At 39.9% G+C, this 144,179-nt stretch overlaps 1 protein-coding gene across 2 annotated transcripts; it reads right to left on the bottom strand.

Moving 5' to 3' along the window:
- Positions 1–43,172: 43,172 nt before the first annotated feature.
- Positions 43,173–133,002, bottom strand: LOC126259924 (proton-coupled amino acid transporter-like protein CG1139). Of its 2 annotated transcripts, XM_049957015.1 has the most exons (8): positions 132,800–133,002; positions 123,418–123,567; positions 106,710–106,982; positions 85,362–85,446; positions 84,821–85,093; positions 53,343–53,521; positions 45,739–45,914; positions 43,173–44,425 (listed from the first exon to the last, which is right to left on the bottom strand). In XM_049957015.1, the coding sequence occupies exons 1-8, from the start codon at positions 132,946–132,948 to the stop codon at positions 44,178–44,180; spliced, it is 1,533 nt and encodes a 510-aa protein (XP_049812972.1). In that variant the 5' UTR covers positions 132,949–133,002; the 3' UTR covers positions 43,173–44,177. The 2 variants fall into 2 exon arrangements, with proteins under 2 accessions (XP_049812972.1, XP_049812973.1); XM_049957016.1 differs by lacking the exon at positions 85,362–85,446 and having other exon boundaries at positions 84,821–84,917.
- Positions 133,003–144,179: the final 11,177 nt, after the last annotated feature.

The raw sequence follows: 144,179 nt of genomic DNA, 5'->3' as shown, positions 1-144,179 counted from the left end.
AGATATGATGTTACAGATTTTTTAAAGCTATGGATTTTGTTTATGGCCTTTAGGTGACTTGGCAGCTTATTAAACAAATGTGAGCCTGAGTGATATACACCTTTCTTGCACAGTGTGGTATAACAATGATGTCTGTGTATGTCACTATTTGCCCTTGTATGGTGTTCATGTACAGATTTATTTTGAATAAATACATTTCCATTTTTTAGCATGCTTTTTTTTAGGAACATTACAACTTCTAGTATATAGATACATGGTAGGGGTAGAATCCCCAGTTCTTTAAAGAACGGTTTGCATGATTTTCGGCTGTTGGCATTTTTCATTACCCTCACAATCTTTTTTTGTTTCCGGAATGTGGTTATGCAATGAGGAGAATTTCCCCAGAATATGATGCCATATCTTAATAGGGAGTGTATGCAAGCATAATACACTGCTCTAACTGTTTCAGGACTTGTGTTGTTCCATATAATCCTCATCGGATAAGTCATTTTGGATAGTTTAGAATTTAATGAAGTGATGTGGGAATTCCATTTAAGATTGTCTTGTAAGTAGATGCCAAGAAATTTTGCTTCAGTGACACTGTTAATTCTTTGGTTTTCCATTGACATGTTTGGTTTTAATGGGTTTTTATTTTGTTGTGTATGGAAGTGTAAGACGACTGTTTTTTGAGGGTTTATCAGTAATTTATTCCTCGTAAACCACTCTGAGACATTTTCACTTGTGACTTTAGCATTTAAACTTAGAGCCATTTCATTTTCACCTTCGATTAATATGCTTGTGTCATCTGCAAATAGCACTGGTTCGGAGTGTTGAACGTGTAGGGGGAAGTCGTTTATGAAAATTAGGAAGAGAAAGGGACCTAAAATTGAGCCTTGTGGTACACCGTGGGTTAATGTGGAAGGTTTCGATTGATAAGCTTGGAGTTCGTTTTTTCCCATGTGTTTTACCTCTGTTATCTGAGAGCGATTTTCTAGGTAGGATTTCAGCCACTCTTGTGGCAGGCCTCTTACACCATACCACTCTAACTTTCTTAGGAGAATTTCATGGTCTATTAGATCAAATGCTTTTGTTAAATCCAGGAAAATCCCCGAAACATTTTTGTGATTATCCACTGAATTTAAAATACGATTTATGAGGCTAAAAGTGGCTGTTTCAGTGCTGCACTGAGGCCTGAAGCCATGCTGACATCCTGAAATCATATTTTTTTTGTTAAAGAAATCAGTTAGTTGTAGCAGAACTAGTTTTTCAATGATTTTTGAAAAACCTGATAGGAGTGACACAGGCCTATAGTTGACCATCTGCTGCCGATCGCCCTTTTTGTAAAGGGGTACAACTTTTGCAGTTTTTAACTGTTGTGGGAAAATACCACTTGATAGTGAAGAATTGCATATATCTAGCAGTGGTGCGAGTATCTGTTCAGCTGATACTTTTATAATATAGTCTGGCACATCGTCGACTCCGGCTGAATATTTATTTTTTAATGACTTTATACTGTTTAACAGTTCTTCCCTACTTATTGGATGGAGGAACATGGATGTATTTGTTACACTATTTCCAGAAATTTCCTGTAATATTTTGTTTGATGTTTTTCCCATTTGTTCCTTCACTAACTCACGAGCAATATTGGTGTAGTAAGAATTGAAGTGGTTAACAATTAATTTTGGATCAGTGATCTTGCTGCCCGCCTGTGACAATGCAATATTTTTGTGTGTTTCCACCTTTCCAGTAAGTCTCTGTACCGTATTCCACATTGTCTTAGCTTTGTTTGATGACTCCATAATAAGTTTGTCATTTTCCCTTAATTTTGCTTCCCTTATTACACGACTCAGAGTTAACTTGTATTTTTTGAAGTGGTGAGCAAATTCAGGGCTGCTATCTGTTTTTGATAGTGCAAAAAGTTCCCTTTTTCTTCTACATGATACTTTGATCCCTGATGTAATCCAAGTTTTGGGTTTGCTGGGGCCTTTACAAATTATTTTCTTTTTTGGAAATGCAATTTCGAAACAATGTCTGTAAATTTCCATGAAATTATCCAGCTTTTCATCTGTGTTGTAACTGTTGAAGATTTTATTCCACGAGTGGGTACTTAGCATATGTTTGAAGTGCTCAATATTTTGCATGCTGAATTTTCTCTTGTAGATAACACTTCCATTCCTAGACAAATCAACACTTCCGCATACGGCAAGTAGCTGTGCATTGTGGTCACTGTAGCCGGTATTAAAGTTTTCTGAGGTGTGCATGTCAGTGTTTACAAAGATCGGATCAATAAGTGTAGCACTAGTTTTTGTTACATGTGTAGGGGAGTTTATTTTAGTGCACAGGTTATATTCTTGAATAATATTAAGGAATTTTTCTCTTTGGTGGCTGTGTGTTAAGAGGTCAATATTAAAATCGCCACACAGAACTATAGTTTTGCAAGTATTTTTAAGTTTCCCTAGTGCAAGGTCAAGTTTTTTAAAGAAAATGTTTACATTGCTGTTGGGTGATCTGTAAACACACATTATTAAAGTTTTTCCTGATGTTATTTCAATAGCTGAGGCTTCAAAGTGTTTTTCGCTTCCTAAGTGATGTACACAGTCTATTATCTTATAGTCTACGTTTTCTTTTGCATAAATGCAGCTTCCTCCAAGCTTTGATATTGATCTGCAAAAGTAGTTTGCCAGAGTGAAACCGGTTATGTTTGAATACTGTAAATGGTCCTTCTCTAGCCAGTGCTCACAAAAACATAAAACTGATACCTCCTTCCACTCATTCCTAAGAAGTACATTTATTTCATCAAGTTTGTTTGGTAGAGACTGTACATTTTGGTGAACGACTTTTAAAGTGTATGAATAAGTTTGTTCTGTAACACATTTCCCTGTGGCACCCTTAGCTACTCTAAAAAACCTCTACCTGTCCCTTGGAGTGTGTTTCTTCCCAACCATTTATCTAATGCGTTTTGGCCCATTTTTGTGCTATTCGTTCTTTCCTTGGGTTTAATCCTTCCTTGTGAGTCAATTTGGACCCCTTTAACATGTTCTGCTTTGTTTTTTGAGCTTTCATTGCCTGTTATGAGCCAATTATCCAACGTACTGGTAAGTTTTCTAGTGTAATGCTTTACAAAATTATATATTTTCTCTGTTAGGTATTGTTTACCAGAATAATTTAGATGAAGTCCGTATCTGGTGTGCATGGATTTTTCAAGAGTGCTTACATCTATTACATTTGCATGCTCAAATTTTCCACAAACATCCTTTATGTCAGAGTTTATCTTAATCACTAATTGATTCACACATGACCAGGAAGGTAGGTCATGCCTCTGTGGTTGGTTAATAACTAACACATTTGTGTGGATTGTCTGCTTCAGTACACATTTAAGAGCTATTTTTATTTCGTTGGCTTGATCCCTTGCAACATCGTTCACACCTCCAAAAATTACCACGTAGTCTGATGGTCCAAAGTTTTTACAAGAGTTTTCAATTGGTTTTGTTACTTCTGAAAAACAAGCTCCTGGTTTCACGAAACCCATGACATTGTAGCTTGGCAAAAGGCTAGACACTCTTTCTGCAATTTGACGACCGTGACTGTCGGCAAGTATAAGGACCTGTCGATCTTTTTTGCACAGTCTCAGCTGGTCGATATTGTTTTGTTATGAAACTGATATTATAGTTGTACAGGGTTTGCTTCCAGACCTGTAAACGGTAATTTTTGTATTGTACTGTTTATTACTTCTTTGGTCTCTACCTGATGGTTGCTGTGCTAAATACTGCTTTTTATTCTAAGTTTCTCAGCTATATCTTAAAGTACAATAGAATGTTGATTATCCAAATGCCATTGAACCAAATGATCATTTAACCGAATGGCTACTCACAAGCATGTCTACCAAGTCATGTAGGACAGCAAAATTGTGAACCTCATCACTGATAAAGCTGATGCTGACAGCCTCTTGCCCAGTAGAAAATGAAGATGAAAATATACCACCTGTTTCTAAAGCAGTAAATGTTTGGATACTGCCTCACAATGATTTGAAGCTCAAGATGGAAGCCATTAGTATTAGACATCCATCCTGAAAAAAGAGATGTGACTTAGTTTATTGTAAGCAGCTAGACTTACTTAGACAGACCAAATTTAGGACTTTTTAAACATTAATTCTACACATATGCTATGTACACGCAAAATGCATATATTTCATATGTTCTGTCTGCTAGGCTGCACTACATACATTCCTACTGTACTTTCCTTTGTAATAGTAAAATAGATTCATGTTACTACAAATGTATGTAGTTTTTATTGGGAAATTGGAAAATAAAAGTACGCAGATCAATTATCCGAATAAAACAGTTTTCCAAACACCCTTGTCACTCCCAAGTAGTTCTGATAATTGATATTCTACTGTATGTATATTACATTTACTGGAGAATAGAGTATACTCATTATAAATAATTGGCTCTTTTCTTGTTAGCCATTACATCTGCATTATTAATTTTTTTCACAATGTACTTTTCAAATACATCAATTTCTAAACAGACTGGGGACCTCATTTAGTTTTATTGCCCTGGGCCTGAGACGGGCTTAGTACACAATTGCTCTTGTTACTGTATTTGGGCTTGCATTCAGTTATCTTACTACTACTGATAGGATAGCTCAAGGATATATCATTTATAGAATATTCATAGTAGGAATATACAGTAGTAGAAAATGAGAGACCACACAGAAATCAAAACAATAAGAAATATAATGCACAGGTGGGACCTAACAGGTGTTAGTTTGCACAGTTCATGAGTCACCAGAAACAACACATGGTTCAGATCCCACATTAAACTAAAGTCTTTGAATTGGCATCCAATCGAAAGACTTGAACCAAGCCATTGAGCCAGATGAAATTTATTATTATTATTATTATATAGATCATGAACCTCCCTGACGTCATTTCTTTGTTTCTCAACATAATAAATATTATGGTCATATTAGTGTTCTGTAATCCATATTCCTTGCCGTTTGAAGGATCTACAAGAAGCACTGCTTTATGGTGTGGAATACTAGCCTCCTTGTATAGACCTTCACACCAGTGGAAAAACTTGCTAGCTTGCTTATTTAAACCAGAACTTGGATGAAATATCTTGATCAGCACTATCTACCTTGAAATCTGATGTTGCATTCTGTTTATGTTTCTTTACCTTGACTTGAGGGTTGTTTTTTTTCTTTTCTTTTTTTTTAATTCCTTTCCTGCACACCAGTTTTAATAGTACTAATGATGGTTGTATGCTCTAGCCACTTAAATGATTTTGACAATGGTTCTCTGACAAATTTTCTATTTAATACCTGTACTTGTGAAAGATCAATAGACAAATGTGGTAACTCTTTTTAAAAAAACTTGGAACTCTAGAATCATTTGAGCCCAGGTAGTAAGTCTATTGGAACAATTAATCTGCCAAAGTCTTCCTAATTCCTGCATCACTCTTACCAATGGGTTAGACTGATTATGGTATTTTGAAATGGCTATATGCCATATTCATTCCCCTGTTAAAAGTTCTTTAAAATTAATACTTATAAACTGCACAAACTTATCCATTAGTAACCATCTTAGTGTTTCCACTTCTGCAAAATACTCTCATAAACAGTTAACCAAGTGGCTGTATTTACGGTTTTAATGGGATATAATTTGAGGTATTTTGACTAACATTCAATCACTGTGAAAATTTAAGCAACAGTGCCTCCACCTTTCAGTAAAGGTTTTAATATACCTTGACTGTTAAATCGTGTAATGGCTTTGATACTATCATATACATTTTGAAATGCAGAGCATTGCTATTGTCTTTAACCCTCTGACAAAAGTGACTTCCTTTACTTTTCTACTTACATTTCTAAAATGGTAGAACCTAACTATGTGCTTAAGGTACTTCTGTACTTCAAAGGATCCATAGCCTTGATGTAAATACCATGTAAGAGCATTAACCACTATAGTAGATATGATTTTTTTCTGTTGCTGAAAAGATGGGTTGTTTCTCCAAAATAAACTAAGATCAAGCAACAACAACCGAAGTTTTTCACCTTCATTTACTTCCACTTGGTTACAGGACTTACAATAGGACCAAAATGTTCATCACACAGTAAGCTCCAGGTTCTGTAATTCTAATTTCATTAACCCTGTCTAAAATTAATCTGGAAACTGAATTGGGCACTACATTAAGTGTGCCCTTGATGTGATTCATCTCTAATTTAAATACTTGAAAAAATGAAATCCATTTCATCTCTGCCACTGCTGGTCCCAAGCCCGGGGCCTCATCTCACAAGTAATGAAGGAGGAGGAGGGACAGGAGTAACACCTCGTAAAGAAACCTTGGTCCATCTGGCTCCAGATGGTAGCACCCTGTGAGGGCCCCAGCCTAGGGTTACAGGTGAAACCTGGTCAATGGTCTCAAAGGCAGAAGACAAAAGCTAACTCAAAATGGCAGAGAGATCGGAAGAATCTAATGAAGAAAATCATGAAAAATAATCATTTTGGACTAACAATCTGGTTTTACCTTGGAATTTATTTCAATTGCAGAATAGAAAGTCCGCTAGAAGAAATGTGGTAATTCTAAAGAGGAATCCACCATTGCTTTATGCAATGCATTGGGACCTAGGGTTCTGGGGAGCCCCAACATCTGCATTAAGTACAAGTCAGAGCATCCCCGGAATCCTTCAAAAGGAAATTCTTTGCAGGCACCTTGAGCATAAACTCATTACTAAAAATTGGTAAACAAAAAGAACATTCAATTCTCTTAGATAAGCATAAAATACTTATTTTAGCAGTTCAAGAAAGAACATTTTGGATGAAAATGTCACAGAAACCAAAAACCATAGAATTTTTAAGGGTAAACCAGCAATAAAAATAATGAAAGGCATGCCAATACTTGGTACCATTTTCTATGTTCGTAAAAAAATTTGTAGATAACATTACAGAATTCAAATCCAGTTCAGAAAGACTCTCTCTTCTCGCAGTTAAATGCAAAAATAAACAGTATACGTTTGTTAATTGTCATCCTCCAATCAATGATGACAGTAAGAAAAATTCAAGTAAAGTGGAAGCATTCTGGGAACTTCTAGAAAAAGAAATATCAAAAACTCCAAAATCAAATGTTGTTATACTAATGGTGGATGTTAATGCACAAATAGGGAGGGAAAAATCATTTCAAAAAATAGTAGGATATTATCAAGCCCATAAAAGAACAAACAAAAATGGCGTAAGACTAATAAGTCTTTGTAGGGCATTTCAGTTGAAGGTAATGTCAGCCTTCTTCAAAAAAATTACCAAGAAAGGCAAAAACATGGATCTCCTTGGAACAATTCACATCCCAACCCATATTGTAACACATCAGTGGGCAGTTTTTACACTTGATTCAATTTAAGATGATGTAAAATTTTAGCATAGAGAGCTTCCTTAATATTACTAAATACTTCAGCTGCACCATCATCCCAGATGCAGGTAGATCTCTGTTTTAATAATCAGTAAATGAGGGTTGTCAGCCTGCTTATAAATCTACTAAAGAAGATGACCAGACCTAAAAACAACCACAACCGCTTGACATTTTTAGGCTGTGGAAAGTGTTCTATGGCTTGCATTCTTTTTGGGTCAGGTTGTGTTTCCTCCATTCCAACAATGTGACCTAAAGATTTTATCTCTTTTCATCCAGAATGTGATTTAGAAAGATTTGTAGTTATCTGTTTTCTTCTGACTGGATCAAATTTCATATCAATGGATTTTAATTATCTTACCAAGTCTTAAAAATTCATTAATAGTTCTTGCACTAATTCCATTCCTAATTATTTATCTAGTATACGAATAAAGATGTTAACTGAAATATTTAAACCAAATTATAATCCTCTAAATTGGCAGGATTTACCTTCAATTAAGAAAGCTATGTATGGCCTTGACTCTTTATGTAATGAAACTTGCCAACATCCTGCGATTAAATCCAGTGAAATAAAGAATTTAATTTTTTTCAAATTTTGACAATCCTTTGATACCTACAGGTCCATCTCATTTAGTTACTATGTATTAATACACCTAAAACTAAATGAACACCTCCTGTAGGTTTTGTAACTACTATCAAAGGATTATAATAGACACTAAGACTACAATGAACCACATCATTGTCAGTCATCTTTTGTATCTCCTCTCTTGCTGCAGTTTGAAGATTCATTGGCACCGAATTGTATTTGCAAAAGGAAGGCTTATTGTCCTTAATTATTCCTGATCCATCTGGAACCTGATTTTTGTATCTTAACAAAATAATTTTTATTTAAACTTTCTGTCCTTTGGACAAAATATGTGATTCTCTTGCTTCTGATTTCATTTCCCCAACTAACTCCTCTGTTGCTTGTTACTTTTTATCTACCACAATAATGTCACTTAAAGACACCCAGTGAATTTGCTTCACCCAAGATTGATCTTAACATTCTTATAAATAATTTCAAAAGTATACACTTGATACCTTATCTTTTTTTTGTTGAACTCTAGCAATACTTTATCATTAATTAACCAATACAAGATTATTTGTACACCTAATTTTAAATTAGGTATCACCAATAGTGTTTGATTTATCGGAAGTGTCCTAATTGTAATAGGTGCACGTATTTCCTCTTTAACTTTCTTTCACTTCTGATCAGGTATTCCTGCAACAAATACCCCCATTACTCTTAGCACTGAACAAGGCTTTTTTAATCAATACTGACGGCAGTTCCTGTAAGATTAATCATATTTAACTCCCAGAATCTATGTGAATATCGACTTTCTTCCCAAAAATGTCACCCACTACAATTGGTTTTTCATGTTCCCTGTTAGATTTCATTTCCTCTTCTTAAAATAACCTCACATGGGTAGATTGTTCGATTGTTACATCCTGAAACCTAGCTCCTGCCCCAGAATGTGTGTTGTTTTCCAGTGACTGGTGCACAAATGAATGGTCATTTGGCTTACTTGTGCACACATTGTGTTATCAGAATTTAATATCTTAGTCTTATAACGCCTTTGGCTACTTTTCTGTTGTTGTTCTCTCTCCTGTACAATATTTATAATATTTACTTTAATTTTTTTTCTGACACTGTGGTGGATAACAGTTCCTCTCATCAGTGTCTGATTGACTTCTTTCTCCTTGACCATCATCTCCTTGTTTTTTGCTTAATGTATCAATACTTCTCGGGACTGAGACCTGGCTGAACCCTGAGATAGGAAGTTCTGAAATATTTAGTGAGGGTTGGAATGTGTATCGGAAAGACATATTAGACACCGTAGGAGATGGTGTCTTCATTGCAGTTGACAAAAATATTGTGTCTACTAACGTTGAAGTAGAGTGTGGTTGTGAAGTTATCTGGACACGTTTAACAGGGCTAGGGGAAATAAAGTTAATTGTGGGGTGTTATTACTGGCCACCAGGTTCCACCATGACAGTTCTAGAATCATTCAAAGGGAGTCTCCATTCTGTATCACAGAAGTACCCAGATCATGCTATATTAGTCGGAGGCGACTTCAATCTGCCTAGTATAGACTGGGATGTCTATGGATTCATTACAGGTGGTACAGACAAGCCATCATGTGAATTACTTTTGAACACATTATCCGAAAACTGTCTTGAGCAGCTAAATCGACAGCCAACATGTAAAGGAAATATATTAGATCTGGTAGCCATGAACAGACCAGAACTCATCGATGGTGTCAGTGTCAAGACAGGGATTAGTGATCATGACGTTGTCATTATGACTATTGTTACGAAAGTTAAAAAGTCGGTCAAGAAGGCTAAGAGAGTATTCTTACTAGAAAGAGCAGATAAGCAGTTGTTAGCATCCCACTTAGTAAATGAATCGACTTTCTTTACTTCTGGTACGATGAACGTGGAAGGATTATGGGCAAATTTTAAACACATTGTAAATCATGCATTGGACAAGTATGTGCCGAAAAAGTGGGTTACGGATGGGAAAGACCCACCGTGGTTTAACAGCGCAATTCGGAGAATGCTCAGGAAGCAAAGTCAGTTGCACTCACAGTACAAGAAAGATCGGGAGAATGAGGACAGGTAAAAGTTAGTAGAGATTCGTGCTGCTGTAAAAAGAGCGATGCGCGAAGCATTCAACCACTACCACCGTCATACCTTAGCAAAAGATCTTGCTGAAAACCCAAGGAAATTCTGCTCTTACGTAAAATCAGTAAGCAGGTCGAAGGCTTCCATCCAATCACTCACTGATTAGTCTGGCCTAGCAACGGAAGACAGCAAAACAGAAGTTGAAATTTTAAATTTAGCATTTGAGAAATCTTTCACGCAGGAGGATCGTACAAACATACCGCTGTTTGAGTCTCGTACAGATTCCCGTACGGAGGACATAGTGATAGACATCCCTGGGGTTGTGAAGCAGCTGAATGGGTCGAAATTAAATAAATCGCCTGGTCCTGATGGGATTCCAATTCGGTTTTACAGAGAGTACTCTACTGCATTGGCTCCTTACTTAGCTTGCATTTATCGCGAATCTCTTGCCCAACGTAAAGTCACAAGCGACTGGAAAAAAGTGTAGGTGACGCCTGTATATAAGAACGGTAGAAAGACGGATCCTCAAAATTACAGACCAATATCCTTAACATCAGTTTATTGCAGGATTCTTGAACATATTCTCAGTTCGAATATAATGAATTTCCTTGAGACAGAGAAGTTGCTGTCCATGCATCAGCACGGCTTTAGAAAGCATCGCTCCTGCGAAATGCAACTCGCCCTTTTTTCACATTATACCTTGCGAACCATGGATGAAGGGTATCAGATGGATGCCATATTCCTTGACTTCCGGGAAGCATTTGACTCGGTGCCCCACTGCAGACTCCTAACTAAGGTACAAGCATATGGGATTGGTTCCCAAGTATGTGTGGTTCCTTTGAAAGGGCATGGCCGACTTCCTTCCTCATCCTTCCCTAATCCTATGAGACCGATGACCTCGCTGTTTGGTCTCTTCCCCCAAACAACCAACCAACCCAAGTATGTGAGTGGCTCGAAGACTTCTTAAGTAATACAACCCAGTACATTGTCCTCGATGGGGAGTGTTCATCGGAGGTGAGGGTATCATCTGAAGGTGCCCCAGGGAATTGTGGTAGGTCCGCTGTTGTTTTCTATCTACATAAATGATCTTTTGGATAGGGTGGATGGCAATGTGAGGCTGTTTGCTGATGATACTGTGGTGTACGGGAAGGCGTCGTCATTGAGTGACTGTAGGAGGATACAAGATGACTTGGACAGGATTTGTAATTGGTGTAAAGAATGGCAGCTAACTCTAAATATAGATAAATGTAAATTAATGCAGATGAATAGGAAAAAGAATCCTGTGATGTTTGAATACTCCATTAGTAGCGTAGCGCTTGACACAGTCACATTGATTAAATATTTGGGCGTAACATTGCAGAGCGATATGAAGTGGAACAAGCATGTAATGGCAGTTGTGGGGAAGGCGGATAGTTGTCTTCGGTTCATTGGTAGAATTTTGGGAAGATGTGGTTCATCTGTAAAGGAGACCGCTTATAAAACACTAATACGACCTATTCTTGAGTACTGCTTGAGCGTTTGGGATCCCTATCAGGTCGGATTGAGGGAGGACATAGAAGCAATTCAGAGGTGGCCTGCTAGATTTGTTACTGGTAGGTTTGATCATCACGCGAGTGCTACAGAAATGCTTCAGGAACTTGGGTGGGAGTCTGTAGAGGAAAGGAGACGTTCTTTTCGTGAATGGCTACTGAGGAAATTTAGAGAACCAGCATTTGAGGCTGACTGCAGTACAATTTTACTGCCGCCAACTTACATTTCGTGGAAAGACCACAAAGATAAGAGAGATTAGGGCTCGTACAGAGGCATATAGGCAGTCATTTTTCCCTTGTTCTGTTTGGGAGTGGAACAGGGAGAGAAGATGCTAGTTGTGATACGAGGTACCCTCCGCCACGCACCGTATGGTGGATTGCGGAGTATGTATGTAGATGTAGATTTAGATGAAATGTTAACAAATCATTTACAGTTGCCCACCCATGATGCCATACTTCTTTCCAATGGTACAGTAAGCTATGAACCAACACTGACCTAAGGACTCCTCTCTACCACATCGTTCAAATATTTGGACTATATCAGTTGTCTCTCAGTATATTTCTTGTAACCACCCCATGTATTATTGTAGTAATTTAGACATAGTAATGCATGCATTAACTTTTATTGAGTGATGATGATGATGATGTTTGGTTTGTGGGGCCCTCAACAGCATGGTCATCAGTGCTCATACAGAGCCCAATTTTTACACAGTCCAATTTTTACATAATCCAATCTGGCCAGCCAGGAATTGAATCCAGGACCCTGTGATCCAGAGACAGCAACGCTAGCCACTAGTCCACGAACTACGAACAACTTTTCTTGAGTACTTGACAACTAATACTACTATTACATTTCAAGAAAAGAATTCCTCTGGATGAGCTGTTCCCCATTTGGCATTCACTTCCAAATAATTAATGGCACAATCTATTTTATAAGAGTCATCCCAAGGCCTAGGCAAAAATTTTGAAAATACTCTTCAAAGTATGTAGGATGAACACTCCCTACTGATTTAAATTTAGTAAACTGTTTAGATAGGTTTATTACAGCCTCCGAACACCATTCCTCTACAAGCTTCAGTGGAATCCTACAGCTATAAGTTCCTCTCTTTTTAGTACGGTAATCTCTTCCTTAGTTTTAGCTGATTCATCACAGATCTTTTGCATCTCCACTTCTGTTCTATCAGTATCTCCTGTAGAATGGAGTGTACCAATAGACAATTCAACTTTTTTCTGAACCTGTTGTTCAACTTCTTTAGTAACATACTCCACCAAAATTGTGACTGTGGAGCCCGAGATTGCAGTTATGTCTGAATTTGTTGTTTTGCTCTAATACATTCAGTTGCACGGTCATGTATGAGGTTTTTTTGTGCACTACTATAAAGCCTTGTTCAGTGAAATCTTTAATCTGTTTTAAATCCTTGTTTAGGGCTCATCAACTTCAGTTCTCACCAAGTTACACTGCTTAATAACCTCAGGTTGTTATAGATACTGTAGCCTGTAGTTTAGAAATCTTATTACTTGCTTCTGAGTTCCTTGATGTGAGTCTGTTATGTTTTTCCAAGGTTTACACTAGTTATGCCTAGCTTTGTAATAGTTTCAGCGATAGTTCACTCGAGAACACCCTGAGCATCTGTATTGAATTTAGTTCTGCTTTTAAATTGGTGTTAGTGCTACTTCATTTATCCATAAATTCCATTTTTGCCTCTTCATCCTGTGCTTTTGTACTCGTGTTAGTAACATCGAACCTAGCACCTTGACCTTCAGTAATTGTCTTAGAAGTATCTAGCCTAACATTTAAATGGCCCAGGTTAGCATCTGTCTGAAATATTGCTTTAAACATCTGCTCCATTTTCTAGATTCTTACTTGCTTTCAATCACAGTTTATAACATTAGTCTGGTAACAGTTGTTGACAACTTCTTTGAACAAAACTAAAAAAACTTTTGATTGTTGAATCCACTCCTAATTACCCTAGAACACACTACCACCAACACCACCACCACCACTTGCCTTAAATAATGGTCACTGAAGTTGACAATATAATACGGTACATAGCAGTGCCAATCACAACTTGATCACTGCACTTGGTGACTGGTTTGCTGTTGGTAAGTGCACATGTGCTTGATATAACATGCATTTTGTGTGATTTTAATGACAGCTCTGATAGATTTTACAGCTCATCAATCATCATACGTCCTCCATGACATCGGGCACCATTTGATGGCATGCCTCAATTCTCCAAGTTAGAACATTCACAGCACAGAGTAACGGCCAAGCCAGCAGGTTCTATAACATGCAGCAAAACTACCATTATTGTCCTGCCTTGAAGACCCACAGGGTCCATCTGTACCAATGTACATTATACCAACAACAACAAACTTCCAAACAGTTTGTGATCCTAAACTAATTAGCTAATAAAATAACTTTCACTATGTTGGTAATTTTCATTGACTAGGTAGACATTGGGTAACATGGTGCTTTACACTAGGTGCTATTTTAGATGCATGTGCTTCTGTCACTTTGTTGGAGGAAGTAGTTTAGAGTAGTTTGAGAGTGGCATTAATCCTTTCAGTTGTCATTCTTATACAGGATGGGGAAAGAATCAGCATCAATTATCAAAGCAACGCCACCGAAGCCAGGAGCATGATCCCTGAAAGTGGCTATGGAATCATCTAGATTCTAGAATCTACACTAGGTGATGGCAGATAATACAAAATGAAGTTTTTTTCCACACACTTAGTAAAGAAAAAGCTATGATAGTTAGTAGGGCAGGTATGATATTTCCCTCATTTAACGATGTGGATTAAAATATCTCCTTTCTATGAAATTTAAGGTTGTTTTTTCCTGTATTAAATTTTTTTTTTAAAATTCTATTCTTGGTGAGTTTGTACAATACGCTGTAACTTATTTTGTCATGATACAGCTATATGTCACAAAGACATTGCTAAATTCAGCTTCCTGATGTTGAAGATATGGTTATAAATTACATAATCAATTAAATAGAAGTCTTAGCTATCACTACGAGCAGTTACCCAGTAATAACTGGCTCTGTTTGCTTGTGGCTGTAATTTGAGAGAAGTACTTCGCTGTAGTTTGGATAGTGTCTGCTAGGGTGGCCAGTAGATTCACCTTGATCATTTCATCAATAGCAGGCCACATTCCAGCTGTCCCTGAAGTATTCCTGATGGCCTCTATTAAATGTATTGGTTTGGCTAAACAATTTACTGACTTCCACAATTGTTGCTACTATTTCAGCCTGTTTAGTCTGTCTGTCATCTCAAGGTCTATAATTCTTTTAATGGAAATGTCGTATCTGATTAACAAGAAAACAGTAACTGTGTCACAGTCACGTTTTTAGATAAGTCCCAAGATTTTAACACAGCTGCCCATAAAACTCTATGTAAGAAGCTAGAATAACTGCAAATGAAATGAATACATCTACTCCAAAGTTTTATAGATGACGCCCAGATTGTGATGTTACAAACAGCTAGTTTTACTGCTGCAGGACACACTGAATCTGACAGTTGGCTGTAGGCCAGAGCGAATGTTTGTTGGAGCAGCCAGCTGTTAGACGGACTGTAACAGTTGAGCTAAGCTGAATTCAAGGCAGCAAGCAAGCCACGAAGTCCAGCAGTCATTGAGCTTTGTCCAGGTAGATAGGGATTTATATCAAACTTAAAATCAATTTGTTGCGAGGAATGTTATTGTCTGTCCAGATTTCAACCAACAGATCCAACCCCAGTACATCTTATTTTCTTAAATTATTTGCTAATGTATCACTGCTAATATAAGGCTTTGGTATTAACATTATTGTGTTGGGCTAAAGAGTGATGGTGTATGGCCACCCTTATTGATGTTAGGAGGCCACACTCAAGGTTAATGGCCATACATGGCCCACACCCTGAGGAATGGGTGCAAACATCATAACTGGGTTTGCTCATCCTGGATTGTATTGCATCTATGTTGTTTCAGAATTGGTTGTCCCAGTATTCAAGCTATAGTAGTGAACAGTTAGCATGAGGGCTTGCGAACTTCTGTATAGTGTGGCAGTGTTAAAAGTGGCGGCAGTAATAACATACATAGTGCAGACGACAAGCGTAACAGTGCGTGTTAGTAACAGCAGCAGCAGACAATGGCTGCATGGTATGTTGTTGGTACAGCAGTCCATCTGGCCAAAGTCACTAAGCAGCAGAGGCGGCATCTACATGGCATCACACATGAGCAGCATTGCATCAGCACCAAGCTGCAGTGGCGGCGTCTTCTCATGGCTTCACACGCGGGTGACATTGCATCAGCCCCAAGCAACAGAGGTGATGGCTTCACAAAGTGTCACATGATGCAAATGGCCGTTGATGTTGCAGACAATATTGGATTGATGTTGGATGAAACACAGGGCAGCAGAGGCTGCGTACGTCGGCAGGGAAACACAAGTTAAGTACAGTCAGTGGCTGCATTCTAAAATTTTCTCACACCTAGCCATGGCCAATGAAAGTAATAATTCTCAAAGTGATTATGGATCAGAGGGTGTCAGAAATGATATTAGTAGTGATAGCATGCCAGGGTGAAGTGAATTGGCTGGGTTCCAGAAAGTAATTTGAAAGCATTTTTTGGAACACAAAGTTAGAAATGTGAAAAGATAGTTTTACAAAGATTGGTAGCCAAAGTGGAAACTGTGGAAGATCACCTTGTGAAAGAAATTGAGGCACAATAAAATAAATGTATAATTTATGAAATACAAATAAATCTAGAGTTTAAATCACCAAATGTAGGAATTGATAATTGTTGTGAAAGTATAGGTGAAAAGCTGTAGGGGGCAATGAGCAAGAAAGAGAAACAAATGAACTGAAGGAATCAGTAAGTAATGTAGTAGCTGGGCAAGGGTATTTAATGATAGGGGCTTCCTATGAGGTAAGGACTGTGTACAAAACCATTCAGTGAAGAGGATAAGTACCGTGCAGTGGACTCTTGGCTGCTTGTAAAGATAATTTAGTTGCTGGTAGGAGTGAGATGGCTAAAATTAAATTTATAAAGAGGCAATTAGAAGGGGGAGTGCAGATAGGGTATGATAGACATGCAGAGCAATTTTTATTTCAGAACTTTTGAAAATTATGTTCTTAAATAAACACTGGGGGGGGGGGGGGGGGGGGGGGAGCAAGCTAAACAAGTAAGGTTACAAAATGAATTTTTGAATGGCCCAATATAGAAAAGAGGTAAAGAGAGCATGAGAGAATTTTGTACAAGAGAATTAAATACATTAATACAGCTGGATAAGCCACTGTGGTGCTTACATAAATCTCTACGTGAAAGTGGAGACTTCCAGAATCACTGTAATGGAACCTCATCCACAGCCCTGATAATTCTATAGAAGAGCTTCTGGCTCTCAGAGGAAACATGGATAGGGCTCTGTGTTGCAGACCAATATGTTGAGCAGAGGGATAGTAATAGAAATCATGACAGAGTTAATTACAATAATAATTTCAATTGAGATCATAGGAATGGATTGGAGAGACAGACAGCAGGGAGATAATGGGAATTATAATGAAAGAAGGGGAGTTTAAAGCAGAGGAGGGAGAGGAAGTAAGGCAAGGGCCAAGACTTGATAGTGCACAGGGTGCAAGTTTTAAAGGCAGACAGTCGGAAAACTAAAGGGATCCTCACTCAAGGCCCACAGGGGGGCTAATGGATATGCAAAGAGCAGGACCAGACAAGGTTACAAAAAGGAAAAGAATTGCAGTGAGAAACAAAGAAGAGAAATAGCTATATACAACATGGATGCAATAATACGTAACGAAAATCTGTGGGAACAGTTTAATAACTACAGCAATTGGAACAAAAGGAACAATATTGATAATACATGGAATTTGAATACATGTAAAAGTGATGGTTCTAGTTTTTATGTTGGGGAACTGTTTGCTAGAAATAAAATGGCTGAGCTGTAAGATGACAAAGAACTATTGAGAAAATTTAAGATATGTTTTCAGGTAAGCCTAGGGAAGTACTTGATTTTAAATATCATTTGAAGGTAGCACATCGTGAAGTAATTGGTGTTAAACCTTTCACTATCACCATTGCAGACAAGGAATCAGCAAGGGGCAGAAAAAAAGAAAAGATTAGCTTAGAAGAATATTGAGATGGGCAGGAGTGAGTATAGTAACCCAGCTGTTATAGTACAAAAAGTAAGACAATTCTATGAGGGTTGTGTTAGTTGTGAGAAGATTGAACAAAGTAATTGTAAAAGAGATTGACTAACTAAAAAACATGAATGAACTTTTGCAAAATTTTAACAATGTCTAGTGTAGATTTGACTTCTGGTTTCTGGCAAGTTAAATTAGTAGGAAGTACAGTGCTTTCTTATTTGAAGGGAGAATATTTATGTTTAGAGTGGTTCCATTTGGATTATGTGTATCAGTGGCTATGTTCATCAGGGCATTGAATCATGTTCTTGGATATGAGCTGTTGAGAAAACTTACTGAGTATGTTGATATATTGATAACCAGCAACTCGTGGAAGGAACATTGTCTGTATTGGAGGAGGTGTTCAAAGCTGAATAAATGTGAATTTGTGCAGACAGAATTGTCATTCTTAGGTCATCTGTTAACTTCTGAGGGTATACTACTTAACAAGGAGAAGATAAAGGTTACTGCTGAGAGCAACAGACAAACACAGAGAAAGGGACTGAAGCTGTTTATTGGGCTATGTACATTGTTGAAAAAGAATATTATGTGAAGTTGGTCTGCTGAGTGTGGTAAGGAATTTGAAGCTATCAAGAACAGTTTAGCTAATAGCAAAGTGTTACACTATCCAGACATATCATTGCCTTTCTGCATTACATCTCATAGTTCAGTTTATGGTATAGGATCATTCCTATACCAGGAGAAAATGATAGATGGAAAGCTAGAGAAGAGAACTATAGCATAGGCAAGCTAGATGCTACCTACACATGAATTAAAGTATGTGATACAAGAAAAGGTGTTTTGACATGGTATTTGGTTTCCAAAAATTTAGGATTTATCTGGAAGACAGGGAGGTTGTTGTCTTGACTGACCTTAAAGATCTGAACTACCTCCAAGGATGTAAACTGTCAAATAAAAGATTAATGAGATGGACTATCTTTCTGCAGAAATTTAGATATAATCTAAAACGTGTGAAGAAGAAACTGAGTCTAAGAAAGAGTGCCGAATAATGTGTATAAAGGGTGTAGAGGATGAGGAGGAGATGAAAGTAATACGCAAAGATATGCACCAGCTCCAAAATGAGGATCCAGCATTGAAATTCATTAGAATTAATTTTGGTTGTAAAGGATATAGAAAAATTAAACAATATTATAAAATTTATAGGAGTGTACTAGTTAGGTGAAAAAGTTTATATAGGGAAGAATGGAAGCTGTGCTTCCCAGATGAACAGGTAGAAACATTAGTTACTCACATTCATCACAGCCATGGGCACTATAGAGCACAACAGTGTTTAGAAATAATGCAGGAATATGTCATTTTCAATAACATGACTATAAGAGTAAGGAAACAGCTGGCAGCTTGTAACCGATGTGAAAGAGTGAAGTTTTGGACAGTAGCTACGCAGGGAGAAATGCAGATTGTCATCCCCAATAAAGCAAGTTTTTACTGCCAATTGATTTTTTTTTCATCCCTGCCAGCAGGTCGAGGTGGATTGAAATATATATTATTAGCAATAGATGTGTTCTCTAAACATGTCAAACTGTACCCTCGAAAAAGAGTCGCAAATGAGAGTGTAGTTAATGAACTAGAAAAGGACTACATAGTGATTATCAAATTGCCTGAAAATATCTAATCAGACAATTGTGCACAATTTACTTCCAAAGTGTGGGACAAATTTGTAGAAAGGGCAGGCATTAGGTACATAACAGCAAGCAATCCTGCTAAGAGGTACACGCGGGAACTGGATAGGTAGTGCAGGACCTACTGCAGCGAAAGATACACTACTTGGGTGGGGCATGTGAGAATATTTGAAGATCATTTGAATACAGTTAAAAATAGTGCCACTGGTTTCTCTCCATATGAAGTGATGATAGGGAGAAAATGTGGCAGTCTGACAGCAGAGAATACTGAGTTCTCTTCAGCTAACCTTTTAACCAGGCAAGTTGATCAATGTTTGCTAAAGAAGGGTTCTAAAATGAAGAAGAGACATGATGGAAAATATAGGATAGTTAAATTTAAAAGGGGACAGAGAGTCTTAGTCAGAACTAAAGTTAAATCCAATGAAATTGATGGGAAAAAAAATATTTGAACTGTACAATGGCCCATTTTAAGCAACTGAGTGCCCACATCCCAATGCCTACAGACGTGTATCCAATGCCAAAAAAAAATTTGGGTCTGCTCAGACTTAGAATAATGGAAATCAGTGGATGGGATTAGGTTAATTTTGTTTGGTGGGTATTTGTGCAGATGTGAAAGCTAGAATTAATGTTTATTTTATCAGTTGGTACCATGACTAACTTGTTGGGATGCAAAAGAGTTTTCTCAAAATTTAAAATGATTTATTTATTATCAGTTTATATATGGGGATATCCAGCTGTTTCAATACATATTTAAGCATTTGTATTGTTGCCTTGATAAGTCCCGCTTGAGATCTAAACACAGCAGACACATGGTGAACCAGGCAAGGGTTTCTGTAGCCTGATCATTTGGGAGTCATAGGTAAAAAATACTGAAAACTCATTCACTGGGGCTTTTATTTGAACAGTCTTGTAGGATACGGCTTGGCTGGTATTTGGCGGTACAGCACTGCTGGCTGTATACTGACAAGTGAGGAAGATATACAATTGTGTCAAGACTGCCTTGGACACAAGAATACAACTCCACCAACCTGATGCAAGTAAGGAACAACTGTGGCTGTGTGTATGTGTAAAACAAAAATTGACACACACACACACACACACACACACACACACACACACACACACACACACACACACACACACACCCTGCAGTCTCAGAGAAAATGCAAAAAAATTGGAAATAGGAGTGCTGCAAGGCAGTATTCTAGGTCCCTTATTGTTCTTTGTCTACATAAATGACTTTCACACCTCAGATGGAGCAGCAAAGCCCATACTATTCGCAGGTGACACTAGTGTGATAATAGATGCACCAAAGCAAATGTTGCAAACAACTACTGATCAAGTAATAAAGAATGTCGACACTCAGTTCAATGCAAACCAGTAGACATTAAATGTAGATAGTAAAATTATATGCAGTTGGGGAAAATATGTCAAAATGTAAATCATGATCAGTTGTTAGGTGACAAGGCCATAGACAGAGTGGTGTCAACAAAATTGCTGGGGATTCATGTAGATGAAAGTCTTAATTTTAATTATCATGTAATGAAACTCGTGCAGAAAATTAACTCAGCCTGTTTTGCTCTTAAAATTATTGCAAATGTTTGTACTGCAGAGGGTGCCAGGATGGCATACTTTGGCTATTTTCAGTCTCTTGTAACATATGGAATAATATTTTGGGGTTCCACCACTTGCCGTCTAAAACAAATCTTTCTGTTACGGAAGAGGGCTAGCCAAATAATAACACACAGTCATCCACAGACACAATGCAAACCCTTACTCAACAAGCTTAAAGTTCTAACAATACCTTCCTTATATATATGCAAATGTGTTTTATATGTTAAGGCCGACCTTGCAGATTTTCAGGCAAATGCCGACTTGCATAGCTACAATATTCAAAATTGCACAGTACTCTCCTCAAGAGGATGTCATTATCAGAAGAAAGAAAACTGGCGTTCTATGGATTGGAGCGTGGAATGTCAAATCCCTTAATCGGGCAGGTAGGTTAGAAAATTTAAAAAGGGAAATAGATGGGTTAAACTTAGATATAGTGGGAATTAGTGAAGTTGCAGGAGGATCAAGACTTTTGGTCAGATGAATACAGGGTTATAAATACAAAATCAAATAAGGGTAATGCAGGAGTAGGTTTAATAATGAATAGGAAAATAGGAATGTTGATAAGCTACTACAAACAGCATAGTGAACGCATTATTGTGGCCAAGATAGACACAAAGCCCACACCTACTACAATAGTACAAGTTTATATGCCAACTACCTCTGCAGATGATGAAGAAATTGAAGAAATGTATGACGAGATATAAGAAATTATTCAGATAGTGAAAGGAGATGGGAATTTAATAGTCATGGGTGACTGGAGTTCGATAGTAGGAAAAGGAAGAGAAGTAAATATAGTAGGTGAATATGGATTGGGGGTAAGAAATGAAAGAGGAAGCCACCTGGTAGAATTTTGCACAGAGCATAACTTCATCATAGCTAACACTTGGTTCAAGAATCGTGAAAGAAGGTTGTATACATGGAAGAAGCCTGGAGATACTAGAAGGTATCAGATAGATTATATAATGGTAAGACAGAGATTTAGGAACCAGGTTTAAAATTGTAAGACATTTCCAGGGGCAGATGTGGACTCTGACCACAATCTATCGGTTATGAACTGTAGATTAAAACTGAAGAAACTGCAAAAAGGTGGGAATTTGAGGAGATGGGACCTGCATAAACTGACTAAACCAGAGGTTGTAGAGAGTTTCAGTGAGAGCATTAGGGAACAATTCGCAGGAATGGGGGAAAGAAATACAGTAGAAGAAGGATGGGTAGCTTTGATGGATGAAGTACTGAAGGCAACAGAGGATCACATAGGTAAAAAGATGAGGGCTAGTAGAAATCCTTGGGTAACAGAAGAAATATTGAATTTAATTGATGAAAGGAGAAAATGTAAAAATGCAGTAAATGAAGCAGGCAAAAAGGAATACAAACATCTCAAAAATGAGATCGACAGGAAGTACAAAATGCCTAAGCAGGGATGGCTAGAGGACAAATGTAAGGATGTAGAGGCTTATCTCACTGGGGGTAAGATAGATACTGCCTACAGGAAAATTGAAGAGACCTTTGGAGAAAAGAGAACCACTTGTATGAATATCAAGAGCTAAGATGGAAACCCAATTGCAAGCAAAGAAGGGAAAGCAGAAAGGTGGAAGGTGTATATAGAGGGCCTATACAAGGGCAATGTATTTGAGGGCAATATTATGGAAATGGAATAGGATGTAGATGAGGATGAAATGGTAGATATGATACTGCATGAAGAATTTGACAGAGCACTGAAAGACATAGGTCGAAAAAAGGCCCTGGGAGTAGACAACATTCCATTAGAATTACTGACAGCCTTGGGAGAGCTAGTCCTGACAAAACTCCACCATCTGGTGAGCAAGATGTATGAGACAGGTGAAATACCCTCAGACTTCAAGAAGAATATAATAATTCCAATCCCAAAGAAAGTAGGTGATGACAGATGTGAAAATTACCGGACTATCAGTTTAATAAGTTACGGCTGCAAAATACGAATGCAAATTCTTTACAGACGAATGGAAAAACTGGTAAAAGCTGATCTCGGGGAAGATCAGTTTGGATTCCGTAGAAATATTGGAACATGTGAGGCAATATTGACCCTACGACTTACCTGAGAAGCTAGATTTAAAAAAGGCAAACCTACATTTCTAGCTTTTGTAGACTTAGAGAAAGCTTTTGACAATGTTGACTGGAATACTCTCTTTCAAATTCTGAAGGGGGTAGGGGTAAAATACAGAGAGCGAAATGCTATTTACGATTTGTACAGGAACCAGATGGCAGTTATAAGAGTCAAGGGACATGAAAGGGAAGCAGTGGTTGGGAGGAGAGTGAGACCGGGTTGTAGCCTCTCCCCAACTTTATTCAATCTGTATATTGAGCAAGCAGTAAAGGAAACAAAAGAAAAATTCGGAGTAGGTATTAAAATCCATGGAGAAGAAATAAAAACATTGAGGTTCACCGATGACATTGTAATTCTGTCAGAGACAGCAAAGGACTTGGAAGAGAAGTTAAACGAATGGACAGTGTCTTGAAAGGAGGATATAAGGTGAACATCAACAAAAGCAAAATGAGGATAATGGAATGTAGTCGAATTAAGTCGGGTGATGCTGGGGAAATTAGATTAGGAAATGAGTCACTTAAAGTAGTAAAGGAGTTTTGCTATTTGGGGAGCAAAATAACTTATGATGGTCAAAGTAGTGAGGATATAAAATGTAGACTGGCAATGGCAAGGAAAGCAATCCTGAAGAAGAGAAATTTGTTAACATTGAGTATAGATTTAAGCATCAGGAAGTCATTTCTGAAAGTATTTGTAAGGAGTGTAGTCATGTATGGAAGTGAAACATGGTCGATAAATAGTTTGGACAAGAAGAGAATAGGCTTTCGAAATGTGGTGTTACAGAAGAATGCTGAAGTTTAAGTGGGTAGATCTTGTAACTAATGAGGAGGTATTGTATAGAATTGGGGAGAAGAGGAGTTTATGGCACAACTTGACTAGAAGAAGGGATCGGTTGGTCGGACATGTTCTGAGGCATCGAGGGATCACCAATTTAGTATTGGAGGGCAGCGTGGAGGGTAAAAATCGTAGAGGGAGGCCAAGAGATGAATACACAAAGCAGATTCAGAAGGATGTAGGTTGCAATAGGTACTGGGAGATGAAGAAGCTTAAACAGGATAGAGTAGCATGGAGAGCTGCATCAAACCAGTCTCAGGAATGAAGACCACAACAACAACTATACTCAGTGAACAAAAAGAACACACACACAAAGGCATATGAGCCATATTGGTACAAACTCTACAACATGCTGCCAGCCAACATCAGAAAGTTAGAAGATGAAAACAGATTTAATGTAGAATTTAAAGAATGACTACTTGAACAATGTTTTTACTTGGTAAATGATTATTTAGTCCAAAAATAATTGTAATAATGTTTATATTAAGGCAAAACTGAAAACACTGTCTTTCATCACCTAAAGTTTCTGTTAATTTTTTAAAATCTGATGGACAGCTGTTGAGTGTGGTAAAAACTTTACTGAATTATTGTAGTGAATATAAGGGCTTCCCATTTAGGGAAGACAAAAGTGAAGCCTTAGGGCAAACTGACTATACAGTTACAATACTGTTAGTATACATGTTTAAAAAGTTCTGTTACTGTGTCTTGTGCTGTGTGTATATGTAATTTAACAAAATTCTTTCTAAATTTTTTGTACAATTTTATATGTATTATTCTTTGTACTACTTAATGTAAAATTTTGTATGTTCCTTTTGCACAAATTGTTTCCCATAAATTTGCATGTACTTTTGGACAACATCTATACGATATTTATTGTCTATGGATGAATAAATAAATAAAGTGCTGTATGAGTCAAGTCCGAATAACTCATTCAAGAAGAGCATTGCTGCAGATGGCTAGGTTGTGGGTATTGAGTCCTATCCAGCATCATTTTTAATCTGCAGGAAGTTTCAGCAGTAGGACATGGAATGAGGGTTCTTTTTCTTACATAGTTTGCAATAGTGAATATTCACAAAAATTTACATTTGTACATGAACTAATGATGCATTCGTTGAGTACTCACATTAACTAAGGTAACATATTAACGCAGGAAAATAAATATTTATTTACAACAGAACATAACAATTTATAGGCTATTAGCACATACACTACTAGACATCTCAATAATAGAACTACATACCAATTGTTTATTACTGCTAAAAAATTCATTAGTGAGAAAGTCACAGTTAAAATTTTTTTCTAACATGCATTTCTTCAATTTGCTCCTCAGTTCCATTATTGAGGAAGCCTTTTAATGGTGCTTAGAGTACTGAACACTTCCTGCCTCAGTGATATATTCTTTTCTGCACAAGAATAAAAATTGCTTCCTAACTGTGCAAATCCTGCTTTTACTTCTTATTGTGGTCAAGAAACAACTGTTGGTTTTGAAGAGAATTCTGTTTTTATTAACAACATTTTCAATGGAGAAGATATACAAATACACTATATCTAGAACGTGTACATTAATAAAAATCATTGATTCCACGACATCAACGAAGCAAGAGTGTTGGCAGCGCTGGATTCCATTTCACAAGGTTGTAAAGATCACTAAAATGCAACAGTTTTAACAATACATTTAAATTCTGCAATGTAAGCAGTATTGGAAGTCGTTGTTTGCTGAATGACGAAGAAAAATTAAGTATAAGTTCGAGTAAGTATGTTTTACACAGTAACTTAAGATATATAATTTGGTTTTTTAGTATGGCTGTGCTTTAAATACTCAAACATATATTCTTTGGAGGTTTCTGCTTGCTGTGAAATAAATTACGTTCATTTAGGTCGTTTGAACGTCGGCGTTGCCATATAGCAACGCTAGGCGCTTGTACTCAGTAAAAGGACGAATTTTCTCTTTTTTGTTTTAGAAGAGGTTTATTTCTTGCTGAGGCACTGGAGATTCTTTATAATGAGGATATTGAAAGTGATATGTTTGTTGAGCCCCCAGATCCGAATAGAGAAGAATGATGGATTATTGTATGTGCAGTGGCTGGACAACTCAGTTGTCACAATGATCTCTTCTTCATGTGGTGCACAAGAAGTTGGCCAAGTCAAGAGATTCTCGCAACTAAAGAAGCAAAATATAATGATTCCCAGACCAAAACTGGTAGCCAAATATAATACACTACGGGAGGTACTGATCAGATAGATCCGAATCTAGCATGCTATCGCATTGCAATAAGAAGCAAGAAATAGTACTGGTGTCTCTTTACATGGATGTTAGATGTCATCATACAAAACAGTTGGATTTTGTATAATAAAGCAAGAAACCAAACTATTTCTCAGCTTGATTTCAAGAGAGAAGTAGCAACATTGTACTTGCAAAGACACCAAGCTTTACCAAAAGAAGCCAGGAGACTTGCATCAAGGGCATTTTCCGACAGCCACATATCAGATTCAATTAGGTTTGATAAGACTGACCACCTTGTCCAGCACACAGAAGGAAAGAAGAAGAAAAGGTGTGCACACAAGGACTGTAAATCTTTTGTGAGATAATGTGTTCAAAGTGTAATGTGGAGGTGTGTATTGACTGTTTTATTCCATTTCATGTAAAATAATGCTGAGTTCAAGGTTTGATTTTTGATTATTAATTGTACTGTGTTAAAAAGTATCAATTGTACGATGAAGACTGAATAATAAATTAGCACAAAACTTGTATATGTAATAAGAAATTTCAGTAACCTACTTATTTTACTTGAAGTTGTAATCCGTATAAATTTAGGTAGTGAAAGCGCCTAGCGTTGCCATATGGCAACATCAAATATCTCGCTAATGGCGGTAATGACTTTCAACTAAACAAATCTGTTGTGTAATTTATGCCTTTTACAGACATAATAACGCAATTAAAAAAAAAAATCACGAAAATTAATTCCGGCGCTAATGGGTTAAAGAACTCTGTAGATGCTATAGTATTTTTAGTTTATGTTCTTTCTGACTCACATGGAATTGTATGTAATGCATTATCTTTTAACATTTAGAATGAGTCTGGTACAGCTAAAGTAGTTGAGGATATCAACAAAGACAGTTGGCATAGGTATTGATGTTTACCATGCTGTTTTATCAACTAGGACAGACGTATCATTTGCAAAGAGAGCAAACTTCCTCACTTTAGTGGAACAGATGTCAAAGTCATTTATGTGAAACAGAAACAGCAAGGGGCTGACCGCCTAGAATTTTGGAACTCCATTGTTTACTTTGGCCCCACTTTATTGAAGCTATTAAGTCCATTATCCTACCATAAAATGGTGAACTTTGTTGAAACTACAGATAAGCACCTCATCTGGACCCAAAAAAAAAAAAAAAAAAAAAAAAAAAAAAAAAAAAAAATGCTGTCATCACCTGCAGGAAAAATTCTGCTTGCCTCTGTTCCCCTCCACTAGTTTTGGAACATATTCTGACAGGATGTGAAATACAAACTTGTGCTATCATTGTCTGCTGAATCTCCGTTAGAGCAGTGTTCTCCAACATGACACAAATTTGTGTGTGTGTGTGTGTGTGTGTGTGTGTGTGTGTGTGTGTGTGTGTGTGTGTGTGTGACATCTGCAGCATCCAACTATTTGACCTATTTGACTATGTAAGTGCTTCATGCACCTAGTTTTTTTTTATGGTTACAGCTGGGTAAGTTATGTGACTATCAAATGTATCTACCTCATAGGGTCCTCAGTGCATGTGGTGTAACCCAGTAGGCCTGCCTCACATCAGAGATCAAGTACATGCCATATTGGCATAATTGCTGTATGAGGTCTCACTTACCTAGTATTCTAGCTGTGTGTTGTGTTCCACTCCCTCCCCCAAAGAAAAAAAAAAAAGAATAAAGAAACTCTTTTGCTGTTACTGCCGTCTGCCTCTGGAACAAACTACCCTGCACTCTGCACACATCTCCATGCCCTGTTACATTTAAGAAATAGCTGAAGCACTGCCTTATGATAGCCTCATAACTTTTCCCTGAAAACAATTACACATCCAATCAGTTTCTCTCTGCCAAATAGTTAAATTCAAATGTCTTCATCTTCTCCCAATTGTGCTTACTCTCTCTTTTGTTTTTCTATCAGTCATACCACTTTCACTTCTGTCTCATAATTACTTGTGTTTTGTGTTGATCCTCTTTCTGTCTCTCTTTTCTCACATACTTTGCCTCTGATCCCCAGAGTCTAGATCTATCTACAGTCTGTCTTAGCTGTTCTACATTTCATGAACTACTGTAATCCACTAACACTGTAAACTGTGTTTATTTCAACTATAATAACTGCTTTTCCACTATTTATGTTATAGTTATTTCTAAATATTGTACCCTATATTTAATGAACATAATATAAAATATGTAGAATACCTGGTTAGATGCATAAGAGGGGCAGATTGCCCTAACCTTGCCAGGATAAACAAATGTATGTTTCCTTTTATTTTAGAGTTCTAATGACAATACCATACCACAATGCCTGGGAGAGGGGAGGAGAGAGCAGTAAAACATTGTCACAGTTGACAGTATGAGATTCTTCTTCACCATCAGTTTCCTCTCAAAGGCAGTCTCCAAATTATATGCATGGACATTGTCCCACCTGTTGCTGCCCGAAATGTAGTGTTAGCTTGATCAGTCAGGAAGAATCCATTGAATTTTCTTGTTCTGTTTGGTTTTCCAAATTGAAGATGTCCAGCTGTTGTCATACTATTGTATTGCAAATGTATTGAACTGTAGTTGAACTACCTCTGATTTTGTGCACAGTGCCTATTTAGAGGTAGGACAATTATAAAAAAGTTATTAAATTTTTAGTATAAACATAAAATACAAGACAGACAGTTAATAAAAATATGTGTTAGAGAATGAGTCTTTATGTTTAATAATGGATGTATAATTTAACGTAGTCCAAGTTTGGGCAAACGCTTTTATTCCTAGGATTTAGAAAAGCCCACCAAGCATTTTCTGGAAATTCACAATTTATGACTGAAATATTTTCTTAACTAACACATTATTTTAGTAAAATTACACATTTTTAGAAACCAAAAAGTCAGGGCTATAAGATAATAATGTAGAATTTTCTAAAGAATTACATTTCAAGATATAAATTTCTAGACTTTTCATAACAACAATTTTGGATATGTTTCTCTTTCTGATTATTTAGTTTTAAGAAAATAAAATGTTCTTTAGAAAGAAAATAATGAAGGCTTTCAAATAAGATGTGCCAATCATAAAATAATTACCATTTACACCAACAAGGTCTTTGATGCTATTATATTTGGGCTTTTCTAGAAGAATACCGAGAACTGCAAAATGAAATACTTTTGACAAGTCACAGTTGTCTAATTTATGAATTGAAACACAGCTTGTTCTGTGGAAAAATACTTTTGATATCTCAATTGAATCTGACCATCTTACTTTCATAGAGGTGTAGCATTCTTGCTTATGTAATACACTCCTGGAAATTGAAATAAGAACACCGTGAATTCATTGTCCCAGGAAGGGGAAACTTTATTGACACATTCCTGGGGTCAGATACATCACATGATCACACTGACAGAACCACAGGCACATAGACACAGGCAACAGAGCATGCACAATGTCGGCACTAGTACAGTGTATATCCACCTTTCGCAGCAATGCAGGCTGCTATTCTCCCATGGAGACGATCGTAGAGATGCTGGATGTAGTCCTGTGGAACGGCTTGCCATGCCATTTCCACCTGGCGCCTCAGTTGGACCAGCGTTCGTGCTGGACGTGCAGACCGCGTGAGACGACGCTTCATCCAGTCCCAAACATGCTCAATGGGGGACAGATCCGGAGATTTTGCTGGCCAGGGTAGTTGACTTACACCTTCTAGAGCACGTTGGGTGGCACGGGATACATGCGGACGTGCATTGTCCTGTTGGAACAGCAAGTTCCCTTGCCGGTCTAGGAATGGTAGAACGATGGGTTCGATGACGGTTTGGATGTACCGTGCACTATTCAGTGTCCCTCGACGATCAGCAGTGGTGTACGGCCAGTGTAGGAGATCGCTCCCCACACCATGATGCCGGGTGTTGGCCCTGTGTGCCTCGGTCATATGCAGTCCTGATTGTGGCGCTCACCTGCACGGCGCCAAACACGCATACGACCATCATTGGCACCAAGGCAGAAGCGACTCTCATCGCTGAAGACGACACGTCTCCATTCGTCCCTCCATTCACGCCTGTCACGACACCACTGGAGGCGGGCTGCACGATGTTGGGGCGTGAGCGGAAGACTGCCTAATGGTGTGTGGGACCGTAGCCCAGCTTCATGGAGACGGTTGCGAATGGTCCTCGCCGATACCCCAGGAGCAACAGTGTCCCTAATTTGCTGGGAAGTGGCGGTGCGGTCCCCTACGGCACTGCGTAGGATCCTACGGTCTTGGCGTGCATCCGTGCGTCGCTGCGGTCCCGTCCCAGGTCGACGGGCACATGCACCTTCCGCCGACCACTGGCGACAACATCGATGTACTGTGGAGACCTCACGCCCCACGTGTTGAGCAATTCGGCGGTACGTCCACCCAGCCTCCCGCATGCCCACTATACGCCCTCGCTCAAAGTCCGTCAACTGCACATACGGTTCACGTCCACGCTGTCGCGGCATGCTACCAGTGTTAAAGACTGCGATGGAGCTCCGTATGCCACGGCAAACTGGCTGACACTGACGGCGGTGGTGCACAAATGCTGCGCAGCTAGCGCCATTCGACGGCCAACACCGCGGTTCCTGGTGTGTCCGCTGTGCCGTGCGTGTGATCATTGCTTGTACAGCCCTCTCGCAGTGTCCGGAGCAAATATGGTGGGTCTGACACACCGATGTCAATGTGTTCTTTTTTCCATTTCCAGGAGTGTATTTTCCAGTGCCACTGAGGTAGTGATAAGCAGCGAGACTCATCAGTAACTATTAATATCTGCCTTATGCTCTTTCCTGTAAATGGATCTGGCAATAGCATATTTCACTCTACCTAGAAATGTGCCCCATTCAATGATTTATTGTTTATGTGACTAAATACATAGTATATTTGTGATGAACAGGCTTTTTTTTTTAAGTGAGTTGGTTACATTCGTAATAACTTTGGCAGAGCATGGTGTGAATGTGATTTGGCTGTATGTGTATGTCATTGCATCTTACATGTATTTTGTTACCTTATCGCTCTAACTGAACTTTCTTATCATCTGTGCTACTTCCAGGAAGTGATGATTAAATATGCTGACTACCTTACTACTGTTGTTTATTATTTGGCTGGTTTCTTTACTAATGAAGCCTTCACATGCTGTAACTGATTTGCCCATTTATCTTTCAACTATTGTCCATAAGGGCTTAATTTTACTATATAAATGACTGATTAATTTAAGACACTATGAAAAGATTTTTTGATGCTGAAACTGCTTTCTGTAACACAGCAACAATTTTGGTAACATGTAATCATACCTGCTTCTCTGTTTGTCCTAACTACTCAATAAAATTTCCTTCTCTTCACACAAAGTATTTTGAGTCCTTTTGCAACTCAACCCTTCTTGTTGTCTTATCAGTGCCATACATTAATGTTTTTTGAGGAGAACTGTTAAAAATAGATAAGAACCCATCTATACATACATTAAATTTAGAACTGACATCTGTTACTTTCCAGTCAGCTACTTGAAAGGCTGCACTGAAACTTTCTATTGTCTTTTCATTAATTACTCTAACTGTTTTCTATTGTACCACTTCTCTGTAATCAACTATGTTATTTAGTATAGCTAGCTGTCATCATGGTTGCCCATTCACTACAGGGTAAATATTTATTCCAATGATTATGTATTCACTGACAAACATGTCTTTAGTGTACTGCTTCCTTGTGTAATTCTTGTGGAAAAATTAGAACAGAACTTAGGTTATAAGTGTTAGTAACTATTGAAAATCATTTATTTTGTGTGATTCTTTCAGAACATTAGTCTTAAAATCTCTGTTAGATTTTTTTTTTATTTGTCTGCTATGTAACATAATAATGGCTCAAATCTTCTAAGAATTTATGAAAACTTCCCGTTGGTGACCTCTATAATGCAATTATTATAAATGACCTTCAGTGGCAACAGTTATTATACATAGGTTTCAAGTTGTTATTCTAAGCAGAAAGTACTGAACTTCATTATTTTCAAACATATGACAATTCTTCTTTTCCCCTTATTTATCCTAAGAAATAGGCTTTCAATGCATAGTCTTCCATTTAGCTTTTGGATTTCTATATTTACAGGATACTAACCAAATGTAGCACATCTTTCTTTTTCAATGTACATTGTGTAAACAGAAAAGTAGTCCAGCAACTTTGCTTTTTAGTTCTCTAACATTCTGATACATCATTTACCTTATAATGATATGTGCACCAAAATAAAGATCAATGTCAAATATTCTGTTACTGATAACAATTGCAGATTGGCATTACTGGTTAACAGGTCAACTGGTCAAATTACTTCGACCCTGTTAATGCTCTCAGGAGCTTTCAAAGCTGAACCCAAACAGGAAAATAGGGCTATTTATATTATATCTATCATTTCTATGCACAATTTCTCAGACAGGGACCCACATGACTACGTATGTGGCCACTTATCTATCCGTTTATGAAACACTGACTATGTTTTGGCAAATGAGGTAAAGATCCTGTGCATCAAAAATATGGGCAAGCTAAGGGTTGTACATCTGAACAAGTTTACTTAGAGAAATATGAAACATGTAAGTTATCAGTCAAAATATTGAACAGTTAATGATGGAATCACTAACATGAGATGAAAAATTAACACCACAGTTTATTATTAGCAGTTTTAATGAACTCTTTAGCATTCATTCTGCTAAAACTGAAAATTGATATTGGTATTTGACATTAAATAAGATTACTTTTGAATACATTATGGGCACAGCAGTGATCAATGTCTTATACATAATTACTATTAAAAACAGTCTTGATCACGATTTCTTTAACAAGGTGACCGGTTTCAACCACTACTGTGGTCATCTTCAGACCTATAAGTTGTATACAAAGCTCTAATTAGAGGGTTACATACATTAAACAAAATACATAAAGTTATAAAGCTATAAAACGTTGAATTACCATTGAGTAGGAACCTCTTTCTGTTGAAGAATCACTACTGGAGAAACCAGTGCACGTCTTACTATATATAATGGAGGCTCCACCCACTTCTGACTACATGATGTCATTATTAACCAATGAGTTATAAGTCGAATTACAATTTAAAATTTCTTAGTTAAAAGAACATTGTCAAGAATTAGAAATAAATACACACTAAATTTAGCTTATTAAACAGCTATTGTCAATTAAGAAGCGTTAAAAATATTTAAATATGTAGGAAAATTAACTTCGGTTTGGCAGTACATGGGTTGCCCTCTCAAGGCCTGTCAGTGAACCATTTGGAACCACTTGTTGCTATGGTGAAGTTAGACGCCGTTGCAAAGATGAAGCAGCATGCTTTTTTCACTGAAATTATTGTAAGGTCGATAGTCGAACTAGTGCTTGCCATGGTGAGGACAAACGCCAGTGCAAAGATGTGGCAGCAGGCTTCTTTCCAACGAAGTTGTTGCGAAGTAGAATGGCAAAGACTGTGGCGTCAGACGATGTATTATTGAGCAGCAACTTGTCTTTATTGAAACGAAAAGAGTAAGCTACAATAATCTGTAGCTGACATGTATACTACATGATGTCCAAATACGATATGAAGTAGTTGTCCGTGTGTATGAAATATTATCTATGAAGTTGATATGTAGATTACATGTGCTATTTTAAGGCATTACTATTCCTCAAGTTATATGCCAGTAATATAAGCAAATAAAAATGAAAGAATTTAAAATTATAAAATTATAAGCCAGTGTCAAAAATAAAACGATGTGAATTAGCAATATGCAGTCTAAAAGCATAAAAGCAAAATTCTAAAATAGATAGTCAATCATAAAATAATGTTTGGTAAAAGACAATTAATGTGAAGATAAAATATTTGCTAAAAGTCTTTATAATTAAAAGAATATATATATATATATATATATATATATATATATATATATATATATATATATATATATATATATATAACAGAGGGAAACATTCCACATGGAAAAAATATATCTAAAAAGAAAGATGATGAGACTTACCAAACAAAAGCGCTGGCAGGTCGATAGACACACAAACAAACACAAATATACACACAAAATTCAAGCTTTCGCAACAAACTGTTGCCTCATCAGGAAAGAGGGAAGGAGAGGGAAAGACGAAAGGATGTGGGTTTTAAGGGAGAGGGCAAGGAGTCATTCCAATCCCGGGAGCGGAAAGACTTACCTTAGGGGGAAAAAAGGACAGGTATACACTCGCACACACACACATATCCATCCACACATACAGACACAAGCAGACATATTTAAAGACAAAGAGTTGGGGCAGAGATGTCAGTCGAGGTGGAAGAGTAGAGGCAAAGAAGTTGTTGAGAGACAGGTGAGGTATGAGTGGCGGCAACTTGAAATTAGCGGAGATTGAGGCCTGGCGGATAACGAGAAGAGAGGATATACTGAAGGGCAAGTTCCCATCTCCGGAGTTCGGATAGGTTGGTGTTGGTGGGAAGTATCCAGATAACCCGGACGGTGTAACACTGTGCCAAGATGTGCTGGCTGTGCACCAAGGCATGTTTAGCCACAGGGTGATCCTCATTACCAACAAACACTGTCTGCCTGTGTCCATTCATGCGAATGGACAGTTCGTTGCTGGTCATTCCCACATAGAATGCATCACAGTGTAGGCAGGTCAGTTGGTAAATCACGTGGGTGCTTTCACACGTGGCTCTGCCTTTGATCGTGTACACCTTCCGGGTTACAGGACTGGAGTAGGTGGTGGTGGGAGGGTGCATGGGACAGGTTTTGCACCGGGGGCGGTTACAAGGATAGGAGCCAGAGGGTAGGGAAGGTGGTTTGGGGATTTCATAGGGATGAACTAACAGGTTACGAAGGTTAGGTGGACGGCGGAAAGACACTCTTGGCGGAGTGGGGAGGATTTCATGAAGGATGGATCTCATTTCAGGGCAGGATTTGAGGAAGTCGTATCCCTGCTGGAGAGCCACATTCAGAGTCTGGTCCAGTCCCGGAAAGTATCCTGTCACAAGTGGGGCACTTTTGTGGTTCTTCTGTGGGGGATTCTGGGTTTGAGGGGATGAGGAAGTGGCTCTGGTTATTTGCTTCTGTACCAGGCCGGGAGGGTAGTTGCGGGATGCGAAAGCTGTTGTCAGGTTGTTGGTGTAATGTTTCAGGGATTCCAGACTGGAGCAGATTCGTTTGCCACGAAGACCTAGGCTGTAGGGAAGGGACCGTTTGATGTGGAATGGGTGGCAGCTGTCATAATGGAGGTACTGTTGCTTGTTGGTGGGTTTGATGTGGACGGACGTGTGAAGTTGGCCATTGGACAGGTGGAGGTCAATGTCAAGGAAAGTGGCATGGGATTTGGAGTAGGACCAGGTGAATCTGATGGAACCAAAGGAGTTGAGGTTGGAGAGGAAATTCTGGAGTTCTTCTTCACTGTGAGTCCAGATCATGAAGATGTCATCAATAAATCTGTACCAAACTTTGGGTTGGCAGACCTGGGTAACCAAGAAGGCTTCCTCTAAGCGACCCATGAATAGGTTGGCGTACGAGGGGGCCATCCTGGTACCCATGGCTGTTCCCTTTAATTGTTGGTATGTCTGGCCTTCAAAAGTGAAGAAGTTGTGGGTCAGGATGAGGCTGGCTAAGGTAATGAGGAAAGAGGTTTTAGGTAGGGTGGCAGGTGATCGGTGTGAAAGGAAATGCTCCATCGCAGCGAGGCCCTGGACGTGCGGAATATTTGTGTATAAGGAAGTGGCATCAATGGTTACAAGGATGGTTTCCGGGGGTAACAGATTGGGTAAGGATTCCAGGCGTTCAAGGAAGTGGTTGGTGTCTTTGATGAAGGATGGGAGACTGCATGTAATGGGTTGAAGGTGTTGATCTACGTAGGGAGAGATACGTTCTGTGGGGGCTTGGTAACCAGCTACAATGGGGCGGCCGGGATGATTGGGTTTGTGGATTTTAGGAAGAAGGTAGAAGGTTGGGGTGCGGGGTATCGGTGGGGTCAGGAGGTTGATGGAGTCAGGTGAAAGGGTTTGCAGGGGGCCTAAGGTTCTGAGGATTCCTTGAAGCTCCGCCTGGACATCGGGAATGGGGTTACCTTGGCAAACTTTGTATGTGGTGTTGTCTGAAAGCTGACGCAGTCCCTCAGCCACATACTCCCGACGATCAAGTACCACGGTCGTGGAACCCTTGTCCGCCGGAAGAATGACGATGGATCGGTCAGCCTTCAGATCACGGATAGCCTGGGCTTCAGCAGTGGTGATGTTGGGTGTAGGATTAAGGTTTTTTAAGAAGGATTGAGATGCAAGGCTGGAAGTCAGAAATTCCTGGAAGGTTTGGAGAGGGTGATTTTGAGGAAGAGGAGGTGGGTCCCGCTGTGACGGAGGACGGAACTGTTCCAGGCAGGGTTCAATTTGGATGGTGTCTTGGAGAGTTGGATCATTAGGAGTAGGATTAGGATCATTTTTCTTCGTGGCAAAGTGATATTTCCAGCAGAGAGTACGGGTGTAGGACAGTAAATCTTTGACGAGGGCTGTTTGGTTGAATCTGGGAGTGGGGCTGAAGGTGAGGCCTTTGGATAGGACAGAGGTTTCAGTTTGGGAGAGAGGTTTGGAGGAAAGGTTAACTACTGAATTAGGGTGTTGTGGTTCCAGATTGTGTTGAAAGGAATTTTGAGGTTTTGGAGGGAGTGGAGCTGGAAGTGGGAGATTGAGTAGATGGGAGAGACTGGGTTTGTGTGCAATGAGAGGTGGTTGATGTTTGCTGGAAAGGTTGTGAAGGGTGAGTGAGTTGCCTTTCCGGAGGTGGGAAACCAGGAGATTGGATAGTTTTTTGAGGTGGAGGGTGGCATGCTGTTCTAATTTACGGTTGGCCTGTAGGAGGATGCTCTGAACAGCCGGTGTGGATGTGGGAGAGGAAAGATTAAGGACTTTTATTAAGGATAGGAGTTGACGGGTGTGTTCATTGGCTGAGTTGATGTGTAGGTGAAGGATTAGGTGGGTGAGGGCAATGGATTGTTCAGTTTGGAACTGGTATAGGGACTGATGGAAGGAAGGGTTGCAGCCAGAGATGGGAACTTTAAGTGTGAGGCCTTTGGGGGTAATGCCAAATGTCAGACAAGCCTGAGAAAATAGAATATGGGAGCGTAATCTGGCTAGGGCGAAGGCATGTCTGCGGAGGGAATGTAAATAAAACTTAATGGGGTCGTTGTGGGGGTGTTGTGCGGGTGACATGGTACTAGAAGGTCGAAAGTGTAACGTGAGGCTGAAATGAAAATGAATATAAAAATATGTGGGGAGAGATAAAGGTGAAGTAGAAAGCAAATGGAGATCTGGTGTGAAAAGAGGCGAAAAGGGGTTGGTTGGAGCTGGGTTATATTGATCCTGTGGTGAAATAGTGTAGGTAGAAAATGTTTGTGCATAAAGGTTAGGTGGTTGTGTTGCCGCCAAAACACGTTAAAGGGTGGAGAAATTCGGGAAAATTTCGAAGAAACTACGTGAGGATGTATTAAAAGTAGTGGTATGGTGGTGGCAGATTATGGAAATGAGGCTAACAATTGTCTGGTGGAGAAATAATAACGTTAAAACCTGTGGGAAGCGGCTAAAAAAGATCGGTGATGCGAAAAAACGGAAATCGAAATAAAGCAAAAGTTATTAAAACTAGCCGAAAAGGTTGTTTAATAGCTGAAAGGAACTGTTTGTGAACTAGAAACGGTGGATTTTATAGCAGTAACCATTGATGCCACTTCCTTATACACAAATATTCCGCACGTCCAGGGCCTCGCTGCGATGGAGCATTTCCTTTCACGCCGATCACCTGCCACCCTACCTAAAACCTCTTTCCTCATTACCTTAGCCAGCTTCATCCTGACCCACAACTTCTTCACTTTTGAAGGCCAGACATACCAACAATTAAAGGGAACAGCCATGGGTACCAGGATGGCCCCCTCGTACGCCAACCTATTCATGGGTCGCTTAGAGGAAGCCTTCTTGGTTACCCAGGTCTGCCAACCCAAAGTTTGGTACAGATTTATTGATGACATCTTCATGATCTGGACTCACAGTGAAGAAGAACTCCAGAATTTCCTCTCCAACCTCAACTCCTTTGGTTCCATCAGATTCACCTGGTCCTACTCCAAATCCCATGCCACTTTCCTTGACATTGACCTCCACCTGTCCAATGGCCAACTTCACACGTCCGTCCACATCAAACCCACCAACAAGCAACAGTACCTCCATTATGACAGCTGCCACCCATTCCACATCAAACGGTCCCTTCCCAACAGCCTAGGTCTTCGTGGCAAACGAATCTGCTCCAGTCCGGAATCCCTGAAACATTACACCAACAACCTGACAACAGCTTTCGCATCCCGCAACTACCCTCCCGGCCTGGTACAGAAGCAAATAACCAGAGCCACTTCCTCATCCCTCAAACCCAGAATCCCCCACAGAAGAACCACAAAAGTGCCCCACTTGTGACAGGATACTTTCCGGGACTGGACCAGACTCTGAATGTGGCTCTCCAGCAGGGATACGACTTCCTCAAATCCTGCCCTGAAATGAGATCCATCCTTCATGAAATCCTCCCCACTCCGCCAAGAGTGTCTTTCCGCCGTCCACCTAACCTTCGTAACCTGTTAGTTCATCCCTATGAAATCCCCAAACCACCTTCCCTACCCTCTGGCTCCTATCCTTGTAACCGCCCCCGGTGCAAAACCTGTCCCATGCACCCTCCCACCACCACCTACTCCAGTCCTGTAACCCGGAAGGTGTACACGATCAAAGGCAGAGCCACGTGTGAAAGCACCCACGTGATTTACCAACTGACCTGCCTACACTGTGATGCATTCTATGTGGGAATGACCAGCAACAAACTGTCCATTCGCATGAATGGACACAGGCAGACAGTGTTTGTTGGTAATGAGGATCACCCTGTGGCTAAACATGCCTTGGTGCACAGCCAGCACATCTTGGCACAGTGTTACACCGTCCGGGTTATCTGGATACTTCCCACCAACACCAACCTATCCGAACTCCGGAGATGGGAACTTGCCCTTCAGTATATCCTCTCTTCTCGTTATCCGCCAGGCCTCAATCTCCGCTAATTTCAAGTTGCCGCCACTCATACCTCACCTGTCTCTCAACAACTTCTTTGCCTCTACTCTTCCACCTCGACTGACATCTCTGCCCCAACTCTTTGTCTTTAAATATGTCTGCTTGTGTCTGTATGTGTGGATGGATATGTGTGTGTGTGCGAGTGTATACCTGTCCTTTTTTCCCCCTAAGGTAAGTCTTTCTGCTCCCGGGATTGGAATGACTCCTTGCCCTCTCCCTTAAAACCCACATCCTTTCGTCTTTCCCTCTCCTTCCCTCTTTCCTGATGAGGCAACAGTTTGTTGCGAAAGCTTGAATTTTGTGTGTATATTTGTGTTTGTTTGTGTGTCTATCGACCTGCCAGCGCTTTTGTTTGGTAAGTCTCATCATCTTTCTTTTAACCTTTCAAGACAAAGGACAGAAGAGTAAACATTCTAAATCAGATCATCGAAAAGCTCAAAGAAATGTTTGTCTTTGAACTGAAGTTGTTCGTTTAAAACAGATAATGGATTACTTTTGTGAAGTGAAAAAATTTCAATTTCTTCTAAGGTATTTAGCAGTGGTCCTTTTGGCACAGTATGTAATATTTTCAAATTGCTAGAAATGCAACCCTCAGAATGATTGTATTCATCGAGATGTTGACCAAATATTGATTTGATACGTGCAGTACCAGTAGTATGTTCTTTGAAACGTGTTAAAAAGTTACAGCCAGTTTGGCCAATATACTGTTTCACCAAATGTACATAACTTTTATCCAAGAGTAACCAATCTAACCAAAATTTCTTTTACTCCTGCTGAGACAACACTTTTAAACAAAGGTCTAAAATATAATTTAGCTCCACAATTGAACAATGCAAATATTAAACGTGTGATTGCTGATGTAAAGATTGCTGTGAAACATGCACAATTTAGTAGGTCTGAAATATGTGACATTGCACGTAAAACTAAGAATGTCATTACTAATGAAAAAGATAAAAATAAACATAATAATGAATTAAAACTTGTAAAACAAATCAACCAGAAGTTAATAACTAATAAAGCTATTGCAATCAAGGCAGATAAAGGGAATACTCTAGTCATTGTTAGCGAAGATGATTATGTTTCTAAAACTTTACAATTTTTTAACGCTAATGGAATAACTGAGGTTAATAAAGACCCGACTTCAAGATTTCAAACAAAAATTAAAAAGCTGATTGATGATAGTGACTCTTTACTTTCACCTAAAGATAAAATAACACTTAGAGTTATGAACCCCACTTTACCTAAGTTGAGATCGCAAATCAAATTACACAAACCAAATTTACCAATTCGTCCAGTTGTTAACAATACCAACAGTCCCTCTTATAACCTGAACAAAAAGCTCAATCAAATCTTAAAATCCTTCTACGTTTATGAAGAAAATTATAGTATTAAAAACAGTTTCGAATTAACTAAGTTAATTTATGATGTGGATATTCCAAAAAACGCAAGGTTCGCATCGTTGGACATCACAAATCTTTACACGAATATACCTATTCAAGAGACTATCTCTATCATTAATGATAACTTAACGCATCACAAAATCATGAGCCCCAAAGAAATAGTAGAATTCATCGAACTGTTAAGAATTACTCTAGATTTTAATTATTTTTCATTTAATAATAAAATATACATACAGGAAGATGGACTTGCTTGGGGAATTCCCTGGCTAGCACTATAGCAGATATCTTCGTCAACTACGTTGAAATCCAATTTTTCAAAAATAATCCAGAAATAACAAATAAAATTATATACTACAAAAGATATGTTGACGACACACTGCTATTATATAACGGCTCTAAGGAAGAAATTGGCGCTTTCGCTAACAACATAAATAATTTACATCCAAAACTTGTATTTACAGTAGAACACGAAAGTAACAATAGTATTAATTTCCTTGACCTCACAATTACAAATCAGAATGGAAAACATAATATTTCTATTTATAGAAAACCCACATCAACCGACGTAATAATAAATGCTACATCATGCCATCCATTAAGATACAAAATGGCATTTTTTAAAACTATGATACACAGGATACTGAAATTACCTCTCCAACATGATGCAATCCAAAAGGAAATTGATACATTAAAACAGATAGCAGTTGCTAACAATTATAATTCCCTTCAGGTTGATCTGTTATATCAAAAATTAGAAGAGAAAAATGATGCTGTTATAAATTCCAAGAAGAGATTTACACAAATGACATACATGGGACCTATCTCAGATAAAATAAATAAATTGTTTAAGAACACAAGCGTGACAATAGCATTTAAAACTACTAACCCCCTACAGATGAAACTGAAACACACAATTGGAGACTCAAATAGATACCAAAAGTCAGGCGTTTATAAAATAATATGTAATGACTGTGAGAAACAGTATATTGGCCAAACTGGCCGTAACTTTTTAACACGTTTCAAAGAACATACTACTGGTACTGCACGTATCAAATCAATATTTGGTCAACATCTCGATGAATACAATCATTCTGAGGGTTGCATTTCTAGCAATTTGAAAATATTACATACTGTGCCAAAAGGACCACTGCTAAATACCTTAGAAGAAATTGAAATTTTTTCACTTCTCAAAAGTAATCCATTATCTGTTTTAAACGAACAACTTCAGTTCAAAGACAAACATTTCTTTGAGCTTTTCGATGATCTGATTTAGAATGTTTACTCTTCTGTCCTTTGTCTTGAAAGGTTATAAAATATATATATATATATATATATATATATATATATATATATATATATATATATATATATATATATATATATATATATATATATATATATTCTTTTAATTATAAAGACTTTTAGCAAATATTTTATCTTCACATTAATTGTCTTTTACCAAACATTATTTTATGATTGACTATCTATTTTAGAATTTTGCTTTTATGCTTTTAGACTGCATATTGCTAATTCACATCGTTTTATTTTTGACACTGGCTTATAATTTTATAATTTTAAATTCTTTCATTTTTATTTGCTTATATTACTGGCATATAACTTGAGGAATAGTAATGCCTTAAAATAGCACATGTAATCTACATATCAACTTCATAGATAATATTTCATACACACGGACAACTACTTCGTATCGTATTTGGACATCATGTAGTATACATGTCAGCTACAGATTATTGTAGCTTACTCTTTTCGTTTCAATAAAGACAAGTTGCTGCTCAATAATACATCGTCTGACGCCACAGTCTTTGCCATTCTACTTCGCAACAACTTCGTTGGAAAGAAGCCTGCTGCCACATCTTTGCACTGGCGTTTGTCCTCACCATGGCAACCACTAGTTCGACTATCGACCTTACAATAACTTCAGTGAAAAAAGCATGCTGCTTCATCTTTGCAACGGCGTCTAACTTCACCATAGCAACAAGTGGTTCCAAATGGTTCACTGACAGGCCTTGAGAGGGCAACCCATGTACTGCCAAACCGAAGTTAATTTTCCTACATATTTAAATATTTTTAACGCTTCTTAATTGACAATAGCTGTTTAATAAGCTAAATTTAGTGTGTATTTATTTCTAATTCTTGACAATGTTCTTTTAACTAAGAAATTTTAAATTGTAATTCGACTTATAACTCATTGGTTAATAATGACATCATGTAGTCAGAAGTGGGTGGAGCCTCCATTATATATAGTAAGACGTGCACTGGTTTCTCCAGTAGTGATTCTTCAACAGAAAGAGGTTCCTACTCAATGGTAATTCAACGTTTTATAGCTTTATAACTTTATGTATTTTGTTTAATGTATGTAACCCTCTAATTAGAGCTTTGTATACAACTTATAGGTCTGAAGATGACCACAGTAGTGGTTGAAACCGGTCACCTTGTTAAAGAAATCGTGATCAAGACTGTTTTTAATAGTAATTATTAAATAAGATCATTACAAATACGATTTTTTCTAAATTATGAACAACATGTATCATTTATTAGACATGCAGTAAAGTATAAAACGCACATCAGTAACTCTTTAATGGCAACAGGATCGTTGCACATTAATAGTTGTGTAAAATTTGTCATGTTCAAGAATAAAAAAGCACACAATTTACAACGTAAACAGATATATCTTTAGATAGGTACTTTTATAACATTCATCTGTCACCATAGTTCCAATTTTGACTCTGTCTCTTAATGTTGTATTTGGTGTAAGGACAACATAAAAATTTTCCAGTTACCTATCCACGCATTCCATTCATTGTCTATTCATTACATTTTGTGTTTTGTTAGCAGAGAGAGTGGATCTATATGCTGGAAAATTTTTCCTTGTTTCTTCTTGAGTCACAGGACATTGCAACTAGAACCGGTTTGTTCTGATGTGGAAGAATGCATAAATACAAAACATCTCAGTTTACTTTTAGTTAATTTCAGGACCATCTTTACTAAACAATACTGCTCATCTAACAACCGAAGAGATTCATTTTGAACTGTCAAGGTTCACTGTAAATTTATACTAAGAAGCAGTTGCTTATTTCTGTTGACAGCTTACTTGATCAGGATCCCTTTTGCGACAGCAAGCATTTTCAATTTTATTTGCCTACAGGAACGATATATTTATTTTCAAGTGACCTCATAATGAATGCTTTCTCACATGTACTTCACAGTACATATTTTGATTGAGAGTTTTGGTGTATGTCTCAAAACTTCCCATTGATTACATCTGCAAATTGTATCACTTTAGTAAAGATATTTTGTCATTGAACGGACAAAAAAATCTTAGGTCTAAAGGACAAGCATGTGAGATAGTATTCCAATAGAAGTCTATTGTGTTGCTTAATTAAGTAGTAATTAGTATCAATTTTGTCCTTTCCATCCATTCTTCTGATCACTAAGTAAAAAGCACACAAGGTTTATCTAATAGGTAATAGCCACTGTTGCTAACTCTTTCTAGCTTTACAACTTGGCAGTAATAATATCACTGATTTTATAAGATCTGGTGTTTCATCTACTTAACTAAATTTTTTTATAATATCAGATACCGATATATATGTCCCAGCAACAAAACCCAAAGAAGCAAATGAGACCAGAAAGATGTTCTTCATATTTCTCAAGACAAATTTAAGTTTTCCACTTCTGCTCTTCCAGATGATGCAGCTTTGTATTATTGCAGGGAAAGCAATTCCAATAGCTGACAGACAGAGTGATCCAAACAGAGATATAAACAGCTCCAGATTTGGAACAGCAGCTGCCAACAGGACTACAAAAGACAAAAATTTTATAACCAAGCATTTTTAGTAACTAATTAAATAATATCAAGATAAACTAGCTTATAAATATTCGGTAAAATCACCAACATAGGGAGTGAAAATGCAAGCAGTGGGCAATAAATAATATGGCAATATCGTCATCTATGGTTGGGCGTTAGTTCAGACACAGAAGGATGACACCTGTCATCTTTTTTTGAAGGAACCATCCTGACATAATTTTTCTGAGTATGTTAGCGTTTGATATTGTAAACTAACTGTCAATGAATAAATTGACATTTCAGCCAAGTCTGTGGTATAATTCCTCTGGGTCATGTACTGTGCAGCCCACAGACTGAATAAATGCACTAGCAGTCCCAGAGGAAGTCCACTGCAAATGCGATCAAAACCTTGGTCTTATTCAGTGACAGTTATTTTATCTTATAACATATTACCTTACTGGCCCATCTGGATAGCCATGCTTGTTAGCAGCCAACTTCCATGATTTGGATTGAATCCCCCTGGTGGGTTAATGGTGAGGGATGGGTTGCCAGCCAGCCTGGATCTGGCTTTAAGGCAGGTTACTGCATCCAACTAGGTGAGCTGGTGTCCAAGTCCTACTTCAGTTACATGATTTCCTAACAATTTTAAAGCATTCTCACACTGTAGATGCAGACTGAGAGGGTGTGCCCACAAATTTTGTCTTGCAGGAGGGGTCAAAAGGGAGGGGGGTGGGGGGGGGGGGGTGGTTGATGATAGCAAGGGTATCAGGCCATTCTCTACCACTCACATGTTCAAGTACAGGTTAAAATGCTGACCCCATGAAGATAAGGAACAAGGGCAAGAAAATGAGTAAAGACATCCTACCATACACAGAAAACTCTGTGGGGACATAGAACCATTGGCTCTACCCCCCAATAGTATCACTGGCCTACCACAGCAAGAATAATTGTATTGCTGCCAGATCAGTTCTCGGTAGCACGCGCTCTATGCTATATGCATTGCGTACATGCTGCGAGGATAAAAGTATTCATGGTAAGTGATGGGAGTGCGAGTGATTATTTATCGTCATAACTATCATGCCCCCCTCTCCACTACCTACAACTCCTATGTTAACTGACTCTGGGTGCAGAAGCCTATGCGTTTAAGTAAACCATCCTGACTAGTAAGTGAAGTGATTTACTGAAACTACAGGTAACCGTAATGGACTGATGAAGAGTTTATTCATTTACTCAACTCATCTACTGTATCACTTAGTCTTTATGTATCTTAACTGTATGGCACTAAGCTCTAAGTATACTTTTTGCTATGTATATACAATACTCACATGTAATAGTGACAAGACTAATACGAACAATATACTCAAATATAATCTTATGAGGATGTTTCTCAAACTTCTCACTCAAATAACTGTTCCATAAGATGTCAATGTTAACATAATTTTGTAGGCTGTGTGATATAAAAATGGAGACAGCCAGCATTATCTTCACAGCTTGTGCAAGTCTGCAACAGAGAAAAAAATGTATGATTTGTATTAATGCCATTATCAATATAAAGTAAAGCAGTAATATTTCTAGAACTGCACCTCTGCCCTTTCCCATGGCCATACAAATGTGTGTCATACATGGTTAGTATGTCAAGATACTGGTTTCAACTAAATATGAAAATACACTGTTATTGCTCATACTGAATTATTTTTACTGGTAACACATACATTTTGGAGCTCTGAAAAGTATCAGAATCACATAAGTGAGCACTGTTGCACTGCTCTTTCACTGCCTTGTGTGTTTTCTTAACTACAGCATCATTAATATGTGAATTAAAGGTAGTGGATGACAGAGGGCACTCTAGTATAAGTTCTTTTATCATTTCAGCATGTATAAGTCTGTTTAAATTTTAACATACGTTCTGAACTACACATTTTACAAATTAGTAAATGCTGAAGAAGACCCTTTTCCCAGATGACCTGAAGTAATTTGGCTTTTATATTTTGCCAAATGATTTTTCATAGTCAATAAAACATTGCATTGCAAAGTTTTCATGGTTTTCTGTTATGGTAGAAAAACAATCTGTGCATTTCTACCTTTGTGAATAACATCTGCATTTACACCAACTATTCTCTGTAATATCCTTGTATATGTTTCATATGCTGTACATTGCAAGCTTGTACCCCTGCAATTTGCATTGTTTTCATCTCATTTCCCAAATACAGGATGAACTGTTGCCATATACTATTATTGTGGCCTAAGTCCTTATTTCCAACAACAGTTTAAATGATTTATAAATCTTTCTGTTTTTTTATGCATGCTTAAACTATTCATAGTTTATAGATCTTCACATCACAATGTTTTTGTTTTCCTTAGTGTGGATGAAGTTGTATTTAATCCATCTATTATTTGACCTACATAAATATTCACATCTGCTGTGTTACCTACATCTGGATTTTCATTCTTACTATTCTAGGGACCACTTAAGTATTGTTGCCATTCTTTTTCAGATGTGGCAATTGAGGTGCACTTCCCCATTGTTCCCTTAATAATCAGCATGCTCTTCCTGTCTCTCAGGAGGATAATGTTTTGTACCATTAACACATGTATCTACATTCTGTCATTTAATGTCCTGAACACTCTTAGTCAGACATGTTTTTGTCTATTGGGTTTTGTAATTGCTGAAGCTAAGATTCTCATTAATAATCAGCATCGGCAACCAAAGGCTTCCACCATAAGTCACCTCATTCTGCCAACAGCCTTGTCAAAGAGGGTGAAGGAGCAGACAGAGGTTCAGGGCACACTCTTTTCCTAGGGGTGGGACACTACAATTAACACAACTTCATTGCATTTTCATGAGGTTATCTTCCTGGCCATTATATAACTGTAACACTGTAACTGTAACACCACTTTCCATTATTTGATGTGGCTTATTTGAATAAACATAATTCTTGAGTGTTGACTGCATCTATTTTAGACATTATAATAGAACCAGTTTTATTAATTATTCATTTGTCTTTTATTTAATGTGTGTTTATTTTATCAGTTCGCAATTCTAGCCTATGCACAGACTATTTGTCTACAGGATCACAGCACCAGGTTGCTATTTGCAGCATGTTACCTGCTGGGCATGACAGCACATTTAATTCTATGATTCCATTGAGACATTATACTTAAACAGAGCCATGCATAGACCAGTTACCAAAGGTTCAAGTAATCACAGGTAAAGTTTCAGTGGTAGGCAACTATTCTGTGTATAGTGACGTAATGGAAATTATCTCTGGTACTAGTCTCAACTGGAACACATTTCCATGATGAAGTATCATCATAACGGGTGCTCTGTGCCTCGAAACGATGTCGAAATAAATCTGGAGCTTCAACAATCACCACAGCTTTTGTGACAGCATCACAGGTGAGCTCATCAGTGCAGACCATTATCCAGGAAGTCTTGTTCGTTGACTTGAGTAACCTCCCCAAGAGGTGGATTCCAATTTAATGTAATAGTGCAGTTGCAGAAGGAATTCATACCAGATGCCCTAGAAGTAACTGTGGCACATGCTCCTATCGCTGACATTACTTACAGTGGCTCACCTAGTGTCTAATGGATTGGTAGACACCTGGTCAGATGTATGTGTGTCTGATCCTGTCTAGGGTCTTTGTGAATCCCAGGTAACCAGATGTTGGAGTATCACGGAAAATCTTCAGGATAGCTGTTGGATAGCTGTCGTTTATTGAGCTAGGATAGTGAGCAACCATGTCTACCCTGTTGAAACATAGTTACTCTTACAGAAGGTTTATTAGTTCGTACCCCGTAACCACTAGTGCCAGGGTGAAGTTCTGTTTTGGCATAGTTGTCATACAATGGTAGGATGGGAGATGATGATAGAACCTCCCTAAGCACAATGAAATATCTTTCTGGTAACTTGTCCCAGAAAAATCTGACATCTCCTTGAGGCTGATATTATTTTCTGTGGATTTTGTCACCGTTCACTAAATGTACCAAAATTTTTCTTTCGTGGGTCTCAAAGAAGTACTTTTTTGTATTGACGCAAAGGTCTACAGTTTGAACACAAGTCAACACATTTGTCAGGCAGTCAAGTAGTAATGTGTCATGAATACATGGCAATAGTTAGACATTTTTTTGTTTTTTGAGACTATGTTGAGGTATCAGTAGTCAATGCAGAAATGCCATGTCATCCTCCTTCACAAAGACCAGAAGGAGAGGAAAAAGGGCTTTGTGAAGGTCCAATGGTGCCCCGTCTGAGAATAGTATCATAACTAGATTATGATGAAATGACAAAATTGAAGGGTTATGTTTCGTCACTGATAACTGTTCCTCCAATGCACGTTTGTGTTAGTTGGATATATTTCACATTTGTGACTTTCAGCACAATCACTTTCCTATCACAGGACATTGTCTTTTTTACCTGGCAATGATAAGCTTTTGACATTACAGGTAATGAAGCCACTTAGTTGACTAGTGCCTGGATACATTGGCCATCATCAATGACTATGATGAGATTATGCCAATAACAATTATTTCCTGACATCTTGGTGACTGTCATCCATGGAGAATTTTCATCTGCGGCAGCCTCACCTCCATTGATGTCACCTCACTTAGTTTTCCTGAATACAATGGAAAGGCAAGCAACTGGTACCTTTGTATGGTGACAGGGAATGGCTACAGCTTGTTGGTGAATGTGTTGTCCAGGATATGGTATAGGACTTGACAACCCCCCCCCCCTCTCCCCCATCAAGTATAGTAGTATCCAGTTGACTGCCATGAATAAAACTCTTGTGATGGTTGGCATCTGGCAGTGTAGTAGTCATCAAAAATTCGTTCTCTCTCTCTGCAGTTGCATAAACCATATCAAGAATACCTACAGTGGGAACATTTCAGCATGTTGACCTCTTTCTTCCAAATGTCTGTTCTGCAGGACATAATATTTGACATAGGACATGCTTGTCTCTGCATTACTCAGAAGCTGGGTTGTCAACTGATGACTGTGGCATAAGTCCAATTTGGCCAAGTTCTCTCTTCTGGTACAATCAGCTGGTATGAAAGATCTATTCTTTCTGTCACATCCAAGTGTAGAGAGTGGTCTTCCACGACTGCCATAGGGACCTTGTTTGGGACTCTCTTCTGTTGCATTTCCTTGGTGTGCTGGCACCATTTCATGAATTCCTCTTTTGTTGGAAAATCCTTTACAAGATGAGCTTGGTACATGCCTTCTTTGACTTTTCATCAAGTGTAAGATTTTGCCATCTATGTCATATATGGAATTTATCCCAGCTACTGAGTTTCTCTTCATCATTCTCAAACCACTGCATGGCTGCCCCATCAAAGTAAAAGTGCACATTTGCCATACAGATTGTATCATCTGATATGCTCTATTTGGCAACTTGGCCATATCCTTTCAGTTATTTTGTCAGGTCCTGACCATTGTCTTCAGAAAATACTGATTGGTTCTGATGTGCAGCTAACTTACTGCTTTATTGGAACCTATTTTTCTCCTAAATATATTGACCATGGGAACAAAGTACTCCTTGCATTCTCGTTGCTCTTTGCATAGGCGATGGCTTTTATGATGCCTAATTGGAGACGTTTCGAAGTATATCTCAAAGCAGGGGACTGCTGTGGATTGTAATTTCAGCTAAATATTTTTATTTTTTATTTTATTTCGTTTAATTTTTTTACAGGACGAGTAAAGTGGAACAGGTTTACAGATGTAGATGAGAGAGGACCACCATCATTGCATTCAGAAACTAATGCCACAATTCTTTCTGAATGAAGCACTGGCGTGTGCATAACATTTCTTTATAAATTAATAGCAAGCCAATATTTTAGATGTGTAGTATCGAAACTGAAGACATTTTCAGTGGACGAAAAACCACCAGATACAAAACAATGACAGTCACAAATATTTTTCTTTCATAGTTCTATCCATAACAATTTAATATTACAGTTTATCTAAAAACAAAGATGATGTGACTTACCAAATGAAAGTGCTGGCAGGTCGACAGACACACAAACAAACACAAACATACACACAAAATTCGAGCTTTCGCAACAAACTGTTGCCTCGTCAGGAAAGAGGGAAGGAGAGGGAAAGACGAAAGGATGTGGGTTTTAAGGGAGAGGGTAAGGAGTCATTCCAATCGCGGGAGCGGAAAGACTTACCTTAGGGGGAAAAAAGGACGGGTATACACTCGCACACACACACACACACACATATCCATCCACACATATACAGACACAAGCAGACATATTTAAAGACAAAGGCAGAGATGTCAGTCGAGGCAGAAGTGCAGAGGCAAAGATGTTGTTGAATGACAGGTGAGGTATGAGTGGCGGCAATATGAAATTAGCGGAGATTGAGGCCTGGTGGATAACGGGAAGAGAGGATATATTGAAGAGCAAGTTCCCATCTCCGGAGTTCGGATAGGTTGGTGTTAGTGGGAAGTATCCAGATAACCCGGACGGTGTAACACTGTGTCAAGATGTGCTGGCCGTGCACCAAGGCATGTTTAGCCACAGGGTGATCCTCATTACCAACAAACACTGTCTGCCTGTATCCATTCATGCGAATGGACAGTTTGTTGCTGGTCATTCCCACATAGAATGCGTCACAGTGTAGGCAGGTCAGTTGGTAGATCACGTGGGTGCTTTCACACGTGGCTCTGCCTTTGATCGCGTACACCTTCCGGGTTACGGGACTGGAGTAGGTGTTGGTGGGAGGGTGCATGGGACAGGTTTTACACCGGGGGCGGTTACAAGGGTAGGAGCCAGAGGGTAGGGAAGGTGGTTTGGGGATTTCATAGGGATGAACTAAGAGGTTACGAAGGTTAGGTGGACGGCGGAAAGACACTCTTGGTGGAGTGGGGAGGATTTCATGAAGGGTGGATCTCATTTCAGGGCAGGATTTGAGGAAGTCATATCCCTGCTGGAGAGCCACATTCAGAATCTGATCCAGTCCCGGAAAGTATCCTGTCACAAGTGGGGCACTTTTGTGGTTCTTCTGTGGGAGGTTCTGGGTTTGAGGGATGAGGAAGTGGCTCTGGTTATTTGCTTCTATACCAGGTCGGGAGGGTAGTTGCGGGATGCGAAAGCTGTTGTCAGGTTGTTGGTGTAATGCTTCAGGGATTCCGGACTGGAGCAGATTCGTTTGCCACGAAGACCTAGGCTGTAGGGAAGGGACCGTTTGATGTGGAATGGGTGGCAGCTGTCATAATGGAGGTACTGTTGCTTGTTGGTGGGTTTGATGTGGACGGACGTGTGAAGCTGGCCATTGGACAGGTGGAGGTCAATATTACAATTTTATTGTTTTGAGAGATCTAAATCCTAATGAACCCATTTTTTGATAATTTAAATTTTGACTTGATTGTTTTTATTGCAGTTTTATATAATTTTACTTTTTTTTAGTGAAACTGTACTCTTTAAATTTTGGAACCTTAAGAAAAACAGTTAAATGAAAATGAAGTGACATTGTAATTAATTTCCTTCTAGCAATAAAAAAAGTGTGTTGGCATAAACTGGATAACAACATATCAATAAAAACATTGAAAAACTGAGAATACAAAATAGGATTTCTCTCACTAAAATGTTGTATTTCAGTTAGATTCTCAACACAATTTAATAAAATGACCTGAAAATAATAAATTATTTAAACAGAATCATTATTATGATAGGCACTGTTCACACTTGCTGCATAATCTTTTAAGTCTTCAAATTGCTCTCATTTAGATTACAATATCAGGCATTTCACTGAACCATTGACACAGACTTCAGAGATGACATTGGATCTTTCATTACCAGTGTACTTATTACACTACACAGTAATGTCACAATACAGGGTCTTACACACCGAGCGGGGTGGTGCAGTGGTTAGACACTGGACTCGCATTCGGGAGGACGACGGTTCAATCCCGCGTCCGGCCATCCTGATTTAGGTTTTCCGTGATTTCCCTAAATCACTCCAGGCAAATGCCGGGATGGTTCCTCTGAAAGGGCACGGCCGACTTCCTTCCCAATCCTTCCCTAATCCGATGAGACCGATGACCACGCTGTCTGGTCTCCTTCCCCAAACCAACCAACCAACCAACCAGGGTCTTACAAAATAGGATTTCTTTCATCCTATTATGGTAAGAAGCCCATGAGTATGGAAATTAGTGCAAAAGATTCATATTGCCAACATATAAATGAAATACTATAACTCCAAAGATTGTACAACGTAAGAAATTGTTTTGCAACTGATCTGTCACATTGCTGCAGAATGTAGCATCACAAGATTGCAGCCAAATATGCTGTGAACTGAAGACTGTTGCTTATTCCTTGTTGTCCCTGTTTATTAATCCACTGCCTGCAAGTCTTGGTCCATTGTGCTGAATGACAAAGAACTGAGTGTTCTGTAACATGGAGACATGGTTGATTTTGAAGCATAATCTTGTTTCACCTGATAGTGATATACTTTCAATTTATAACGTTAACTCATTTCATAAATTTTGTGACATGGCCAGTTTTGAAGCAAGATACCTCATTTCTTAACTTTAATGCTTACATGTTTTTATATTCCCCATGTGAGGCTCGCGCAACCCTTCAGATGTGTGTATCTTAACAGTGTGGTGCCATCTCATATTTTGTTATGTAATCATAATTTCTCCCAAATTGTTCTTGTTTACAAATCATGTTTCACAGACATTGCCTTTTCTGTTTGGTTTAGTAACATACTTTTGTACATGGACTGATGTCACTGAAGATTTGAGTAAACATTTTGCACTCTGTTTTGTACTATGTTTGATATCCTGCTGCTAAAACAATCAAATTTAGTATTTCACATCAACTTGTCCCTGCTCATGTGTTTGGATATTCGTGAAGGGAAAAAACCACATTTGAATACACAATAAAGCAGAGCATACAGAAATGACACTTTTGCTTATTACTCACATTTCATCACCTGGCAGATTAAGTGTTATGCTTCCTTGTGCTTCATTTCCATATTTCATGTAGCCAAATAATCCAATTACAATAAAGAGAAATATGATGATAACCATAGCTCTGTTAAGCACACCCAGCGGACCAACAAAACTTCCTGGTGATTTCATGCTATTTTCCAATGGGAGAAGCTGAAATAGTTTTTTAAAATGTTTAAACAAATTAATATCTCAGAAGATTATATTTATATCCTAGTTTCATTAAGTTTATATTGTTGTACGAGTTTTTTGCTGCATTCAGTAGACAAATGTAATGTATACTTTTTGTATACTGAATCAGGCTGTCTACTGATAAGGAACAATGATCTCATATTCAGATGATGTACATTCCCATATTTAATCATTTTGGATTAGGTTCTCAATTTCTGGAAAATCATTCATTGTTCATTCTTCTTAATCATTCTGCTTGTAATGTAAGTCATGGAGAAAAGAATTCTCTTTGCTGATGACAGCAATTTTATAGTCACAGAGGAAAAAAGAGAACAGTTTGCAGAAAAGCAAATGGAACCCTCAAAGAAGTTTACAGTTGGTCAATAAGCAACAAAGTGACATTGAGTGTAAAGAAAACTAATACAATGGATTTTAATTTGAGGAGGGAAAATGACAGCTAAATTAAATATAGATAGCACCACTATAGACTATGTAACAAATGCAAAATTTCTGGAAATGTCTGTTGATTTGCATCTGAAATGGTGTAGGCACATGAAGATACTTTCAAACAAAATGTCATCAGCATGTTGTGACCCTAGTCCTGACATCATTGTATAACAATCAGTGTCTTTTAGTTATATGCTATGTACATGTATGCTCAGTTCTTAGTTATGGCATTCTTTTCTGGGGAACAACTGCACAAAATAGGAACACAATTTTCAAACTGCAGAAAAGTCCCATAAGAATAATAACCAAAAATAGTAATCAAGCTCTTTGCGAAGGTCTTTCAAAACACTGGGAGTTTAACTCTACCCTGTGGATATATTTACCAATTAGTTGTACACATCAGGATTAACATTGAGAATTGCTGCAAAAACAGCTCGTCCATGACCATGAAACAAAATCTGGGCTGAACTTACATTTACCAAGAAAGAATAAACATAAAGCTCAGAATAGGGTTTTCTACCAAGAAGTAAATCTGTACAATAAATTGCAAAAGAATATTAAAGAAATTGTTAAAACAAATTCACTGAAAATGGCAGTTAAAAACTACACATTAAGCAATACATTCTATACATTAAAGGATTGTTTGGATGATTTAAATAACTTTCTTGCAAAACATTATTGTACACTAGAGATAAACCGAGTGAGGCAGCACTGTTTTGAACAGTATGCCCCTGTATTCAGGAGAGTGGATGCTCCAGTCTTCATCTAGCCATCATGATTTAGGTTTTATGTGGTTTCCTTAAATTACTTCAGGCGAATGCTGGTATGGTTCCTACTATAAGGCCATGGTTGACTACTAGTCCCATCGTTGTCGTACTAGACCTGTAAGTATGTAGATGTCTGTATATGTGAATTACTTTTTTTTTTCTTTAATTCTAATACTAAGAGATTGCCAGTATCCTTGTAAAAGAGGTCTATGGATGAATAAAACTACTACTACTGCTGCTACTACTACTACTAATACTACTAGTATCTTATTAGAACCCTTTAATTCTTATTCAGAATAAGTATTTTGATTTAGTGTTTCTACACTTAGTTTACACACTCTCAGTCTAGGAGATACTAAAAGAATGTTATATGAGCAGGCAGAATTACTGGAGTTTATACTGTAGTTATCAACATGCATTTAAAACAAGGAACATACCTTCCATAACATTATCATCAAAATGATTCCGACATGTTGAGGTAATGTACCATCCACATTATGATGATTGTAATGGTGGCATGTACATATGAAAGTATAGCTTATGACTTTCCCTTCAAGATACTATCTTGTCACTCTTAAGTTGGCCACAGGGTTTTGTACTCTCTTAAAATACCTACTATTTCCTGTGTTGAAAAGAATGGACAGAAGCATGTTCCACATAACAAGGAAATACACGAAAACAAATAAATTTATCAGAGAACAGAATTAAGTTTAAGAAATAATTATGAGTGCAGTAAAAATGAAATGGAGGTGGGCATGACATGTAGCCAGGTGAGTAGATGGCAGATGTCAAGGGCGTTCTATACTGACTTCCATGAAAAGACTGAAACAACCTGATTGAAGGTGGACTAATGTCATTAGAAAACATATGTTATTAACTAGGATGCATGTAAGTAAAGACACATATACAGGCAAGTTCAGAGGTAACCTTTATCCAGTAACTGATGTTAACTGATTAATAATGAATAATATTTCTGCTGTAACAGTTTATTTATGCAAGTATGACCTTTTTTTTTAGAAATATGTTAATTCTTTTCACTTGCTCATCGTGGCAACACATATGAAAATTTTTGAATGCAAGTAAAGTTGTGGACTTAATTATATTTCAGCATAGTTTTTCTTGCAATGAATATTTTAGTTCCATACTCAATCTACAGGCAGACATATAAAGAACATAAGTATGAGGCTTTCCTAAAATTTTAATGGGTACTCACAAACATTAGTTCATGTTTGCAGTATTGTTGTTTTATGTAAGTGTATACCTTTTTCACATTGTTTAAACAATTTTAATCACCACCACATATTTTGAAATGGCATGTTCTTGACTTACAGCATGAAACAACTGTGTATCTCTTGTCAGTTCACTATGGGAGGCTTGTTCTCTCTTATTTCTGTTACTGTAATCAATTAAGCACTGTGCTACTATTGAAGGGGTTGGGAGGGGGGGAGGGAAGAGAGAGACAGAGAGAGAGAAGGAGAGAGAGAGAGGGGGGGGGGAGGGAGGGAGACAGGGAGACTAAAGAAGGTTGATGGCTCAGTACAATTTCCTTCATATTTCTGCCTCTCCATGTGGTAATGATAGTGAATCTGTGCAAGCACGGAGTCTTTGGCCCCTTTCACATGGAAGGTTGTGCATCTGGATACAGTGAGCAACTTTCTGCAGCCAGTTGGCACAAAGATTCCTGCTCACTGCAGCTAAGATGTCACATGACATCTGAACTGCCACTTGTTCGCATGTTGTAGAACTTAGCACTTGCAAAATATTTTTATAGAATAAATAGCTGTGGTTGTTGTAAGTATTGATATTATGAAGAAAACAAAAATACAAAACAGAAATGATTGGTGCTATCCAATAACAAGTTCTCATTGAAGTTTAAGATGTTCCCATCACCATCCCAAGAGTTTTCTAGTGGACATTTAGAAATAATTCAGTTGCCATTGTATTTTAGTGATATCCTCTATACAGTACTCAAACTTTTCTTACAACTGGTGAACACCAACATGAGAAAACTTAAGCATGAAAGAAAGTGTCACTGCAAATATGTGGTGAGATAATGGAAAAGGGGAAAAGATTAGTGTGTTTGTTGGCAGAAGGTGGTGCACAGTGAGGGTGAGACGATGTGAACTGGGAGAAGGTGAAACTGTTGGCTGAAGACTGTCGAGTTAGTAGGTTATTGTAGGCTGGGTCCAGAATAATTTCAGGAGCAGAGAACATGTTGTAAGGCTGAAGCTCAGTCTTCAATTCAGAAAAGCTGGTGGTTGCAGGAAGGATCCATATGGCCTGGGTTGTGACTCGCCCACTGAAATCAAATGTACTATGTTGAGCTGCATGTAATGCAACATGGTGGTTGACTTGGCTCTTGGCCATACTTTGCCAGTGATCATTCATACTGGTGGAAGCTAGTTGGTGGTCATAACAACATAAAAAGCTGTGCAATGATGGCAGCAGAACTCGTATATGACATGACTGCTTTCACAGGTGACGGGGGTAGTGTAAGCCTGTGACAGGACTGGAATAAGATGTGCTGGGTACATGGATTGGGCAAGTCTTGCTCCTGGGTCTTCCACATGGATATGTCCTCTGTGGCAAGGGGGTTGGGACTGGAATTGGTACAGGGATAGACTAGGATGTTGTGGAGGTTGGATGGGTAATGGAACACCACTACAGGGCATGATGGTAGATGAAGCCCTGATGAAGGATGTTCAGTTGTTCCACTCTGGGGTGTTACAAGGTGACAAAAGGGCGCTCCTTTGTAGCTCATTCTTGGGGGTGGTGGAATGATTGGGTGTATGTGGGGATATGGTAAGGGAATTCTGTTTGTTGACAAGATGTAGGGGATAGTGCCTGTCTGTGAAGTCCGTTGTGAATACCTCAGACTACTGGGCAATGAGATTTTTGTCACTACAGATATGTCATCACCAGTTACACAGGCTGTATGGGAGGAACGTTTTAGCATGGGAGGGATGACAGCTGTTGATATGCAGGTACTGTTGGTGGTTGATGTGTTTGACATTGACAAAGGTGTGCCTGGAGCGAATAGGAAGAGGCCAATGTCCAAGGAGGTGTCACACCAGGTTAAAGAATACCAAGTGAAGCATATGGGAGAAAAAGTGTTGAGGTTGTGAAGGAACATCTTGGTCCAGAGTCCAGATCATGAAGATATCATCAATGAACCTGAACCAGACCAGAGGCTTGGTGTTTTGGGGTGCTAGGTAGTTTCCTCTAGATGGCCTATATAAAACAGGTTAACACAGGAGGGTTCTATGCAGGTGCTCATAGCTAAGCCATGGATTTGTTACTGTACTTTCCCTCAGAGGAGACGGACTCATGTTGGGATTAAATTAGTAAAGTATATGAGGAACGAAGTAGCCTGAAGGACATTGTGGGAGATAGTGTTCAATAGCAGCAAGGCCATGGACGTGAGTGATTTGAGTGTACAGGGAAGTGGTGGCAACCTTGATGTGAAGAGATTGAAGATTTAAAGGGATGGTGATGGTGGAGAGCCAATGAAGGAAGTGGTTAGTATCTTTGGTGTGAGAGGTTTAATTTTGGGCAGTTGGTCAGAGGTTTTGGTCAGTGAGGGTGAAATTATTTCAGTGGGGGAACATACCTGATTATACATATTTCTACATATTTGTGTGTATTTTTAAGTGCCTGTACATGTTTTTGTGTGTCTTTTTCTGTTATCCAGTTCCCCTAAGTACCATGTAATGCCATAATTTGGCAATTTCCTATTTCCCCAATACTATACCACCACAATGGACCCCTGCCCCATATTTCTACAAAAGTTCAAAGAAGTATCGCTTTACCTGGCTGAAACCCAGTCCTACATCCTGTTCTGTAAGTGCTGCCTAAACACAGAATCCTCACCTGCTGCAATGGCCTTACCATAAAAATTCCTTTCTGTGGATCCCACCTTTCTTTTCAAAATAACCTTCACCTTATGAGTTGTTGCCAGTCCCTGTCCCTCACAAACCTGGCATCCTTTTACCATGGGGTGGGGGTCATGCCAGTGGTTTATAAAATACATTTATACATTTTACATAAAGGGTGGTCCATCTGAAGTTTCGGATGAGATTACCTCGATAACTATACATTGGGTAAAAATAGTGGGTAAGCTCAAAGGGGGACATCAAATGATACTACATGTGACCCCAACCCCCGCCTCCTTGGGTGGGGTGGGGGGGCAACTTTTAAATCTTAAATGGAAACTCCCATTTTTTATTGCAGATTCGGATTCTCCATAAAAAAGTAATGAAGTTTTGTCTGAAACATTTTTTTAAACCATTGACAGATGGTGCTGAAATCGAGAAACATTAATATTGGGGAAGAACTCTGATTTATTTAGAATGATCTGAGAAGGATGCATCAAATTGATACAAAATGTGCACCAATTCTTTCAATACGCCAAATTAAGCTATTTTTTTTTTACAAAATTTAACCTACCCGCCACAGTTTTTGATGGCGGGAGGCGGAATGGTATTAAAATCTTGTTAGGGAACTCTTCATAATTGCGTTACTCACCCGACTGTGGCACTACCATGGCCAAACTGCGAACTATGGCTCAGTATAAAGGTCAGTGCAATGTGATCACATGTCACTTCACTTTCAGATTGTGAACCGTAAACATCAACTGATGAAAGTAAATCATTCTTTAGCGAAACATGGCTCACTATCGTCCTACAGAGATTATTGACATGATGTTAATTTTAAAGTGAATGCCATAACAAGTACGCTGCAGCTGCACAATTGTATGCGGATCACTTCCCAAACAGATGAAATCCAAGCGAAAACATTATTCGAAACTGCACTCGATGAGCTCGAAATGGATACATGCACCGTCCACCTCGTCATCGCGAATACTATGAAAATGATGCTTGTACCCTTACCGTTCTTGCCTGTGTTCAACTGGATCCTGAAATGAGTAGTCGTGCGATTCAGAGACAAACTGGAATACCGAAATCAACTGTTTTGAAGATTTTGAAGGCCCATAAATATCATGCGTATCATATCACACTGACACAAGCCTTAACGCCAAAAGATATGCAAATACACATGTATTTCTGCCAATGGGCCTTGGAAATGATAAGAGGTGACAATGATTTTTTTAGATATGTTTTGTTCACCGATGAAGCCACATTCAAAAACATTGGCGAATTCAATCGTCATGATTCTCATTATTGGTCCCCTGTCAATTCACACTAGCACAGACCTTTTGACAATCAACACAAATGGTCATTAATGGTATGGTGTGAAATTTTAAATGGTTACTTGAAAGGGCCGTATTTTTTTTTTTTTTACTGAAATGTTACTGGGGAATCTTATTTACAGCTTCTCCATGATGATTTGTTGGAGCTAATGGAAGATGTTGATTTAGAAACTAGGAAACGAATGTGGTTCCAACTGGTTGGAGCAGCTCCCCATTATGCTAAAAATGTGTGGAACGTTTTAAATTTACGGTACCCTAGTCAGCGGATAGGGCGCGGCGGACCAATTCAGTGGCCTCCACATTCACCAGACCTAACATCTCCTGATTTTTTCTTATGGTGTTATTTAAAAAATATTGTTTATGACAGACAGCCCACAACCTGAGCCGATATGGAGCAATGCATTTGAAGAGCGTGTGCAGCCATACCACAGGATGATCTGCTCAAAATTGTGGACAACTTTTGCAGACGATTGACTTTATGCATTGAAACAAATGAGGATGATTTTGAACAATTTCTTCATGGCTAATTTCATTAAGTAAGCAACCCAAATTGTGAGAGGCAAGGGGACTCACACCAATGAAACACCCCAACATGTGAGAGGCAAGGGGACTCTCACTAAGAAGCACTCAATGGGAACATCATTCTACTATGTCCATGTTGTCGTTCTTGGGTAATGCTAAAAGTAGGATACTGTACATATTGTACAAAAATATCTTAATTTGGCGTAACAAAAGAATTGGTGCACATTTTTTATTGATTTGATGCATCTTTCTCAGATAATTCTAAATAAATTAGAGTTCTTCCCCAATTTTACTTTTTTCTCGATTTCAGCGCCATCTGTCAATCTGTCAATGGTTTTAAAAAATGTTTCAGACAAAACTTGATTAGTTTTTTTTATGGAGAAACCGAATCTGCAATAAAAAATGGGTGTTTCCATTTAATATTTAAAAGTTGCCTCCTGCCCCACCCAAGGGGGTGGGGGTGAGGGGGGGGGGGGAGGCTGGAGGTCACGTGTAGCATCATTTGATGTCCCCCTTTGAGCTGACAAACTTGCCTTACCCACTATTTTTATCTGATGTATAGTTTTTGAGATAATCTCATCCAGAACTTCAGATGGACCACCCTGTATATTTATATATTACGTGGAAAATACAGTACACACTTTTCTTGTTTATAATGCTTGTTACTTACCTACATGTAATCTGTGATTATGTTCTTGATGTGTCTTAAAAGCAGATTACAGATAAAGCTTATTTACAAAAATGTACTGCAGTGTATACCTGTCATTTTAATTTAACAGAGTTTAGTTGAATAGACCAGGTGAATGAGACTCCTCCTGAGATTTGAGAGTTTGCCAGTCAGTTTGTCAAAGGTGCCATGGGGCTGAGACTTGACCCAACTTGCTGCAAATTTTTCTATATCAAAGCAATGTAGTGGAGATCCATTTCTTGAAATGGAAAATCATTCTTAAAATGTCAGTATTTGTGAATGATTTCTCTGATCAGTCAATGTTAGATTCATTGCATTAAATCTGAATTTACATTCAGCCATAGGTATAGGTATAATTTTGAGTTATTTTGCCTGTTCCTTCACATTCTTTATACATTCAAACATCTTTAACTACTGATGCACATGTGCTTTCACTTATTCTTCTTACACAAAGCTGAACTGACATGTCACCATAAAATATATTTTGATATTTGTCTGAAGACCATGGGTTTGAATTTAATATCGCTGCATCTGAAAAGAAATCCATGTCTTTAAAGTGGCTCTTTAAATTGTCTACAAAAGACTGAAAAAATTTCTTCTGAAAGTTTTTATATTCATCCCAAGATGTTTCTTTAATTACAGATTGTTTGTATGTCTACTTTTCCTCAAACTCTTGTCCTATCATCCTAATGCACAGCAAGACAGTTTTTCCCTGTTTCAAGAGTTCTTACAGCCATGTCAATTTCTTGTTTTTTTTTTTTTTTTTTTTTTTTTTTTTTTTTTTTTTTTTTTTTTTTTTTTTTTTTTTGAGGACTGAAGAATTTCTGTTTTGCATAAAGAATGATAATACTTGCAGAACTTCCAGGGCCTAATAAAGCATAACTAATTACATTATTAGCAACCAATTTTTGAGATGTTTTAGCGACCATTCAGATTTTGATATGTCATGAATTGAATGGGAACCATCATGACACAGTTTGTCAGAAAGATGGATAAGAGAACTGTGACACTCTGGAACAACACAAACAGCATAAGTGATGAAGGAACCAAATATATGTAAAAAAACATTGCCTACTTGTAATAGAGGAGAGGGTAATTCTTGTGAAACACCCTCTGAGTTTTGGGACTTTGAGAAGACACAGATTATAAGGAAACTAAAAAAGTCTATATATGGTACACATCTGCCACATCATTCATCATGTCATTGACAGCTAGTTACATTTTGTGGTTCATACAACACACAACAAGTAAGTCCTTATGTAAGTAATTATGCAGTAGAGTGGTTATGCCTTCATAAGGTGCAAACACTGTTGATGCACAATCTGTTGTGATACCTAGAAGATGGTCTTTTTAGTACATCATATTTAATTTTTACCTTTCAAGAAGTGCTAACAGTGTACTGGAAATACTTTCTCCTGCCCAACTGCCTAATTCAGAAACATTAAAAAATAGTTGCAAGCAATACCCCAAAGGACAAATGTATGTATATTATTAAACAGATTTTATTGGAAACTGTTGTACTTTTGTCCATCATAATATGAAAGTTTGTAACTGATACTAAAAGGCAGTGAGCAAGATTCTTTTTCATTTATTCTGTAAACATAATGATATTTTGGCATTCATGGTCTGAATGAAGCATATTACCAACTGTTTGTACTTCTCAGGTGTCCAACAGGGTGGAGTCGTCTTTGTAACACAATATTTCGACAGTGTACCATGACATCATCTTCAGGTATGATACCTGTAGAATGAGTGTCTTTGCTATAAGTTGCCTTCTTTATACTGGGATCTCCCCACCCCCCACCCACCCTCCTCTCCCACCACCCCTACTTGATCACACGATGAGTCAAGTAGAGTGATGGGGGGATGGACATCACTGGACGCTGGGCATTAACCCCAGTCCCTCAGTAGTTCTGTTGTCTCTGTCAGGGTTGGAAATGACTGTCGGCAAATATTGTGATTTTAGTTCGCTGAACACTGGGTCATATCCTTTGCTTAGGGTGTAACCACTGTGTGTGTTGAACACCCCATCATCGGCCACTCAAATTTTGAAAGCCTCCTTGAGAATTCAGTCCTAGAATGACAAGGTCTGTCTTAATACATGTTTCTTCGCATGTTGTTGAGTCCCCTGCAGTCAAGCAGGACACACTGAACTTATGCATCTAGCAAACTCTGGGGTTGCAGAACATTAAATGGCTACAGGGGACTCAATGAAGTATGAAGAATTGGTAGTGTTGAGACAGATCTCATCATTCTGTGACTCTGTTGTGTGGGAGGCTATTGAAATTTGAATAGCCAATGGGCTGATCAACAGAGAGAACAACTCCAGGCAAAGCAAGGCATGGAACCCAACACTCAGCCAACTAAAATAACAAAATCGCCAGAGAGCCATTTCCTCATGTAACTGGGGCTACAGAAGCACTGAGGGACTAGGGTTCATGACAAACCTTCCATGATGAACACCCCAACCACTCCAACTGATGTGTCATGCACCTGGGTTGTGGAGGGAAGGAGCATGCAGGGATCACAGTATGAAGGAGGCAGGATGCAGCAAATATACTCATTTTGTAGGTATCACCTAAAGATAATGGCAAAGTACTGTGGTGATAATGGATCAGAGGTCATTACAAAATAAAACTATCATTTGAAACCGTACCTCCTTGAATCTCTACTGAGCTGTAGCTGCCCGTGTTCAGTGACGCAGACTGACAATACTCCTATCTGTCTCCCTTAAATTTACTGCACCCACAAATTTTAAGTTAACTGAAACCAACAGTCATCTACTTTCATTCAATCTGGCTGAACGTTACATTCACACATGCTAGTAAATACCCAAAAAACTATAACATAAATGATCACCCATTAGCTGAAATTACCGCTGATAAAATATTCTTCTACACAAAGTGAACAACTTGTGAAATGTTTCTTCTTACTAATGCAATGCTGGTTAATACTTAGCTCACAAAATCAATTGGCAAAGCATGATGATTCATACAAGGTTAAATGCAGAACAACAAAACATGCTAATGTACGTAAACACTTACAGACTACATAAACAAAGAAATATTGGTAATTAAAAGCAAATGAAAAGAAACTAAAACTGTTTAACGTTTATCTCATTAGTATTTATTTACTTTTATTTTATGGCCTTCATTGGACCACTCTAATCAGTTATAAAAAGGTTTATGCAGGCTTTTGTTATTCAATAATACAGTGCAGTTCAATAATAAATCAATAAGAAAGTTCTATAGTACAGTGGACATACAAGGATTATTTCAATTTATTATTATATGGAGGTTGTTTTTCTCTTCTCTCTGACAATACTCCATTCTTTCAGGTTTTTTCTTTCTTTCTTTATCTGAGATCACTCTGTTTTGTTGCCCTTTTACTGATCTTTGTTAGTAGCCCAGTTTGAGTATCTTGCAGTAGTCTGGTTTTCTCTGTTTTGCTTATTGGTCACCTACCTCAATTTGGAATTCTCTTATATCTTCCTTCAATCCTGTGATTCCACAATTTTTCTACTGTCCTCTTACTAGTGTTCTCATTTGATGTCCAAAGAGTGAGAAATATTTCTTCCTGATTGTATTGTTCTATTTTCTTGTATACTTTTTCATTTGAAGGTGTTCTCAAATGCACATTTACTTGATATTGTTGATTTATGCATGTCCTAATTTTTTTTTCTATCTTTAGTATTTTTTTCAATTCTGGTGCATTAGTTGTTTTGAAGATGGTCTCAGCTGTGTAAGTTATTTCTGGTAGTGTGACTGTTTTATAATATTTTAGTTTTGCCTTTATTGATAGGCTTTTTTGTTGTATGTGTTTTTGGAAATGTAATTTGCTTTATTCATTTTTTATTCTGTTTTGCTGTGGTGGCTCAAATGGCTCTGAGCACTATGGGACTTAACATCTTAGGTCACCAGTCCACTAGAACTTAGAACTACTTAAACCTAACAAACCTAAGGACATCACACACATCCAAGCCCAAGGCAGGATTCGAACCTGCGACCATGGCGGTCGTGCGGTTCCAGACTGAAGCGCCTAGAACTGCTCAGCTTTGCCGTGGTGGTTTCTCATTTAAATTTTAAGTTACAATTTCATCTAAATATTTAGATTTGATCTACAACTTTGATTTCTTGTTCTACTATTGTAGTTTTCTTCACAAGTGGTGGGTCAGGTAGCATAATCTCTGTTTTCTGAATTGATATTCTACGACCAATTTTCTGTGCCGTTTCTTGTAGTGATTTAACTTGCTGCCCTGAACATTGTTGGCTAGGAGACCAAGATCATCAGCAAATGCCAAGCAGTTCGAACTTATATCATTGTTAGCACTTCCATTACAAAACTGACTGTGTTGGAAATTAATTGGTTTCAAAGTTTTTATGGTTATGAAAATAAATAATAATGAATGGAGCCAACTTTTTAATTACTGTTCTGAATGTTATTGCAAATAAAGTGGAATAGTACTGCAGTATGATTATTTACAATCATGTAAACTGAATGACCAAGAAAATTTACTGTTGTTTCAATTTATAGTGTTTTTGCACCACTGATTAGAACAATGCAGTTTACAGTGCCTTAACCAATATTCCTTCAAAACAGTTTCCACTTATCATATGCTGCTAGTGAGTTGTCGACATCCGCATCATTAGTCCAGGATCCTTGAATGTGTAAGCCAATAATCGATATCTTGCTTACCTCCTCGATCTTGAGCAGCAGCTGTCAGTGTAACAAGTGCATTTGATGTTTGCAGAACCAATCCCAATCTGCATACAACAATGAAAATAAGACATGCTTATTCCCATTAATTCATGATGTAATTTGTGTGGCATTATGTTTGCTACTCACTTTAGTCACAGTTTTCAGGCTTGTGGTTTACCATTGCAGCACAGCACTTTTCACAGTATATCCCTTTGCGTTAAAAAAGTAAATCAAGTCTATCATGCTGTGCATAATTAGTCCATGGTTTAAACTGAATAATTGTTCACACAATTAGTTCAATCACATGGCAATCAGCATACTGTACATTCACAGTTAAAGTTCTTCATCTCAATATACAACATGAAAATGTGTTACCATATTTTCTGTTTCATTCCACAGTCCATGGTTGCACTGAGCAATTTGTGCTATATACAATCGAGAAAAGTATCTTTATGGCATGCACATAGCTTACTGGTCTTTATATCAAAGTTTAACACTTAATGAATCAAAATACAGCTCTGGAAAATGAGCAATGTGACATGTAAGTCACTAATTCTTTAACCATGGCATACACTGATATCCTAAATGTAGCACTGACCAAACACTGACATTTTTTACCAGCCACAAATGCAATGTGTAGCAGTTCTTGCACGGTATGATACTCACTTCCACTTTCTTCTTCTTGCCACCAAACCTTTCTTGGTACCTTCTCTAGTGACCTTTCAACATGATTCTACATCACTCATACATCTTGCTTCACATAACACTTCCAAAAATTCTGACTACATCAGTTTACAGCTTTATACAAAATCACAGTTTCATATTACTCTGTGCATACAAAATGAATTCAAATAATATGTTAACAAATAAGGAAATATACAACATCAGAATAATCAGAAATGGCAAACACATTCATAACAACTACATTATGTCAACAGAAACACAATTATACCAAGAATTAATCTTATAGATTGCATTCTGCAATAACAGTTTCAATATATGATGAAAATAAAGCAGGAAAGATTTAAAAGAAAATATACGAAAACAGAAAATATGGTATATCAGCCTGTAGTGTTATATTCACAGTACAGTGTCAAAATATAGTGTTACAAATGTGACTGAACTCAGCAGTACACCCGAGAACAGTACAAGCAATCAAATTGCTGGGAAAGCTTAAGATAACACATATTAAAAACTGATAAACCATTGAACGTTTGTAATTCGATTACTAAGGGATGTGATTTGCATATTAATTTCTGTTTAGCTATTACATATGCAGATATGAACAACAAAGCAGTTGTGATTACTTTTTCTTGATGTTGCTTTCCCACAACTTTTCACTTTCACTCACAGATTTTTTCTATACTTTGCTTTTCTGTGCTACTGGTGGTGACTATTCCTTGAGGACTCTGTGGCGGCAGCCTCCAAATAATATCAGTCATTGGAAAGGTTGCAGTGTGTAAGAACTGTGAATCAAAAATCAATTAGTTTAATTTTTTTATGCCACCAGCCCATATATGTGAATGATCAGTGTTTTTAGAATGGGTTGACTATCAGACCCTGTAAGTGAATGATCAGTGTTTTTAGAATGAGTCGACTGTTGGACTGTCACTCAACAAAGCATCCCAGAAGTTTAAAGTCAGGCAATGGACACATGTGGATGAGTGGAGGGGGGGGGGGGGTTAGTGGGAGTTGGATGGGGGCAGTGTATTGCGTTAGGACTGCTTAGGGTGGCATCCACGTGAGGTGGGTGAAGTATACCAGTTAGGAGCTCAAGTCAAGGACTGTACTGAAAAAACCACTAATCTTGTGTTTCTGGGGCTTGCCAAAACAATTTGCATAGAGCTGCTGACTCTATGCATGGTGTTTGCCATCAGTTGGTTTCCAAAAAAATTATGCAAATGGATTATGTTAAAGTGAAGTTGATGAAACGGCACATTGTGCAACCTTGTCCGAACTGTTATTTAGTGTTTGGTATGGGAGTGGCAGTATATGAAAGTTTCATAAACTTTGTAACACCCAAAGATCATACAGCTGCAGGAGTAAGTAATGAAGTGTTCAATAAATTTAACCCATAATTTGCCATTGTCCCTTTTTTGGGATGCAAATATTTTACTTATTTCCATATACTGTAAGCATTGAAACTGTTAGCTTTGATTGTTGTACCTGAAGGTTGAACTGACTACTATAATGCTTGCAAATTGAAAAGAAATAACTTTTCTCTAATTAGCTTGTTTTAGGAAAGAAATTAATTTGCTCATTTTCTGTCTTTGCACTTGGATACACTGTATGCCTGATGGTAGTTTCTGTACAACAATGAATTGTGATTTAGTCATCTGAGTGAATTTGTTATGACCATATGAATGTCCATGTAACATTCAGTATATCTGAGATTTCCTGAAGTAAGTGCAATGTCAGTTTATTTTATGTGTCCCAATAATTGGAAAAAGGCATGTTACATTATCACTCCTTTGTAGATGTGCCTATTTTTTCTCATCTTACATACCAGAATTATGATTTACGTTCTTGAGATTTGTTATCTTTATGTTGTATGAAAGCTTCTCCAGGGTAGATAGTAGAATGAAATATTACCTTCCACATTTTACAATTCAGAGTAGATAAAACCAAGCCGTGTGGACTTATGACTGAAGAAGTTCTAGTGATTATTCCACCCAATGTAAATTAAATAACACATGAAGATGATGCCGAAGAAAATGCACTGAGCAATGGCTATGTGCTACAATAAGTTGCAGGTACTTTAGAACTTACAACCAGAAGGGATAAAGCTAATGTTGCCAATTTACCTCCAAAAGCTACTGAAGAAAACCATTAGAACATGAACAGAAAAACACAAAAACCACAAATGTAAGTGGTATAAATGTAACCAACATAGACAAACACTCATGAACCATGTAGGGGCAGTGAAAATTATGTTGCAGAATGTCAAGCAAATAATCCAGTGCCCCAGGTATCCAAGGAATTTTCTCCTGAGGTACTAGTGTAAACTAGTACAGAGCAAAGCAAAATCTATGCTTGCCAACAGAAAAACATCAGTTTTCATCTAGTCAAAGAACAGTTAAAAATCCTTTATAGGCATACTGTTTCTGAGTGAGTATCATAAGCTTCCCTGCCACATTATGTACAGGGAACACACACTTATATACTGGACAAGCAGATGTCACTTTATAGGACAAGGGCAAAATAGAAGAATTGGCAGTCGCCACTGTTCACCAAAATGATTGATATCTGCATAGTAAACACATGGTGTGCTTATGAAATTGCCAACCCAAATGAGAAACTACCACTTTCAGATGTCTTAAACAGAATAGTGATGTACCTTTCAAAGAAAACTGGATGAATACTGAAATGCAGAGGCCCACAAGAAAGGAAACTCATGGTAGGGCAGCTGAGCGAAGATGTATGACTAGGTCTAGGAAATAACTCTATTAAGTATTACAAGTAAAGCACAGAAGAGATGTGGAGTGGGAAAAAAGTTTCGTTTCATACTGATTAGACATTTGATATTATTACAAACAGTGATTTCATTTTTCTTACAGTGTTCTGCATTTACTACTATATTGCATATTGAGAGCTAATATTGTCAATGTCCCAAAAATACAATGGTCTATAATTTTTGTACTAATATAGTGATGTTCTTTAAAACAGCTTTTTCTTTCATTTATCACTCATAGTATCACATTGCTGTCAAAAAAGGAAGAAAAAATAAAGTAATAAAGTTTTGGAAAGTAATGGTTTAATGGCATTGATGGCTCTCCAGAGAAACTAATAGCACAGAGGTATGACGGAGCTTCATTTATGAGTGACAGTTGCATCGGAGGTGCAGGAAAGAGTGAAAAGAGTGAATGAAAAAACAAATTTTATGTTTTATTATGCCTATCAACTCAATCTCATTGTAGAGTGCTATAAAACACACAACAAAGAAATTAGAATGTTATTTAGCCATTTCCAAGGATTCTCTACTTTCTTCTCAAAGTCAGTGAAACAAACAGCCATACTGGATAACGCTGTGAAGAAATATATTCCAAAAAGTGCTGATACAAGATAGGATTTTAAAATGAGATTTGTGAACACCATATTTAAGTATAAAAAAGAAATAACTGAGCACCTTGGAATCATTGAGGACTACAATAGCAATGATTCTTCAACAATCAGGGTAGCATCTCAACTTTTGAAACATCTCAACAATGACCAAGAGTTTCTCTTTTGGGTTGAGTTATTCAATAATGTCCCACAACTCTGTGATGTTTTGTTGAATCAGCTGCAACATAGAGATGCTGACACTATGAAAACTCTTAAGAACATCTCTGATTTCAGGTCAGTGATACAACTAATGAGAACCACTCTTGATTTCTATCAGCATTGGGATAATGGGAATGTAAATCAGGAGATTGTCGGTCCGAAATGTTTCCATTTGGTAGACTCCTGTAGCATTGTTGCAACGGAAGTCTGAGACAATGCAGTGGCTAACATTGTTGAGCGTTTCACATTTAGCAATCACTTTTCAGCAGCTATATTGTTCCACCCCAGTTTGTTTCCGAAATGCAAGCTTTTATTCTCTGACAAAAATTTCAGACTACAGTTAAATTATTTGAGTTAAATTGAAAATGAACTATAGCAGGTGCTGACACTCATATGTAATAGAAATTATTTTCAAACTGCAAATGGAGCTTTAACACTTCTTAAGTGTATCTACAAGAATAGTTTAGAAACTGCTTCCTGGAATCGATATGAAACTTCTATGAATTATTTGTATGCAACCAGTGACAACAGCAGAAATTCAGAGGTCTTTCTTGAAACTGGAGAGGATAAAGGATTTCACTGTAAATGCAATAAAAGAAGTGAGACTGGATGCATTAACTAAGTGCTCTATAGAAAAAATACTGTTGTATGTGCATAATTTTAATGAGTTTGTAACTGACCACTTTGTTACAAAACTATTAATTAAGGTAAGAACATCATTTCCATTTTATTACATAAATTAATGTCTTACCAGCAGAAAATATTAAAAACTATATATTTGCATGTAAGTTTTTATATTTTGATATCAGACCAAAAAAATGTGTTGTATGGAGGTTTAAATTACATCACTTGCTAATAAACAAAATGCTATGTATTCTCTGTTCAAAAAACGTTCTGAAGAGACAAAATGTGACTTGACAGACATGTCACCCCTCTTAGTCTACAGACCACCAGCCACCACTATTTGCAACATATGATTTCTACACATTTCATGTACAATTTGCACTTTGCATGGTCACTGATTTTATTACTTAGTATTTTTGGTATTATTAGCAGAAACACTACCTACAAATGCATCACTGATATGCACATGTTCTATGCTTTCAACTTTAAGTTCCAGAACTTCTGAGTACCTTGTGTATATTACCAAATTGTTTTTCATATAGAGAAAGCCATGGCTTAGTCTTTTGCCAATTTTGGGAACATGATAAAGCGGCACAGATCCACACTATAATTTCAGTCCTACTTTTACCCCCATTCCTACCTCATGACTTTTGAGTTTTCAGTCACTGAAGATTTGCTAGCTACAGTTAACAGCACATTACGATTTTGTTTTTTAGGTTCACCATCTATTTTGACTCTTTTTAGCACCACTTTTAGTGTCTTGACTGTCAATGTCTTCACATATTTCTGCTAAAACACTGCTCTTAAGCAATGACAAAAATTTGCTTTGTTTGAAAGAGATGCCTGCACACACTCAAGTCACTATCAATGCTGCTTGCTTCGCAAGTACTGGGTATTGTAGCTTAGATTAAAGCAACAATGACAGCTTGATGATCATGATTGAATTTAAAAATGCTAAATACATAATACTTTTTCCAAAACTAATAAGTTAACATGTTAACGATAAGGTGCTTTAATGCTTTCTGTGTACAGTTCCACAAATTTTTAAGTTTCACATAACCCGTGAGTGTAAACGTGCCTGGCTGGGGCAGGTAATTTGAAATTGGAAGATGGGATGTTTTAATACAGAGGAGGGGTGGGGGGGGGGAGGGGGGGAGGGGGGGAGGGGGGAGGGGGGGAGGGGGAATTCTCCCCATCTCCTCTGCAAATAGCATACTGAATTTCTGAAATTTAATCTTTTGCTCTCCAGCACCTCTAAGAGCACTGTAGATACCATTTCCATAAGTTATCCATCCTGATAACGTGATGATACCCTACTGCTGCCTTGGGCACCACTATCCAACCTACACTGTTCCTCCTCATCAACCCCTCATAGCACCCAGACCCTGCCATGCTTAGCTTTTCCACTTGCCGCACCCCCAGAACTTCCTACCAACATTCCACAAAGACCATGAGCCAAAATTATGCCATAGCACAGTTGTTAGCCTCTCTGCCAAAATTCTCCAGTCTCACAGAATTTTCAATTATATCCAAAGGCCCCACATTGAATCCTGTACTCAAATTTAACCATATTGGAATTGCCAAAGACTACTCTACTTCTGCCAATCCCTGCAATGGAAACACTTATTTGTCACCAATCCCTCCATCCAAAGCCAACCTAATCCCATCATTTAAAGATGCCTTTCCCAGTTGATACCACCATTGAACTGTGATCCACCCCCCTCCCTCCCAACTACTCCCCTGGTCACCTTCCAGGAATTCCTTACTTACAACTTGGCCTCACCACTCTCTCCAAGCCCTTCCTAAGAACACCAACCTTTCAGCGGTAGAAAGGACAGTCATACAGAGTCACAAAACAGATCCTGACCTAATTTTCCTATGTGTACAAGAAGGTTCCACCACTGTTGTTATGAATCACAGTGATTACCTGGTGGAAGGCCTCTGCCAATTTTCTGATTCCTTCACCAGTAAATTCTGCCTTAGTGATGCCATCCCAGAAGTCCAATCACTGCTTAAAGCCTTAGGTGCTTCCTAGGACCTCTGCCCTGAATCATCTTCCCCTCCTCAAACCTATGACACCAGGCACACCCAATTTTTACATTCTCCTCAAAACCACAACCCCAACAAATCTGGACACCCTGTATTAGCTGGTTATTTACCCCCACTGAAAGAATTTCAGCCCTCATTGACCAAAGCCTCCAAAAAACAGTCCAAAATCAACCCTCCCATGTTTGGTGCAAGGCAGAGAGTACCCTGTACCACTACTACTCATTTCCTTTCCTGTTCCACTTGGAAATAGAGCAAGGGAAAAATTTGGAAATTTGTGGTAACTTCCTATGAGACCAAACTGCTGAGATCATCAGTCTCTAGACTTACACACTACTTAATCTAAATTGAACTAACTTATGCTAAGGACGACACACACACCCATGCTCAAGGGAGGACTCGAACCTCCGTCGGCTGGAGCTGCGCGAACTGTGGCAAGGTGTGTCAGACTGTGTGGCTACTCCACCCAGCAAGAGTGAGAGAAAAATGACTGTCTATATGCTTCTGTATGAGCTCTTATTTATTGTATCTTTGTGGTCTGTAAGTACAATGTAAGTCGGCAGCAGTAGAATTGTTGAGTAGTCAGCTTCACATGCTCATTCTCTAAATTTTCTCAATAGTGTTTCTCAAAAAGCATACCTTCCCTCCAGGGATTCTCATTTAAGTCCCAGAAGCATCTCCTTAACACTTACTTGTTTTTTGTACCTAATGGTAACAAATCTAGCTGTCCGCCTCTGAATTGCTTTGATGTCTTCCTTTAATCCAACCTGGTAGGGATCCCAAACATATCGAGCAGTACTCGAGAACAAGTTGCACCAGCATCCTATATGTGGCCTCCTTTACGGGTGAAACACTCTTTCCTAAAATTATTGCCTCAAGATGACTGGGTGTTTGTGCTGTCCTCATCATTTCATCATTATTCATGAAAGTGGCGAGACTGGACTGAGCAAAGGTTGGGAATTTGTATGGGCGCTGATAACCACGCAGTTGAGCGCTCCACAAACCAAACATCATCATCATCCTAAAATTATCCCAATAAACCAAAGTCCCTACCACTGTTCTCACTTGCTTGTTCCATCTCATATTGCTTAGTAGTGTCATGTCCATATATTTAAACAACTTGACTGTGTCAAGCAGGACACTAGCAATACTGTATCCGAACATTACAGATTCGATCTTCCTAGTCACCCTCATTAACTTACTTTTTTCCATATTTAGCGCTAGCTGTCATTCATCACGCCAACTGGAAACTGGAAACTGACTCTAAGTTGTCTTGTATCTTCCTACAGTCACTCAACTTTGAGACCTTTCCCATACATCATGACATCATTAGCAAACAACCACAGGTAGCTGCCCACCTTGTCAGCCAAATCAGTTATGTATATAGAGAACAACAGCAGTCCCATTACACTTTCCTGGGGCACTCCTTATGATACCCTTGTCTCTGATGAACACTCACCATCTAGTCAGCAAACAGATTTCCTGTGCCATGCCCCAACACACCTTTAATCCTCTCACCACCCCCCAGGAACCAGTTACAAGGAAGTGCCCCTTGTTAATCTAGTACCACCCCAGACTGTAACAACTGAACCACATCATTCACCAGGGCTTCGTCTACCATCATCCCCTGACATCCTACCCAAGAGCCTTCCCATCACTCCTAAAGAGGTGTTCTATTGCTCACCGAACTTCCTAGTCCATCCATATGCCACTCCCAAACCCAACCCCTTGCCATAGGGATAATACACCTGTGAAGACCCGGCCAATACTCCCACCCAGCACTTCTTACTCCAATCCTGTCACAGGTTTATCCTACCCCATCAGAGGCCAAGCCATATATAAGCTCTTCTGCAATCATCACACAGCTTTTTGTATTGGTATGACTCCATCACCTATCATCAGGATGAATGGTCACTGCTGAACTGTGACCAGAGCAAAGTGGACCACCCTGTGGCAAAACACGCAGATGAACATAACATGCTTTATTTCAATGGCTGGTTCACAACCTGGGCCATATGGATCCTTCCTTCCACCACCAGCAAGGGACTGATGACCCTGTAGTTTTTGGTCCCTTTTGTCCCTCAAACCAACCAATCAAACCACCACCAGCTTTTCTCAACTGCATGGATGTGGGTTACATTACTTTACTTTAATACTTGTTCCATAGATCATGAATATGACATTTTGTAATGATGTGAGAAGTGTCAGTTTAACATAAAGTTTATTTACATAATATGGTTAATTGTTTCACAATTGCTATCTCATATCTAAAGATTTATCTATTGAGTAGAAGGAGTTATCATTTAGAAATTCTTTTAACGTTTGTTTTCAAATGCTAGTTGGTTTTTAACACTATTTAGCAAATGACCAAAGACTTTTGTGGCAGCATAATTCTCCCTTTTGGTGCCAAAGTCAGATTTAATGCAGAATAGCGAAGATCATCCTTTCTACTAGTGTTGTAGATATGCACTTTGCTATTATTTTTGAATTCGAACTGGTTATTAATGACAAATTTCATAAGTGAATATATGTATTGTGAAAGTAATATGAATATCCCTAATTCGTTAAACAAATGTCTGCAAGCTGCCAGCTGTTGTTCTGATTACATATTTTTGTGAAATGAATACTTTTTCTCTTAACTGAATGAATTTTATTTGATCCTGTAGAATTACATGGCGCACAATAAACAGACATGAAATATAGGACATGTCAAAATACAAAAATCTTCATTATCACATACTTACTAAGTATTCTATCATCAATGATTATAATTAACAATATTTACAAATTTAATGTGAGCAGTATTCATCAACACTGTAAAATGCCTTTTCTACCAGATAGTCTTTTAGGTTCTTTGAAAACTTGATGTCATGTATGTTGCATGCAGTTATTTAGGCAGACTTCTTCATTATTTGATAGCTGAGTATTGGGGTCCTTTTTCAAGCATTGTCAGTCAGTGGGGTATGCTTCGTATATCATTTTTCCTATGTGTGTTGTGGGTGTGTACACTGTCACTTGTAGTCCACTCTGCACTATCTTTTGTAACATTCCCACGTGGAATGTTTCCCTCTATTATATTGGTATAGTATAGTTTTATATTTGTACAAGGAGGAAAAAGTTAAGATGCCTAGCCTTTGAAGCAGTTTCTGCATGTTTAAGAAGTCTTTTTTCTTAATATGAGACTGACTGCTTGTTTTAATGTTAACACCCTTTTCATTTCTTGAATGTTTGAATTTTCCCACACTGCCACTCCATACTGCAGGTATGGCTCAAAGAGTCCATGGTACACTGTGCACAGAAGCTGTTTGTCTGCATACCGTGCTAATTGCCTCATTACAAATATGATGGAGGTGAGTTTCTTACAGACAGAATTAATATGTTGTTTCCATTTCAGCTTGTTGTCCACAGTAATACCTAAGAATCTAGTAGATTCTACATTTTCTAGTTCTGAACACTGCATATAGTCTTTTTTTGTTTTATAACAAGTCCATTTTCCAGGATCCACTGCGCTGTGGTGTTTGCAGATATATATGCTCTTCTCTCAAGCTGTGCCACAGTTTGGTGATTGTTCGGAATCATCACATCATTTGCATACAATATTTCCTTCTCTTTCTCTTCAACACACATGTCATTAACAAACAGATGAAACAAAAATGGCTCCATTACCAATCCCTGCGGCACTCCACATTTCATGGTTTTGGTTTTGGACTGATATGCATCCCGTATTGATATATATTGCTTCATGCTGCATAGGTACAATTCCATCCACTTCCATGCTTGCCCTCAAATACCAAAGGTCTCTCAGTATTTCATGGTCAATAATGTTCAATGCTTTGGGGAGATCCAGAAACATTGCAGGTACAACTTGTTTTCATCCAAGTACTGTGTAATATATTTTGTCAGACTGGCAACTGCTGATTCCATCGATCTACTCTTTCTGAAACTGTACTGAGATGGTATGAGAATGTTGTATTTGTCCAGACAATCAACTAATCTAGTATACATAAGCATTTCCAGGATTTTTGAGAAACCTGATATCAGTGAAACTGGCCTGTAGTTGTTGCGGTTGTCCTTATCCCCTTTTTTTTGCACACTGGTTCCACTCTGCTTAGCTTCAGTTTTTCTGGAAAAATTACATCTTTGAGAGAGCTGTTTTCTATGTCCAGCAATGGTGAGATTATTGACTCGCTACTTGCTTATTATGTGGTTCGATATTTCATCATCACCAGCTGATTTCTTAGACTTCAGTTTCTGTATACTTTTTCTCAGTTCATCTTCTGTGACTGGTTTCATGAACATGGTTCTGCTTGATTTGTGTGATAACTTAGTAACCTTCTTTTGTGGACTATTTCTTTCCAATTTTAAGTTTTCTACCACATTCATATAGTTATCATTGAGGATGTTAGCTATTTCTCTACCACCTGTAACTACTGCGTTGTTTATTTTCATTGACCTGCAATCTGTTTCTTTGTTTGATCCAGCTTTTTCCTGCCTTTCACCATTAATTGCATTCCAAACTGCCTTTGTCTTGTTTCCTGAGTCTATTATGGTAGCATTATCTGCTCTTGATTTTGTCTCTTATATTATTTTTCTATACTTCTTTTGTAGCATTTTATAATTTTCAGCTTCACCCCTCCATCTCAGGTCCTGCAGCTCCCTTCACAGTTCTGTTATTTCACTGGTAATCCATTTTGTCTGACCCTGCACTTTTTCTTGTCTCTTTATGTTGGGGAATGCTACATTGAAATGGTGTTTAATTGTTGTAATAAATTAATCATATTTTTCATTTACATTCTGCACTTGTAGGACTTCATTCCACATTTCCCTGGTTAATATTGTTCTAAAGACGTTAATATTTTGTTCTCTAATGTTCCTGATTTCTTTGGTTTTTTGTTTTGGTTCAGATATTATGTCTTTACTTCTACAGAAACAGATCAGCTGTCCATGATGATCAGATATTTCTGTTTGGACTAAACAGACTCATAGTTAGACCTATCAATATTAATAATTATGTTGTCAATACCTGTCTGACTTTGAGAAGCTGGTGGAGATATTGTGGCCTCCATACTGTATTGTATTAACAATTCTTCAAAATCTTGCCTTGGTGTTGATTCTTTTCTCATGTCAATATAGAAGTCTCCACGTATAACGATGTTTTTCTTCATATTCATTCTTAGTAAGTTGCTCATTTTTTTCAGAAAGATGCTAATCTTGCCACTTGGTGATGAATTACCCCAAAATATGATGCCACATGAAAGCATTGAATGAAAATAGGTATAGTAGACAAATTTTTAAAGTGTTTTTCACCAAAATTTGCACTAACAATAAAAGCATAAGTAGCTTAACTGAAACATTTCAGCAGATTATCAATGTGTTTCTACCAATTCATTTTCTCGTCAGTGCACAGAAATTTTGAATATTTTGCCATAGCAACACACTTTTGCCAGTGCACAGAAATTTTGAATACTCTGCTGTATGAACAAACTTCTATTCAGAGTTTATATTTATCAATGATGTTATGCAATTTAGAACTGTATATACAGTGTTTCCTCAAAATTTAGTGAGAGTCCATTTGTGGAGGACCACTTAATTTTCTGAAAGACATTATTTACAATTGCCTCAGCTAATTCTTGTTTGTTGAGTATGATTAATATACTTGAATCATCAGCAAAAAGTTTAATTGTTGCAAGCTTTCCCAAAAATTTGAAATTGTTAAATCATTAATTGAATGCACTATTTTGGAAGAATGTTTTGTGTTACTGTATGGAGCTATGTTATATTCTGTAACCAACCTCGCATTATGATCAGAAAGACCATTCTTAACAGGAAAATTTATCCTTACAAATCATTCTCTGCTCTCAAAATTATCCTAGCCTCAACTGACGATAACATACTGACCCCACAGTCTACCTCCAACAGTTTCTGCCCACTCTGTCATATCATCTCCTCCCAGTTCACATCCTGTCACCCTTGCTGTGCACCGCTCTCTACTGACAAACACACTAGTATTTTCCCACTCTTTGCTCCTCTCCTTTTACCATTCCATCCCCCCCCTTTCTCTCCCCACAGCCTCTCAACACTGTGCCTGGCAGCCTTGTCCTGCTGCCATCCAATCCCTCCATGCACTTTGATAGCACTCTTCTCTCCTCCTATCCATAGCCTGCTATACCTCTCCCTTCTCCACTACACCCCAGATTGCTGCTTCCATTCAGCGCAAGAGCTGCATTGCGCTGCAGCAGTCAGAATAATTGTCATGTGTGTGTGAGGTGTGGCTAGTTGTGTGAATGTGAGTGTTTTCTTTTCTTTTCTGAAAAAGACTTCGGACAAAAACTCATTGTGTAAGAGTCCCTTTGTTGTGCCTGTCTGCAGCTCAATGTGTCATCTTTACGGTGAGTAGCAATCTGCCCCTTCAAAGTAATTTCAAGTTTTAATACTGCACTATGGAAGTACTGCATTCATAAGCAACATAGGAACATAAGTTCTTTCAAGTACACAGAATTGACAATTTACCCCTTTTTTCAGATCTTGTGTAGGCTAAGAGGAATATGCAAGAGCTATTCCCTATGGCTGAGGATGGTTGATGGAAGTCAGGTGATTTTCTTCTCCTTTGGCAGTGAGGTTTCAAAAAATCTTTTATAATTTTTACATATTTTATCCCAAGCTTAAACCAAAAATTTGTTTGAATGGTCAGATGTGGAACACTTGCACAGAATTGGCCTACTCCATATTTCTGCAGTCAGACTCTCTATCTCAAATACAGTCTCTGTTCTCTCCATTGTCAGACATTGAAGAGTTTCATAATATACTAATAATCACCAGTGGCCAGTAGGCAGAAACATTACAGATGCTGATTTGTCAGCATGCCAAAACTGCAACAAAAGAGTGAGCATCAGTTATGCTCATGCCTGGCTGCAAGTGTCTTACTGCTGCAGTAGGTATTTGAGAAGCTATATGATGCCTAAATTGGCTCATGTAAATTGAATTGCTTCATCTTGCTTTACCTGGATGCACAGCTTCCCATGTAAAATGGCTCTCAGTCTGCTCTTTTAATACATTATAATCTCTTGAGAAGTTTCACTAAAAATTTAACCAAATTTTATACCACTTTTCTCCTGTTTTCAAGATTAACAGATGCTGTTAAAACCCAGTGTTCCATTAAAACTCATTGTTATAGCTCCTTAGTAAAAATTAATCACATTGCAAAGTATTTGGTGCTTGGAAACAATCACACAGAAACTTTACATTGATATCTTGAGCCGCTTAAAAGATACTGGTTGCATAACATTATATAACAACCACTGTGTATCAACAGAATTAATTAATTAATTAATATTAATAAACATTTCACACCAGTTTCCATAAATAATATTTCATAACTTTAGAGAGTATTATACAAATTGAGAGGGGAAAAAAATCAAACTGAAGCTGTGTTATCTGGAAAGTTCGAACACTTAAGACAGACTGGATTGGTTAGAATACAACAGTACTTTACTATAGTCCAATTAAAATTACTAGATAGTTGCCACTTCATGTGTTGTAGCTGGTTCCTCCAATCAGAGTGATCACCATCGTGCTTGAACCATTCGCTATTGTCAAACTGCTGTAACAATTAGTTCATTTCCATTATTTGAGAGAGAGACAGAGAGAGAGAGAGATTGGCTTACAATAGATAAGCTTCAGATGACATTGCATGAAGCCAAACTTTTGATGGCTGTCAGTCATTGTGACTGGGACACTGGAGACATGAATACAACTGCCTTTTCTAGTGTAATGACATATTGTAGTGGTTATCGCATGAACCTAACATGTATAAGATTTACAGTTCGAATCTCATCCAGTGTTCTGAATTCATTTTATATTTCTAAAGCTAATCAAAAGATGCCTCCCCCCATGCACCATGGACCTTGCCGTTGGGTGGGGAGGCTTGCGTGCCTCAACGATACAGATAGCCGTACCGTAGGTGCAACCACAACGGAGGGGTATCTTTTGAGAGGCCAGACAAACGTGTGGTTCCTGAAGAGGGGCAGCAGCCTTTTCAGTAGTTGCAAGGGCAACAGTCTGGATGATTGACTGTTCTGGCCTTGTAACAATAACCAAAACGGCCTTGCTGTGCTGGTACTGCGAACGGCTGAAAGCAAGGGGAAATTACGGCCGTAATTTTTCCCGAGGACATGCAGCTTTACTGTATGGTTAAATGATGATGGCGTCCTCTTGGGTAAAATATTCCGGAGATAAAATAGTCCCCCATTCGGATCTCCAGGCGGGGACTACTCAAGAGGACGTCGTTATCAGGAGAAAGAAAACTGGCATTCTATGGATCGGAGCGTGGAATGTCAGCTCCCATAATCGGGCAGGTAGGTTAGAAAATTTAAAAAGGGAAATGGGTAGGTTAAGGTTAGATATAGTGGGAATTAGTGAAGTTCGGTGGCAGGAGGAACAAGACTTTTGGTCAGGTGAATACAGGGTTATAAATACAAAATCAAATAGGGGAAATGCAGGACTAGGTTTAATAATGAATAAAAAATAGGACTGCGGGTAAGCTACTACAAACAGCATAGTGAACGTATTATAGTGGCCAAGATAGACACGAAGCCCATGCCTACTACAGTAGTACAAGTTTATATGCCAACTAACTCTGCAGATGACGAAGAAATTGAAGAAATGTATGATGAGATAAAAGAAATTATTCAGGTAGTGAAGGGAGATGAAAATTTAATAGTCATGGGTGACTGGAATTCACCAGTAGGAAAAGGGAGAGAAGGAAACATAGTAGGTGAATATGGATTGCAGCTAAGAAATGAAAGAGGAAGCCGTCTGGTAGAATTTTGCACAGAGCATAACTTAATCATAGCTAACACTTTGTTCAAGAATCATAAAAGAAGGTTGTATACATGGAAGAATCCTGAAGTACTATAAGGTATCAGATAGTCTATATAATGGTAAGACAGAGATTTAGGAACCAGGTTTTAATATGTAGGACATTTCCAGGGGCAGATGTGGACTCTGACCACAATCTATTGGTTATGAACTGTAGATTAGAACTGAAGAAATTGCAAAAAGGTGGGAATTTAAGGAGGTGGGACCTGGATAAACTGACTAAACCAGAGGTTGGACAGAGTTACAGGGACAGCATAAGGGAACAATTGACAGGAATGGGGGAAAGAAATACAGTAGAAGAAGAGTGGGTAGCTCTGAGGGATGAAGTAGCGAAGGCAGCAGTGGATCAAGTAGGTAAAAAGACGAGGGCTAGTAGAAATCCTTGGGTAACAGAAGAAATATTGAATTTAATTGATGAAAGGAGAAAATATAAAAATGCAGTAAATGAAGCAGGCAAAAAGGAATACAAACGTCTCAAAAATGAGATCGACAGGAAGTGCAAAATGGCTAAGCAGGGATGGGTAGAGGACAAATGTAAGGATGTAGAGGCTTGTCTCACTAGGGGTAAGATAGATACTGCCTACAGGAAAATTAAAGAGACCTTTGGAGAGAAGAGAACCACATGTACGAATATCAAGAGCTCAGATGGCAACCCAGTTCTAAGCAAAGAAGGGAAGGCAGAAAGGTGGAAGGAGTATATATAGGGTTTATACGAGGGCGATGTACTTGAGGACAATATTATGGAAATGGAAGAGGATGTAGATGAAGATGAAGATGAAATGCGTGAAGAGTTTCACAGAGCACTGAAAGACCTGAGTCGAAACAAGGCCCCGGGAGTAGACAACATTCCATTAGAACTACTGATGGCCTTGGGAGAGCCAGTCATGACAAAACTCTACCATCTGGTGAGCAAGATGTACGGGACAGGTGACATACCCTCAGACTTCAAGAAGAATATAATAATTCCAATCCCAAAGAAAGCAGGTGATGACAGATGTGAAAATTACCGAACTATCAGTTTAATAAGTCACAGCTGCAAAATACTAACGCGAATTATTTACAGACGAATGGAAAAACTGGTAGAAGCGGACCTCGGGGAAGATCAGTTTGGATTCTGTAGAAATGTTGGAACACATGAGGCAATACTGACCTTACGACATATCTTAGAAGAAAGATTAAGGAAAGGCAAACCTACGTTTCTAGCATTTGTAGACTTAGAGAAAGCTTTTGACAATGTTGATTGGAATATTCTCTTTCACATTCTAAAGGTGGCAGGGGTAAAATACAGGGAGCGAAAGGCTATTTATAATTTGTACAGAAACCAGATGGCAGTTATGAGTCGAGGGGCATGAAAGGGAAGCAGTGGTTGGGAAGGGAGTGAGACAGGGTTGTAGCCTCTCCCCAATGTTATTCAATCTGTATATTGAGCAAGCAGTAAAGGAAACAAAAGAAAAATTCGGAGTAGGTATTAAAATCCAGGGAGAAGAAATAAAAACTTTGTGGTTCACCGATGACATTGTAATTCTGTCAGAGACAGCAAAGGATTTGGAAGAGCTGTTGAACGGAATGGACAGTGTCTTGAAAGGAGGGTATAAGATGAACATCAACAAAAGCAAAACGAGGATAATGGAATGTAGTCGAATCAAGTCGGGTGATGCTGAGGGAATTAGATTAGGAAATGAGACACTTAAAGTAGTAAAGGAGTTTTGCTATTTGGGGAGCAAAATAACTGATGATGGTCACAGTAGAGAGGATATAAAATGTAGACTGGCAATGGCAAGGAAAGCGTTTCTGAAGAAGAGAAGTTTGTTAACATCGAGTATAGATTTAAATGTCAGGAAGTCGTTCCTGAAAGTATTTGTATGGAATGTAGCCATGTATGGAAGTGAAACATGGACAATAAATAGTTTGGACAAGAAGAGAATAGAAGCTTCTGAAATGTGGTGCTACAGAAGAATGTTGAAGATTAGGTGGGTAGATCACATAACTAATGAGGAGGTATTGAATAGGATTGGGGAGAAGAGGAGTTTGTGGCACAACTTGACCAGAAGAAGGGATCGGTTGGTAGGACATGTTCTGAGGCATCAAGGGATCACCAATTTAGTACTGGAGGGCAGTGTGGAGGGTAAAAATCGTGGAGGAAGACCAAGAGATGAATACACTAAGCAGATTCAGAAGGATGTAGGCTGCAGTAGGTATTGGGAGATGAAGAAGCTTGCACAGGATAGATTAGCATGGAGAGCTGCATCAAACCAGTCTCAGGACTGAAGACCACAACAACAACAACAACAACAACAACAACAACAATCAAAAGACTCATTATCATGTTTATTCAATTATTTTGTTAAATTTACTTTTTATATTTCTAATACTTTGCTACATAATTTCCATCATAGTATTGACTTTTTTTTATTTACTCTTATTTTTCTTCCTATCATTCGTTTTTTCATTTGAGATCTACTTGTGTTGTCGATAATTTTCACCCAAATGCCAATCAAGACTGCTCATCGGTTGGTAAAGTGGCATCCCATGTAGCCAGTGAGAGGATAATTTCAGGTAACCATTAACAGTGAGAAACTACAGTTTGCTTTTGCTGTTGACCCTGAAATGTTGCTGTTGAAGATGGCTATGCAAACAAATGTATTATGAAATTTTTCTGTCTGGATTTTGCTGATAGAGGTTAGCTTTAAATGCCATAAACAAAGTGATCATGATTTCAGTTCTGCCACAGATTGTTGATCATTTTCTCAGACATTGCACATCATGATGTTGTAGTTAGGTTAGGACACGAATTTAAATTCAGGGCTACAATACGTATCATCTGCCATGGTTCAGTCATTAGCCACTTAAAAATCAGCTGTTGACAGAGCATCTCCCATTTCTGTCATATTTTGCGGTGGCCATGTCCAACATTGCTGCTGCGTATGTGAAGTGACCCACTGTGTTTGTTGTCCATAATCGAGTGGTGCTAGCAGCAGGTCTGCCAAGACTGCAGCAGCAAGTGACAGAAATCAACTGTCAAGTAATTTTAATCAGACTGACATCATATAAACATATGTATATAACAACAAAAATGACAACAAAGATGATGATGAACAGTAACACACAACTGTAATTTTATTGCAACATTCTGAAACACTTACTACACCAATTGCCTCTAGTGAAAAAAGCACAGTTCCAAAAAACAGAGGCAAATCCTTGAGAGGCCCAAATGGTTGTCTGTCCAAAAGGCTGGGAGAACTGTTCAACAAGTAATAGAATGTGATACAAAAGCCAATTAAAGTCAAGATATTGGCTAAAGTTGTAAATGGTGCCAGCAGCTTCAAATTGCGCACCATATTTATTATTATCAGTGGCACGAGCAAAATTAACATGTATATCCTGAGATCCAACCCATAAGAGTACTGGTCCACTACCTGTAACATTGATTGCACTCTATGATATAATTACTTAGTGACATATTATAAAATCATTATTTACATAAGGTACATATGAAAATTCTTAGTTATTGCAGTGTTTTAATGGTACAAACACATAGATTTTGTACACATAAATTCTAGCTTGGGAACTTGGTACATAAATATAATGTGCTATATAATGTCAACAAGTAGTCAGCACAGAGTCAGTTAAGTCTGTTTACATAGTTAATGAAACTGGTGTTTATATGTGCTTGTTTCTACTTACGGCTTTGATGTGGCTGCTGACAAATACCACGTACACACAACAGCTTCCAATCTGTAAGATTACTTGGAAGATATTCACAATATGCCTGAAATAAGTTTGCAAAATTGTAAAGAAAAGACAGGTTACTCATAATTTTAGAAATTACATATCTATGGATGCATAGCATTGAACCTATAGCCTCAGTTAGAATTTCTGCTTTCCAATGTTGTCACAAGAACAGGAACTATAAAATACTTTTTCATTCTAGACTTACAATTAATTTTCATTCCAACAGTTGAGACATTCTGATGTACCTGCACTCATGATGGACGCGACCTGTATTTCATTGTTTGTTTTGTGTTTCTCTGCAGAGTACTACATTTCGTATATAATGTTTGTTCTTGCTACAGGAAACTTGGTGATGAGTGAGAGTTACGTTTTCTCTATATGTTAGTGTCAGTGCTACATCACCTGACAAACATCTCAATGGAAGAATTACTCCAACATCTCACTGTCCAGTAGCGAACTTTTTGCAGAACAACAACAGGCTCTCACCACCGCTCTAAATCAAGTGGCATCTGTCTGTACGTGGCAGGCTACTCTCCCATCAGCACACTCATCACCTTTCCTGGCATACGAAGAATCAACTGAAGATTGAGACTCCTATGAGGCATTGTTGTGCCAATATTTCCAGGTTTTTCATGTCAGCAGGGCATACCTCTGTAGGTCTTTCCTTCCTGGCTTTCACCATGCCTTGATCAATTGCGCCAACTTGCACCTTTGCAAGAACTCGTCACCTTATCATTTGATGAAATATGGAAGCCTTTCTGAACCTGTTACTGTGACAGAACACATCATTTCAACCATGTAGACTTTACAGTTGTCAGAATGCACAAACCAATCTTACAGTCACTGGGCTGCAGAATTATATGGGTTAACCCATTGTTGTAAATTTGTTACTAGAACCCATCATGAATCCTATGGTGATCTCATGGTGAGTGATGTTATTATTCTTCTGTCTCTGGATAGGGAAGTCTGCAAGAAAGCACTTCAGTGTGAGAATCCGACACTTCTGGATGTGCTCAATTAACACAGTTCTGTGAAATGTCACAGGACACAGGCGATCAGATTGCTGCATGGGAGGGGGTATCAGAAGTTGCTCAGTCAAATCTTGTTAGGCATGTTGCAAGTATTCAGGATGATGGGGAAGCTGTCACAGTGGTGCAATGTTCGACTCAGCATTGCATGGGGCAGAGTCGGATATGGCCACCGTAGCAACAGGCCATGTCACAGCAGTGGCTCTGCCCCACCGTGTGCCACTAAGCATTGGGCTGTTTGCAACAAGTATCAAAAGAAAGGCCACATTGCACTGGTGAGTAACTCTTCTTCCAATGTGGTGGACACAGTAGTATCGATGGACATAAACTGTGTCTCTACAATGACTGTTTCTCAGAAGAAATTCTTTAGACTAGTGTGTGTTTAATAAACTGCTGGAAATGCAAGAGGACACAAGCAATGCAGTGACTTCAATAAATGCACAAATATATATGGACTTGGACTCCCCTCCCCTCACACAGATACATGGAAGTTTGTCAGCTACGATAAACAGCAGATTCCAATCATAAGTCAGTTCTCTGCTCCTGTCTCTTACAAATCTGTTGTTCGCCTTCTCATCTTCCTTGTTGTGGATCATTCCCACACCACCGATGTGTTCAGGTTAGATGTGTTTACCACTTTCAATTTCTCCATTGCCGATGAGGTACATTTAGTACCAGATCAAATTCTGTATCAGCAACTGGAGTTCCTCTGCTCTGGGGTTTCATTTCTGTTTTCCCTTCTGCTTGGTTGCGCTGCTGGTTTTCAGGCCCACATTACCATGTAAGACTCCACCCACCCCCTTTTTTTCTATACATGGCAGGTGCCTGTCACATTGCATGACTCTGTCAAGGCCGAGTAGGTAAGTGTTTGCCTGATGTCATTTGGCCTATTTCTTCTACTCTATGGTCTACACCACTGTGCATTGTTAAGAAACTGATGGTTAAGCTTTTCCTCCATGGCGACTTCAGTGTCACGATTTTTGCAGTCTGTAATAGATACATACCCCTTGCCCCACCCTATGAGTCGCTCAAAAAATTTTCAGTCAGCTACCACTTTCCAAGATTGATTTGTCAGAAGCGTAACTCCAGCTCTCCTTGGATATGGCCTCTAGGCACTTTCTCATTGTCAATACACCTTTCAGCCTACACCAATATCAATGCTTGCCTTTTGGCATTGATAGTGCGATCAAAATTTTTCAACATATTTTTAGAATGGCTCTGAAAGAAGGTTATATATGTGGAAGAGGCGTGGAGACACTGGAAGGTCTCAGATAGATTATATGATGGCACGACAGAGATTTAGGAACCAGATTTTAAATTGTAAGACATTTCCAGGGGTCGATGTGGACTCTGACCTTGATTTATTGGTTATGAACTGTAGATTAAAACTGCAAAAAGGTAGGAATTTAAGAAGATGGAACCAGGATAAACTGCAACAGCCAGAGGTTGTAGAGAGTTTCAGAGAGAGCATTAGGGAATGATTGACAAGAACAGGAGAAAGAAATACAATAGAAGAAGAAGATGTATGAGACAGGTGCAATATACTCAGACTTCAAAAAGAATATAATAGTTCCACACACAAAGAAAGAAGGTGTTGATTGGTGTGAAAAAAAAAAAATATATATATATATATATATATATATATATATATATATATATATATATATATATATATATATATATATATATATATATATATATATATATATATATATATATATATATATATATATATATATATAGAGGGAAACATTTCACGTGGTAAAAATATATCTAAAAACAAAGATGATGTGACTTACCAAACGAAAGCGCTGGCACGTCGATAGACACACAAACAAACACAAACATACACACAAAATTCAAGCTTTCGCAACAAACTGTTGCCTCATCAGGAAAGAGGGAAGGAGAGGGAAAGACGAAAGGATGTGGGTTTTAAGGGAGAGGGTAAGGAGTCATTCCAATCCCGGGAGCGGAAAGACTTACCTTAGGGGGAAAAAAGGACAGGTATACACTCGCACACACACACACATATCCATCCACACATTACAGACACATTGATTTGATTTGATTTGATTTGATTTGATTTATTTCGTGTTCCATAGGTCCAACTGTGTTGGATACACAAGGACGTGGAACGAGTCAGTTTTTTACAAATACAATCTGATAATCGAATAATAGCATATACAGAAATTTGAGTACATAATTATATAAAAATTTATACAGTAAATTCTTTAAGCAGCAATACAGAAAAAGAAAATACATATTTTCTTAGAATCATTAAAACACTACAGAAAACAGATACGGAGCACACACAGTTACAGAGCTCAGGTTAAATAAAATTCATAGTGGCATTATGTCAACTTGTATTATATAATATTAAAATATTACAATTTATTTAGTTAAAAATTCATCTAGACTGTAAAAAGCTTTTTCTAGCAAAAATATTTTTAGTGCTTTCTTAAACTCACTCTTGTTATGAATCTCTGTCTTTATTTCGGGAGGAAGAGCATTGAAGAGTTTTGCTCCAGTGTAGTGGACACCCTTTTGTGCCAAGCTCAAATTTCTGAGTTCACTGTGTATGTCATTCTTCCTCCGCGTGTTATGCTCGTGATAATTACTGTTTGGTTGAAATATATCTATATTTTTACAAACAAAACACATGAGAGAAAAAATATATTGGCATGTAGTTGTGTATATTTTAAGATTACAAAAACTATTTCTACAAGAGTCTCTTGGGCGCAATCCACATATAATTCTTAAAGCTCGCTTCTGTGCAATGAACACTTTCCTTGCTAATGGCTGGTTGCCCCAAAAAATAATTCCGTACTCAATGAGACAATGAAAATAGCCATAATATGCCACTTTTGCAGTGTTAGGTTCAACACATGTAGTGACAACCCGTAAAGCATAGGTAGCAGAGCTAAGCCTCTTACAGAGGTCAATAATATGTGAAGACCAGTTCATTTTCTTGTCAATGTGCACTCCAAGAAATTTTGTTGTTTCCATTCTAACTATTGGTTGATTACCACACGTCACACTTATCTCTCTCTCTTTTTCTGTTTTTGTACAGAATTGAATAAAGCTGGTCTTACTGGAATTTAATGAGAGACCATTCACCTTGAACCAATTAACCATATCTGAGAGTATGTGATTAATGAGTTCCTCAAGATTGTTGTCTGTTCTACTGCTCATAAAAATTGTGGTATCATCAGCAAATAATGTAAATTTACATGGCAGGCTTGTACATGATGGTAGATCATTTATAAAAATCAGGAATAATAGTGGCCCAAGAATTGAGCCCTGGGGCACTCCACATGTAATGGAACTCCATTCAGAATCTGAGGAAGTGTCACATACTCCACCCGAGCTATTCAACACAACTTTTTGTTTTCTGTCTTGGAGGTACGACTGTAGCCAATTGCCTGCAACACCACTTATTCCTACTAATTTTGCTTTTTGCAAGAGAATCTGGTGATCAACACAGTCAAACGCTTTGGATAAATCACAGAAGACACCAAGTGCTAGCATTTTTTCATTAAGAGTTTCTAGGACTTCATTTGCAAGTGCGTAGACTGCATCTTCTGTTGAACGGCCCTTTTGAAAGCCAAACTGGCTCTTACTGAGAACTTCGTTCTTCATGAGATGAACAGTAATTCTTACATGTATTAGCTTTTCTAGAATTTTGGAGAAAGCTGTCAGCAAAGAGATAGGTCGATAGTTAGTTAGTTCAGCTTTGTCACCCTTTTTGTACAGGGGCTTCACAATGGCATACTTAAGTCTACTGGGAACAACACCTTTCTGAAGGGAAGCATTGAAAATATGACAGAGAATGTCCCTTATCCACACACAAGAATATTTCAATAAATTACTAGATATATTATCAACCCCTGCAGAATTCGTACTTTTTAGAGACATGATGATTTTTTGAATTTCTTCTACAGTAACAGGATTAAGGTGCATTTCTGAAATTTTGTTTGAATATACGGCTTGACAAAGAGTTACAGCTTCGTCAACATCGGGCTTGCTACCAATCTGTTGAGTTACTGATAGGAAGTGTTTATTAAAAATCTCAGCCACCGTTTTGGGGTTATCTACTAGGATACCTTCATATCTGATATTATTTATATCTTCTTTACTTGTTGTATCTCTTCCTGTTTCTTTTTTTACAATGTTCCAAATTGCTTTTATTTTATTATTAGAATTATCTATTTTCTTCTCATAATAAAGGGCTTTTGATTTCTGTATTAGTTTCTTCAAAATTTTACAGTATATTCTATAGTGTTCCCATTTTTCTACATCTTTACAGAATCTTATTGCAGCATAAGTTTCCCTTTTGGTTTTACATGACTGTTTTATACCTTTTGTAATCCAAGGCTTGCTTACAGAATTGGAGGCCCTGTTTCCGACCCATTTCTTGGGAAATATTTCTTCAAAAAGAGCACAGAATTCATTTATAAAACAGTTAAATTTAGTATCAACATCATCATGGCTATATACTAAAGACCAATCCATTTGCTGCAACCTGTGGTTGAAAGTTTCTTTCGCCTCTTCATTAATTACTCTTATAAATTTCCATCGAGGAAATTCTTTTTTGAACAGATTAACGTCATAAATAGTGAGAATTTGTCCATCATGATCTGAAAGCCCACTTATAACCTGCCTGACAATATAATTCTGATGTCTATTTACATCTAAAAAAATGTTGTCTATCATAGTTTGGCACTCGGATGTAATACTTGTTGGGAAGTTTATTACTGATGTCAGATTGTGTAAGGTCATCACAATCTCAAAGTCTATTTTATTCTTATTTTCTGTCAAAAAGTTTATATTGAAATCACCTAATACTACAATATCCTTCACTTTTGAATGTAACCATGACAGTAGGAGTTCCATTGAATGCAGAAAAGTTTTTATGTCACCTGAAGGAGCCCTGTAGACAGCCAACACTATTATTGGGTAGAATTTAGTTGTTATTTCTGTGGCACATGCCTCAAATTGTTGTTCCACACAATATTTCTTAATATCTATAGCTTTGTATGCTACAATATCCTTAACATAAATTGCTACTCCACCTTTATCTTTACTTTCCCTACAGTAGTATGTTACTAAAGTATAACTTACTATAGATGGCAAGGCACATTTATTAGTAACATGGTGCTCAGTTAAGCACAAAATCTGGGCATTATTTATACTGTCCTTTTCACTAATGTTAATAAGGAGTTGGTCTGTTTTGTTTAAGAGGCCCCTTATGTTTTGATGAAAGAAAGAGATGCCTTCCTCTTGCTTTTTTATTCTATTAGTGCTGTTACCTGACTGAGAATCCAGTGGAGTCTGCCTTGAAACAGGAGAGAGGAGACACCTGACACTACCTACTGTTGTCCCTTCTTTTTCTTCAGGCCCACACATAAAAAATCGTTGAGATGAGAAGGAGGCTCAGCATTTCTTCTGTCCAACAGCCTTCTATTTGTTGTTGTTGATGGTGGTGCTGTTTCTGACACTTCAAATGTTGGTTCTGCCACTACTGCTGTGTTTCCTTGTGAACTTGGAGTCTTCTCGTTTTTGTTATTTTCGTCTATAATAATACTTGGCTGATGAGGAACAGTAGTTCTTTTGTTGTTGAAATCGATGACCACTGTTCTTTCTGTTAAAATTTGGCCTTTTTTTACATGTTTTGCTGCTGCTGATGAAGTTTCTAATGAATTTTTTTGAAGCGTTTTCGTTATGGAGTCAGGCGATGGCAATGCAATTATCACATTTGAACTATATATATATATATATATATATATATATATATATATATATAGTTCAAATGTGTGTGAAATCTTATGGGACTTAACTGCTAAGGTCATCAGTCCCTAAGCTTACACACTACTTAACCTAAATTATCCTAAGGACAAACACACATACCCATGCCTGAGGGAGGACTCGAACCTCTGCCGGGACCAGCCGCACAGTACATGACTGCAGCGCCTGAGACCGTTCGGCTAACCCCCCGTGGTGAAAAATTATCAAACTATCAGTTTAATAAGTCACGGTTGCAAAATAATAACACAAATTCTTTGCAGATGAATGGAAAAACTAGTAGAAGCCAGCCTCAGGGAAGATCAGTTTGGATTCCATAGGAATGTTGGAACACAAGGGCAATACTGGTCCTACGACTTATCTTAGAAGATAGGTTAAGGAAAAGCACACCTACCTTTCTAGCATTTGTAGACTTAAAGACAGCTTTTGACAATATTGACTGGAACACTGTCTTTCAAATTCTGAAGGTGGTGTGGGTAAAATACAGGGAGCAAAAGGCTATTTACAATTTGTACAAAAACCAAATGACAGTTATAAGAGTCAAGGGCATGAAAGGGAAGTACTGATTGAGAAGGGAGTGAGACAGGTATGAAGTTATTCAATCTGTATATTGAGCAAGCAGTAAAGGCACCAAATGAAAAATTTGGAATAGAAATTAAAATCCACGGAGAAGAAAAAAAACCTTCAAGGTTTGCCAATGACATTGTAATTCTGTCAGAGACAGCAAAGGATCTGGAAGAGCAGTTGAATGGAATGGGCAGTTTCTTGAAAGGAGGATATAAGATGAATATCAACAAAAGCAAAATGAGGATAATGTAATGTAGCCAAATTAAATTAGATGATTCTGAGTGAATTAGATTTTCTAATGAGACATTTAAAGTAGTAAATGAGTTTTGCTATCTGGGAGCAAAATGACTGATTATGGTTGAAGTGGAGAGGATATAAAATGTTGACTGGCTAAGGCAAGGAAAGCATTTCTGAAGAAGAGAAGTTTGTTAACATTGGGTATAGATTTAAGTTTCAGGAAGTTCTTTCTGAAAGTATTTGTATGGTCTATAGCTTTGTATGGAAGTAAAACATGTACAATAAATAATTTAGACAAGAAGAAAATAGAAGCTTTCAAAATGTGGTGTTACAGAAGAATGCTGAAGATTAGATGGGGGAGATCATGTAACTAATGAGGAGATACTGAATAGAATTGGGGAAAAGAGGAATTTGTGGCACAACTTGACTAGAAGAAGGGATCATAGTATATGTTCTGAGGCATCAAGGGATCACTAGTTTAGTATTGGACAGCATGTGGAGGGTAAAGTTGATAGAGGGAGACCAAGAGATGAATACACTAAGCAGATTCAAAAGGATGTAGGCTGCAGTAGTTACTTGGAGATGAAGAGACTTACACAGGATACAGTGGCATGGAGAGCTGCGTCAGACCAGTCTCTGGACTGAAGACCACAACAACAACAACAATCACTTTTGTGCTTGGCTGCATCAATTATCTTGACAATATCATTGTTTTGGATTCTACCATCAAAGACCACCTTAGAAATCTCCGATCATTGTTTTCTGCTTTGCAATCTGTGGGTCTCAGGTGCAATCTTTCCAAATCTTAATTTTTTCAGTCTTCAATTGAGTTCCTAGGTTTTGACATTTCTCACACAGGAGTCAAACCAATGCATCACCATGTTGATGCAACAGTTGCTTTGCAATGGCCAAACTCCATTAAGGAACTGCAGGTATTTCTAGGTAATGTTGCAGATTACTGCAAGTTTTTACCTGATATATCCAGTGTTGCTCAACCACTGCATGAGCTTTTGTGTAAAAATGTACTTTCTTTCTGGCCCCAGCTTGTGACCAAGTATTTGATTTGCTTAAATCTAAATTTCAATCTATCCTGTGTGTGCTACATACGCTTCTCATCATGGTCTTGGTGCGGTGGTGGCACACCAATATGCAGGCAGGTGTGAATGACCCATTGCTTATGCTTCTAATGCATTAACTCCCACTCAGCAGTGGTATTCTCAGATTGAAAAGGAGACTTAAGCAATTGTGTCCACTATCAAGAAATTTCATGCTTCTTGTATGGTTCTAAGATCCATTTAATCATAATCACAAGCTGTTGGTTGCTCTTTTTCACCCTTCAGCTTCTTTGATGGACAATGCAGCATATCTTTTGCACCAGTGAGCTCTCTTCCTCTCCTGTTATCATTATCAGACCCATTACTGGCCAATGGATCAACATGCCAATACTAATGCCTTATCTTGTCTTCCGATCAGGCCAGACCTGGCACTCAATCATGATGAGTAGCTTTGTTTCTATTTTCATATTGAGAACCAAAAAGTGGTTGATAGTTTTCCCATCAGTAGTACCATGATAGCATTCACCATTATCATAGATACAGTACTTAGTTAGCATGCTTGGCAAGGAAAACCTCTGCCCATGCCTTGGATCCCTTGTTTAATTACTTCTCTGTCCAGCACCACCTCTCTGTGTTTGATGGGGTTCTTTTGTTAGCTACAGAGGATGCTGCTCCCTGGGTTGTGGTTCCCACTTCCTTATACTGTGGTGTGTAGTGACTTCTGCAGGTCAGTCATTGAGGGACCTTTCGCACCAGAGCTTTGGCCCCCCAGCATGGGTATTGGCCAGGCATAGATGGCAACATTACGTGGCTTATCACCACTTGCACTTACTGTGTTCAGCAATAGGCGGCCAATGGTAGTCTTTTCCCCATGCCTGATGTCGCAGTGCCAGTGGGTGTGTGTACCTGTCAATGTTGCTGAGCCCTTGCTAAATCAGTATTGGTTCATCATAGTGGATGCTTATTCCAAGTTTCCCTAGTGGTGTGACGTCTGTCTACATCCATGGCAGCCTCTGTTTTGGTCCTGCTTAAGATTTTTGCAAGTGAGGGACTTCCATATACTGTTTTCAGAGATAACGACCCTCAGTTTGCTTCTTGAGAATTTGCATCTTTTTATCAGGCTGGTGGTGTTCAACACCTCACAGCTCCCCCATTTCATTCTCAATCTAATGTAAAGCTGGATGCATGGTTCAGGAGTTTAAAGCTCAGATGCAGAAGTACGCATGTGGCATTTCTCCTGAAGCTACTTTAGACTGTTTTTTGAGTTCATACCATTTCACTGTGGTTGGGGCAGAAGCCTGGTAAAGCTGCTATATAGATGCCTACCACAGACCCTCCTTCACCTGCTGCATCTGATGCCATGGCTGACAGTATCACCAGCTCTGCGGCAGTTCTGTCTGGGTGCACATCTGCACTTGTGGTTTCAGGTGTCAGCTGAACTGGACTCTTGTTGTCTTCAAGGGTCGCCAGCCCCAGCACCTGTGCATCATCCCCATAACTTCAACCAGCTGTGGCTGCACATGGTGGGGTCCATTCCAGAGGACCCACTGCCTCCTCCATCCCTGCTGCCATAGATGCCTGTTCCCGTATCATAGCCAGTCCAGTTCGTGTTGCAGCAGGGGCTGCTACCTGACAGATCACTGTCTTGGGTTGCCTGACTTCACCCACACTCTTTGACTGCCATTGTTGGTGTAGCACCCCCTGCACCTGGTGTCACAGGTGCTGCCACTTCTGTTGCTGAGTCCTGTGTGGCCATCATATCCAATGCCCCTGCTGGGACCTCCAGTGCTGACTGCTGATATTGATAAGAATGTCACTGTCGAGACACCCTCCCTAGCTCTGCCCACCTCTCATGAGAGGGGATGTGCATCAACCTGTTCCCTCATCACTTCTGCCCCTGCTCACCAGTGGCTGCCCACCACATGCTGCAGCAATCACTGTCATCACCAGGTGATGAAATGGACATCAGCACCATCATTGGTGTTTTCCGTGCCTCATAATCTCAGTCCCTTGCAAGATCAGTGGCCCCCCTTTTTTTTAATGGTACCAGTGCATTTTCTGTAGCAGCACTTTTTGCCTCTACCATGTCTTTTTCTGTGCCTAGTGTTTTTGTGTGTGTATTTAGTTTTCCCACCCCCTAGAAGGAAGGGGTGAACTACCTTCACTCATGATGCTTGCGATTTCAGAGTTTGCCCATCCATACAGTTCACAGGCCTGCTTGTAGAGAGCACTTGGATTGGCCCCTGGTGTGCTCTGATGAGCCGCCAAAGAAATAATATTATTTAAGGAACCACTAATGAGTGCTCAGCCTATTCTGTACCCTGTGTTACTGTTGCGCAGTCAGTTCATTCGGTGCTATGCACAACCTGTACTTCGCTGTATCTTACGTGTTGCTCTGTAAAGTACTATGCTCCATAAATTGTGTATATTCTTGCTGTAGCACATTCATGATGTGAGTTTACTATATAGTGTAACTTAATGTTCCTTACATCTTCCAGGTGCTGTATTTTGAGACTTCATGATATTATCAACTTTGGCATTAAATTGACATTGAAGTTTATAGACAGACATATCTTACCATAAGAAAGTTAACAGCCTCAAGATATTGAAAATTTGACATTTATTACAATAATGCACAGAATAAGGAAAACAGCACCCATTCACCATATCAGATATCTGTTTGCTCTGGCATTGGGTCAAATGGGTAATAAGATAATTTCCTAATGAAATCAGTGTTAGGTTTCAGTGCTAAAAACTCAAGAACATGAGTGAAAAGATGAGTGTTTTAGAGTCACAGCATGGGGCCTTATTCAAGGCTTATCCCATATGATATTACAAGGAGAATCTCCCACTATACTCACCAAACACTTACTTTAGAGCAAAGTCTCTTATTAATTGGTAACAAAAATATTAGTGAATTGTTCCTAATGTCCTTACCAAAATAAATTCCAGGAATGACACTAGGAATGATTAATTAAATCTTGTATGAGTGGTGAGACCAGTTTGTAGTTGCCATAGTGTCACCACCATTCCAGGATGTGCTCAATTAACTCCACTGTGTAACAGTGGTCCTCCCAGTTTATTGAGTGCTGTTGTGGCCTGCCATTCCACACGTGAAGTTGGATCTATATTCTTCTGTGGTCAACAGCAGATGGACCTCAGTATGAACTTCAAGCCAGTCTGACACCCGAGGGGGAGATCAATGCAGGCAGTGTTATGGAAGAAGCTGGGAATTATATCGTAGAACTTTCAGTAGCACCATAGCTGGCCTGACTCCTCTGAAACAGTTTATAATAAGGTTCCATTGTTTCTGATGTATAATTTGCATGACACCAGTGATTGGGGGCTGCATAGATTGTTTCTGCACAAGTTGTTGCTTGCATTGGTCTGTGAGCCATAGTATGCCTGTCTCTTCTAGAAGACTGTTGATGTGGCTCTGGCAACATGTTCCAGTTGCCAAGGGCACACCACTTTGATGAATATGATCAAGAAAACCTAACATCAAAGGGGGTGTGCTGATTAGTTTGCTGTGCTTCCCAACCAACTTGGTAAAGAAAAAGGAAAAACCAGATAATTTTTTGTGAAATGATTAGCCTAAAAGTAAAAAATAAAACAGATTAGAGAAACATTTGGCTCATCTTTTAATGATGCTCAAAATCGTGTACAGCAATTTGAGCACTGAAACAAACATGTGGTTGACATAGCTTTGCAAAACCAAGTGTTTTAATGTATATAATCATAAATAAACAACAGTAGTAATTGGAATACTCACACATTAGTTAAGGAGAATCTGCAGTTCCATTGGAACTGCTGTGTGATTGTTTTTTGTATTTCTTCTTTTAATTGGGAAAAGTATATAAGCAAGAGAAATTCTATTGACAGCACTTGTAATGGAAACTTTACTATTTGTGTCCACGCTTTCTCTTCCCTGAAATATGCAGTATTCTCTATTGAAAAAATTTTTAGAGTGAAAAATTTTTGAAACTATTTTACACCATCACACATGGATAATAGAAATGTGCGAAGGTCACAGAACAGCAGACTGCACAGTCTTCATAATACATCAGACAGATATCCCATCCTACACGTATACACACTTTGATTCTAAGTTAAACACTGAATAGTAATTTTCATTTGGCACCTTATTTACTGTACATGATTTTGAACATCATTCGAAAGTGTGTCAAATGTTTCTCTCATGTGTTTCATTTCTTACGTTTAGACAAGTCATTTCACGAAACATTTTATAGCTCTTTTTCTTTAATTTTCTGGTTTTGTTTAGAAAGCATGAAATATAGTGCATTTAAAATTGATTGGTATTTAATTATTAATAAGAGTGCATAGACCAAGAAAAAGCAAATAAGGTGTTCATTAAAAATTTAAAGTTTAGTGCTCAACTTGGTATTTTAAAGAGCACTAGGGAATATTAGACTGGTGGATTTTTCTTAATTACCCTGGTCACCTTCAAGCAGTTAAACCTTTTTCAGAAAGAATTTTCACTTTGCACCAGAATGCCTGCCAATTTGAAACTTCTTGGTAGAGCTGAGTAGATTAAAAATGTGTGCCCGACTGGGACTTGAACCTTGGACATGTGCCTTTCATAGGTAAGTGTTTCTACTGATGGAGCTATCCAGGCACAACACGTGACCTACCTTCACAGCTCTACTCTCTACCTCTACCCCCCCCCCCCCCTCAAGTGACTAATGTCTTGTCTTCCAAACTTATATCTTTTCTTTCAGGAGTGCTAGCCCCACAAGGTACACAGGAGAACTTCTGTGAAGTTTGGAAGGTAGGAGATGTGGTACTGGCAGAAACAAAACTGTGAGGGCAGGTTATGAGTCAGGCATGGGTCGCTCAGACTGTAGAGCACTGCCCATCGAAGGCCTGAGGTTTGATCCCAGTGAGCCACAATTTTAATCTGCCAGGAAGATTCAACTTTTTTTTTTTTTTTTTCAAAATTAGACCTCACAGTGGTGAATTTAATATTCCATTTGTCTATTTTCCACTCTTCATTTGACAATGAACATTTGTACAAAAATTCAATGTGCAGTTAATAAGGAATCGTTATTTTCATTTCACTCAAATGTTTCACCAAAAATGCAGAAAATAAAACACACTCGACCAATTTTCCAGTGTTTTGTCTTTAAATATGTCTGCTTGTGTCTGTATATGTGTGGATGGATATGTGTGTGTGTGTGTGCGAGTGTATACCCGTCCTTTTTTCCCCCTAAGGTAAGTCTTTCCGCTCCCGGGATTGGAATGACTCCTTACCCTCTCCCTTAAAACCAACATCCTTTCGTCTTTCCCTCTCCTTCCCTCTTTCCTGATGAGGCAACAGTTTGTTGCGAAAGCTTGAATTTTGTGTGTATGTTTGTGTTTGTTTGTGTGTCTGTTGACCTGCCAGCATTTTCATTTGGTAAGTCACATCATCTTTGTTTTTAGATATATTTTACTTACTCAGTAAGACATTCCCTTCACAATCTAGGATGAAGATGCCATTGCCTACTTTACAATCGTTCGATGTTTGCTGAATCTGGTGAACATATTAAGGCTCAGTGCTGTTGTTTAGTGCTCAGTTTTTGGTCTCCGGTAGGAGTTCCCAACAGAATATGAACGCCTGGATCATGTTTAGTCGTTTGTGAGTAATACTCAGGGCCAGTACATTTCCAAACTTGTTACAGGAGTGAAGGGACTCTGGTGTTCAACACCTTAATTGAATGGGACCTTGTCCTCATGGTTTGAATTACTACCATATCAAAAGGGTCGGTTCAAGAACATTTTTCCGCCACCCACCCCTTTTCCTTCTCTCCCCCACACATTAGATGCCGTTCATAAGCTACTGGTAAAACCTTTAAAAGTAAATATATAATAATAATAATACTTTATTCAACATTGAAAGCTTAATTGAATATGTATAAAAACAGGTTACAATTCTTAATACATAGCACAATAATACAATCTTCTAAATAGGTCACTAATTAACAAAATGATTAAATTACAAATAAAATGGTTTTCTTGACACAATTTATATATTTTTTGAAACCATTCTTATTCTACATGCAAGTATGGTATATTTCTAAGGAACAAAAATGGTTTTGTAACAGGAATTTCTTTAGATGATATTTAAGCTTCATTGTGGGTATGGTCATAACTTTACTGGGCAGTGCATTGGCTAACTTTAAACCTGCATATTGTGGACCATTTTCATAGTGTGCTGTTCACTGGCCGCTGATGATAATTTTTTCTTTATTTATGGTATTGTACTGATACACATCAGAACAAATATTGGGCTGTAGTCTTAACAAGTAATATGGCTTTTAGAATGTACATGTTTACTATCATTAGCATACCAATTTTTGGAAACAATCCACAGCATCATTCATTATATTTTGTTCCACAGATGATTCTTACAGCCCTTTTTTCAGTAGCAAGAATTTTTTTAGATTATCTTTGGTTGTTGGTCCCCACATTTCTGTTCTTTAATTCAGGTGTGAAGAAAACAGAACATGGTACACAGTCTTTAAGACAACAATGTCTTTGCAGAACTTGCTAATCATATTAATTGCAAATATATTCTTAGACAACTTATATTTAGGAATGTCAACATGTGAGTCCCATTTTAGATTGCTTTGAATTGTTAAACCAAGGAAGTTTACACTAAACTCTTTTTTATTAATTCATTGCCTATGTATAGTTATATTTCATTATTAAAAATACAGTTGTTAAATTCCTTGAGACAGGTTTAACTACTGCTTACATTTAAGTGGCTTTCATTGAAGTACAGAACAATTTCATTTGTAACGTTATTATAGTGTCTTTAGTTTGTTAAATGATTCCTTTTTACACAGAATGGGTGTATCATGTGTGTACAGAAATATTCTGGAACTTTGAGTGCAATATATTGTGCCATTTACATCAATCAAAATCAGAAGAGGACCCAGTACTGAGCCCTGGGCCACTATATATTTTGTATTAGTGATTTTGGATTTGTGAACAGCACTTTCAGTCTTAAGCAGTACAGACTGTTTTCGGTTACTGATATAAGATTTTATTAGGACATGAGCAGTGCCCCAAGTATGGTGTGGGTGGAAATGAGGCGTGTGAGTTGTACCGAGCTGCCGCTTGTGGCGTTTAGGCCGTAAACCAGCCCTGGATAGCATCAAACTGGTTTTCAGAGTGATGAAATAAGGAAACAGTTTAATTGTCTTTTAGATTTTCCATCAGTTCTGTAAGGGACAGTCAGATGAAAACGAAACAGACTATACCGTATAAGAAGCTTGGCACTGGCATTGATAGCACAGGTAGGTGTGTGTACACAAATATCCTGTACTCAGAATCAGGAACGAACAGAGTGAGCCTTCACCTCTGTGCCATTTGCCTGTTAGACATGCTTGACTTGAGGTCAGTGAGTCGTGTGCGCATCCAACTCCACTATGGAGGCCAGAGAAGAGGAACAGTGAGGTGCAATGCGGGTTTTAACTGTGGATGAAATTTCAGGAAGTGAAATTCGTGCCTGAATGTCTGGTGTATATTGTGAACACAGTGTATCACATGTTCGTGTGTTTGCGTGAAATAAATTATTTAGAGAAGGACGGTGACATCGAAAGACAGCAGCGGACCAAGACAGGCTCATCGAATCACTACTCCTTCTGTTATTACTGCGATGGATTCTGCTGTATAAAATGGCCAATGGCCAATGTCGGACTGTGGGACATTAGGCTCATGTCAACAAGGGCACCCATACCTGTGGGCAATTGCGGGGGCGGGGGTTCTAGCTCTGAGGCAAAAACATAACGTAGCAGGTCTTTTACTGTCAAGAAAATGGTTGAAGTCAATATTACACAACTTTTTAACAGGACCAGAACTAGAACGTTTTTATGGCTACTTACAAGCCGCCATTCTTCATCCAAAATATTAAAAATACTGCACATCCTCAGGTATCCCCCCCCCCCCTTCTCAAACTATCATATGGAGCTCTTGCATGTTTGTATCAGTCTCGGTACTATTCACGCCATCATGACAGAGCATCAGAAGTACCGAGAAATCTGTGCACAGTGGGTTCCCCACAGCCTGACGAAGGGCCGAACTTACACGGGATGCCAACACCACTGCAGCACCTGGAACGACATCATGATAAAAAATATGATTTCGCGTCCCGTATTGACGCGGGGCATGAAAGACGGTGTCATCATTTTGAGCCGGAGAGCAAGTGTCAGAGCCAAAAATGAAAGCACATGCATTCACCCCAACCGAAAAAATCTAAAGCCGTGCAGGTCAGCTTCGGGAAAATCATGACAACCTTTATCTTTGACTGCAAGGGCCCGCTTCTCATTGACTTTCTCGAGCACGGCGCCACAATTAATGCACAGCGGTACTTGGACACTTTGCAAGAATGGAAGCACACCATCAATTCCAAACGCCAAGGAATATTGACGAATGACATTATTCTGTTCCAGGATAATACTCCCCCACACGTTGCCAACGTTATTTCGCTATGCTGCAGAAGGTTCGCTGGGAAGCTCTTACACGACCTCCATACAGTCCCGATCTCTCCTCATGTAATTTACATATTTTTGAAACCCTGAAGAAATATATCAATGCCAACGATTTGCTTCGGACGAAGAAGTGCGGGCCTGGGTACAGTCATAGTTCTGTAGGCAGCGGCAAACGTTTTTCCATGAAGGCATTGACAGACTTGTCTCACAGTGGGATAATTGTATGAACAGTTATGGCGGTTACTCTTGAAATAACATACAGTTAATTTTTTTTTCCTAATTGTCTCCTTTTCGTTTCGTAGCATCTTACAAACCACACGAAGCAGTGGGCAAACTGTTTTGCATGATTTCTTCTAGTCTGGACGTCTTACTTAGGAAATGTCAAGGGTAGAAATATACAGCTTCAATGTTGCTCACTGAAAATTTTCTATTTATCGAGATGGTCGTTTCGCTGTGGCCGTCGTTTTGTGAATGTGTGATCCGTTACGTTGGCGCTCGCCCCTTTTGGAGGAGTTGATGAGTCAAGCATCAGCTGTAGGAGGGAGGGGGGTGAGGGGTTAGGGGTACCATAATGGTACACATGAAAAGCCTTCCTATCACAACGGACTGGATACCATTATATCATGGATATGGCGCTGGTCGTTTGATATTCGTGGTCTTGTGCCACATAAGGCATCCTATCCAGATGGATCACTATTCAGTATAATTTGTGTACAATTGGTCACCAATCCTTGAAGGGGACGACAAATATTTCGCGCTTAAGCAATTGGAGTGGTACTTTAGGCAAATCAAATCCTGAGGGATGTACTTGCGGATACTGTGTTGACTTACAGGGTCTCGTCTAGTGTGAGATGTTTCTGTTGTCGACTTCGTTTAGACGCCTGTTGCGAGCAGCAGGAGCTAACGCAGGTTTGTCGTAATTCCAACCGCTCTGGGAGAAGTGAATCGCGACTTAGATTCTCGGATGAGATAAATCAGAGATACACTTCTTTTGAAGTGCTATACGGCAGAATGATAAATATAATTGTTATATGGTACTGCTACTGTAAATTATCATAAATTAACCAAACACAGTAGTTTCGAGAAAACCTCTTAGGAGGCTTTATAATGGAGTATACGTAGTTGGTCATCAGAATGTTCTTTGATTCACTGTGAAATATCCACAAGACCATCAGTGTCACTCTTTGAAGTGCTATACGGCAGAATGATAAATATAATTGTTATATGGTACTGCTACTGTAAATTATCATAAATTAACCAAACACAGTAGTTTCGAGAAAACCTCTTAGGAGGCTTTATAATGGAGTATACGTAGTTGGTCATCAGAATGTTCTTTGATTCACTGTGAAATATCCACAAGACCATCAGTGTCACTCTTTTCTGTTCATTTCTTCCCCCGCCGTCTCTTGTTCTCCGCCTTTTCTACTCTTCGAGAAAGAATATATAAGGGAGAAACAATTTGTCTGACTGTGAGAAAGAAAAGAAAACGACTCATTTTAATAACTGAGTACAGCACAGGATTTTCTTTCTATGAGTTGTTTAAAAAATATCTAGCAAGTGTCCGTCCGAATGTCTGGGAGAGTATCAGTGTAAAAATTTAAAGTAAATCGGAGAAGAATTTTCCGACGTTCCCCTTTATATTTGACACAGGTCATATCGTACACATTAAAACTACGTAGTCTGCACCGTTCGCTGTTCATTAGAGTATCGCGTAAAAATTTAACGTAAACTGGTAAATAACGGCCTTACCCATTAATATAACATACGTACACCTATGTACCAAATACAGGGTGATTCAAAAAGAATACCACAACTTTAGGAATTTAAAACTCTGCAACGACAAAAGGCAGAGCTAAGCACTATCTGTCGGCGAATTAAGGGAGCTATAAAGTTTCATTTAGTTGTACATTTGTTCGCTTGAGGCGCTGTTGACTAGGCGTCAGCGTCAGTTGATGCTAAGATGGCGACCACTCAACAGAAAGCTTTTTGTGTTATTGAGTACGGCAGAAGTGAATCGACGACAGTTGTTCAGCGTGCATTTCGAACTAAGTATGGTGTTAAACCTCCTGATAGGTGGTATATTAAACGTTGGTATAAACAGTTTACAGAGGATGGGTGTTTGTACAAAGGGAAAAGTTCTGGACGGCAGAGAACGAGTGATGAAAATGTAGCACGCATCCAGCAAGCATTTGTTCGCAGCCCAGGAAAATCGACTCGCAGAGCTAGCAGAGAGCTGCAAATTCCACAGTCAACTGTATGGAGAGTCCTACGAAAAAGGTTAGTTATGAAACCTTATCGTCTGAAATTGGTTCAAGCACTGTCTGCAGCTGATAAGATTAAAAGAATCGATTTCTGTGATTTTATCCTTGCTCAAATGGAAACAGATGAATCTTTCGTTTCAAAGATTGTGTTTAGTGATGAAGCAACTTTCCACACTAACGGGAAAGTCAACCGTCACAATGTCTGTATATGGGGCACTGAGAATCCGCGGGAAACAACTCAGTATGAACGTGACTCGCCTAAGGTGAACGTTTTCTGTGCCATTTCAGCCAATAAAGTTTTTGGTCCCTTTTTCTTCGAAGGTGCTACTGTAACTGGACTACAGTATCTGGAGATGTTAGAGAATTGGCTGTTCCCTCAGCTCGAACAAGAAGCACAACAATTCATATTTCAGCAGGATGGAGCGCCACCACATTGGCACTTATCTGTCCGTGACTACCTGAACGTCAACTACCCGAGGCGATGGATCGGCCGCCAGGCAGCCCGTGACAGAGCACTTCATCACTGGCCTCCAAGAAGCCCTGATCTTACCCCCTGCGATTTTTTCTTATGGGGGTATGTTAAGGATATGGTGTTTCGGCCACCTCTCCCAGCCACCATTGATGATTTGAAACGAGAAATAACAGCAGCTATCCAAACTGTTACGCCTGATATGCTACAGAGAGTGTGGAGCGAGTTGGAGTATCGGGTTGATATTGCTCGAGTGTCTGGAGGGGGCCGTATTGAACATCTCTGAACTTGTTTTTGAGTGAAAAAAACCTTTTTAAATACTCTTTGTAATGATGTATAACAGAAGGTTATATTATGTTTCTTTCATTAAATACACATTTTTGAAGTTGTGGTATTCTTTTTGAATCACCCTGTATATTAAAAACTGTGTAGCCTTATGTCTGTCCGCACAATTATTAGAGCATGTCTAAAATTTGAAGTAAATCGTCAAGAACTTTTCGACATTTTTGGTAATAACGTTAAAATACGACTTGTCTTCAAGTAGTAGTGTAGATATTTATTGTGAAACTCCTGCCTGAATATTATTTTAAATCATCGCTGCAGTGCGTTCTGGAACTAACACTGGATGTAATTCATACAAAACGCTTGGAATTTTAACGATGTTGCCTGTAAGTAGAATTTCTCCGAAATATTGTTCCAGAAAACATTAGCGCCTGAAAATGTATAAAATTAACTATTTAATTCGCTTTTAACTATCTATAGTTCTATTATTGCGTAATGTAAATGTAACTCAAATATTTCCCTGTTCTGATTTTGATTAATAGTAATCCCAAAAATTAAATATTTGTTTCTTGAGTGCTTTGTTTGAATAGAATATAACTGTAGGTACTGATAAGTGAGAACGATGCGCAGATTTATCAAAATTTAACAATGGTCCTTTCGCCTTGAACAATTTGTCAATCTTTAGAAATATTTCATTAGTCGCCCTTCCAGTAAAACAATACACCTGTACCTATTTGTATCACCTGTGGAAAGCATTATATCTGGATTTTGTGAATATGCAACTTTTACGTCATTCATGTATATTGTGAGTAACAAAGGATGCGATATCGTTCGTGCATCCTCTCTGATTATTTCAAAATCAGACTGAATAACACTCTATGGGCATGGACCTGATGCACATTAATTTCTGTAAAGAAAAGGGTGTGCTAAGTATTCCCAAGTATTTCAACTTTGGGAGCAGAATATTGTGTGCCACTGTACCGTCACTAATCGTGGATGTCAGCTGCAAGTTATGATACAGAGAACAGTAATGTTCTATAATTCTACTTCTAAGATTCTAAAGAAACAGTTACAGCTTCCACATGGAGTGGGCCCATGTCTTACCCAGCATACGGCGCTAGAGGCTGCAGGCAGCTTGGCCCTTCCTCCAAAGCAACCATGGCCGTTTGCTGGTAGGTGAGGTTGGGTACACGACGCCTCCGACTGAGCTCGTGCTGTGCGCGCACCAGCATTTGCATAGAGTGGGAGCACACCAGGCCGATGAAAAGGGTTCCCAGCACGCCCACCACGTACCCGGCGTGCATGAAGGCGTTTGGCGTCGCCAGGATGCCAGTGCCTATACTGCCTTTCAGTAGATGGACCAGCGCTTCCACGTTACTGCCGACAGAACAAAATATTTGCTCGATCAGATAATTACAATGTTGTTAAAGATTCAGAGGTCTATAACGCGACTGATCAATTGAGGCGTTCCATGAGCAATGCAACACTTTTTTTTTTCTAAAAGTACGTTGGTTTTATTAAGGATTCCAGTACATCATATTATTCCTCACTCTTTTGGCTACAAAATCACTTTTTTCAACATAATCTCTAAGCAATACGACAGCCTTACGCCACCTTACTGGGAGGGCCAATATGCCTGCGTGGTGCCACTCCACTGGCCGACATTGGAGCCAGTGTCTTGCTGCAACAATAACCTCCCCACTATCCACTCGCTGCTTCCCGCGGAGTGCATCCATCATTGGGCCAAACAGATGAAAGTTGGAAGGTACCTGATCCAGGCTGTACGGTAGATGCGAGGAAACAGTCCAACGAAGTTTTCTGAGCTCCTCTCGGTTATGCAGATTCATGTGAGGCCTTGCGTTGTCATGGAGAAGGAGAACTTCATCTGCATTTTTTTGTGGCGACGAACAAGCTGAACTCGTTTCTTCAGTTTCCTGAGGTATAGCACAGTGCACTTAAGAGTTGATCGTTGCACCATGAGGAAAGACATAAAACAGAATGACCCCAACAGGGTCTCAGAAGGCCGTCGCCGTGACATTACCGGAGAGGACGTGGCTTTGAACGTTTCCAATTCGAAGTGATAGACCCATGTTTCATGGACTGTGACGATGTTCGACAAAGAATTGTCACGATCAGCCTCGTAAAGCGCAAGCATTTCCGCGCACATGGTCCTTCGTTGCTCTTTATGGTCTTCTGTTAGGCGACGAAGAATCTAGCGGGCACACACATTTCAGGACCCCAACTGGTGGATGATTGTGTCAGCACTAACAACAGAGACGACCAGTTCGGCAGCGAGGTGTTTGTTTGTGATCCGTCGACCACCTCGAATGAGCGTGTCCGCACGTTCCAACAGGTCTGCAGCTCGTGGTCTAGTGGCTAGCATTGCTGCCTCTGGATCACGGGGTCCCGGCTTCGATTCCCAGCCGATTTGGGTATTATCTCTACCCTGGGACAGATGTTTGTGTTGTCATCATTTCTTCATCATCATCATCATCATCATCCGCATCCGTGACAGTGGCTAGATTGGACTGTGTACAAATTGGACTGTGTAAAAATTGTGACTATATACAGGAGCTGACGGGTATCGTGGAAGACAAACTTTCTGCCTGTGGTTGTCCCAGCCGCATGGGAATGTGAAGTGCCTTGCCGTAACACGACAGCTACAGAGTGTAATCTACGGCCGGCCCTAGTGGCCGAGCGGTTATAGGCGCTCCAGTCTGGAACCGCGCGACCGCTACGGTCGCAGGTTCGAATCCTGCCTCGGGCATGGATGTGTGTGATGTCCTTATGTTAGTTAGGTTTAAGTAGTTCTAAGTTCTAGGGGACTGATGACCTCAGATGTTAAGTCCCATAGTGCTCAGAGCCATTTGCACCATTTTTTGTAATCTACGTGGTTTCGATTGGTTTGGTATCTCCGTCAGACGTGGAGTTCGCTACTATTCGCGTACCACCGAGAGCGAAACTGCAGACTCCGTCGTAAGCACAGTTCACAGCACGTCTCGTGGGAAACACCTCTGGCTTGTATCATAAAGGGACCATTTTTGAAGTGCATAACCATCGATGTATTCATCCAGTGATCGCATGTTGAACTCTGACTATAAAATTTCAGCGTGCCTGCAATTTCATACTATCTGCGTCGTTCGCCATCTTATATTGTAATCCGGCAAAAGGTTCCCATCGGGCTGTACGTGATTATGGATTATTTAATTATTCCTGGTTATGAAGCTTGTATCATTTACTGTAACGGTTTCTGTAGCAGGGAACTAACTTCACTAGTTCATGACTCCACCTAAGCTACAAATTTTACAATCTCTCATGGTTTTGTTCCTATAAACGACAACAGAAAATTTAGTACTGCACAAATATTTTGTGTTAGTTGTATCTACACTGTGTGTTTCATGTAGGAAACTGACTAGCATCTGCAACATTATTTCTAAAATCGGTTTTCTCTCACCTTGTACGTGTATCTTTACTGTAAAAATATACCACATGTAGTGCCCAGAATGGCAAATAATCTCCCTGTGAAACCTATATTTAACATATTGTTGAAAGAAATAAACTCTCTCTTTTGGAGTGCGTATCACTATGACACTGAACAGCAATATAATCGGTGGTAGGCAATACATCATTTACGATACCAAACATGTAAAAAATTTATTTTCCTTTTGATTGAGAAGCAGGTGCCTTCGCAGATTTTAATATCAAGTTATACTTGATGAGAGCTCATTTTTTATCGCCAGTTGTTGCATCTCTGAACAAAGAATATCAACTTTAGTACAACGAAAAACCAGTCCAAAGTTGCAAATTTTACTTTTTCTTATTTACTCGATGACTAATTTTGGGCCGAGACCCATTTTCAAATCATCGTAACAGTCAAAGATGGTATTTCCGAAGATGTGAAAACCATGTGAAAAATATGCAACGAACAGCTATATTTTTGACATAGTTTTGACATTTTGGGAAATACATTTCTGACTATATTACGATGATACGAAAATGTGTCTCGGCCCGAAACTAGTCATCCTATGAATAAGAAAAGTAAAATTGGCAACTTCGGACTGGTTTTTCGTTCTACTGATCAACGTAAGTTGCTGACCCACAGCTACTCCAGCATGCTGAAAGTTCGCAAATGTCAACTTTATTGAGGAGGCGCCTAGATTCTCCACGATATTTGGTTTTACGAATTAATGTGTTCCGATGTTACGGGACTGAATCTATCGATTTCCACTGCATTTCATAGACGTGTTTTTCTCGGCGATAAAAACATACGGGTAGAGCATAAGTGGAATAAACTGGAATCATTTTTCCGATCTGCTTGTCAACACACTGGTGTTGAGTTGCTGACAGAACTATAACCATTTTAGCACTGGTATTTCCATCAGGCTATGACAAGGAAGATTACTAGGAAGAGGTAACTGCCGCAAAGATCGTCGTAGAGCACATAATGTAACGAAGTCACGAGATTGTGGGATAATAAGATCGATAGCTAGAAAGGTGCCAGGAGCGACTCTTAAGTGCGTGCGCTTAGCGTTATTGACGAGGCACATACTGAGACCAGAAAGAAGCTAGTCCATCAGAAAGCCCCTACCAAACGAAGTGTTACTTCCCCACAGGGGGGTGGTGCGTAACGTTTGGTGATCAAGTTTCTTCTAAGTGCTTGTCCGCTGTATGTGTGGGGGTGGATAAAGAGTCCGGAACCGCGCTGCTGCTACGGTCGCAGGTTCGAATCCTGCCTCGGGCATGGATGTGTGTGATATCCTTAGGTTGGTTAGGTTTAAGTAGTTCTAAATCTAGGGGACTGATGACCTCAGCTGCTAAGTCCCATAGTGCTTAGAGCTATTTGAATTTGAATCTCCGCCAACCTTAGTTACTTGTAACTGTTTGATATTCTTGTGACAATTTGTCTGTGAATATGATATTATTAAACGTGTTCGTGTTATACTTCAGTGCAACTACTGCACTTGTTTTGTGTGAGAAGCTATAATAAACAATAGGACTTACGGTAACTTTTCTTTTCATTACACATGCACCTCATATGGAAATCTAATTAAATTACAGTTTCAGTATTCCACCACTCTTTTGAAGTCTGTAGGGCCATAATTTAGTGTTAATAAAAATTATTGCGTAACAAATGATAGGTTAGTCTTTATTGGGCACCTACATACCGATACTGATTAATTACCTAAAGGTGTAGGCAGTGGGGTAGTACATTTTTCGTGTACTAACTGGATGTATTTGCGTTCATGGGTTTGCCACCTGAATTCTAGATAGTTTGATAGTGTATATTTTAAACCTTTATTTAACAATGTGTTTCATCTCTTGTAGTACTGGTCTCTGTTGTCTGGCCTGCAATTACTATTGTTTTGAGAGTTTTGCTGCTCAGTCATTCAACGGCAGTTTATCCAATGTTAAAAGAGCGGATAAGCATGTGAAAGGTGATTGGTTAGGAGTCAGGTATTTCAGCGTAAATTTTGAATTGTTGCCAATAAACAGTATCAATCTGTGGCCACTGGATTTTGAACGTCCTTGCAGTTGAAATAAAATTAATTTTAGTATTTGACCTTGTTTATGTAAGGCGCATATCATTCAGTTCTCTGAAACTTAGCATTTCACCAGCTTTGGTATTTCTGTTTCATTTGTTTATATCGTACTTTTTTAACGCTGCTTAGCTGAGTGGTAACGTGCTTTCCTCCTATGCGGTGGGCCCGGGTTCGATTCCCAGCCGTGTGGAGATGGTCTCCGCTCGTGGACTGGGACTGGTGTTGTGTTGTCCTCATCATCATTTCATCCTCATCACCGGCGCCCAAGTCACCCAATGTGGCGTCGACTGAAATAAGACTTGCACTCGGCGACCGAACTTCCCCGGATGGGGCGTCCCGGCCAGCAATGCCACACCTTTCATTTCAACGCTGTAAGTTGACTTCTGCACAGTTTGCGTAATCTCGCATTTCAGAGAAATTACCTCGCATACTTTTAAGTATTCCTTGCGCAATTGTAATTGAATAACCGTGCCTCCCATTTAATTAGGAGCCCTCAGCTGATCGGCCTTTGTATTTTCCTTTCTGCTTGCATGTTTGTTAAATTGTTTTGTTATTACGGATACACTCTAACTAAAAAACTGGACGTGTATTATTCTCTAAATAGAATGTCACCTTCTGCGCAATCTTGCCAAATAGTGATTCTATATAAACTGCACTTCTTTCTTCAAACTCTGTTTCCATGTTTATGAATTTTCTTCAGTAATTTTAAAGAGGTTCTCTGTTGATCATCTGACTAAAATTCTTTTTAAACTGTGTGTTAAACTATTATGAACAAAATCTTGTATGGTATTCCTGGCAAAAGAAATTCTCCCCGGCAGTTTCCACTTCCCTCCCCCTCAGCGCTTAAACTGCTTAGCAAATGGCGTCACACGGTGCCGACCTCAGAAAATGAGGATGTAAAGAACCCCTCTGACTGCGGTCCAACATCAAGTGATATGCCCTAAAAATAGAAATAACTTGCACTGACAGACCTTATACACAACTGGCCATTAAAATTGCTACACTACGAAGACGACGTGCTACAGACGCGAAATTTAACCGACAGGAAGAAGATGCTGTGATATGCAAATGATTAGCTTTTCGGAGCTTTCACACAAGGTTGGCGCCGGTGGCGACACCTACAACGTGCTGGCATGAAGAAAGTTTCCAACCGCTTACTCATACACAAACAGCAGTTGACCGGCGTTGCCTGGTGAAACGTTGTTGTGATGCCTCGTGTAAGAAGGAGAAATGCGTACCATCACGTTTCCGACATCGATAAAGCTCGGATTGTAGCCTATCGCGATTGCGGTTTATAGTATCGCGACATTGCTCTCGCGTTGGTCGAGATCCAATGACTGTTAGCAGAATATGGAATAGGTGGGTTTAGGAGGGTAATACGGAACGCCGTGCTGGATCCTGACGGCCTCGTATCACTAGCAGTAGAGATGACAGGCATCTTTTCCGCATGGCTGTAACGGACCGTGCAGCTACGTCTCGATCCCTGAGTCAACAGATGGGGACGTTTGCAAGACAACAACCATCTGCACGAACAGTTCGACGACGTTTGCAGCAGCATGGAGACCATGGCTGCAGTTACCCTTGACGCTGCATCACAGACAGGAGCGCCTGCGATGGTGTATTCAACGACGAACCTGGGTGCACGAATGACAAAACGTCATTTTTTCGGATGAATCCAAGTTCTGTTTACAGCATCATGATGGTCGCATCCATGTTTGGCGACATCGCGGTGAACGCACATTGGAAGCGTGTATTCGTCATCGCCCTACTGGCGTTATCACCCGGCGTGATGGTATGGGGTGCCATTGCTTACACGCCTCGGTCACCTCTTGTTCGCATTGACTGCACTTTGAACAGTGGACGTTACATTTCAGATGTGTTACGACCCGTGGCTCTACCCTTCACTCGATCCCTGCGAAACCCTACATTTCAGCAGGATAATGCACGACCGCATGTTGCAGGTCTTGTACGGGCCATTCTGGATACAGCACATTCTCCAGATCTCTCACAAACTGAAAACGTCTGGTCAATGGTGGCCGGGCAACTGGCTCGTCACAATATGCCAGTCACTACTCTTGATGAACTGTGGTATCGTGTTGAAGCTGCATGGGAAGCTGTACCTGTACACGCTATCCAAGCTCTGTTTGACTCAATGCCCAGGCGCATGAAGGTCGTTATTACGGCCAGAGGTGATTGTTCTGGGTACTGATTTCTCAGGATCTATGCATCCAAATTGCGTGAAAATGTAATCACATGTCAGTTCTAGTATAATATATTTGTCGAATGAATACCCGTTTATCATCTGCATTTCTTCTTAGTGTAGCAATTTTAATGGCCAATAGTCCATATATCTGTTTACTTGAAGTTTGCAGTATAATTGGTGAACCAGAGACGTAAAGTAAAGTGAGTACTGTAGTGGCGCGCTAGACTGAAGTTGTAGCTAAAGCAACGTTTCACAACCAGCTACACGATGGGAACCGAGCAACTGTTACAAAGCACCTGACCAGGGCAATTATACAGGGTGATTCAGCTGCCATCAGTTTCACATACCATTTGCAAGATTTTTATATCCTTTTGCTTGCCAAGTGCAATCCATCGAATGTGTTTCTTGAATAACTCTAAAACTGTGGCCTCCAGAGAAAACGTATCCTGTGGCAAAATTTAACTACATTAAATTTACAACAATAACGTCCTATTCCTTTTTTCTGTAGGAGCAATAGTTTTCATGTAGCGAAAAAAAGAATATGAAAACCGCTCTCGAAGTTTTTGAAGATGCTGCGGATTGCATAAAAGCTATCGGTAGACGCAACTGGATCACCCTGTAAATAATGTACTTGGTATTACTTCTCAGTTATAGAATTCGAGACAAACTATGCAGCCATTCTGTACCTTTCAGAAGGAAGGATTTGTAGCCAAGCCGAATTACACGTTTAAGCAGATTGGTGGTAGGAAGTACTGGAGAAATGACGTCTTAGACCTGCGTTAAACGATCATTAGACGCGTCGACGCCGTTTTGTGTAGCATTTGGCTAGAAAAAAGCGTTTTCGCCAACATATGGGCCCTAGTGTCACTGGAAAAGTAAGATTTTTCCCGCAAGAGTAAGAATTCTACCGATCAAGAGAAGAAGAATCGAATCTCCAAAAAACAACAGCTTAAGACTGCCAGACAAGAGCTGATAAATTTGAAGACTAAGGCACAGTCATTTCAAATCTCAGTATGAGAAGACAATATATGCATTCGAGACACGTCCCGTCTTATGCTTCGTAATGGCGAGACACAGTATAAGAACCGCAATATCTTAGTAGCTTTTTTGAGTCTAGAGATAAATTAATACGTTAAGAATGCTGGAGATAGTGCACCTCTAGATGGTAGTGAGGAAGACATTACGTGCGTCTTGTCAGACACATAGTATAAAAATAGTGGCACAGAAAGCAAACCACCCGAAACGAGTATAAAAATTTACTAGTTTAAGCCGTTTGAGATACATTATGCTGTGAAACAGTATTCCTCGCTAGAAAACAAAATGATGTGGAAAGATCATACCAAGAAGGACATAAAAAACGAATAGACTATCAATAACAGGAGCTCAAGCTCGGACCGTGGAAGAAAATCACCCATATTCTTTATTAAAGAAACCAGTCTTAAATGATTTAGGGAACTCACGAAAAAACCTAAATCAGAATGGATGGGGATTAGAAACTGCTTACAATAAAAAATAAGGAATTTCTGTACAGTAATGTAAAAAAATTATTTGGCTCAACTTTTTAAAAGCAGGAGACTAAGTCGTCTTCTTACTTCTAATGAATATATAATCATGGTCAAAGATTTGAAAAATATCTGAAATATTGCTCTAGCAGTTCTCCAAACGCATATATTATCGAGCTGTTAGTTGTAAATTAATCGTGCGACATCTCAAACAGGCTACAAGAGAATTGTAAGGCATTGTTTAGTGTGGAACATTTCCAGTTCACTTTACAGTTTTAGAGTTTTCCGTGAATGTCTCCATTTATGTCTCAGACATTTATGAGCTGTTGTAAGTTTTGTCTCCTTGTTAAGACTTCTTTGGAAACTGAGTTCCTGATTGTCGTTTACACACTGAGTGCATATGAAACTTAGAGCTTTCCAACACTTAACTACGTGTCTAATCAACTTTACGTGAACATGCAACACTGATAACCCGTTACGTGTATGACAGGCTTTGCGTCGAAGCAGAGTGAAAAGTGGAGAGTGGAAAGGCAAGGCTGCAACTATAAGATCGTTACTGCAGCTGTTATCGTAGTTGTGTACTTTCAAGTATGTACAATGTTTGTGACACTTAAATTTCTCTGAAAAGTTGTAGGGTCTAAGCAGATGGATTACTTCTTACTTACACAATGTGATATCGCTAGTCCTGATAGCGGAGAGGCCACAATTTCTCCTTCATTAGGTCAAGTGCCTGAAAAAACATCCATATTGGAGACTTATTTCCTTACATTGCGCTACCTCAGTGACGCATCCAGCTGGGATTGTGGTCACCCGAGAACAAACTACGTCTTACATGCCACTGCTAACTGAAAGCTTTCGGCTAACCCAACAAGACGACGCCACTTTACCCTATATTTAGAAGGCCAAAAACCATTCAATGGGGCGAATTCCTAAAACCGATTAGCGAATAATTTTTCAAGCAGAATTGGCAGGACAGATCAACGAATTACAAATGGATAACGCGCTTCGAAAGATGGACTCCAGCTTTAAAAGAGTGCGTCTCATCCTTAGCGAAAATATCAAGTCCCTTTGCGACTATTCTCGCAGCCAGTCAGGGACAAATCGGGCGTGGTCTCAAATTTAGAAAAGTATGTCTCAGGAGAAAACCACTATATTTGCAAAATCAACAGACAACAAAACGCTGAAATAATTAAAAAGCGTCAAATCGACGCTTATTAGCTCTAGGAAAGACCGACTTTCAATTAAGATCAATAAAGTAGACATAAAAGTTTTCTGGTTATTGTACCGCGTCATAATGTAAAAAACTACTGCTGCTGGAGAAAAACCAACGTTTCGGCCACGGTTGCAGCGGCCTTCTTCTGGGTCTAATGGTGCGTTCTAGCCATGCAGTGTCCTTTATATTTTGTTATTATTGTTCACTGCGTATGCCATTACGTCATGGTTTTAAAAGGAAGTTAGTTTCATTCGTCAGTTAAGGAAGAAGGAGAGGGAACTTTAGGAACTTTATTTTAATAGGTTATTGCGGTGGAGGGAGAACGTAACCTCTGTTGTCTATTGGCTCTTGTGTTTTGTGCCATGATTGGTGGTTACCGTCGAATGAGAAGTTGGCTGCTGTTTACCAACTGCTGGACGTCGGCCGCGCGGCGGCAGTTCCTCGCCGTTAGTGCTCGTGCCTCGTGCTGACAGTGCGGTCTGTTGGACTCTGATTGCTGGCAGCCAAGATGGGGCAAGCCTGAGTCCATCCTCCCTGTTCATGTTATTAGGGTGATTAAGTATTTCGATGGCCTCGCTGATTTTGCGTTTCGTCATACTGTAACTGGCTGCTTGGCCAACACACAGGCTGTGCTGAATTTTATTTCTTTTCCGCAGTCTTGCTGACGTTCTGCCACTGCGGATTTGTTGTGGCGCCCTAGACGAATATAGCGCTCGTGTTCCCGAATGCGTGTTGCTATTGGCCTACCAGTCTCGCTGATGTATGCCTCTCCACATTCGCATTTTATGTCGACTGACTCTGGCCGCGGAAGCCTACGCAATTATCAATAAAGTTGTCATAATAAAAGCTGAATCCCAGCAAGACAGTGAAATACCGTAGGAAAAAGCCACTAAACACCACGTATTATGTGAAACAAGGAACGCCTCAGTGGGAGGTAACGAGTTCTATCTTTAGTAAGACTCATCTGAAAGTGTTGTGGTAACAATTATGATAGGAAAAATATTAGCTACTAATGACTCGCCATGTGCATCTGGAGGGCGACAGAAATGAGTGTCGGGAGGTGCAGAGATAAACCTTCTATGGGATGTGTGTGTTACACATCACAAAATGGACATGGTCGACCTTCACGATATGATCAAAACAAAAAACTTGTACCATGAACACAGAATGAAAAATGGCGCGCTACAGGGATCACAAAGTTTCGCAGCATTAAGAGCGAAGGCGAGCTACTTGTGAGTTACAAACCGTACAGGACGTTCAGCTAGGTACCTAATCTTAGAGAAAGTATAGAGGATCATATTGGTGTAATCAGGTGATGAGAACTGATGGGTGTGGTGGCACGCAGCCGTATGCCAAATAGTCAGTCGTGGAGCTTACGGTGAAACTGGTCATCCTTTAAGGCGTAGCTGCAGAAAGTGCGATAATTTTTTTATGGGCACCTAAAAAACAAATATCCAGAGGATTGCAGCGCCGCACACTTTTCAGGAGGAATAGTTTGCTCTAAAGAATTACGATTTTTATAGGAAGACCAGGAATCAGGTAAAATATGTGGGATACTGTTAATCTGGCTCCACAGCCACGTTGTGAGCGCGGCTCGTTACGCGAGAGAAAACAGTGGGCGAGCCTAGTATGACCGATGCAAAGACGGCATAAGACACTGGACTCCTTTTGAGAGGAGCGGAAGGAAGAGCGCCAAACTGCAGTAGTCTACTTGATTGTGCGAAGATTATTACTCACAGCAGATGTCATTCCACTTTTGAGCAAAGAGAGATTTGATGTGTATCCGCGTATCTGCAGCTGGAATTATAAAAGAAAATGGGGGGTATCTGCCTCTTTATCCAAACCATCAGCCAGTTCATTCCGTGGGAAGACGCCTTGTTTTGGTGAGATGGAGTGTGCGAACGTCCATGTGACTTGCAAGGGTTTCGTAGCAGCAATGGACATCAGTTAGTGTGATGAGCTGGAACACTGAACTGTGGGGAACTGTGCTGGAGTTGCGGCTCGTTATACACGCATCAAATAAAGTTTTGTATCACCCCGGTTCCCAGAACGCCTGAAGATAGACGTCGACTGTGGATATTGTATGACAGACACAGTCCCTTTGACTGTTCAGAAATGTCACTAAACTCGCCCAAAGATGTAAACTACAATGTATGAGCAGCGCCTATTAGACGGAGGGGGTCCGACAGCCGATCAGTTCCAGTCATTACACCAGGAAGGAGGTACACGGCTCGTGGTGTCTGTATTTCAGCCATGCCTAGACGGTCAATACCGCGGTTAGATCGATCCGCATTGCTACTTTGTGCCAGGAAGGGCTCTCGACAAGGGAAGTGTCCAGGCGTCTCGAGATGAACCAAAGTGATGTTGTTCGGACATGGACGAGATACAGAGAGATAGGAACTGTCGTTGACACGCCTCGCTGAGGCCGCCCAAGGGCTACTGCTGCAGTGTATGATCGCTACCTACGGATTCTGGCTCGGAGGAACCCTGACAGCAACGGCACCATGTTAAATTATGCTCTTCGTGCAGCCAGAGGACGTCGTGTTACGACTCAAACTATGCCCAATAGGCTGCATGATGCGCAACTTCACTCCCGACGTCCATGGCGAGGTCCATCTTTGCAACCACGAGACCATGCAGGGTGGTACAGATGGGCCCAGCAACATGCCGAAAGGACCGCTCAGGACTGGCATCAAGTTCTCTTCAGCGATGAGTGTCGCATATGCCTTCAACCAGACAATCGCCGGAGACGTTTTTGCAGGCAAACCCGCCAGGCTGAACGCCTTAGACATACAGCCCAGTGAGTGCAGCAAGGTGGGGGTTCCCTGCTGTTTTGGGTGGCATTTGTCGGGCCGACGTACGCCGCTGGTGGTCGTGGAAGGCGCCGTAACGGCTGTACGATACGTGAATGCCATCCTCTGACCTATAGGCAACCATATCGGCAAACATAGGTGAATATGAATTGGGGGTAAGAAATGAAAGAGGAAGCCGCCTGGTAGAATTTTGCACAGAGCACAAATTAATCATAGCTAACACTTGGTTCAAGAATCATAAAAGAAGGTTGTATACATGGAAGAAGCCTGGAGATACTGACAGGTTTCAGATAGATTACATAATGGTAAGACAGGGATTCAGGAACCAGGTTTTAAATTGTAAGACATTTCCAGGGGCAGATGTGGACTCTGACCACAATCTATTGGTTATGAACTCTAGATTAAAACTGAAGAAACTGCAAAAAGGTGGGAATTTAAGGAGATGGGACGTGGATAAACTGGCTAAACCAGAGGTTGCGCAGAGTTTCAGGCAGAGCATTAGGGAACAATTGACAGGAATGGGGGAAAGAAATACATTAGAAGAAGAATGGGTAGCTCTGAGGGACGAAGTAGTGAAGGCAGCAGAGGATCGAGTAGGTAAAAAGACGAGGGCTAGTAGAAATCCTTGGTTAACAGAAGAAATATTGAATTTAATTGATGAAAGGAGAAAATATAAAAATGCAGTAAATGAAGCAGGCAAAAAGGAATACAAACGTCTCAAAAATGAGATCGACAGAAAGTGCAAAATGGCTAAGCAGGGACGGCTAGAGGACAAATGTAAGGATGTAGAGGCTTATCTCACTAGGGGTAAGATAGATACTGCCTACAGGAAAATTAAAGAGAGCTTTGGAGAAAAGAGAGCCACTTGCATGAATATCAGGAGCTCAGATGGAAACCCAGTTCTAAGCAAAGAAGTGAAAGCAGAAAGGTGGAAGGAGTATATAGAAGGTCTATACAAGGGCGATGTACTTGAGGACAATATTATGGAAATGGAAGAGGATGTAGATGAAGATGAAGTGGGAGATACGATACTGCGTGAAGAGTTTGACAGAGCACTGAAAGGCTAAGCCGAAACAAGGCCCCAGGAGAAGACAACATCCCATTATAACTACTGGCGGCCTTGGGAGAGCCAGTCCTGACAAAACTCTACCATCTGGTGAGCAAGATGTATGAGACAGACGAAATACCCTCAGACTTCAAGAAGAATACAATAATTCCAATCCCAAAGAAAGCAGGTGATGACAGATGTGAAAATTACCGAACTATCAGTTTAATAAGTCACAGCTGCAAAATACTAATGCGAATTCTTTACAGACGAATGGAAAAACTGGTAGAAGCCGACCTCGGGGAAGATTAGTTTGGATTCCGTAGAAATGTTGGAACACGTGAGGCAATACTGACCTTACGACTTATCTTAGAAGAAAGATTAAGGAAAGGCAAACCTACGTTTCTAGCATTTGTAGACTTAGAGAAAGCTTTTGACAATGTTGACTGGAATACTCTCTTTCAAATTCTGAAGGTGGCAGGGGTAAAATACAGGGAGCGAAAGGCTATTTACAATTTGTACAGAAACCAGATGGCAGTTATAAGAGTCGAGGGGCATGAAAGGGAAGCAGTGGTTGGGAAGGGAGTAAGACAGGGTTGTAGCCTCTCCCCGATGTTATTCAATCTGTATATTGAGCAAGCAGTAAAGGAAAGAAAAGAAAAATTCGAAGAAGGTATTAAAATCCATGGAGAAGAAATAAAAACTTTGAGGTTCGCCGATGACATTGTAATTCTGTCAGGGACAGCAAAGGACTTGGAAGAGCAGTTGTCTCAGGACTGAAGACCACAACAACAACAACAAGTTCTAGGGGACTGATGACCTCAGATGTTAAGTCCCATAGTGCTAAGAGCCATTTGAACCATTTTTATAACTTCCAAAAGAGCATAATCATTGGTTTTCGGACCAAGGGTGGAACCATTTGCGGTTAAGTTTGTAAACTGCTCACGTGCCACCGTGGTTGAAGTGTTCCGTATATTGCAAAATGGCGCTATCCAAAACCGGCGCCAAGGCAACCGTGGTACACCACTGGCCATAGATGGCTGCAGGACAGCTGCGGAGATGGGTGTGGGCGAATAGACGCGCAACTGTTTAGCAGCTGACCGCCCTGATGGACCAAGGAGTTAATAGCAGCATCTCCTCAACGACTCCTCTGTTGATGTTGCAAATGGGCCTTTGCGGCAGGCACCTGGTTCATGGGCCCATGCTGATTGCTGTTCATCGGCGAAGAAGGCTGGATTTTTGCACGCCAGTTTCTCAACTGGACGTCCAATGAATGGCGAGAGGTGACATTTTCAGATGAATCACGTTTCATGCTCCATCGGATAGGTGGCTTTTGGCGAGTACTGTGCGAACACACTGTTTACGTTAAGGTCTGTGAAATGTTTTCGTGGCATTCCATGGCTGACATCATTCTGGAAGGCACAATGGATCAACACAAGTGAGCATCTATCCTTGGGGACCATGTCAACACCTACATGCAGTTTGTTCTTCCTCGGCATGATGGCATTTACCAGCAAGACAACGCAACGTGTTACGGAGCTCACCGTGTTTGTGCATGGTTCGACGAGCACCAGGATGTCTCTCCTGGTCATCAAACTCCCCGTATTAAAACCCAGTCGAGATTCCGTGGGACCACCCCGATCGGGCTGTTAGTGCCATCGATCCTCAACCGGGAAACCTACATCTACATCTACATCTACATTTATACTCCGCAAGCCACCCAACGGTGTGTGGTGGAGGGCACTTTACGTGCCACTGTCATTACCTCCTTTTCCTGTCCCACTCGCGTATGGTTCGCGGGAAGAACGACTGCCGGAAAGCGTCCGTGCGCGCTCGAATCTCTCTAATTTTACATCTGTGCTCTCCTCGGGAGGTATAAGTAGGGGGAAGCAATATATTCGATACCTCATCCAGAAACGCACCCTCTCGAAACCTGGACAGCAAGCTACACCGCGATGCAGAGCACCTCTCTTGAAGAGTCTGCCACTTGAGTTTGCTAAACATCTCCGTAACGCTATCACGCTTAACAAATAACACTGTAACGAAACGCGCCGCTCTTCTTTGGATCTTCTGTATCTCCTCTGTCAACCCGACCTGGTACGGATCCCACACTGATGAGCAATACTCAAGTATAGGCCGAACGAGTGTTTTGTAAGCCACCTCCTTTGCTGATGGGCTACATTTTCTAAGCGCAGTTGGTAACTGCACAGGAGCCGAAATGGCTCCACATCCGTTTCGATACCTTCCAGAACCTCACTGACTCCCTTCCTGCAAGTCTTGCAGTAGTCCGTTCTGCAAAAGTTGGTTATTCAGACTTTTGACTGGTGATCACATCAATGTAACTGGACAGTGGATAATGTACTTTATTAATATCTCTGTAACTGACGTTCCTAATTCTTACCACTGTACTGACTGTAAATCCCACGTTAATGTTCATTAGTTTAATTAATTGAGCTGCTCATAACCACACTCAAGAGCATTGTTTATCATTGTTTATCGTTAGTAAATTCTCTCCCCAACCTGGGAAGAATGATAAATCCATTAAAACACAAAGGGCTGGATAAAGTGCATGTACTCTAAGGACATTACATTTAATAGCTTTCTAATGTGGGGTTAACAAATTGTTCGCTACAGGTCCTAGTGCTTGAAGGTTTCAGCTCGTGGAACAATTTCATAGTGGACTATTCCCGCCACATCGCACGAGACCTTTTTTGTCTTATTTGGTTGCGATTATTAAGCAGAAAGCTCAACACTTCTTCCCCGTACGCTCGCCGAAGCAAAGTGACTAAATTCCCTTTTTCTAGTAGCAAAAAAGAGCTTTAGGTTTGCAAAAAAATGTTCAAATGTGTGTGAAATATTATGGGACTAAGGTCATCAGTCTCTAAGCTTACACACTAATTAACCTAAATTATCCTAAGGACAAACACACACAGCCATGCCCGCAGGAGGACTCGAACCTCCGCCGGGACCAGCCGCACAGTCCATGACTGCAGCGCTTGAGACCGCTCGGCTAATCCCGCGCGGCTTTAGGTTTGCACAAAATGGTTCAGATGGCTCTGAGCACTATGGGACTTAACTTCTGAGGTCATAATTCCCTAGAACGTAGAACTACTTAAACCTAACTACCCTAAGGACATCACACACATCCATGCCCAAGGCAGTATTCGAACCTGCGACCGTAGCGATCGCGCGTTTCCGGACTGTAGCGGCTACAACCACTCGGCCACCTCGGCCGGCTTAGGTTTGCACACTATTTTGTCATACTTGCATCTGAAAAATCGCTGACTGCATTAAGCAGCGTCTACGCAAGCAAGTATTCTGAGCTGACTCACGCTTCGACAATGCAGATGTACGATCAACATATTTACAGTGGGGGTAATCTGTCAGTAACAGTGTTATCAATTCTTATTACTTTTGGATCTTCCTTCGTAAAAACTTATTTTTGTATTTTTCTGCTGATGGAATTCTGTATGTTATATATATATGAACTACTTACGTGATGGGATGATCAACGACACGCGCTAAATACGGGTCGTATTCTGGTGGAATGGCAGTCGCCTTTCGTGATGACGCATCTCCCCCTTTGGACACGCCGTCACCAGTTTCACATCCTGGTTCAGTGGTTTGCTTCCCTTCTGTGATGTCACTGAAACACATACCGGTCACATTGGGGGATGCTGCGCGGCATTTAGCAAGTGTTTATTAAGCTCCGAATCAACGATAGATATGACGAACAAGAGCGGAAAGATTAGACAAGAAGGAAGCAATTATGATAGTGATCAGATTTTCTTCAGAAATGGCAGTTACCACTAACTTAGATACTCTAAAAAGCCTGCATTTTATGTATTTTCTCCTATTGAAGTTAATCGAAAGAGGAGTGGCTTTTGATGTTTAATTTATCACACGCTGCTAAGAAAATTTACTACTGCTATTGGTTCCTCATACCACCCAACTTCTCAGGCTTCCAGTGCGCAAGCTGATTCATTTTCTCAACCCTTGTAACATATTTCGCTTGCGCAGTTGGTAGTGTCTTCCCTGTGAAAGGCAGTGATCCAGCTTCGAGACCTCGTATCCGACGGGAGCTTCTCCTATCAAAAAATTTCAATTAACTGTGAAATTAAACGCCTCATTAATGATGATGTCACTAGTAATATACTCATGTCAGATAAAAGTTATGTACACTACTCGAAATGATTCAAACCCTCTTTGAGAATGTTAATTTAAAATAAAATGCAGCATTATAGATCAGCATGAGAGCTTTCCGATGTATACTAAAACGTACGAGTAAGTACTTACTTTGCATTTATATAATATTCTTGAAGAATCAAATTTTCTAAGATCGCTAGCAATTCTTTTTATTATTAAGGGCCGTTTCGACAGATCTACGACGTCACCACCGAATCTCGTTACACTATTAGATGTACATCTTTGTTACATCAGAAAGTCACACAGTGACGTAGCGTCAGATTGTAATAAAAGGCTGCAGGGAACATCAGCACTTCACAAATAAAATAACACACGATTAAAACATGCAACATGCTGTGCTGATGCTCCAGTACACACTAATCGCTTCAAGCGAACATCAAATCGTATAGTAGATGTCGGTAGTTTAACTCGAAATCAGCTGTAGATAGTGGTGCAAGACCAGCAATGGTTCACAGTCGTTGGAGTCCAGGTGTTACGTGCCAGTTTACGTCCAATCTTTCACGTAACTTATTCTTATAATGTAATATGCGGCTCCCAAAAGGCAGTATAGTCAGTTCTTAAACATTGTTAGAAAACTGCAGACAATATTCACTTCTGCCAGTGATTTCACTGCTAACTGCTTCCTTTCCTTCTTGGCTCTTAATGTGACGATCGTGACAGTCGCCGAAATACTGTGCAAAAATAGAAACACAGCTGGGCTGAACTTCCGGAAGTACACCATTAAACTTGTACTATTATTCGATGCATTAACGACTATGAAAGGCTCTTGTTGTCTGCTTAGGAATATTAGGCGCATAGTGCTGCTCCTGTTATTCCGTATCCTTAATGTTATGGGTGCCCTGGCATAGATCTCTAATTTCCAATATATGCCACCGAACCGGAACTGGGTTGGGGATTCCCATGTGGATATACGTACAAAGCTATTTCCAGATTTACGTTCCCTAGTCGGTAAAAGAGGGATTTTAGCCATACATTTCCTTCAATGCTGTGAGCGTTCTTTCTAAGCCCAAAATAAGTAAACACAGTTTGCCTTGTTTGTGACTGACTTGTGGTCGCTTGCGAAGTTTAGGGTCTTCAGCCGAATTCCAGCGAACTGAGAGAAAAACGTGGGCGACCGATTCAAAGAAGATTAATGAGAATTCTATTTCTAGCATATTATCTTTTTTGCATCTTTCATGTCCTGCTCCATGATAGCAGGATGGGGTGATGTAGAAATTTGTTCTTTCCAGCCAAATATCTTAACAGCCTGACCTGGTAGTGGGGAGTCCCTATTAGAAGTAACTGAGAGGGAATTTCCAGTTGCACCAATCGCCTAATAACCAACGAAAGCCTCACGAAAACCCTGGTCGGAACTAAAGACTGGAACTATTTTAATTTATTTCTGGGACAATGGGAAACAAGACTTGTTACAAAATACTGTTTTTGTTTACTTTTAAACGAATTTAAAATTTATTCGGGTTAAATTCGCTAGTGATCTCCAGTTGGTCATAAGAGTTTCGTTCCTTGTTAGGAAAATGCTTCACCGTTTACAGCATTAATGGGTGCAACGAAACATTTCTCCATTTCGGTTGCAACAGACTTCAATGACATTATTCCGTTTACTCCATATGGCAACTTTTCACGAAAATCTATCATTCGACATTATTTTATTGTCTACGTATCACAAAGCGTTTATGTAACTTTACTATATACTGGCAAAGTCAAAACCTTTTTCGTACGAACAGTAAAGTGTCAGGCTCGAGAAATATCAGATTCGCTGCAGGGATACGCTCAACATAACCGTTCCGTCACGCATATAACTGCTTAAATTTGATTTACAGATACCTGCGCAAACGCTGTTGGTTTTGGCGACCCACTTCAGAAAAAGGTTGTTTGAAAAGTCTTTTCTTTGTAGTGAATGCAGGTGAGAAAAAATTTAGAGATTTTTCCAATATTACAGAAAATTATACGTCCTGAAAAGATTGTTTCAGTGATATTCATCCTCTGACAATTTTTAAGCAATAGTTTAGAGCCTAACAAAACTTCACTGTAAGGGGAGCACAATGAATATCTGCTAACAACACTTTCCACAAAGCTCTTAACTAATTTAGAACTTATGTAGTAATGAATTTTTAATGATTGTTGAATGATTGTTGATTGTTCAAAAAAATTAGTTATCGCAGTTGAAACGAGAATACATAATATTTTATTTATTTGCCATCGCAAGTCATACTGTTGGATAAAAATACGTCATTTTCTGGGACTACCGTCTTTCTTGCGTTTATCTCGGTAACCACTACGAAACAATTCCAGGGCTGGGTTTAACCTGCCGATGCCTGGCTGCTGCTTTGACCGGCGTGCTGTGACTCTTTGACGTCATACAACTGCACATTAATAACAGAATAATAGAACTAAGAATAGAACATTGACAATATTTATTTTGGCTCCATATTGTATGTTGCACTGTGGGTTGTGATAGGAGGCTGGCCTGTGACGTAACCCGACGCTACGTTTGGTTGAAAAGTGACTGAACTGATGAGGTCAACGTATATGATGCCATGAGAATAATTATAATTCTAGTTACGACGCTTGTTTTACGGATGTTCGGTTAAGATGATGGTTTATGTCCGCCATTTTGGTGATGTCATGGGGCAAAGCAGATGGCTATACTGACAGGTTCAACATTTCCCAAAACAAAGGTAATGATACAGGAAGCAGGTGAAGACGCTGGATGACTAATAGTTAAATCTGAACAAGATACTCTTGAAGAGGTAGAAGGATTTTGCTAAAAAATTTAATAAAGGGACTTTGTAATTGGTCATCATTTAGCCATATTTACTAATGAATATGCAGTGTGAATGTAAAATGACTCGTTCTGCTTCACTGTAACTATTCTTCTAGCAACTAATAAAACGACTGAGGCCTAGAACAGATAAATGTAGCAGATGCAGAAAACAGATACAAGCAAGGACAAAAAAAAAGCTCTCTATAAAAAGTGTTACAAAACAAAAAATATAAACTTCGAGACCAGAAAAATTTGTCTGAAGCCTAGAGCCGTATAGTTGCAAAATTTGGAAAATTGTAAGTCGGCTCAGAAATGAAATGATGTATTGAGTTCTAAATTTTGTGTTCAAGGAGAAAATTGAGCAGATAGATTGATCGAGTGAGGGATGAAAACAACTTTCTGTGAGTCGGTGACAAAAGTGTGACAAATGAAATACATAATGAATGGAAGACAGACAATAGCTGGGGCCATTTTACAGCATAAGTAGTTGATGAAAACTGTAGCTATGGAGATGGTGGAAATCTGCATATGACTGGATAAGACAGTTTATAGTGCAGAATGCAGCAGCAGTGTTAAAACTGAAAGATAGCTGGTAATTGGTAGGTATATTTATTTATTTACACGTCTAGTTTCTTAGGACCAAATTGAGGAGCAAATCTCCAAGGTCATGGAACGTGTCAGTACATGAAATTACAACATAAAATAATAATGGCGAAAATAGAATGTTTGTGACCCCGAAAAACGTCAAGCCAGAAGTTTGAGTAAACGCAATCAACAATATAACATAGGAATCGGCTTAATTTTTCAGGGAACTCTTCGACAGAATAAAAAGAGTGACCCTTGAGGAAACTCTTCAGTTTCGATTTGAAAGCGCGTGGATTACTGCTAATATTTTTGAGTTCTTGTGGTAGCTTAGTGAAAATGGATGCAGCAGCATACTGCGCACCTTTCTGCACAAGGGTCAAGGAAGTGTGATCCAAATGCAGATTGGATTTGTGCTTAGTTTTAATTGAGTGAACGCTGCTAATTCTTGGGAATGAGCTGATCTTGTTAACAAGAAACGAAAGTACAGAATATATACACACATCAAATAAAGTTTTGCATCACCCCGGTTCCCGGAACTCCTGCAGATAGATGTTGACTGTAATATTGTACCACAGACACAGTCCCTTTGATGTCACTAAAGCCACCCAAAGATGTACACAACCGTGCACGAGAAGCGCCTATTAGACGGAGGGGGGCCGACAGCTGCTCAGTTCCAGTCATTCCAACAGGAAGGAGGTACATGGCTCGTGTTGTCTGTAGTTCAACCGTGCCTAGACGGTCAGTACCGCGGTACGATCGCGTCCGCATTGTTACTTTATGCCAGGAAGGGCTCTCAACAAGGAAAGTGTCCAGGCATCTCAGAGTGAACCAAAGCGATATTTTTCGGCCATGGAAGAGATACAGAGAGACTGGAACTGTCGAAGTTATGGCTCACCCAGGCCGCCCAAGGGTTACTACTGTAGATGATGACCGCTACCAATGGATTATAGCTCGGAGGAACCATGACAGCAACGCCACCATGTTGAATAATGCTTTTCGTGCAGCCACAGGACGTCGTGTTACGACTCAAACTGTGCCCAATAGGCTGCATGATGCGCAACTTCACTCCCGACGTCCATGGCGAGGTCCATCCTTGCAACCATGAAACCATGCAGCGCTTTACAGATGGGCCCAACAACATACCGAATGGACCGCTCAGGAATGGCATCACGTTCTCTTCACCGATGAGTGTCGCACATGCCTTCAACTAGACAATCGTGGGAGACGTGTTTGGAGACAACCCAGTCAGGCTGAACGCCTTAGACACACTGTCCAGCGAGTGCAGCAAGGTGGAGGTTCCATGCTGCTTTGGGGTGGCATTATGTGAGGCTGACGTACGCCGCTGGTGGTCATGGAAGGCGCCGTAACGGCTGTACGATACCAATACCGATAGAGCAACCATATCGGCAACGTACTGGCGAGGCGTTCGTCTTCATGAACGACTATTCGCGCCCCCATCGTGCACATCTTGTGAATGACTTCCTTCAGGATAACGACATCGCTCGACTAGAGTGGCCAGCGTGTTCTCCAGACATGAACCCTATCAAACATGCCTGGGATGGATTGAAAAGGGCTGTTTATGGACGACGTGACCCACCAACCACTCTGAGGGATCTACGCCGAATGGCCGTTGAGGAATGGGACAATCTGGACCAACAATGCCTTGATGAATTTGTGGATAGTATGCCACGACGAATACAGGCGTTCATCAATGCAAGAGGACGTGCTACTGGGTATTAGAGGTATCGGTGTGTACAGTAATCTGTTCCACCACCTCTGAAGCTCTCGCTGTATGGTGGTACAACATGCAATGTGTGCTTTTCATGAGTAATAAAAAGGTCGGAAATGAACTTTATGTTGATCTCTATTCCAATTTTCTGTACAGGTTCCGAAACTCTCGGAACCCAGGTGATGAAAAACTTTTGAACTGGCGTCCACGAGAGGTTTGCAAACTTACACCAATTATTACCCGAACTGCCCGTTTCTGAGCCAAAATATCCTTTGAAAATGGGAAGAGTTACCCCAAAATATAATACCATATGACATGAGTGAATGAAAATAAGCAAAGTAGACCAATTTTCGTGTCGTTCGAATAGTAAAAATGGCAGCATTAAGTCTCTGAACTAGATCCTGAACGTGGGCTTTCCACGACAGTTTACTATCTATCTGAACACCTATAAATTTGAGCTGTTCAGTTTCACTGATGATATGCCTATTCTGTGAAATTAAAACGTCAGGTTTTGTTCAACTGTGTGTTAGAAACTGTAAAAACAAAGCCTTACTGTGATTTAGCGTTCGTTTATTTTCTACAAGCCATGAATGTATGTCATGAACAGCACTATTTGAAACAGAGCCAATGTTGCACACAACATCGTTTACTACCAAGCTAGTGTCATCAGCAAACAGAAGTACTTTAGAATTACCAGTAATACTAGAGGGCATATCATTTTTATAAAAAAGGAATAGGAGTAGCCCCAATACTGATCCCTGGGGCGCCCATTTGACAGTGCCCCACTCAGACCCCACATCACAGCCCATCTCTACACTGTGAATAATAACCTTTTGCTATCTGCTGTTAAAGTAAGAGATCAACTAATTGTGAGCTGCTCCCCATATTCCACAATGGTGCAACTCCTGGAGCAATATTTTGTGATCAACACAATCAAACGCCTTGTTAAATCAAAATGATCAATTATCCTTACATACACAGATTTTCCAATTACTTTAGCAAACACTTATGGCACAGAATTAATTTGAAAACTGTCTACATTATCCCTTTCTCCTTTTTTAAAAAGCGGCTTTACTACTGAGTACTTTAACCCTTCGGAAAACTGACCATTCTTAAAGAAAAAGTTACAAATATGAATAAGTACGGGGATAACATGTGCAGCACAGTACTTTAATATTCTGCTAGGCACCCCATCATATCCACGAGGGTCCTTAGTTCAAAAATGGCTCTGAGCACTATGGGACTTAACATCTGTGGTCATCAGTCCCCTAGAACTTAGAACTACTTAAACCTAACTAACCTAAGGACAACACACACATCCATGCCCGAGGCAGGATTCGAACCTGCGACCGTAGCAGTCGCGCGGTTCCAGACTGTAGCGCCAGAACCGCTCGGCCACCAGCGGCCGGCCAATACTATTTGTAATAGGCTACTGTATCTTGATTGTGACTACTTCTAACATTTCGGTATAATTTCCGCTTTGTTCCACATGATATGCTTATCCCACTAGTCAGCCAGCCAGGTTGCTTTTTACTGCTAGTACCATGTTTAGAGTGTTCCAATGGAAAGCAACTCTCAAAGAGCATGAGAAATGTGTTAAGAAAAGCATTATATTTGTCATGTATGTTATCGGCACCATAAACATCCTGCTACTCTTGTTCCTTAACGAGGATTAAAAAACTCTCTATTGCCGTTGGATTAGCTTTCCTACATAGACTGTAATTATATGTAACATTTGTCTGAGCACAAAGGCCTTTTAGTGTCAAAATTTGTGCATCATGGTGTGCAAGACCATTCACCCTTTTAGTAACAGAATGTCCATCCAGTAATTAAGAATGAATAAAAACATTGTCTATGGCTGTGGACCAAACCGTCCTTAGAAGTGATGAGCGAAACAACAAAATAACATCTACTCGTTTAACTTACAAGAAATAGATTGACAAATAACGGGAGAAAAATAAACGAAATTCATTTGCCTCAAAGAGCGAAGTGGTCCGTTAAGCCTCCATTAAGGCCCTCATACAAACACCAATTTATCGACCGACTATTTTCGTGGCAGCCTACATGCATCCCCACCGATTGCACTCGGCGATTACAGCGCCATCCTGTTGTTCTAATTTAGGTTCAGAGAGTTCATTTTCTACGGACTCCTGCTTTGTTTTACACAGATACAAAAACGGGGTTTGCCTTAGCTGTTTTAAGGGTAATAAGGCCAAAAAAGACCAGAGCGAGCTGTGGGCAAAAAATGGCTAATGCAAGGAAAGAAATTCACCCATGTTCCGTTACAGCACTTAAACAGCTGAGCCGATGATTTTAATAATTATGTAAGACTGGATGAATCATGCATTTCGGAGCTTCTGAACTTCATCAAACCATTCTTAACGAAAATGAATACAGTCATGAGAGAGGGTGTAAGCTGCAAGGAGAGGCTGTTAGCCACATTGCGATTTGTAGCCACTGGTAGAAGTTAAGAGGGCCTCAAATTCGCTGCTGCTGTGTATCCACAAATATTAACTAAAATTATTCTTGAAACCCGTGAAAACATGATAGTTGACTGAGAACATACATCACAGTAAGGCAAAATATATAAAACAAAAGACGTTCGTGTATGTAGCATAAAAAGATGCCCTGTAAATTTAAAAAACTCATTTATTCATAAAAAAAACTCATTTATTCATGGAGTTGGCGCACATCATATAACACTTACACAAGACATGAAACTTTTAGCAAATTTTAGAAATGTAAAAAAAATTCCACAGTTTGCTCTTCTATGCAGAGGGCATGGCTAGTCTTTTTTTTTTCTTCAACACTTTACAAGATAGCAAGTATGTTTTATAAATTAAAGTCCATTGAACTTCGATTTTTAGATTTCTTTTCCGGAAAGCATCTGAAATAAAATCTAAAAACAGAAACACAGAACGTAAGTAAATGCCAAAGTGCCACATGGATTCATTACAAAAATGAAGAAAATGCTTCACTTCTTGCATCTATTTTGCTTTCTCGCACGACGTGTCCCACAAACATGTGCAGTCTTTAAACTTCTTTAGAAACTCTGTTTAAAGTTTCGTCCGCCTCATGTCACGTATATTAGAACAGCATTTAATCCCGCGCACAGTGACGAAAGACTAACTTTTGTCGGGTGGTTGGCACTACAGCGCTACACACGGCAGTTTGTTGGGAGGAATGTGGTGGGTCTCTTTTTTTTTATCTTATTTTGTTCTATATTGTTCGTTGCATTTGTTCGTATCGGACGTCCGATGGCACTCGTTCAGGTTGTTCGTTGATCCGTTCACTCAGTTTTTTTTTTTTTTTTTTTTTATTACACAGGGTAGCTAAACCCTCTGACCGAACACGCTGAGCTACCGTGCCGGCATCTCGGAGGCTGTCATATGTTCACAGCCCCCTCCTCTTGACATCCCTACAAGGGCGTTCGTCGGTCGGTCAACACGCTTACCTACGTCTAATTTCTCGGTCGATCGGTTGGTCCGTGTGTAGGACCCTTTAATGAGTGTCGGATTAAGATGGAACGGCTGGGAAGAACTACTGATCGAAAAGCTAGAAAAACAAAGGATTTTTGCGCTCTTTCTAACTTACCTTTCGTAGACAGGGCCCGCCGTCTGTTGCTGCGTCGTTTTGGTTGCGGTAGCATTGCAGGTTGCAGCTTCGACGGCGCCGACATCGGCAGAGGTGCACTGATTGCCGCCAGATAACGCGATTGTGTTAACGAGCGGTAGTACCATCATGTGCAGCGAGGTGTATGGAGCGCCTGCTTCCTGTACGTGGCGACTCGACGGGTACGGAACTGTACAGCAAGTGCCAAGGCCAGAGCGAAACTGGCGGCCTCGTCTGAAGGAACAGCGAACCTGTTTGCCTGTCGCCGTCGGTCGCCGAGCTGACACGTGGGAAAATGCAGTCATGTAGTGGCTGTAAATTGCTTGTTACCGCAGCAAAATTTTATGGCTGCTGACAATAACTACAATATATTATCAGCGTTCCTTTCTCTTTCTTCACTAGCAATTGTAATGAAATATTCATCGGTTCTTGCCGTACCGCTGCCTGCAAAAGAATCATTTAAAAGGTCCTTGGTCGTTCTAAGTATGCGCTGCTCTCTACCCGAGCTCTCCTCCTATTCCTTGGCGAATCCTGTCGCTTACACCGATCTTTCTTGCAAACCCATGCCCGAGGCACATACACACACGCCACCGGCAATTACAAAGACCCATCAGGAATCTGATACACGCAAAGAAACGCCGAGTTCAGCGCCAAACACTCACGAGCCCCAACACCACACTATCCATAAACTATTCCAAACACTGGAAAGCCTTTCACCGTCTTAATGGCTACAACCGTGCTCGCTCCTACCCTCTCCAATACCCGACAATCTAAACAAAGTCAACTACTTTGCATCCTATTTACCTGACATCTTCACAATCTCTGATGACTTCCACATCGGTTGCTCGTTATTCCCAACAGTCCATGAGTGCACGAAAGCCTCTCTCCTACCTCTTACTCCTAGCCTTCAGTACCTAGACAACATAAGACTCACAGAGCTTAAAACTCCCGTTACGACAAGAGACATTAAACAGGTAATCCATAAAAAATGCAACACCGCTCACGAGTACATTACCTACGGACACATCGAAGATTGACCCCTCCTGAACCGTGAAAAATCATTGGAATCTTACTTTTCCTGAACCCTAAAAAATCTGCTAGAGATACTTCCTCTACCGTCTCATCAGCCTCACCTCAGCAGTGTTTAGCAACGTCTTCGAGCCTATACTCTCCCGATGCATTCATTAACACCTAAACTAACATCTAACCTTTCCTGTTAATTAATGCGGTTTCCGTCCCAACCCCTCTCACGATGACTAACTCCTGTAAGTTACCTGTCTCCTATCCTACCATAGCAACAACCGCATATCCACCATTTTTATTCCCTAATCTAGTAAACCTTGTGACCATGTATGGCATTCAAGTCTCAGCTCAAGATCTGTACACCCCAGTTAATTATGTCTTCCTTACCGTATCCTTTCTATCCAGCAGCCCATCCTATGTCGCCACCAACACCAGCTCTGTACCTTCCAGTCCACTCCAGGTATGCTCCAAAGGTTTGTCTCATCCCCTGCCCATTTGGCCGTGCGGGGTAGCCGCGCGGTCTCAAGGGCCTTGTCACGGTCCACGCGGCTCTCCCCGTCGGAGGTTCGAGTCCTCCCTCGGGCATGGGTGTGTCCGTTGTCCATATCGTAAGTTAGTTTAAGTTAGATTAAGTAGTGTGTAAGCTTAGGGACCGATGATCTGAGCAGTTTGGCCCCATAACACCTTACCACAAATGTCCAATTTTCCCGCCCATCTACTGTAGTATATGAAGACACCACCTTCCTAGCCCTCTGCCCCACTTTCCAGAAATCCCAAGGGTCCCTCCAGATACACCTCAACCAATTCACGTCCTGGTGCAACAAGTGGCTTCTTAAAATAAACCCTTCTAAAAGCCAGGCAATAATTACAGGAAGAAGCGCCCACAGTTCCCGTCCCCACAACGTTTATCTTAACTTTCACGACTGTTCTAGTCCATTAACTAAAATAATAATCTACATTTACATCTAAAATCCGCAAGCCACCTTACGATGTGTGGCGGAGACTACTTTGTGCTCAAGCTTTACTTTCCCCTTTTCCTGCTTCAGTCGCGAATGGTTCGCGGAAAGAACGATTGCTGACAAGCCTACGAGTGGGCTCGAAGCTCTCGAATTCTACCTCCATGGTCTTTTCACGAGAAATATGTAGGAGGAAGCAATATATTGATTGACTCCGCTAAGAACGTATGCTCTCGGAACTTTCGACGGTATACCACACCGCGATACAAACGCCTCTCTTGCAGCGTCTGCCGCCGTAGTTGACTGAGCATCTCCATGCCACATTCGCGCTAATTCAATTAACCCATACTGAAACATGCTGCTCTTCTTTGGATTTTCTCTGTCACTCCTACATAGTACCGATCCCATAGTGACGAACAGTGTTCAAGTATTGTTCGAACGAGTGTTTTATAAGCTACACTACTGGCTATTAAAATTGCTACACCAAGAAGAAATGCACATGATAAACGGGCATTCATTCGACAAATATGTTATACTAAAACTGACATGTGATTATATCTTCACGCAATTTAGGTGCATAGATCCTGAGAAATAAGGACCCAGAACAACCACCTCTGGCCGTAATAACGGCCTTGATACGCCTGGGCATTGAGTCAAACAGAGCTTGGATGGCGTGTACAGGTACAGCTGCCCATGCAGCTTCAACACGATACCACAGTTCATCAAGAGTAGTGAGTGGCGCAGTGTGACGAGCCAGTTGCTCGGCCACCATTGACCATTGGTGAGATATCTGGAGAATGTGCTGGCCAGGGCAGCAGTCGAACATTTTCTGTATACAGAAAGGCCCGTACAGGACCTGCAACAGGCGGTCGTGCGTTATCCTGCTGAAATGTAGGGTTTCGCAGGGATCGAACGAAGAGTAGAGCCACGGGTCGTAACTCATCTGAAATGTAACGTCCACTGTTCAAAGTGCCGTCAATGCCAACAAGAGGTGGCTGAGACGTGTAACCAACGGCACCCTATACCATCGCGCTGGGTGATACGCCAGTATGGGGATGACGAATATACGCTTCCAATGTGCGTTCACCGCGATGTCGCCAAGCACGGCTGCGACCATCATGATGCTGTTAACAGAACCTGGATTCATCCGAAAAAATGACGTTTTGCCATTCGTGCACCCAGGTTCGTCATTGAGTACACCATAGCAGGCGCTCCTGTCTGTGATGCAGCGTCAAGGGTAACCGCAGCCATGGTTTCCGAGCTGATAATAATAATAATGGCGTGTGACGAGGGCCTCCCGCTCGCCTGGTGCAAGTCTTTCGATTTGACGCCATTTCGGCGACTTGCGCGTCGATGGGGATGAAATGATGATGATTAGGACAACACAACACCCAGTCCCTGAGCGGAGAAAATCTCCGACCCAGCCGGGAATCGAACCCGGGTCCTTAGGATTGACAGTCTGTCGCACTGACCACCTTTTTTTTTTTTTTAAGACGCTTTAATCCTGTCACGTGGATTGCTTTCCACATGACGCACTTGCCAGTCTCATGGGCCAGTGGCCCGACATGCAGTTTGTCCTGTTGCATGGCTTACTTTCAGAGACTCGCAAGTTTGTCGTATTGCTTGGTTGTCGCGAAAGTGAAAATTAGGGGCTGTCCGGGTTATGAACCCGGGACCTCCTGCACCCAAAGCAGGAATCATACCCCTAGACCAACTTTTTTTTTTTTCGGGCCTCCTTCCTCCCCTACAGCCCGTCCTTCCGCTCGCCATTTGTGCCTTCTTCGGCTAGCTTCTGTGCTGTGTTTGGTCCATAGGAGGTAGTTGACCGACGAAGTAAATGTATACAAGTAAACAAAATCCCTTCTTTTGGGGTTGTGGAAAGAAAATAGGTCCGCTACCTTCTTCCTTCATTGCGCGGGAGCGATTCTTACATGAGAGCCAGGCGTACTTCAGCCTGCTGGCGTCTCATGTTTGTGTCAGGAACCTAATAGTGCATCTATATGAGGGCAAAAGGTAAACGAAATAGCCACCTTGTTGGCGTAAAATGAATGAGAAACTTAATAGATAATTTCATAAAGAAAAAAAAAGGAATTCTGAGATTGAACAAAATATCGTTTGATCGTTCTTCAGCTCTGTCGGTAAGACAATGTTCGGTTCAAGAGATTTGCGTAATTTTCTTTGTATTTCTTTTGTCGTTCGAGCTTTTGAAGTTCTGTTATCAGGTACATCCAATAATCTGCTTCACCCTTCGTCATAGCCGTTGAGATGTAATGGACTGTCAGTCCTTTGAGCCAGTTGGCTGACCTTCTTTTAGTGTTAGGATATGGCACGTCATCAGGCAGAAGGACGTGTGTCGGTGTAATCGTGCTAGGTGACGTGCGGAGCACATGTGCTAGTTTTTGCCTGAAGAGATTCCACACGTCTTTCACATCGTCACAGACGAAGCGATGTTCTTCAGTGTCGATGACATTGCAGCTGGAACAGTTTGGTGTACGTGCCAGATGTATCGCGTGCAATTTGGAGTTGTTGGAGATTTTTCTATTGACTGCGAGGTACCACGTCGATCGCACATTGGATGGTAGATGGGGGTCAGATATGTTTTCCCATATGGTTTTCCAATCATAATGTCGAAACTTGTTTTCTATTCGATTGCGCAGTTTTCCCTCCAGCAAGGTGTTGTAAACCTCCTTAACGTGATAAATGTCCTTCTCCGGTATTCTATGACGTACATAGCTATATTCCACAAGAAAATGTTTATAGTGGTACAGCTCGTGGGAGATGTGATGCACATCGATTGGTGGATCTCTGATGACGGGGGTGATTTCACGTAAAAGATGAGCCACTAAGGTCCGCGGTGATCGTTACCACTGTTTATAAGTTTTGCTAACATACAGCGCTTGCGCTTTAAGGTAGATGTCTGTCAGATGTAGCCCGCCATTGCTTGTCCGTAGCGTCAAGGTATCATATGAAACCTTAAATATCTGACCTCTGCTCACAAAATAACCAAGCGCTGCTTGCATTTGGTGTGCTATGGTTCGTGGCAAAGGCAGCACTTGAGCAACATAGTTGACTTTGGAAGTGATATATGTATTGGCCAGTTGCACTTTTTGTATTACGTTTAAATTACGCAAGCTGTGTTGTTGTATGCTTGCCCGTAATGTGGCAAGTAATTTACTATAATTGAGAGCGGCCGTGCGGCGGATATTACTCGTATATTCTATTCCAAGGCATTTTATTTTTTCCACAGTGTTGATAGGTGCAGCGGCTCTGATCTCTATACCCCGACCAAGATTCATAATGCCAGATTTATTGCGGTTGAGTTTAGCTCCTGACGCCAGTTCGTAGGTCGCCACAAGTTCAAGTACTGTGTCCACCTCGCTGTCGTCAGTCACAAGTACCCCTACATCGTCCGCGTAGGCTTGACATATGACCTTCTGTCCGTGTATATGTAGTCCACGGAGTTCCCGAGTCAGGGATACTAACAAGGGAATCTCCCCATCGCACCCCCCTCAGATTTAGTTATAAATTGGCACAGTGGACAGGCCTTGAAAACTAAACACAGATCAATCGAGAAAACAGGAAGAAGTTGTGTGGAACTATGAAAAAAATATATATATACAAACCGAGTAGTCCATGCACTAGACAGGCAACATCAAGGATAGCCTCAGCTCAGGAGCGCCGTGGTCCCGTGGTTAGCGTGAGCAGCTGCTGAACGTGAGGTCCTTGGTTCAAGTCTTCCCTCGAGTGAAAAGTTAAATTTTTTATTTTCAGACAATTATTATCTGTCCGTCCGATGCGATCACTTTTTTTGGGATTGATTATCACGTCCACAAGGAAACCTAAATCGGGCAAGGTAGAAGAATCTTTTTACCCATTCGCCAAGTGTACAAGTTAGGTGGGTCGACAACATATTCCTGTCATGTGACGCACATGCCGTCACCAATGTCGAATAGAATACATCAGACGTGTTTTCCTGTGGAGGAATCGGTTGACCTATGACCTTGCGATCAAATGTTTTCGGTTCCCATTGGAGAGGCACGTCCTTTCGTCTACTAATCGCACGGTTTTGCGGTGCGGTCGCAAAACACAGACACTAAACTTATTACAGTGAACAGAGACGTCAATGGACGAACGGACAGATCATAACTTTGCGAAAATAAAAAAACTAAACTTTTCACTCGAGGGAAGACTTGAACCAAGTACCTCTCAGTACGCAGCTGCTCACGCTAACCACGGGACCACGGCGCTCCTGGGCTCACATTAGCCTTGATGTTGCTTATCTTGCGCTTGGACTACTCAGTTTATATATTTTGCTTATTTTTTTCATAGTTCCACACAACTTCTTCCTGTTGTCTCGATTGATCTGTGTTCAGTTTTTTAAGATCTATCCACTGTGCCATCTTATAACTAAATCTAAGGGGGGGTGCGATGGGGAGGTTCCCTTGTAAGAGAGGTTCAAGCGCAATCGCGAAAAGCGTCATGGACATAGGGCAACCTTGTCTTTCCGAACTCTGAATATTGATCGGGCGACTGAGATGTCCGTTGACACTGATTCTTGACGTGCTATTCGTCAGTATGTTTTTCACGGAGGCTATAATTTTCTGCGGGAAGTGCATGGATGTCATACACCGGAACAGGTACGAATGATTAACTTTATCAGAAGCTTTTTCGAAGTCAAGCGACATCAGAGCACAGCGAATGTTGCAGGCTTCAGATATCGATATAATGTCTCTGTAGTCGCATAAGGTCTGAAATACCGTTCTATCCTTTCCCACACTTATCTGGTAAGCTCCTGTCACTGTACGAATAACTGAATTGAACCTTTGGATCATGATACGGGCGAAGATTTTATAATCACTATTGAGAAGTGTTATGGGTCGAAGATTCTCCACAGTTTTGCCTCCTGGTGTTTTCCCCAAAACCACTGTACCTTCACAGAATTCCTTCGGAAGGTCAGTTTCGGTATTTATTATTTCATTGCAGACGAGTGTCAATTTAGCAATTAACTGTTCGCGAAAAGTTTGATAAAATTCAGAGGGTAGCCCATCTGGTCCAGGTGATTTATTCTTTGGGCTCCTCGAGATGGCATCTTCGACGTCTTCGTCCGTTATTCTCGCTGCGAGCACATCAGCTTCTTCTGGAGTGAGTCGCTCTGTCATCCTAGCAGTGAGAGCTTGCTGCGCTGTTTCATCTGTCTGTGTATTGGCCATCAATTCACTAAAGTGTCGATTGATCTCGTCGCGTATTGCAGCTTGATCTGTCAAGAGTCTCCCGTCTGAAGTTTTGAGTTCCGTCAGAATTTTCCGTTTTTGTCTTTTGTTCTCTTGGAGGATGTGGTACATCGATGTTGTTTCTTCTCGTGTACCGTTCTGCAAACGCGTTCGTATTTTGCAGCCTTCGAGACGGTGTCTCTGCAGGGTGAGCATATTTGCTTTTATTCTGATGATTTGCCCATAATTTGTTATGACTGTAGCATCCCGAACGCACAAGTCTCTCAGATAGCTGAAGTAAAACTCTAATGTCCGCTTCCGCCAAGCGACTTTTTCACGAGAGTAAGTTTTCATTGTCTTCATTATTGCGGGCTTCGCGCAGTTTAGCCACCAATTGAGCGCCGTACCGTACAAGGGGAACTTCCTTTCACATTCTGCCCAAGCGGTGTGGAAGGCGGCGTGACATCCAGGATCCGAAAGATGAGCAACGCTTAGCTTCCACTGACCTCTCGCCCTGTAAGTTCCTTGTTTCTCTAAATTTGTCGTACATATGTACGCAATATGATCAGAGAAAATAGTGGGCCATAGCTCGGACTGTAAAACGTGTCTCCTTAAATTGGATGTTGCGTAAATCTTGTCGATACGACTGGCAGAATGGCTGGTGATGTAGGTGAAACCTAGCTTATCACCGTGTTTTAGTTCCCAAGTATCAAACAGATGGAAGTCTCTGACGATGGTCTCCAGCTCCAGAGATTTGTTAAAATTTGGCGTCTGATCTTTGGGACTCAGCACGCAATTAAAGTCACACGCAAATATTATTTGTTCAAATCGCACCGCGAAAAGGGGGGCGATGTCCTCCTTGAAAAATTCGGCCCTGCGGCGCTTGTTTCCGGTTCCTGACGGGGCATATATGTTGATAAACCTGTTGTTGTTTATCGTGACAGCGAGACCTCTACTGTTCGGCAGTTTCGCCACGTCTGTAAGTAGGATCCCCTCTTTAATCATAATCGCTGTGCCGAGGCTATTGTCATTGCCAGGATTGATGACGGCGTTGTAGCCAGTGATGTCGTCCAAACGAATAGCTGTTACTTCTTGCAGCATTAAGATGTCAAAATCAGCGGCGTACAGAAAATCTTGGAGATTTCTCAGATTGAGGGTGCTGCTGATTTTATTTATATTCAAGGTCGCAATTCTGTACGCCTGAAAGGACGTCATGTCGACTATACCGTGTCAGGCTAAAATGGCTCTGAGCACTATGGGACTCAACTGCTGAGGTCATTAGTCCCCTAGAACTTAGAACTAGTTAAACCTAACTAACCTAAGGACATCACAAACATCCATGCCCGAGGCAGGATTCGAACCTGCGACCGTAGCGGTCTTGCGGTTCCAGACTGCAGCGCCTTTAACCGCACGGCCACTTCGGCCGGCACCGTGTCAGGTGGGATACCGTTTGCCAGGTGAAGTGGATGTTTGCTCTACTTAGAAGAAGTCGGCATCATCATCTGCTGCACGAGAGTCTTTGATGGTGTTTTGTTGCCGGGTGGACACATCTTGTCGACGGTCGGGTGCCGACCGTCCTGGATGTTGTGGTATGTCAGCCATCTCTGCATCATGGCTTTGCTCCTCCATGTCATCCGCCCAATCTCGCGTGCACGTAACTTCCCGCGTGTCCGTTTTTAGTACAGGTGGAGGGTCCTTCGGACTATCTCTACCGTCTGGAATGTGGATTCAACGGTCGGGTTCAGAGTCCTCATTTCGGGTCTTCTTTTTTGTTGTTCGATCTTCCAGAGAAAGTGCCTGTGTCGTCTCCCTCATTTCTTGGCCATTCTGTTTCGCCTTTTCACCCAGTATTGGCGCGATTTCAGCTGCTCCTTGACGGACTATTCGACGTTTCTTCCGTTTCTTCGGCGAAACAGTTGTAGGCAGCTGGTCAGTGTCCTCCGACGTTGCAACAGTGTCCTCTTGGTGTTGCCCGACTTCTTCGAGTGGATTACACATGCCTTCTTCTGCCGTCTTAGCCTGGTCTTGTTCTGCACGCCTGTCAGTTTCCTCGTCTTGTGAGTGTGCTGGACCTGTAGCTTCTGTGCTGCTAGTATCCATGGCTACGTTTCCATCGGGAACGTCGGCATAAGCAACTACCGCCCTGTCGAAACACATGTCTGGGGCGACGTCACTGCGAATTGCGGCGGCGTACGTCACGGGTAGCGTGGCCATCTGACTAGGCGGGTCTCGCTCCCCAGTCGGCAGTTGCGTCACACGCCGTTGAACACAATGCGCGCGGACGTGTTGGGTCGAACCACAACCCGAGCAGGTTCTCGGCTGGCCATCGTAAATGATGATCGCTCGATATCCACCAATCCAGAGATACGATGGGATATGTTTCAGCATGTCAATCTTAACTTGCCTGACTCCATTTAATACTGGACACTTGTGCAAGCTAGACCATTTTTCGGCGATATTGCTGATAATGGCTCCATAGTCTCTCAGTTTGTTGTTAAACTCCTCGGGCGTTATTTCAAAGGGGAGCTCAAAGATTCTAACCGTTCTTATTCCCATTCCGGTACGCGAAACCGTGACCTGCCCTATGTGTCCGTCTGAAAGTTTGAATTTTGCCACCCCACCACATGCTTCTACAGTTTGGTCGCACTTGTCAGAACTGGATAGCTTAAGGAACACAGTCGGACTGACAATCGACAGGTGAATTCCAATCAATTCATCCACTTTGATCTGAAAAGTTTCTTCGATAAATGCCTCAACTTCGTGAGATTTCGGTCGGGCGTAGTTCGGATCGAAAATCAACTTCAAAGTATGTCGTCGCGTTGTCTGTTCCATTATGTCATTCTAGAAATGTGATCGTGGACTATGACTAACGCAGAAAGCGCGCACTCACCACACAGCGCCGGCCGGTCGCAGCGACGATGTAAACACCGCAACAGCCGCTCCGCACGTCCGCACAGCACGGCCGCCGGCTGCGGAATAACCACTCAGCTACCGGGGTCGGACAGTCCGTACTGCTGCAAACGTCGTCGAACTGTTCATGCAGATGGTTGTTGTCTTGCAAACGTCTCCATCTGTTGACTCGGAGACGTGGCTGCACGATCCGTTACAGCCATGCGGATAAGATGCCTGTCATCTCGACTGCTAGCGATACGAGGCCGTCGGGATCCAGCACGGTGTTCCGTATTACCCTCCTGAACCCACCGATTCCATATTCTGCTAATAGTCATTGGATTTCAACCAACGCGAGCAGCAATGTCGCGATACGATAAACCACAATCGCGATAGGCTACAATCCGACCTTTATCAAAGTCTGAAATGTGATGGTACGCATTTCTCCTCCTTACACGAGGCATCACAACAACGTTTCACCAGGCAACGCCGGTCAACTGCTGTTTGTGTATGAGTAAGCGGTTGGAAACTTCCCTCATGTCAGCACGTTGTAGGTGTCGGCACCGCCGTCAACCTTGTGTGAATGCTCTGAAAAGCTAATCATTTGCATATCACAGCATCTTCTTCCTGTCGGTTAAATTTCGCGTCTGTAGCACGTCATATTCGTTGTGTAGCGATTTTAATGGCCAGTAGTGTACTTCATTTGCTGATAGGCTACATTTTCTGAAGATTCTTCTTATGAATCTCAATCTGGCATCTGCTTTAGGTGCGATTAATTTTGTGTGGTCGTTCCACTTTAAGTCGCTCAGGTATTTTACGGAAATAACTGCTTCCAGCGAGTGTTTTGCCCAAAAATGTCTCAAATGGCTCTGAGCACTATGGGACTTAACTTCTAAGGTCATCAGTCCCCTAGAACTTAGAACTACTTAAACCTAACTAACCTAAGGACATCACACACATGCATGCCCGAGGCAGGATTCGAACCTGCGGCCGTAGCGGTCGCGCGGTTCCAGACTGTGTCGCCTAGAACCGCTCGGCCACACCGGCCGGCAGTGTTTTGCAATCGCGTAATCATATAACAATGGATCTTTATGTATACGTTACATTATTTGTTCCTGTTGAGAGTCGATTGACACCCCCTCTATCAAGCGTCGGTCCTCTGCAAGTCTTCCTGCGTTTCGCTACGATTTGCTAGCACTACGACTCACCAATATCAACGAAAAGCCTCTTGAAACATTTGACGTTGTTTACTAGGTCATTTATAGGTATTGTGAAAAGTTATGG

The sequence above is a fragment of the Schistocerca nitens genome, chromosome 5 (assembly GCF_023898315.1).
Source record: "Schistocerca nitens isolate TAMUIC-IGC-003100 chromosome 5, iqSchNite1.1, whole genome shotgun sequence".
NCBI lineage: Eukaryota > Metazoa > Arthropoda > Insecta > Orthoptera > Acrididae > Schistocerca > Schistocerca nitens.
The sequence above is the reverse complement of the archived record's forward strand: the minus strand, read 5'-3'. Positions and strand labels throughout refer to the sequence as shown.

Bases quoted from the DNA above. Each gene is read 5' to 3' on its own strand.
- LOC126259924 (XM_049957015.1), bottom strand. From the start codon at position 132,948: ATGATGGTACTACCGCTCGTTAACACAATCGCGTTATCTGGCGGCAAT. The intron at 123,568-132,799 runs GTAAGTTAGAAA...TATGTGTTTCAG, and splicing joins GCGGGCCCTGTCTACGAAAG to TGACATCACAGAAGGGAAGC. The intron at 106,983-123,417 runs GTAAGTAGTTCA...TTCTGTCGGCAG, and splicing joins GTCGTTGATCATCCCATCAC to TAACGTGGAAGCGCTGGTCC.